This window comes from Dendrobates tinctorius, unplaced genomic scaffold, assembly GCF_039654945.1.
Source record: "Dendrobates tinctorius isolate UK_male_01 unplaced genomic scaffold, ASM3965494v1 ptg000057l, whole genome shotgun sequence".
NCBI lineage: Eukaryota > Metazoa > Chordata > Amphibia > Anura > Dendrobatidae > Dendrobates > Dendrobates tinctorius.
The window spans coordinates 2,236,926-2,346,421 of NW_027361725.1; the positions used below are offsets into that span (position 1 = coordinate 2,236,926).

The following is a 109,496-nucleotide window of genomic DNA, read 5'->3' on the forward strand; positions in this document are numbered from 1 at the left end:
ACTGCCCCCATTAGAAGCTCCATAGATTATTCCCCCATGTGCTGCCGCTGCTGCAGCATGTAAATATAAAAAAGATGACATACTCACCTCTCCGTCGCTGGGTGTCAGATACTCACCTGTCCTGCGTCCATGGCTGCTCACCGCTATCTGCCACGTCATCAGTCAGTGACGTTCAGACTGCAGGGGGCGCGGCGCGCACTAACCACGTCACCGCGCCCTCTGCTGTCTGAAGTCACTGACCGATGACAGACAGCAGCAAGCAGCCATGGACGCAGGACAGGTGAGTATCGCTATACTTACCCGTCCTGACGCTGTCTTGAGCCCCCAGCTTCTCCGCGCTCTCTCTTCCTGCCTTCAGCGGTCATGTGATACCGCTCATTAAAACTCATGAATATGCGCATATTCATGAGTTTTAATGAGCGGCACCACGTGACCGCTGAAGGCAGGAAGAGAGAGCACGGGGAGAAGCTGGGGGCTCAAGAGACAGCGTCAGGACGGGTAAGTATGACCTGACACCCCCGCCCCCCCTCCCCCTCTGACCCCCCCGGTGTATATGACTCAAATATAAGCCGAGAGGGGGACTTTCAGCCCAAAAAAATGGGCTGAAAATCTCGGCTTATATTCGAGTATATACAGTAGATAAAAATTATGAAATAATAAAATAAAAATTCTTCCATTCTTTGCAGTTAGGATGGAAATTAAAATTGTTTTTTTCTTTTTCAAAAATTTCAAAAGTAAAAAAACCCCAAAACAATGAGAACATGATGGCTAATGTTGAGCGCAAATGTTCACTACACGAGTTTGCATCAGGTGCTCGGGTATAAACTAAGTATCGCGGATACCCGCATGTTATTTTTGGTGTCTTTTCAGCTTTGAAACATGAGAGGCAGGGACTGGAGCATGTCTCTCAAGCACCCGTGATATTCAGTGCATATCGTTGCATCCGATGCAACCTGGAGTAGCGAGCTCTTGCGCGCAACACTACGACATAGTCAATATAAGGTCCTAATGTTATTAAACTCTGTATCGTACATGTACATTCAATATGGATATAATCCTTGAGGAGTGTAGTTTACAAAATGGGGTCACTTGTGGGGATTTTCCACTGTTTAGGCGCATCAGGGTGTCTCCAAACGCTACATGGCGTCCACTCTCGATTGCATCAAAATTTGTGTTCAAAAAGTGAAATGGTGCTCCTTCCCTTCCCAGCTCTGCTGTGTGCCCAAACACTAGATTTTCCCCACAAATGAGGTTATCGGTGTACTCAGGAGAAATTGTACAACACATTTTTTGGTTCATTTCTCATGTTTTCCTTGTGAAAATAAAATAACCGGGTCTAAAATAATTTTTTTGTGAAAAAAGTTAAATGATTATTTTTTCCTTCCACATTGCTTCAGTTCTCGTGAAGCAACGAAGGGTTAATAAACTTCTTGAATGTGGTTTTGAGCACCTTGAGGGGTGCAGTTTTTAGAATGGTGTCACTTTTGGCCCCTCAAAATCACTTTAAATGTGATGTGGTAAAAAATGGTTTTGTAAATTTTGTTGGAAAAGTGAGAAATTGCTGGTCAACTTTTAACCCTTCTAACTTCCTAACAAAAAAATATGTTTCAGACGCCTTGAGGACTTCGCTGGCTCCTCTCCTGTGATATTAGGGGGGGACTTTAACATCCCCATGAACCCTGCGGTGGACGTTTCCTCAGGTAGGACATCATACCCCTTATCTTCTGTTAATCAAATTAAGGAACAGATGTGAAGCATGAGATTGGTGGATATTTGGAGGGTCCTCCACCCTGACACTAGAGACTATAGTTTCTTCTCACAAACTCACAACATTTACAGTAGAATAAATTATTTTTTTATATCACACAACTTGCTAGATCTGCCGGTGGAGGCGGATGTGGGGTCGATACTATGGTCAGATCATGCCCCAATATTTTTTTCCATCATATTACACTCAAATGCAAAATCGGGGTTCTCATGGCGCCTGAATGAGAATTTACTTCAAGACGCCTTGTGCAAATCAGAGGTGGAACGATCAATATCCAATTTTATAATTGATCATGGTGAAGATCCCACATCCCCTCCTATCAAGTGGGAAGCTTTAAAAAGGGTTGTGAGGGGGGTATTTATCTCACATGGTACTCGACAGAAAAAAAGAGAGAATCACTGAGTTATCCAGTCTATCAGATCAAATTTACAAACTAGAAAATAAACATAAACGTGATCTAGACCCCGCTACATTTGCACATCTCTCTATCGCCAGACAAAAATTGTTGGCTTTACTGGACCAGAAATCACGATGCTTTAAGGAACGGCTCAGGAACCGTTTCTATCAACTTGGAAATAAAAGGGCAAGTTACTGGCCAGAGCTATACACCCGCGTGACTTAAACACTTATATACCCTTTATTAAAACAAGGGGGGGAAAGAAGGTACACAGTACCGGGGATATTCTTGTGGGCTTCAGTGACTATTATAAAACTTTATATAATATAGCTGGTCACTATAGGGATCTACCAGTACAGTCACTTCACAATAAAATTAACATGTACTTACAACAAAATAGTATTCCTCCCATATCGGAGGACAAACTGACAGACTTAGAAAAAGATTTCACACTGGAGGAGGTGTCTGAAACAATTAAAGAACTAAAACAGGGAAAGAGTCCTGGCCCAGATGGGTATACAGTTGGTTTTTATAAGTCATTCTACGACTCGTTGAGCCCAATGCTCCTCGCAGTGTGTAATTCTATTTCCTCAGGAGGATCCTTTCCTTCCCAGGCTTTGACCGCTCACATCACGGTCTTACCTAAGCCAGGCAAAGACCCTTCTTACTGTAACAATTACCGTCCAATATCCTTAACAAATCTAGATATTAAAATTTACGAAAAATTATCGCAAAAAAGATTGGGACCCCTTCTTCCGAACATGATAAATCAAGATCAGGTGGGCTTTGTACCAGGGCGGGAGGCGAGAGACAATACCATCCGGACTATATCATTGATAGATAGGACGGAGAAGGAGGGGGACCCCATGTGTATCCTGTCGATTGATGCTGAGAAAGCCTTCGACAGGGTACACTGGGATTTCATGTTTCAAGCTCTACAAGGAATTGGCTTGAAAGGAGTAATGCTCCAGAGGATCTCAGCTTTGTATACATGTCCTAGCACACGAGTTAAGGTGAATGGTGCTCTCTCAGACGCATTTCCCATTAGGAATAGTATGAGGCAGGGATGTCCACTCTCCCCCCTTCTATATATATTAACAATGGAGTACCTTGCCACCGCAATACGAAATAACCCCTCAATCAAAGGAGTTAAATTGAGGTCAGAAGAACACAAATTGGCACTTTTCGCGGATGATGTTCTCTTGTTTGTCACCTCCCCCACAATTATCTTACCAAACATTATTTCAGAGCTACTAGAATTTGGCCTATTAAGTAATTTTAAAATTAACTCACATAAATCTGAGATTCTGAATATATCATTACAACCCGTGGTGGAAAAGTTGTGCACCTCCTTCCCCTTTAAATGGCGTTCTGACTCCATCACCTATTTGGGAATCAAAATAACACCTAGAGTGTCCAGGCTATATGACACCAATTTCAAGCCTGCCTTACATAAAGCAGAATCGGACCTAGAAAAATGGCACAAACTCCCGTTATCATGGTTTGGTAGAGCCAATGTAATTAAAATGGACTTATTGCCATGCCTTCTTTATTATTTCCAAACGATTCCCATATATCTACCTGCCTCCTTTTTTTCCCGCCTTAAAAAAGTGATTTCCCGGTTTGTGTGGTCCCATACACGGGCTCGAATATCATACCACCTATTAAGTTGTCCTAAAAGAATGGGTGGAGTCGGCTTACCGGACTTTCTAACTTATGGCCGTGCATCATTGGGAACTTGTATTCTAGATTTATATCATAGCAGGGATAGTAAGAAATGGGTCAATTTGGAAAGTAATCTTAATGGCAGTGATCCTCAAATTAGACTGTGGTCCACGGGGGTGGGGGGAAGGGGGGAGCCACCTTGCCGTTTCTGACCAGGAACATGATCTTATTTACTAAACAGAGGCACAGGGCTCTTCAGACCTCAACATCTCCTGGGCCACTGACTCCTATTTATGATAACCCTAATTTTCCTGCTGGTTTTAATGGGAAATTTTATCTAGATAAGTGTAGGAGTTCACGTTCTATTGTTTATGATTTCGTGGATCGATCTGATATGAGGTCATTAGATGAGATATTTCAGGGCGCAGTACCACCTACAGGTGCCTGGTTCTTTTATGAACAACTAAGAAGTTTTATAACTGCTATATCCAAACAAAATGATATCAGGAGACCTTTAACTCCCTTCGAGGAGCTCTGTGTCACGGGGGACCCTCCGGCCCACACGGTTTCCTTGCTGTACAGTCTTTTTCAAAAAAATCAGACTCCGACACGTGACTTCCCATTATTTTTCTCAAAGTGGGAGCATGACTTGGGGAGTTCCCTATCTCAAGAGGAGAGGGGCAGGGTGCTTCTATTTACATTTAGAACGTCGTTACACTCTGTATCACAGGAGAGGAGCTACAAGATTTTAGCAAGGTGGTACCGGTGTCCCTCTATGGTGCATTCTATGTTTCCGGTGATTCCGGACACATGTTAGAGATGCTTACAGGATAAAGGAACATTTGTTCACATATGGTGGGACTGCCCACCTATAAAGAAGTTGTGGTTGTCGTTTTTTGATCTCCACAACAGGTTATCAATATGTCAAATTCAACCTACAGTGGAACTTGCACTTTCTTCTTTATGTGATATGTCGATTTCCAGGTTTAAGAAGAATCTCCTCAGGCACTTTCTCACGGCTACTCGGAATCTGATCCCCCGGTTTTGGAAGCAAGAGAAATACCCTTCTCGCTCTGAATTTGTTGCAGAACTCAATGATATTTATAGAATGGAGTATTTGCTGATTCAAACCACAGGGAACCCTGACAGACTATATAACACTTGGGCCTCCTGGATAGCATTCAGGGAAACCCGGGAATTAGATATCTGGCTATCGGGACCTTGATTCATATATAGGATAGCATCAGAAATATTCTGTACACTTTAGATCTTGTTCACTTGGTTTGACCTGTTTGTCTTTGGCTTAAAATAGTCTTGACCAACTTATTATCTCCTCCGTATGGGACGGAGGACACAAAAGTGCTCGAGGGGGGATCTGGATTACTTGACCCTCTACTTATAACTTTCTCCTTACCTCTACTTCCCCCCCCTTTTTTTCTCTCCCCCTCTCTTTCCTTTTTCTTTTCTTCCCTCTGACTTTTTTAATTTTTTATTTTCCTGTTATCTTAATGTTGTTCATCAAACCTCTATTTTAATTTTCATGAGAATACACAACACAGAGGTTGTTTTGTGTATGACAATTTTCTGGACTGAATGGTATTAATAGTTGTTATCCCAATTAGAAGATAATATTGGTGTTAAGTACGCAACAATGGAATTAATAGGCAATTTGTTTTTTATTCAAGAACCAGACATGATATTGTTGAAAGCAATGTTTTATTTTAATATTGTTAATTCAATAGACATGATTTACACAAAAAAAATATGTTTCCAAAATTGTGCTGATGTAAAGTAGACATGTGGGAAATGTTATTTATGAACGATTGTGTGATATAATTCTCTGATTTAAGGGCACAAAAATTAAAAGTTTGAAAATTGCAAACTTTTCAAAACTTATGCCAAATCTCTATTTTTTTTTATAAATAAACACAAGTTATATCGAAGAAATTTTACCACTAACATGATGTATAATATTTAGCGAAAAAACTTTCTCAGAATCAGTGGGATATGTTGAAGCGTTTCAGAGTTATTACCTCATAAAGAAAGGCAAACTGGGAAAAGGAAGCACGCCTGCATTCTATGGGACCAAACATATAGTTTTCAATGAATGCGCAAACTTACAGAAAAAATTAGAATATCAAAAAGTTTTGAGAAGCACCTGTATATAGGATCTGTTCACTGAGACCTTTTGGGCTCAATGACTGAATCCTGAAGATCCATTCTAACTCCTTGTGAAGGATTCTTTTGTCCAGATTTAACCCTTAATTCAAAGAGTTTAACCATGCAGAATGAAATGTCACATAGGTGATCACCCACCCGTCTCCTCAACTCTCTGGTGGTCTTTCTGATAGTTGAGGAGGCAGGTGAGGGGGCTTTATATACTATATTATATACAGCTCTGGCAAAAATTAAGAGACCACTGCAAAATTTTCAGTTTGTCTGATTTTTCTCTTTATAGGTATATTTTTGAGTAAAATGCAAATTGCTCTTTTATTCTATAAACTACTGACAACATGTCTCCGAATTTCCAAGCAATCAGAAATTTGACAAAAATGTAAACAAATTTGCAATTTTCAAACTATGAATGATTATCTTTTTAATCCAGATAGTCATACCATAGCAAAACATTAATAAATAACATTTACTTTATGTCGGCTTTACATCGGCACCACTTGTAAAATGTTATTTTATTTTGTTAGCATTTAAGGAGGTTTAAATAAGCAGCAGTAATTTTTCATTTTTCCAAGGAAATTTACAAAATTAATTAGTTTAAGATACTATCCAGGCTTGAAGTGACTTTGAGGGTTGTATATATTGTAAACCACCCCAATCTGATCCCATTTTAAAAACAGCACCCCCTGACATATTGAAAACTTCTGTCGGGTAGTTTATTAACCTTTAAGGTGCTTTTCAGGAATTAATGCAATGTGGCATACCAGGAATGAAAAAGTGTATTTTTACCACCTAAATGTCACTAACTTCTGAACAGGTTACTACAGGCAGCAGACTCTAAGGCCGTGATTTGGTCATAAATTGCCATGGCAAACATCAGGACCACATAATCATGATCTCAGGGCGCCGATGGGGATAAAAAGGAAGCCCTCACGCTCTGTTAACCATTTATACACTGCTCAAAAAATAAAGGGAACACTTAAACAACAGAATATAACTCCAAGTAAATCAAACTTCTGTGAAATCAAACTGTCCACAGGAAGCAACACTGATTGACAATCAATTTCACATGCTGTTGTGCAAATGGAATAAACAGATGGAAATTATTGGCAATTATCAAGACACCCTCAATAAAGGAGTGGTTCTGCAGGTGGGGACTACTAGGGTGACCGCAAAAAATCGATGTCGGAATTTTGTCCGTCTGGACCCCACAAAACGATTCCCCTTTCCAGATATTGAGATAGCCAAAATTTGAGCTCGATCAAACGACGTTAACCCGTGCCGCTCGTCGCTCAAAGTTTGAAAAAAATCCAAATTGAGGTATTTTAAGATTTAGGTATTTTGCATAGTCTGTTAGACTATAAAGAATGTGACAACAACATTGCAGAAATAGCCCTGACCAAATTTTCGAACCATTTGTGGTATTTGAATGCAGAGTTGGTGGGATTATCGTTTTTTGATCCCACCATTACAGACAATGAAAAGTTGTTAATGGCTAATAAATTGCTCAGTAGCACAGATGAACCATCAGAGCACGCTAGGGTTGTAAATCCAAAAGTTAGGAAAGAAAAATTAAAAGAGGTAGGAAGTAACCGACTTTAACGACCTTCTGACAAAAGATGAAGAACAAAAGCAATATGTCCTGCAAGTTGTAAGCAAATGCCGAGCATTATATTCTGACGTTTCAAAAACTACTTTAACAAAAGCTCTAGAATAGATTAGATAACTATGTAAAATTATCAACTCATGTAGGTTAGCGTGCTCTGATGGTTCATCTGTGCTACTGAGCACAGATTCTGACATTTTTTCCCCCCCATATGAGAACCGGTCACCCTAGGGACCACAGACCACATCTCAGTACCAATGCTTTCTGGCTGATGTTTTGGTCACTTTTGAATGTTGGTTATGCTTTCACATTCGTGGTAGCATGAGACGGACTCTACAACCCACACAAGTGGCTGTGGCAAGAAGGTTTGCTGTGTCTGTCAGCATGGTGTCAAGAGGCTGGAGGCACTACCAGGAGACAGGCCAGTACACCAGGAGACGTGGAGGGGGCCGTAGGAGGGCAACAACCCAGCAGCAGGACTGCTACCTCAGCCTTTTTGCAAGGAGGAACAGGAGGAGCACTGCCAGAGCCCTGCAAAATGACCTTCAGCAGGCCACAAATGTGCATGTGTCTGCACAAACGGTTAGAAACCGACTCCATGAGGATAGTCTGAGTGCCTGACGTCCACAGATGGGGGTTGTGTTCAGAGCCCAACACCATGCAGGAAGCCTGGCATTTGCCACAGAACACCAGGATTGGCAAATTTGCCACTGGCACCCTGTGCTCTTCACAGATGAAAGCAGGTTCACACTGAGCACATGTGACAGACGTGACAGAGTCTGGAGACGCCGTGGAGAGCGATCTGCTACCTGCAACATCCTTCAGCATGACCGGTTTGGCAGTGGGTCAGTAATGGTGTGGGGTGGCATTTCTTCAGAGGGCCTCACAGCCCTCTATGTGTTCGACAGAGGTAGCCTGACTCCCATTAGGTACTGAGATGAGATCCTCAGACCCCTTGTGAGACCATATGCTGGTGAGGTTAGCCCTGGGTTCCTCCTAATGCAGGACAATGCCAGACCTCATATGGCTGGAATGTGTCAGCAGTTCCTGCAAGATGAAGGCATTGAAGCTATGGACTGGCCCGCCCGTTCCCCAGACCTGAATCCGATTGAACACATCTGGGACATCACACCATCCGTTACGTTGCACCACAGACTGTCCAGGAGTTGGCGGATGCTTTAGTCCAGCTCTGGAAGGAGATACCTCAGGAGATTATCTGCCGCCTCATCAGGAGCATACCCAGGCGTTGTAGGGAGGTCATACAGGCACGTGGAGGCCACACACACTACTGAGCATCATTCCCTTGTCTTCAAGCATTTCTACTGAAATTGGATCAGACTGTAATTTGATTTTCCATTTTGAGTATCCTTCCAAATCCACACCTCCATGAGATATTAACCCCTTCCTGACATCCAACGTACTATCCCGTCCATGGGACTCGGGCCCCTATGCCCATGGACGGGATAGTATGTCTACCGCGATCAGCGGCGCCCACGTGGTGAGCGCTGCTGATCGCGGCCGGGTGTCAGCTGATTATCACAGCTGACACCCGGCACAATGTGTCAGGGGCGGTCACGGACCGCCCCGACACGTTAACCCTTTGCACACCGCGATCAAACATGATCGCGGTATACTGGGCGTTAAAGGGAAGCATCGGCAGGGAGGGGGCTCCCTCCGTGCTTCCCTGAGCCCCCCACGGCAGCGCAATGTGCAGCGCTGCTGCGGGGGGCTCCTTTCCTGCAGGCCCCCGAATCCAAGATGGCGACGGGGCCTGCAGGAAGCTGGCTTCCTCAGTGCCTGCAAAGCGCAGGCATGAGGAAGCCTTCTGCACTGCCTGTGACAGATCGCTATTTAATAAAGTTAAGAAAAAAATAAAAAAAAGTGTGAAAATTATAAAAAAAAAAAAAAAAAAAAAAAAATTATTCCCCCAAATAAATCCATTTTTTGGAAATAAAAAAAACCCAAAACAATAAAAGTACACATATTAGGTATTACCGCGTCTGTAACGACCCGCCCTATAAAACTGTCCCATTAGTTAACCCCTTTAGCGAACCCCTTAAAAAATAAAAATAAAAAACGAAGCAAAAAATAATGATTTATCATACCGCCAAACAAAAAGTGTAATAACGCGCGATCAAAAAGACGCATATAAATATCCATGGTACCGCTGAAAACGTCATCTTGTCCCGCAAAAAATGAGCCACCACACAGCATCATCAGCGAAAAAATAAAAAAAAGTTATAGCTCGCAGAATAAAGCGATGCAAAAATAATTATTTTTTATATAAAATAATTTTCATTGCATAAAACCGACAAAACGTAAAAAAACGACCTAAATGAGGTATCGCTGTAACCGTACTGACCCGAAGAATAAAACCGCTTTATCAATTTTACCGCACGCGGAACGGTGTAAACGCACCCCCCCAAAAGAAATTCATGAAACGCTGGTTTTTGTTCATTCTGCGTCCCAAAAATCGGAATAAAAAGCGATCAAAAAATGTCACGTGCCCGAAAATGGTACCAATAAAAACGACAACTCGTCCCGCAAAAAATAAGACCTCACATGACTCGGTGGGTCAAAATACGGAAAAATTATAGATCTCAATATGTGGTGATGCAAAAACTATTTTTACAATAAAAAGCGTCTCTTAGCGTGCGACAGCTGCCAAATATAAAAACCGCCATAAATAGTAAATCAAACCCCCCGTTATCACCCCCTTAGTTAGGGAAAAATAATAAAATTTAAAAAATGTATTTATTTCCATTCTTCCATTAGGGTTAGGGTTAGGGCTAGGGTTAGGGCTGAGATTAGGGTTAGGGGTGTGTTGGGGTTAGGGCTCGGGTTGGAGTTAGAATTGGGGGTTTCCACTGTTTGGGCACATCAGGGGCTCTCCAAATGCAACATGGCGTCTGATCTCAATTCCAGCCAATTCTGAGTTGAAAAAGTCAAATGGTGCTCCTTCCCTTCCAAGCTCTGCCATGCGCCCAAACAGTGTTTTACCCCCACATGTAGGGTATCAGCCTACTCAGGACAAATTGCAAAACAATTTTTGGGGTCCAATTTCTCCTGTTACCCTTAGGAAAATAAAAAATTGGGGGCAAAAATATCATTTTTGTGGAAAAAAAATGATTTATTTTCACGTCCGAGCATTATAAACTTCTGTGAAGCAGTTGGGGGTTCAAAGTGCTCACCAAGATCTAGACAAGTTCCGTGGGGGGTCTAGTGTCCAAAATGGGGTCACTTGTGGGGAGTTTCAATAGTTTAGGTACATCAGGGGCTCTCCAAACGCACATGACACCCGCAGACCATTCCATCAAAGTCTGCATTCCAAAACGTCACTACTTCCCTTCCGAGCCCCGACGTGTGCCCATACAGTAGTTTTCTCCCACATATGGGGTATCAGCATACTCAGGACAAATTGTACAACAACTTTTGGGGTCCAATTTCTCCTGATACCCTTGGGAAAATAAAAAAATGGTGACTAAAAGATCATGTTTGTGGAAAAAATACGAATTTTTTATTTTCACGCCCGGGCGTTATAAACTTCTGTGAAGCACTGGGGGGGTTCAAAGTGCTCACCGCACATCTAGATAAGTTCCTTAGGGGGTCTAGTTTCCAAAATGGTGTCATTTGTGGGGGGTTTCCACTGTTTTGGTACATCAGGGGTTTTCCAATCGCGACATGATGTCCGATCTCAATTCCAGCCAAAAAGTCAAATGGCGCTGCTTCCCTTCCGAGCTCTGCCATGCGCCAATAGTGGTTTACCCCCACATGTGGGGTATCAGCGTACTCAGGACAAATTGCACAATAACTTTTAGGGTCCTGTTACCCTTGGAAAAATAAAAATTGGGGTGAAAAGATCATTTTTGTGGAAAAAATATGATTTTTTTAATTGTACCGCTGTACGTTATAAACTTCTGTAAAGCCCTTGTGGGTTCAAAGTTCTCACCACATATCTAGATAAGTTCCTTGGGGGGGTCTAGTTTCCAAAATGGGGTCACTTGTAGGGGGTTTCCACTGTTTAGGTACATCAGGGACTCTCCAAACGTGACATGGTGTCCGATCTGAATTCCAGCCAATTTTGCATTGAAAAAGTCAAACGGCGCTCCTTCCATTCTGAGCTCTGCCATGCGCCAAAACAGTCGTTCCCCCCCACATATCAGGTATCAGCGTACTCAGGACAAATTGCACAATATCTTTTGCAGTCCAATTTCTCCTGTTACCCTTGGTAAAAATTGAACCTGAAGTATTATTTTTGTGAAAAAAAGTTAATGTTCATTTTTTTTCAAATATTCAAAAAAATTCCTGTGACACACCTAAAGGGTTAATAAACTTCTTTAATGTGGTTTTGAGCACCTTAAGGGGTGCAGTTTTTAGAATGGTGTCACTTTTGGGTATTTTCTATCATATAGACCCCTCAAAGTGGCTTCAAATGTGATGTGGTCCTAAAAATAAAATGGTGTTGTAAAAATGAGAAATCGCTGGTCAACTTTTAACCCTTATAACTTCCTAACAAAAAAAAATTTTGGTTCCAAAATTGTGCTGATGTAAAGTAAACATGTGGGAAATGTTAGTTATCAAGTTTTTGTGTGCCGTATCTCTGTGATTTAAGGGCATAAAAATTCAAAGTTGGAAAATTGCAAAATTTTCGCCAAATTTCCGTTTTTCTCACAAATAAACGCAACTTATTTGAATGAAATTTTACCACTAACATGAAGTACAATATGTCACGAGAAAACAGTGTCAGAATCACCAGGATCCATGGAAGCGTTCCAGAGTTATGACCTCATAAAGGTACAGTGGTCAGAATTGTAAAAATTGGCCCAGTCATGAACGTGCAAACCACCCTTGGGGGTGAAGGGGTTAATTTTGATTTACATTGATCATTTATGTTTTATTATTCTCAATGCATGCCACTATGTAATGAATAAAGATTTGCAACTGGAATATTTCATTGTGATAGCTAGGATGTGGTATTTTAGTGTTCCCTTTATTTTTTTGAGCAGTGTATGATGTAGTCACTGTTGATAGCAGCATCTAAGGGGTTAAAAAAATATGGGCGATGCCAACACTGATTGTGGCTCATGCAGCAAGCTTTCAGCTATAGTGTACAGCCGACAGCTGATGGATTGTCACCTGTATGGGGATGTTATTCGCTCATATCTCAGGTCAGTAAAAAGACGTATTGACAGCATGCTTTCCAACAGTTTTTCACACTGCTTTTTGGTGACCTTATGCCACTCCTGGTACTCCTGGCTTGTGACTATCCATCTTCCTCTTGATTACATTTCAGAGGTTTTCAATGGGGGTTCAGATCTAGAGATTGGGCTGGCCATGACAGGGATTTGATGTGATGGTCCTTCATCCACACATTGATTGACCTAGCTGTGTGGCATGGTGCATTGTCCTGCTGGAAAAACCAGTCCTCAAAGTTGGGGAACATTGCCTGAGCAGAAGGAATCAACTGTTTTTCCAGGATAACCTTGTATGCGGCTTGATTCATACGTCCTTCGCAAAGATTAACCTGCCCAATTTCAGCCTTGCTGAAGCATCCTCAGATCATCACTGATCCTCCACCAAATTTCACAGTGGGTGCAAGATACTGTGGCTTGTACGCCTCTCCAGGTCTCAGTCTAACCATTAGACGACCAGGTGTTGGGCAAAGCTGAAAATTAGACTCATCAGAGAAGATTACCTTACTCCAGTCCTCTATGGTCCGATCCTTATGGTCTTCTCATTGATGAAAGGCTTTTTTTTCTAGCTTTACATGACTTGAGCCCTGCCTCTAGGAGCTTGTTATGAACTGTTCTTTCCGTGCACTTCACCCCAGCTGCCATTTGCCATTCCTTTTGTAGGTCACATGATGTCATCCTACGGTTGCTGAGTGACATTCGAATAAGATGGTCATCCCGGTCAGTGGAGAGTCGTTTTCGCTCTGTAGCTTTGTTGTCCCCAATGTCTGCTGCTTGACCTTGTTGTAATCGACAGCCGTCTTAGAAATTTTAAGGATGGAGGCAACATGACCCTCACTGTATCCCTTTGCTAGTAAAGCCAGAATTCAGCCCTTCTTTTCCTCACTAAAGACTTTTCTTTTCAACTCCTTTGACATGGTTAAAAGTTAGTTATTTTTTAATTCCTATTACTTTTGGGATATTACTAGCACGTATTTTGCCATCCAGCTTGTCTTATTGCAAGAGGATTGTGAACACCACAGCAGGGTTTTTTTTTTATACTTTCCTTTGTTAAATAAGATTTTGTTCAGGTGATCACCTAATCAGAAGCACATTAAGTAGAATGAGGTGTACTCTGGTTGGAATTCAACTGACTCTGGAATGGAATGGCTGTCAGATATGGAGAAGCTGATTTTTTATAAAACTGTGCAGTGGTCTCTTAATTTTTGCCAGAGCTAGAATATAATTTTTTTTTCCCCAAGATTATATAGTTACATACAGATCCTAGTAAAACTTGCTCATAAATCCTTTTAAAGTCCTAATGCAGACAAGAATATTAAGCCAATAAATGTTCACATAATGTGGCTTTGAAGATAAAAATGTCCACTATGGATCTTATCCTCCTTATATCTCATTGACTGTATATAGATTACAGAATGAACTACAACTGAATCCTTCATTGAGTCCCAAGGGGCTGTGGGTATTTAACTTATAAATCCATTTAGCTTCTTCCCTTGGTAGGATTTTGCCTAGATTCCCCTTTCTTGGACCCAAAAGCATTTTTCTAATACCCCAAAATTCCAGATGTCGTTTTGACATGGCATGAACTGCTCTCATACGGCGAGAGAGTGGAGTATCATCCTCCGAATTAATGGAGCTTAAATGCTTAGAGATCCTCCAGCTGAATTCCAGAAATATATACACCTTCTTTAGATTCGCAATCGATATGATCCTTAGTTTTTTTTTCCTGGGGTAAATAATTACAAAAAGAACAACTCCCATAAGGGTTGGAGCCACCTTAACGTCCCTTCAGCCAATTTCCATTTTTTTTTTTCTATTTGGAATAAAATAACTGTGTATTCTCGTAAGTTTTTTCCCTTTCCGAAAAGTAACCTTTGGACGTTCACCAACAATCTCCCTCATATCCAGGATTGTCTCTGAGGGTAGACCAGTCTCTTTGTGAAATCTTGTATAACGTACTATCGTGATCATCATTTGTACCGATACATCCTATTGTTTAGCGAGGTGGTTCTATTCGAATTAACCAGCGGGTTACGATTTGTTTTTTCGCAACACTTTTCTCATAAAGAACATTGAGACAAAATCCAAGAAAATACCAATAATTGCCATTCCACAAACTTATCATCGTTAAGGAGACCATTATTGTGACTCCCTTGGGTGGCCAATCGACTTCGAAATGGTGTTTCGGTCCTCCAGAACAGTTCTTTCTTCTGTAAATGGGGACTGGAAGCAAACACCTAACTCTGATCCCCAGTCACCCAAGGCTTACCTGATCTGCTCCTCCTGTATGTTCTCCACCAGAGGGGCAGATTAAAGGTTCAGGATGGTCCTAGCTCTGGAATCTCAGCTGATCCCCTTGGGCACCCGCATATGGAGAATTGGCCACTTATGTTCAGTGGCAAGAGGCAGGCACATGATTGCCAAGAACCACAAATTTGCCAAAATTATCAGATACAATTCTAGTAAACTAGAAGCTGCTGAAAAAAAAAAACAAAAGAAAAAAGGAAGAATATCCAGAGAAGGAAAACTTAAACCTTCTAGATTTAGAGTCCTACCCAGTCTGACTTGACAGTATTTATGGTCATAGGACTTATATGTCCCTCTTTTGGCAAAATTGGAGACAGTCCACACCATGGACTCTTAATAGAGCTACGAAGCAGTTTTCCTGAGAAATAAGGGGTCTCAGAAGTGTGCATCATATACACTACCATGTAATAGATGAGGGTGTTTGTTCAGGACATGGGGACGCACGACTGGCCCGAGTATTGGGGTCCAATAATAAGAACATGTAAATTCAGTCTAAGTAGGACCGAAGACTCCAGTGAAACAGGAGGACAAATGATCTACAGGCAATCAGTTCTCTTGATGCCTGGGGGCCAGGCTGGTCTCTATGGAGGACTCAATGGGTGACCAGATGACAGAGGAATCATCCCCATCAGAGAGTCAATGGCAGATGCCAGCTGAATCCTGTCCCCAGATCTGACATACCAGAATGAACGCGGCGTAGTTTTGGGGTCATTACGTGGAAAATTAGAACATTTGCTCCACATGAGCGTTCACCCATATTTCTATGCACGATGACACTTATGGATGTCGTTATCATCTCAGAAGGATTCGGTGACATTTATTCATTTTTTTAATCAAAGCATCAAACATCGCCGCCAGCTCTTTGCAAGTCTCATGCGACTTCCCAGGGAGGCAGTAAGTCATACACTCGCACATGATTTGCAAAGATACAGAAGTGATGTTGCTCTACAAAATCGGATCACTCACATGAAGATTACCTGAGAACACCACCTACCCCCTTCCCAAAGAGATACCCACGCATAAAAGCTAATTTTGCATTTATTCAACAATCTCTAAGCAGCAAAAAGGGTGACTGCAGGAAAATATGCCAGACAGTGATGATTACAGGGCCCAGGACAGCTTCACCTTACGACAGGAGGGGGCTGGCTGACGGCTCAGCTCCATAGCTAGGAGGGGGCTCTCTTAGGTACGGATCTGAGCAGTCAATAGCTCAACCACTAGCGCTCTGTTCACACTGGAACTTCTCATGTGTTTGGAGCTAAAAATGGGCCCCTAGATAAAGGGACTTTTCCTTTTCCACCTACCCAACAATGAGCGACTCCTGTGCCTGTGGCACACACTCACCATAACACAAATGTTTTATTAACACTGTAAACAGATTACAAATGTACAGACTAAATGTAACACATGACTTTATACCTCCGCCATCCGGAGGACTTGGGGAATTTACCTACGACATGAAACGGAATTATTATTCACTTTCAACCAAGTGCAAAGCTGAGGGGAAAAATAAGGAGCAAAGTGCATGGAGATCATCTTCTGGAACTGAGTGGAGGTGGGGAGAGGGGGAGCTGAAGCTGAGGAGCCGTGATGGCCGAGCTGCATCTGACACAGTACAACCAGTGTCCTGTGCACCCGGGAAGGATCCACATGTGGTCGGGATTACACCCATTCCTGAGCTGTTTGTTAGTTAGTTATGAGTCACAGTATTCACCGGCTCCTGGTGCGCAGTCTATGTCCACAGCCCTGCCAGCGCTCGGCTCTATCCTTCTTCTAATCTCCATTTCTGGGACTCTTCCTCACGGACGTCGGGTCTGATCTGATTCCTCATTCCGCCTAGCACATTGGATGTGGCTTCTGTGGCCACGATTAGTGGCTTCACGACAGCAGGGGGTATCTGACGGAGGACTCCCCCCACTGCGCCGGTGACACCTCTGTTCTCGTGCTCACGAGCCGCCGTCTCATAGATGGTTTGAGCGGTGTCTGTGATTCCCTGGAAAAGAGGCATTAGGGGAAGACTTTAATCCCACGTGGAAGCAAGAACATAATTAACAGAGTGTTCTGGCACCATTCACTTCCGCATTTGGAGGCAGGAGGTGCATATGACGTGCAGGACGCTTGCCTGATCGCCAAGTACAATGCACGAGTACTAGCATGAATAATGTCAGCAGCACCAATTACCTAATGCAGAGATGAGCGGCGCAGGACAACCCCTTTAACGGTAAGGTGGGAAAAGAAGAGAAAATCCCCAATATATTAGGCATATGCCTTAAAGGAGTTGTCTGTAAATAAACAAACAAACAAACAAAAAAAAAACAAACAATCCTCAGCTATCACTGTAAAGGGTTATTCCCGATTTAGGCATTTATGGAATTTGAGAACCATACATGTGTGCTAGGTTCTGACCCCAGAGGTGGAAGAATGGGGGTCCCCGGCCATCTACCTGGTGAGGCAGCTGGCACAAATGAATGGAGAGGTAGTGTGCACAACTCTCATAGAAGTGAATGGAGTCAAAGGGTCATTCCCACCATCGATAAGTTATCGCCTATCCATAGGTTAGGTGATAACTTGCCGACCACAGGTGGTCTAACTGTTGGGAACCCGATCGATACCGGGGTGTGGCCCTCAGAGTTCTGTCTGGAGTAACAGACGGAGATTATTGCACCTCCGCACCATTCTCTATGGGGCCGCCGGGAATGGTCAGGTACAGCGCTCGTCTTTTCCCTGTGATCCTACAGACAATGAATGTCCGGCCAGCCCTCCAGACAGTGGATTACTTATATTCTTTGTGTATTAATTTTTACGTTTTACAGATCTCTGCTTTTAGTCACTGAATGGAAACCTTCATAAAGGGCACATGATTGGCACAACGGCACGGCTCGATATAAGAGAGAATTCCACGAGCCAGGCACTTGTGTGATCTCCGAACCATGCATTGATGAGAAGCATGGCTCTTACAAAAGTACATAAACCTCTCGCAGAAGCTCAGTCTACGCTCTCACCTCTTTAACCACGGTGTACGCTTTGGCGACTCCTTCTCTTAGATCCACAGGTTGGTGCATGAGGCGATGATGAGAAAAGCGCTTAGCTCTTCTTAACTCCACAGGACTGGGTCCCGGTGACACCATGTCATAGGCGGTCTCTGCTGCAGCCTGAGCAAGGGAAGGAAAGGTCAGAATATGCACCTGTAGGACCAGTACTACCCACTGACTGTATTGGTATGTGTAGAGCATCCCAGGAGGGGGGGGATACCTGTATGGTCTGCACCACTCTGTTGGTCAGTTCCAAGGCAGCCATGGCGGTGGACGTCCCGAATGACGCAGCCCCTCTCTGGAAGCCTCGAACAATGCGGCCATCTTTATAGTACTGCTCTATGGGCAACCACACCAAATCCTTAAGACCCTGAACTGAAAAGGAAAGAGCGTGAGCAGGACCGACAGAGACCACCGTAAGTTATTACTTACAGGATTAGCTATTTATGTGCAGAGGTCCTAGATGGATCCTAATATAAAGAAAACGAGGTGCAATGTCATCATCGTTACCTCCAAACGTTCAGGCTGTAAGGGATTTAAAGGCTGCTGGACACATAGGATAAATGTCTCCGAACCCGCTGGTATTTGTAGGACCAACTGATTCGTATAGGAGGTTTCTCACCCCGAAAAAGCAGAAATCAGGGGGAAGAATGGCAGAAAACGTAGGACGTAAGATATGCAGCCCCCACATCCTTGCTGCCAATTACACATAGTTTCGGCTTCAAAGGAGAAGCTGTGGGTCAAAGTTTGCATTCCTGGTGGTCTAGAGCGAAGGTGTCCGTCAGTTACTAATAGTCTAAGAGAGAGATTGCGCAAGTGTCAGTGTATCTCTCTTAGGCCGGCGTCACATTACCGTAGAATATGGACAAGTGTTATGCAAGAAAAAATCGAATAGCACTCGACCAGCATTATTCTATGGGGCAGCTCACATCACCGTATTTTTTCTCAGGCGTATTCGACGTGCGTGTATAATCGCAGCATGCTGCGATTGTACGCGTATATCGTCTGAGACTCGCCAATATAAGCCTATGGATGCAAGAAAAACTCTGATGTCACACGGACCATGCGACAAATACGTACACATTTTCCTCATTTAGGCCCATTGAGCCAATTAGTTCAATGGGGAAGTCAGTGAGAAATGTAAAGCCATACGCATGTCATACGGATACATAGTTGCAAGAAAATCGCATCATCGCATTGCAAAAGCATTACACACGGATGACCATCCAGAGAACACTTATGCGACTTGCAGCAGGGAGTCTCGGACTGAATTTCCATTCGTTTAGTGTGACTCTAGCCTCTATGTCTGTATCTGTAATAGTCTACAGCAAGTGTGTGTGTCAGTCAATGTTTGTATCCCTGGTGGTCTAGAGCAAGGTTGAGTGGGTGGATGTGTTTCTACATCTGTACCCTTGGTGGTCTAGAGCAAGGTTGGGTGGATCGGTGTGTTTCAACATTTCTATCTCTGGTGGAGTAAAACAAAGAAGGTTTCAACCTCCTACCTCTCTGCCCTGGACCAGCCACATGCTCCTATAGACCAGCAGGCATGCCAATAGTGACAACAAATCTTTTCTTTAGACCACCTGGTTTTGGGCTGGGGGGGTACAGCCCCTCTTCTAACCTCACACACCATAATGATAGCAAGCATGTGTGAATTACCCAGCTGCACCAGAGAATGCATCGGGCCCACTCCTCCCAGGATGCCCGGCAGCTGGTTCTTCTTGATATCCGTCAACCATTCATTAATTGCATAAGAGAACAGCTTGTCTACACCTAATAACCTGGAGAAGAGAGAAGCAGGGAGTCTCACTCAAGAGGAAGAACATGGGGTCAATGACATCATCCTAAATACATCTACAGAAGACATCAGGACCGGCTCCGGGAACCAGGATCAAGGACGGGCAGGAGAGCGGCGTGTTGGTCTCTACTAGGACGATGAATGTCGGACGTATGAAATCAGCCTTACAGAGAAGTCGACTTGTCTCATGTCAATTTCAGTAACTACATATATTCCCTGTGACATACACAACTAGGTGGTAGAAGCCTCCTTGTCAGTGGAGCAGACACAGGGGAATCAATATCTGACCTCTGCTCCCTCCATTTCTGCTCTTGACCAGCAGTAAAATAATGTATTTCTTATGGACAAGGATCAAAGAGGGGGGTCCACTATTAGGAAAAATATCTCTCTATCACCAGAAACAGATCACGGGCTGAAAAAGAGCACAGGGGGTGGCCCGGATTCTAATCTAGGGCAGAGACCCCCCCTTACTGACAAGGGAATGCCAAGGGTGTGTGCACACGTTGCGGATTCTGCTGCGGAATTTTCCGCGCGGATTTGTCCAAGTCCGCAGGTAAATCCACAGGTCAAAAGACCTGCGGTTTATCTGTGGATTTTCTGTGGATTATCCTACGGTTTGACACCTCAGATGGTGCAAGGGATAAACTGCTGTGGAATCCGCACAAAGAATTGACATGCTGCGGTTTTGAAACCGCAGCAAATCCGCGCGGAAAAATCCACAACGGGTGCACTGCGGTTTTCATTTTACATAGACTTATATGGGCCAAATCCGCTGCGGATCCACAGCAGAATCTGCAACGTGTGCACACACCCTATCACTCACTGGTCAACTAATTCTCACATTTCCAGGAGGTACAAACAGAGGAGCAATACAATGTAGTGCTGTGTATAACCTAGGGAGACTGTCAGCATTTTCTGTGCCCATAGTCCTGTTACTGGTGGTGATGTTGACCACTTACCCGTGCCGGTAGCAGAGTCTCTTCAGTTTTAACTCAGAGTTGTTCAGCTGGGCTAGTCCAATTAGTATTCCAGTTAATGTCCCCTAAAAAACACAGACATAATGGTACTGATTACCATAATATCAGCATTGCCGTAACAGCCAGGCTCTGTCCATACATCCGTCATAGCTTCTGACGGATTAGGTCCGGAACAAATGATAAATGTAGAGACCCCCAATTATATGGGTCGTCTTGTCTTGTTAGATGGGCAAAATTGAAAAGTGCTTGTAAAACAATCAACTTTGAAATTTATCAATAAGGTAACTGGACTGTGAAAGGATATCACCAAAACTGGTATTTCCAATACCGGATGATGAATCGCAGGGTAACTAAAATCTATATGTGGGATGGAAGAAGAGGAAAAATAGCCATATTAGAAAGCTTCATCCCACAATGGGGTGAAAAAAAACCCAAAACATAGGAGAAGCTGAACAGAGGATAAAATATACCTACTGGCACCTAGAATATGGGAATGCCTAAGGTTGAAGAGCGCAACATAAAAGAAACAAAGCATAACAGAGCAGGGGAAGAGACTCCACACATATAGCTGTGTCAAGCACCGCTTCGTCAGGGGAAGTGAGACTATGTGGAGTAGAATAAACTGTATGGAGCACTATGTGGGGCCCATTACATTGTATGGAGGACTATGTGGGGCCCATTACACTGTATGGAGGACTATGTGGGACCCATTAAACTGTATGTAGGGCCTATTAAACTGTATGTAGGAAATACAAAACAGAAAAAAACAGCCTTACCAACACCAAGAAGTTCACAAGTTCACAAGCAAGATGCAGCAGCCCCCCCACTATAAAAAGGTGTAAAAGAAGGATTTTTGGTACTCACCGTAAAATCTCTTTCTTGGAGCCTTCATTGGGGACGCAGGTTACCATGGGTGTATGCTGCTGCTGCTAGGAGGCTGACACTATGCAAAATAAACGTAGCTTCTCCCTCGGCAGTATACACCCACCGACAGGCACCAAGTACCTCAGTTGGTGAAAAAAGCAGTAGGAGAAGTAACATGAACTCACAAAATATGTACCAACCCAACAAGAGGTTCGTAGGCCCAACATGGTACAACTTAAACAGTGAGGGTGCTGTGTTCCCCAATGAAGGCTCCAAGAAAGATTTTACGGTGAGTACCAAAAATCCCTCTTTCTTTATCGCTTCATTGGGGGACACAGGTTACCATGGGACGTCCCAATGCAATCGCAAGGGTGAGAAAATGAACTTAGCCAACGTGAGGAAATGACTTAGGTCAGTCGGTGGATACAGACACCTGCGGTACTTTTCTACTTAAACTCGCATCGGACGAGGCCTGGGCATGAACCCTGTAGAACTTCACAAGGACGACCAGGTCGCGGCCCTGTAAATCTGTAAAGTCGAAGCTTGGTGACAGACAGCCCAAGAAGCGCCTACAGCTCGGGTGGAGTGGGCTCTCACTCCCGGAGGGGGCCATTTGTCCTGAGCATATTATGCTTCCAGTATCGCAGAACAAATCCAACGAGCGATAGTGGAATTGGAAGCTGGGAGCTCCTTCCAGCGACCTACAGAGATGAGAAGCAGGAAGTCGAATTGCCGCAAAGAGACTTGTTCTAGAAAGATAGACTCAAATGGCTCTGACCACATCCAGCTTGTGGAGAGACTTCCCCAGTGGGTGAAGAGGAGAAGGACAAAAAGGAGAAAAGGAAGATGTCCTCGTTGATGTGGAAATGAGAGGAAAGACAGGACAAGGCAGCAAGATCAGAAACTCTCCTAATGGATGTAAAGGCAACTAGGAGGGTCACTTTCCATGAAAGGAGGGAAAGAGGAAAGTTCTGAATGGGCTTGAAAGGCGAACGCTAGGGACGAGGTTATGATGCCACGGATCCATCGGAGGAAAGTGGGGAGGGGCCAAACGGGCAACTCCCTGGAGAAAGGCTTTAACTGGTGACATAGATGCCAGATCCCTCTGGGAAAGAATCGACAAAGGTGAGACCTGGCCCTGTAGGGTACTAAAGGGCAGGCCTGAGTGTAGACCAGATTGAAGAAAGCCAAGGATGGATGGAAGGGAGAGAGATATTGGGAAAACTTTGTTGCGTCGCACCATCAGAAAAATGCTTTCCAGAACCTATGGTAAATGCAGGAGGAGACTGGTTTACTAGCTCTGATCATGGTCTAAATGACGTGGTGGGTAAAAACCCGATTCACTCATAACAGCGGCCTCAACTGCCGTTCTGAAAAAGGGAATCTGTCACCCCTATTTTGAGATATCATATAATGATATCATTCAATTATGTGTCACATAAGGATTTTCTTAGTACTTTTGCTTCCCCCTGACTCTCATGCATAAATACCTTTTTTATATCGATTCAGATGTATGTAAACTGCCCCTGTCCGGTCCGCTGGGCGGGGCTTATTCACCTGCTCCCCCCTCCCTGTCTTGCTCTACGCATTTCTTCTTGTGAAGAGCAAGACAGGGAGGGGGAGAGCAGTTGAATAAGCCCCGCCCAGCGGACCGGACCGTGGCAGTTTACATACCTTTTTTATATCGGTTCATATGTATTTATGCATGAAAGGTGCGGTGTCAGGGGGAAGCAAAAGTACTAAGAGAATCCTTATGTGACACACAATTGAATGATACCATTATATGATATCTCAAAAAAGGGGTGACAGATTCCCTTTAAACTCAGAGACTGAACTCTGGTGGCAGAGAGGGCTTAGCGAGAGAAGATCTACGGTCTGGGAGTCTCCAGGAGACGTCCGAGAGCATGCTTACCAGCTCCGCATACCAAGGTCTTCTTGGTCAGTCTGGGGCTATCAGAATGACTTGAATGCCTTCTGATTTATTTTTTTTTGGAGATCAAGGCAGGTGGAAATAGACAAGGGAGTCGAAACTGGGACTACGGAATCACCAGTGCGTTGCGACCAACGGCTAGAGGGTTCCTGGACCTGGCTACAAATCAAAGAACTTTGTGGTTCATTTGAGACGCCGTGAGGTCGACAACCGGAGAACCCAGACGATGACAGATCGGGCTGAAGATCGTGGGGTGGAAAGACCACTCGCCTGATACTAGGCACTGGCGGCTTAGGAAGTTGGCCGCCCAATTTCCCACTCCCCGGGACTGAACGGCTGAGATGGCCAGGACATAATGTTCTGACGAACGTAGGATCCTTGCCATTTCTGTCATTACCAGTTTGCTGCGAGTTCCGCCTAGTGGGTTATGTACGCCACAGCTGTGGCATTGTCCGAATAAATGCGGACTGGTTTGCCTGTAAAACTACGGAAACTTCCATCTTTGATTTCCAGAAGGGCTTCTTGAGGGATTCAGTGCCCTTGCACCTTTTTTTTTTTTCCTTCGATGGAAAAAACGCACCCCACCCGAAAAGACTGGCGTCTGTGCTGATGACCTGCCACTGAGGAGGGAGAAAGAATCTCCGGTGCAGGACTGATGAAGGCAACGTCCCCCACGGCCTCACCCTGAGAGGCTGGAGTATGGGTCGGTCCAGAGAGACTGAAGACATACCCAGGTAGAGAGTAGGGACAGGAGAAAAGGACGGGTGTTGAAATGGGCAAAGGGGACGGCTACTGTGGCGGCTATCATCTACGGTAGGATCCTCATGCAGGACCGAAGGGGAAAGAGGATTGGGCGTTTCAGGGATCGAATTCCTTTCGAGAGAGCGGAAAACTTGTCCCTGGTAAGGAACACCCGGGTCAGATTCATGTGGAACTCCATGCCCAGGGAAAACTGTCACTGAGTAGGGTACCGAGTGGACATTTCCCTGATGATTATCCAGCCGAGGCGGGTCAGAGTGCTCAAGAGTAATCTGCAGATTCTGAACGCATTCTCGGCGGGATGGCCTTTGATTAACAGATCATCCAGGTAAGGAGATATTAGAATCCCCTTGGGGCAAAGGACAGCTATGATAGCTGCCATGACCTCTGTGAGGACGCTGAGGCCGAAGGAAAGAGTCGTGAATTGGTAGTGATCCTCTTGGATCGCAAATCGAAGGAACCTTTGGTACGGTACACAAATAGGGATGTGGAGATATGCCTCCCGAATTGGATAGGGAGGAAGAGACAGCCTGGAGGAAAACTGGTGTCTGAGATGGCTGTTTTGGTAGGCGAGACAGAAAGAAATGTCTCACTGGGAGTGAAGAAATTTTATCTTGTAATCAAAAATGATTATTTCCCTTACCCAGGCGCCGTTAACAACCGACAGCCACTCATCCCTGAAGGAAAGAAGTCTGCCTCCCACCCTGGAAAGACCTCCAGGTGGGGGTGACCCGACACCTGGAAGAGAATCTGCTGGAGCGGGAACCTGACGGCTTGGGGATCCTGCTCTTTAGTCTTCAGTGGGGCGAGGGTTTGAATGATGGTCTCCTCCTCTCTGGAGGTAGAAGGACGGTCCTGATGTGAGGAACTTTCCGAAGAATGGAAAGGTCGAGAGAACCTAAACGGCCGGTGAGCCTTCCTGTTAGAAAAGGACTTCTTAGAGATGGTGTCTGCATTCCATGTTTTCAACCAAAGGATGCGGCGTATGGCCACGATGTTACTGTTTGCTCTTGTGGAACTCCCGGCTGCATCATTGAGGCAGCTAGAAGGTGTTTGGCGGCATGATCAATTTCATCCGCTAAGGCCTGTTTCACACATCAGTTTTTCCACATCAGTCAAAATCCACCAAAATTTGAAAATGGCGGATCCGCTTTTCTTGTGGCGGATCCGCCTTTTTTTCCATTGCAATACATTAGTGGCGGATTTTGGCGGATGGTCGTCCGTTACGTCCGCTATTCGGTGGATCCGCCAGATTTCTGTTGGATTCTGTCTGAAGTGAACGGACTTTGATACGTTTTTTGGCGGCGTCAAAATGGCGGGAGACGGCGGATCCGCCATCATCCGCCATTTGATAGAATTGCCGCCTATGGGCGGCGGATCCGGCAGGATCCGCCATTTAGCGGAATCCGCTTTTTCGCACTGAGCATGCTCAGAAAAAAAAAGAAAAAGATACTTTTCCAGACAGTCCAAAAACTATATAAAGGTGGGCTAATGACTCATTGGGCCCAGACATCCGGCACCAGCAAGAGAGACAAGATATCAAGACAGAAGATAAAAGAGACAAAGCCTGCCAGCACCTGCCCAGCAGCAAGACCCCTGCAAGCACAAGCCAGGAGCAAGAGGAGCACCTGCCCAGCACCAAGCCACTACCGAGAGGCCTGCCAGTGCCAGCCAGCACCAACACCCTTCCAGCAAAGCCTGCAACTGTGAGTATAAAACCAATTTGTGTGGGGCATGCGCGCGTGTGTGTGTGTGTGTGTGTGTGTGTGTGTGTGTGTGTGTGTGTGTGTGTGTGTGTGTGTGTGTGGCATGCCTGTGTGTGTGGCCTCCCAGTGTTGCATGTCTGTGTGTGTGTATTTTTATTATGCTTTTTTTTTTTTTTTCACACTTTAAATTGTTTTTCTGTTGTTGCATGTGTACTGCATTTTATTTTCATGCTACTGTAATTTTATTTGAATATTTGCAAGTGTGCTGTGATTGTGTTATGTGTGTATTGTATGTGGTGTGAATGTAGTATGTGTTCAGCATTTTTTTTTTTAATTTTTCATGTACTGTGGTATTTAAAATAAAGAGCATAGTAGCTCCTACTTGTCAAAAAAAAAAAATGAAAACAAAAAAAATTATAATAAAAACTGTCTCCAAAAACTGTCCGTAGTATCATTGTAAAACCAGGTAACGTTAAGTGTGGGTATACGTACAACAAGGTCACATTAAGTGTCGGTATTGGGTATACATGCAATACCTAAACAAGGTCACTTTAAAGTGTGGGTATACTCTCACTGAGAGATTCTCAGTTAACTCTGCAGCAGGGAATTACACACATGCAATACCAAAACAAGGTCACTTTAAAGTGTGGGTATACATACAATACCAAGGTTTTTTTTTTTTTTTTAAAGGGTAACATGAGGTTTAGGGTTGGGAAGGTTGTGCATTTCACATATCAACATTCAGTTTTTTGGGGTGGTTTTGCAGTCAAAAATATATCTTAACTTTTTTTTTATCTTATTAAAAGTGTGTTTATACTTGCAGATCAGTTCAGGAAGTACCGCAGACCCTTCAGTTCGCAGCAGAACAAGATAAGGGTGAAATTTTCCCAGTACGTATAAAGACCTGAAAGCTTATTTTATCCTTTGTATAGTAGCTTAACAAGTGTCTTTATACTTGCAGATCCAGCCAGCCAGGCCACAGCAGATCCAGGCAGCAAGGCCGCAGCAGAACCGCCAGCAAGTCCGCAGCAGACCCGCCTAGGAAAACACTTCAGTTTTCCCAGTAAGTATGAAGACCTGAAAGCTTATTTTATCCTTTGTATAGAACCCTTATAAAGTATCTTTGCCCAGGCTGAGATGGCTTTCGCCACCCAAGTTGAGGCAAAGTTGAGACAGAGAGAAGACGCCAGTGGCCACAAAAAATACATTTGGACAGTGATTCGATCCGAGTGTCTGTCGCATCCTTCAGTGACGCACCGTCTGGTAGCGATAGAACTGTCTTGGAAGACAGGTGAGAAAACGGCGGATCCACCTTACGGGACTCAGCCCACTTTGTGAGGTGCACGTCTATATGATTTCGTCCTGAAGAATGCTTTGTCTGTTTTTTTTTCATTTTATTTGCATATTATGGTGGAAAATAAGTATTTGGTCAGAAACAAGCAATCAAGATTTCTGGCTCTCACAGACCTGTAACTTCTTCTTTAAGAGTCTCCTCTTTCCTCCACTCATTACCTGTAGTAATGGCACCTGTTTAAACTTGTTATCAGTATAAAAAGACACCTGTGCACACCCTCAAACAGTCTGACTCCAAACTCCACTATGGTGAAGACCAAAGAGCTGTCAAAGGACACCAGAAACAAAATTGTAGCCCTGCACCAGGCTGGGAAGACTGAATCTGCAATAGCCAACCAGCTTGGAGTGAAGAAATCAACTGTGGGAGCAATAATTAGAAAATGGAAGACATACAAGACCACTGATAATCTCCCTCGATCTGGTGCTCCACGCAAAATCCCACCCCGTGGGGTCAGAATGATCACAAGAACGGTGAGCAAAAATCCCAGAACCACGCGGGGGGACCTAGTGAATGAACTGCAGAGAGCTGGGACCAATGTAACAAGGCCTACCATAAGTAACACACTACGCCACCATGGACTCAGATCCTGCAGTGCCAAACGTGTCCCACTGCTTAAGCCTGTACATGTCCGGGCCCGTCTGAAGCTTGCTAGAGAGCATTTGGATGATCCAGAGGAGTTTTGGGAGAATGTCCTATGGTCTGATGAAACCAAACTGGAACTGTTTGGTAGAAACACAACTTGTCGTGTTTGGAGGAAAAAGAATACTGAGTTGCATCCATCAAACACCATACCTACTGTAAAGCATGGTGGTGGAAACATCATGCTTTGGGGCTGTTTCTCTGCAAAGGGGCCAGGACGACTGATCCGGGTACATGAAAGAATGAATGGGGCCATGTATCGTGAGATTTTGAGTGCAAACCTCCTTCCATCAGCAAGGGCATTGCAGATGAAACGTGGCTGGGTCTTTCAACATGACAATGATCCAAAGCACACCGCCAGGGCAACGAAGGAGTGGCTTCGTAAGAAGCATTTCAAGGTCCTGGAGTGGCCTAGCCAGTCTCCAGATCTCAACCCTATAGAAAACCTTTGGAGGGAGTTGAAAGTCCGTGTTGCCAAGCGAAAAGCCAAAAACATCACTGCTCTAGAGGAGATCTGCATGGAGGAATGGGCCAACATACCAACAACAGTGTGTGGCAACCTTGTGAAGACTTACAGAAAACGTTTGACCTCTGTCATTGCCAACAAAGGATATATCACAAAGTATTGAGATGAAATTTTGTTTCTGACCAAATACTTATTTTCCACCATAATATGCAAATAAAATGAAAAAAAAACAGACAATGTGATTTTCTGGATTTTTTTTTCCTCAGTTTGTCTCCCATAGTTGAGGTCTACCTATGATGTAAATTACAGACGCCTCTCATCTTTTTAAGTGGTGGAACTTGCACTATTGCTGACTGACTAAATACTTTTTTGCCCCACTGTATGTAGAGAGTAACACTCTCTAGTGAGATAAAGATATTGCAGGGGAGCGAGTAACACTCTCTAGTGAGGTAAAGATACTGCAGGGGACCACTATAAAGTGGCCCAGGGAGAAGGACAGAACCTACCCGTTACAAGCGATCCGCAGCAAGCAGGAGCGCAACTGTGTCCCCCGAATAGTAAGCCCGTGGGCTGCCAGGGTAGTGCACGAGATGCTGGGCAGCGTTATGACGCTGGAGCAGTGAAGGACCTTAGTGGTGGGCATGGCTAGTGCCCGACTTGCGTGATAGGCCTGGGCTGAGGGAGAGGGGTGTGCATCATGTGAGATTCCAGGCCTGACTATGGGGGAAAAATAAGCGCCAAAAAAGTGTGCGCTGAACAGGGAAAACCCCTGTGACAATGAAAGTGAAGCCACCTATGTCGGCGATACCCCGGAGAGGAGGGGGGGGGGGTGTTTCGGTGATAGCGGTGGGGACACTGCAGGATCTGGGCGCTGAGTGAACTCTGAAGCTGCTATTAAAGGGAATCTGTCACCCTTTTTTTCGGCTTGCAGCTGCTGGCATAGACATCGTGGGCTTATCTACAGCATTCTGTAATGTAATGTAATTTTTTTTGTAAATTTCCTTGAAAAAAATGAAAAATTCTTTCTACATTTTTAAACCTCCTAAAAGCCTAAAAACATAAATTAGCGTTTTAAAAATGGTGCTGATGTAAAGCAGGCATGAGAGAAATGTTATTTATTCATGTGTTTCTGTGGTACGACTATCTGGATTAAAGGGATACTCTTTCAAAGTTGACATTGGTCAGAATTTTAACAATTGGTCACGAAGGGGTTAATAAAAAACAACAAAACCTGAAAGGCAAAAGGTTAGTTGCGGATCTGGTGTTAGATCCAGGTTCGCCTCCTACAGACACTAAGCACAAACTGAGGTACTTGGTGCCTGTTGGTGGGTGTATACTGCCGGGGGAGGAGCTATTTTTCCTGTTTTGCATAGTGTCAGCCTCCTAGCAGCAGCATACACCCATGGTTACCGGTGTCCCCCACTGAAGCAGCCGCTCACAAACCTACTGATTCAAAGAGAGGGTGGCTGCCAAGTAAAATATGCACACAAATGAGGCTTGCATAGGACGCAAGTCACACATACGTATGATGCACAGTGTTTGACTTACAGCCTATTAATGACACCCATAATATTAGATCAGGTGGGCTGTCCAGAACTAAATGACTGCACCCCACAAGGAAAGACGCTCAGGTTCACCCAGCTCTTTGTTTAGACTCTATAGTGCTCTAATGTACAAGTTGTTTTTCTAAACTAAAACCTCAGTATTCAGATTAAACTGCCGTGTTGGCACTAAATAAATAAGTGGGTTTTGGATTGCAGTTTGGGCACTCGGTCTCTAAAGAGGTTCTCCATTAGTAGTATATAACATATAATACATGTATAGTACTTTACCTACTTTAGCTATAACGTCTCACTTTGATGGCTTTTTGGTATATTACTTTGTGATGCTGGGTCTAGCTGTACAATCATGGGACCCTTCTGATTAAAAATCAGACCAATCAATGGGGCAAATTATTTGATTCAATAGAACCATATGAAGTAATAGGGTTGGGGTACGTTGTAGAGTATTAAATGTTTGCCCACTTTTTGCCAATAAAGATTAATTATATTTTTAAGAACTCTCAGGTGTGCTCATCGTTATGTAGTCTTTTCTTCTTTATATATTGCATTCCTGGCTATCTACAGGATATAGCACCCGTATAGAAACCTGAACAGCATATGTTATTGTAGTGCGCGCTATTCATATTTCTACTCGCTTCCTGCGGTCCTGAAGATACACGTTAAGTTAAACCATTTCTTCTAACTTTAGGCTTATTAAGGTGGGAGCATCGTATCTAATAACGTGCACGGCTTAAACAGAGACACGTACCTGGTCCATGGAGACATGCTTCCCATGATAATCTAGTCTTATAGGAACCTCAGAGGTGAATCTAAACTCCCTGGTTAACAAAAACACAAGTTAGATGTGCAGAGAGACAAAAACTGGACGTCTGATCGACACTCAGACGTCACACACACCGGAAAAACACGGGCTGGTCATCGAACGAGGATATGTCACTGATGGACTCATCGACAATCTCTGTACAAGTCCCATCACCATTTCGGACCGGCAGATTCTGTCCAATAAACGAAATTACAGGGATTCTTTCTTGGAGGTTCAGATGCTTTGGCAAAGTGCAGGTGACGTCAGAGCCTGGGGGTCTTTTAACTACAAGAAAAAAGTGCACAAAGTCAAAAGAGCAAAACACCTACAATACCAACCCCTATGTACAAGAAAATAACTACTATAATATTGCCCCTTATGTGCAGGAACATAACTACTATAATACTGCTCCCATATACAAGAATATAACTACTATAATACTGCCCCTATGTACAAGAAAATAACTACTATAATATTGCCCCTTATGTGCAGGAACATAACTACTATAATACTGCTCCCATATACAAGAATATAACTACTATAATACTGCCCCTATGTACAAGAATATAACTACTATAATACTGCCCCTATGTACAAGACTATAACTACTATAATACTGTCCCTATATACAAGAATATAGCTACTATAATACTGCTCCCTATGTACAAGAATATAACCACTATAATACTGCCCACTAGGTACAGGAATATAATTACTATAATACTGCTCCCTATGTACAAGAATATAACTACTATGATACTGCCCCTATGTACAAGAATATAACTACTATAATACTGCCCCCTAGGTACAAGAATATAACTACTATAATACTGCCCGTATGTACAAGACTATAACCACTATAATACAGACATAAGTATTGGCACCCTCAGCCTAATACTTGGTTGCACAACCTTTAGCCAAAATAACTGCGACTAACCGCTTCCGGTAACCATCAATGAGTTTCTTACAATGCTCTGCTGGAATTTTAGACCATTCTTCTTTGGCAAACTGCTCCAGGTCGCTGATATTTGAAGGGTGCCTTCTCCAAACTGCCATTTTTTAGATCTCTCCACAGGTGTTCTATGGGATTCAAGTCTGGACTCATTGCTGGCCACCTAAGAAGTCTCCAGTGCTTTCTCTCAAACCATTTTCTAGTGCTTTCTGAAGTGTGTTTTGGGTCATTGTCCTGCTGGAAGACCCATGACCTCTGAGGGAGACCCGTCTTTCTCACACTGGGCCCTACATTATGCTGCAAAATTTGTTGGTAGTCTTATGACTTCATAATGCCATGCACACGGTCAAGCAGTCCAGTGCCAGAGGCAGCAAAGCAACCCCAAAACATCAGGGAACCTCCGCCATGTTTAACTGTAGGGACCGTGTTCTTTTCTTTGAATGACTCTTTTTTCTCCTGTAAACTCTATGTTGATGCCTTTGCCCAAAAAGCTCTACTTTTGTCTCATCTGACCAGAGAACATTCTTCCAAAACGTTTTAGGCTTTTTCAGGTAAGTTTTGGCAAACTCCAGCCTGGCTTTTTTATGTCCCGGGGTAAGAAGTGGGGTCTTCCTGGGTCTCCTACCATACAGTCCCTTTTCATTCAGACGCCGACAGATAGTACGGGTTGACACTGTTGTACCCTCAGACTGCAGGGCAGCTTGAACTTGTTTGGATGTTAGTCGAGGTTCTTTATCCAACATCCGCACAATCTTGCGTTGAAATCTCTTGTCAATTTTTCTTTTCCGTCCACATCTAGGGAGGTTAGCCACAGTGCCATGGGCTTTAAACTTCTTGATGACACTGCGCACGGTAGACACAGGAACATTCAGGTCTTTGGAGATGGACTTGTAGCCTTGAGATTGCTCATGCTTCCTCACAATTTGGTTTCTCAAGTCCTCAGACAGTTCTTTGGTCTTCTTTCTTTTCTCCATGCTCAATGTGGTACACACAAGGACACAGGACAGAGGTTGAGTCAACTTTAATCCATGTCACCTGGCTGCAAGTGTGATTTACTTATTGCCAACACCTGTTAGGTGCCACAGGTAAGTTACAGGTGCTGTTAATTACACAAATTAGAGAAGCATCACATGATTTTTCGAACAGTGCCAATACTTTTGTCCACCCTCTTTTTTATGTTTGGTGTGGAATTATATCCAATTTGGCTTTAGGACAATTCTTTTCGTGTTTTTTCATTTAAGACAAATTAAATGAAGATAATAATACCAAAGAATTTGTGTTTGCAATCATTTTCAGGAAGAAACTGAGTATTATCTGACAGGGGTTTCAATACTTTTGGCCACAACTGTAACTACTATAATACTGCCCGTATGTACAAGAATATAACTACTATAATACTGCACCTACGTACAAGAATATAACTACTATAATACTGCCCCTATGTACAAGAATATAACTACTATAATACTGCCCCTATGTACAAGAATATAACTACTATAATACTGCTCCTATGCACAAGAATATAACTACTATAATACTGCCCGTATGTACGAGAATATAACTACTATAATACTGCTCCTACGTACAAGAATATAACTACTATAATACTGCCCCTATGTACAAGAATATAACTACTATAATACTGCCCCTATGTACAAGAATATAACTACTATAATACTGCTCCCTATAGGCAGGAATATAACTACTATAATACTGCCCCTACGCACAAGAATATAACTACTATAATACTGCTCCTATGCACAAGAATATAACTACTATAATACTGCCCCCTATTTAAAAGAATATCACTGCTATAATACTGCTCCCATATACAAGAATAAAACGACTAATACTGCCCCCTATGTACAAGAGTAAAACAGAACTTACCTTCTGGATCTGGAGTCACCAATATTTCCACTTCAGCAGAAAGACTTGTGAAGAAATCTTTCAAGAAAAACAAGGCATCCTAAAAAAACCCAAAACAAATAAAAAAAAAAAAAAAAATAAGTAAGTAAGTAATGCGAAAAGGAGGGTAAAGAACCACCAGCCGCTCTATACATAGTATAGGCACTTTCCTGGTAAAGTCGTTCTCTGACAATCTTGTCATAATCTTATTCGAGAATAATTATAGAAGAAATTTCCTAAATAACGACTCTCATCCTCCCAGGAACTTCATTGATTACACACTATTAATACACAGAAAATGGCCAGAACCCTTCTATCCAGGGCACAAGGAACTGGAGGTTACTTAGGGGTGAATATATGATAATTTTGAGAAAACTAAATGGAAATATTTGAGCATTTATTTCTAATAAGCCAAAAATGTAATTATAAAAGCAGAAGTTGCTTATAATACATAATCCACATAAAAACAAAGAGCCTGAGGAGTCACTGAGTACACATTTTTAATTACTTATCCTGTATTATACTCCAGAGCTTCACTCACTATTCTGTTCGTGGAGTCATTGTGTACATACATTACTGATCTGGAGTTACATTCTGTATTATACTCCAGAGCTGCACTCACTATTCTGCTGGTGCAGTCACTGTGTACATACATTACATTACTGATCCGGAGTTACATCCTGTATTATACCCCAGAGCTGCACTCACTATTCTGCTGGTGCAGTCACTGTGTACATACATTACTGATCCTGAGTTACATCCTGTATTATACCCCAGAGCTGCACTCACTATTCTGTTCGTGGAGTCATTGTGTACATACATTACATTACTGATCCTGCGTTACATCCTGTATTATCCTCCAGAGCTGCACTCACTATTCTGCTAGTGCAGTCACTGTGCACATACATTACATTACTGATCCTGAGTTACATCCTGTATTATACCCCAGAGCTGCACTCACTATTCTGCTGGTGCAGTCACTGTGTACATACATTACATTACTGATCCTGAGTTACATCCTGTGTTATACCCCAGAGCTGAAACTCTAGTGCCACCTATTGGAGGTAGCAATCCTAAAAGTCAATGTTGACCCTTTAACGAGCTTTGTTACATGACTTAGGATAAAAGCCAAGCCAGAATCTCAATTTGCAGACACTGTTTCCGGGTACTGCCCCTCGTCAGTGCAAAGTGTGAGATCTTGTTTGGTTGTGAGAGGCGCGTCTGACCGATATCCAAGAAGTATCATTTCTCCTTCTGGAGAATAACATGTCGAGGTGAGGAGACTTAAAGCCACAATGCTCCTCTGGGAAATATGCTAATTATGCAAATTGTCTCTTCAGAGAGGAAGAGGACTAGAACTCTAGTGCCACCTATTAGAAGTAGCAATCCTAAAAGCAATCCTATTCTCCGCAAGGAAAAATGATACTTCTTGGATATTAGTCAGACGCTTCTCTCACAGCCAAACCTGATCTCACACGTTGCACTGACGAGGGGCAGTACCCCGAAACACAGTGTCTGCAAATTGAGATTCTGGCTTGGCTTTTATCCTAAGTCATGTAACAAGGCTCGTTAAAGGGTCAACATTGAGTTTTAGGATTGCTACTTCCAATAGGTGGCACTAGAGTTCTAGCCCTCTCCCTCTCTGAAGAGACAATTTGCATAATGTGTACATACATTGCTGATCCTGAGTTATATCCTGTATTATACCCCAGAGCTGCACTCACTATTCTGCTGGTGCAGTCACTGTGTACATGTGGCGCCCCTGAGGCTCAGTCGCCACAGAGGTACTGCACCTTCTCCTAAGGTGTAGTGCCCCACCAACTAGGTAAGTTGGGAACTTCTTTCCACGCTCCAACACCTGCACCCACACACAGGATAGTTCAGCAATGGACCAGATTGCGGCTCCATGCTTAGAGGGTATCAGAGCATCTTTCGTGGGTCCTTGCTTCATAACACGAGATGTGCGGGCAGGTGGGTGGAGTTGAGATTCATAAAAAAGGTTTGGAAGTTTTAGAATTACAGGTCAGTCTGGGGTGAGTCCCAGAGAAGGAGGACAGTCAGTCAGGAGAGTCTGAGGACGGGTCCGGGAAAGAAGGAGTGCTGCAGCTGACTCAGTGATCTGAGCCAGCTGGCACGCGAAAGAGAAGAGAAGGAGAAAGACGTAGAACTGCAACCTAAGCTTCCATAAGAGAGAGAAGGAACAGCGCGGAACGAAGGAGTAGGAGAACAGAGAGGAGTTGTGGGTTGGAAGAGGAACCCTGCCTATAGGTTCTCAGCGCAAGGCCGGGGCCCGGTCCCCGAGGTTGTATGGACACTTATGGTTCTGCAGCAGACACCGGTGGAGTAGTTGGCTGTAAATGCATTACTCCCATCTAAGACTTGGGACACAACAGCAACAAGGATAGAGAGCCGGGATCCAGGAGGTCCCTGATCAGGCTACAGCTGTCTGTCATACAAGTAGAGTTGTTAGGAACATCTGACAGGAAGAACTTCAGAGTACCACGGTGCTGGAGCTCTTCACACTAAAGGCGCAATAGAGGAGTCGTTCAGGAAAGGTACATGTTGGCGGAGTGTTGGAGAGGAGAAGCCTAACTTGCCCGGGAGGTCGATTGAGTCTCTGCCCCGGAGGACATGGCATGGAATCGGGTACCAGTGGTTACCAAGAACTGTGAGTAAAGCGTTGAAACTGCAAGCCCTGGTGTCCTCCATTCCTTCTTGCGTCCGCCAGCACTGCTACATTCCCTGCGCCGGACACGACACCATCAAGGTGTCCTCACATCTACACTGCCCTGGGACAACAGCCCTGCCTGTGGAGGGCTATACCACCATTGCTGCATCCCAACATCTCCCTTGCCGAACACCACAGGTGGCGTCACAAACTAATCCATTCCATTAACTACAACCACCATTGACATTGGGCGCCCAGGGCCACGGACCGGGTCACAGCTGCCGTGATACTTTCCCCCTGACACCGGCCCGGTACCGAGTACCCCACTGCCCTGGGACTGGAGGGCGACCCATACATACATTACTGATCCTGAGTTACATCCTATATTATACCCCAGAGCTGCACTCACTATTCTGCTGGTGCAGTCACTGTGTACATACATTACTGATCCTGAGTTACATCCCGTATTATACTCCAGAGCTGCACTCACTATTCTGCTGGTACAGTCACTGTGTACATACATTACTGATCCTGAGTTACATCCCGTATTATACTCCAGAGCTGCACTCACTATTCTGCTGGTACAGTCACTGTGTACATACATTACTGATCCTGAGTTACATCCTGCATTATACTCCAGAGCTGCACTCACTATTCTGCTGATGTCCAGTCAGTAGTGAGCAGATTGTCTCCCTGTAAGAAATGTATCACTGCACAATGATTTATTGATCATTTATTCTCACATTTCCAGGAGGAATAACAGAGGATCAGCACAATGCAAGTTTCCAGATTTGTTACTTTTGGGGTATTTCTGAGACCTCAGACCCCAGGAATTGTGATTGGCTCCTCATTACTTGTCGCTGTTGCCTGCTGCTGGAGATATAAGCACACTGCACTCGTCTCCACATTGGTGCTTTACCTGGTCAATGTTGAGACGCAGCGGCAGGAGCGTCACCCGCAGACAACATTCCTGTGGAGAGTGGGAAGACTCGGGTCGGACATGTAAGGCTTTGACTGTTAGCTGAGGAAAGAAGGCAGAAAATGGAACCAGGGTTTTCTTATCTTGTAAGGACAATGTAAAGAAGCAGATCTGCTGCTCCTAGACCGGAGCAATTCACTGCACAGCGAGACGGTGCAGAGGTCTGACATTAGGAGGCCATCCGGGCCGTGACTGACAGACGGATGTTGGGGAGCTGTCAATGTGGGCACCAATGGGCGGCTGTGGCACGTGACTGCTTGGAGCTGCCAGAGAGTGTCATGACATTTATTCATGTATATTCATCATTAATGCTGTGTAGGGGGAGTGCAGCTCGAGTAGCCCCCATCAGTAAGTGCCATCACCCTGGTGAATTCCCAGAAGTGGACTAATCAGATAAAGGATGGATATAAAGCCCCTCTTATGGTCACGGGCCCCTCACACGGCCGCTGGCTGTATGTCATTTGGAGAAAAACAAGGATATTGCCTCCACATATGGCGGAGAGTCTGCACCATGTCACAGATAGGGACATCGTATGTGACATGGATGTCACTACTTCCTCCGTAATGATTCCCCCAGGATCAGTACTGGTTGTCCATTATCAGTCATCAGCGGCTTTATCTGCAGGGAGGATGTGCTCTGTCTGTACATTATCACTCTGCAGGCTTTGTAATCCCATCATATGGACCTGTATGACTAAACTGTATAGACTCCCTGCATCAGGACAGGAGGAAAGTGCGGAAACTCGGGACAGAGTCCATTAAAGCAGATGTTGCCGCAAAGTTTGTGCCCCCAACATTGTGTGTAGTGCAGCCACTTAATCCTCTGTGGGGGTCCAGAGGAAGGACATATAGTGATGGTATATGCCAGTCTTACCATGTTGGAGTGCGCCTTCCTTGGCATCTCCTTACTGCTGTACAGGTGGAGGAACTTATTCATCTGAGACGAGGCTAGACGATCGCGAATCTCCAGGTCCTGGACAATGAACACCTGGCGCGACACCGGCTGTTCAGAGAGCGTGCACTCGGCCGTCTCATCAGCCTGTGGGTAAACTTCATGCTGGAACTTAACCTAGACACATAAAAAGAGGGATTTTTGGTACTCACTGTAAAATCTCTTTCTTGGGAGTATTCATTGGGGGACACAGGTAACTATGGGTGTATGCTGCTGTCGCTAGGAGGCGCTGATACTAGGCAAAAAAGGAAAAAAATAGCTCCTCCCCAACATTATACACCCACCTACAGGCACCAAGTACCTCAGTTGGTGTAAAAGCAGTAGGAGCAACAAGAACTCAACATATGTACCAACCCAACAACAAGGCACATAGGCCCAAAAAATGGTACAAACAATTAGGGAGGGTGCCGTGTCCCCCAATGAAGGCTCCAAGAAAGATTTTACAGCGAGTACCATAAATCCCTCTTCTTTATCGCTTCATTGGGGGACACATGTAACCATGGGAAGTCCAAAATGCAGTCCCAAGGGTGGGAACAGAAAGAACACCTAGAAAACGGACTTAGGTCGGCCAGTGCGCAACCGTCGCCTGCAGCACATTCCTACCCAAGCCTGCATTGGAGAAGACATGGGTATGAACCCAGTAAAACCTCGCAAAGGTGTGCAAGGACAACCAGGTTGCGGCCTTGCAAATTTGTAAGGCGGAAGCCACATGACGAACAGCCCAGGAGGTCCCCACGGCCCGGGTGGTGGAGTGAGCCCTTACTCCCGGAGGAGGCTGTTTTTCCTGAACTCGGTAAGCCTCCAGTATCGCCGAACGAATCCAACATTAGAAGTGGATTTAGAAGCTGGGAGCCCCTTTCGACGACCTTCAGAGATGACAAACAGGGAATCGGATTGACGAAAGAAAGCAGTCCTAGAAAGATAAACTCGAATGGCTCTGACCAAATCCAGCTTGTGGATGGACTTCTCCAGGGGATGAACCGGGGAAGGACATGAAGGAAGGACAATGTCCTCATTGATGTGAAAAGAAAAGACCATATTAGGAAGAAAGGAAGGAACGGGTCTGAGAACTACCTTGTCCTGATGTTGAATCAGGAACGGGGAATGACAAGATAATGCTGCCAACTCAGAAACACTCTTAATAGATGTAATGGCAATTAGGAAGGCCACCTTCCATGACAGAAAAGAAAACGAAATATCCTGAACGGGTTCGAAGGGCGCACGTTGGAGGGCGCAGAGAACGAGATTAAGATCCCATGGATCTATCTGAGGACGGTAAGGTGGTGCCAGATGGGCGACACCCTGAAGAAAGGTCTTCACTTGTGAAAGGGAAGCCAGATCCCTCTGGAAAAGGATAGACAGAGCGGAAACCCGACTTTTAAGGGTACTGAGGGATAGACCTGAGTCGAGACCCGCTTGAAGAAAGCCCAGGATAGAAGGAAGGGAAAAAGTTATTGGAAACAAGTTGTGCTCCTCGCACCACCGGAAGAAAGCCTTCCAATACTTGTGGTAAATGTGCGAGGATGCTGGTTTTCTCACCCTAATTATGGTCTGAATGATCTGGTGAGAAAAACCAGCCTCCTTCAGAACTGCAGCCTCAATGGCCATGCCGTTAAACTCTGAGAACTCTGGTGGAAGAAGGGGCCTTGCGAGAGAAGATCTGGACGGTCTGAAAGCCTCCAGGGAACGTCCGAAAACATGTTTACCAGCTCCGCATACCAAGGTCGTCTTGGCCATCTGGAGCTATCAGGATCACCGGAATCCCTTCTGACTTTATCTTTTTTACGATCCTCGCAATCAAGGGGAGAGGCAGAAAAAGATAAGGCAGCTGACACTGGGACCACAGGATTACTAGAGCGTCACAACCGATGGCTAGCGGATTCCGGGACCTGGCAACAAAAAGAGGAACCTTGTGATTCATCCGAGACGCCATGAGGTCGACGTCCGGAGTGCCCCATCTTTGACATATTTGGTTGAAGACTGCGAGATTGAGAGACCACTCGCCTGATGCGAGGCCCTGACGACTCAGGAAATCGGCTGCCCAATTTTCTACCCCCGGAATGTGAACGGCTGATATGGCAGGGACGTGACGTTTCGTCCATCGCAGAATTCTTGTCATCTCTGCCATTACTTGTTTGCTGCAAGTCCCGCCTTGGTGGCTTATGTAAAGGCCCTTTTACATTTAGCGATGCACCAGCGATCCGACCAGCGATCCGACCCGGTCAGGATCCCTGGTGCATCGCTAAATGATCGCTAGTGAGCTGCCAAACAGGCAGATCTCACAGCGATGCAGCAGCGACGCAGCGGACGATACTTACCTTTCACACACAGCGATACAGACGTCCTCCCACCCGCCTCCAACGTCGCTCGTCTCACACAGCAGGAAGCCCAGCAGGAAGCAGACGACGAGAAATGGAGCAGCCCGATCTCGCGCGATGAGCGACAGACAGCGGGGGAGCCAGTCGGAGGTAAGTATCACACATAGCGATATCGCTAGCAATATCGCTATAACGTCACAAAATCAGTGACGTTTTAGCGATATTGCTAGCGATATCGCTATGTGTAAAACCCCCTTAAGCCACGGCCGTGACGTTGTCCGATTGAATGCGGACCGGCCTGCCTGCTAGGAGAGACTGCCAGCGGAGAAGGGCAAGGAAGATTGCCCTGATCTCCAGAAGACCGAGCGTTCCAACGACCCTGCGATGTGTGCTGAAGGAAAACCACTATCCACCTGAGGAGACTGGCGTCATGGAGTCTGTTTCTAACCATTTATGTACATGCACATTTGTGGCCTGCTGGAGGTCATTTTGCAGGGCTCTGGCAGTGCTCCTCCTGTTCCTCCTTGCACATAGGTGGAGGTAGCGGTCCGGCTGCTGGGTTGTTGCCCTCCTATGGTCCCTTCCACGTCTCCTGGTAGCGACTCGAGCCTCTGAACACTACGCTGACAGACACAGCAAACCTTCTTGCCACAGCTCGCATTGATGTGCCATCCTGGATGAGCTGCACTACCTGAGCCACTTGTGTGGGTTGTAGAGTGTGTCTCATGCTACCACGAGTGTGAAAGCACAAGCAACATTCAAAAGTGACCAAAACATCAGCCAGAAAGCATTGCTACTGATGTGGTCTGTGGTCCCCACCTGCAGAACCACTCCGTAAATTGAGGGTGTCTTGATAATTGCCAATAATTTCCATCTGTTGTCTATTCCATTTGCACAACAGCATGTGACTACCTGAGCCAAAATCGAAAGTTCCCCTCCGATTGAGTGAACGTTGGAGGGAGGGTGAAGAGGGGAAAAGGTGCCGAAAAACGTGAGCGAGGCAGGAGGCATGGCCTAGACAGAGCGCGAGGCCCCCCTATAGGACTAAAAAGAGCGCAATATTCAAGCGCTCATGAGGGAAGGAAGAGAAGGCGCGGTATGTGTAGAAAATGGCCGCGGCAGTTAAAAAAAAAAAAAAAAAAAAAAAAAAAAAGATAGTAGGGATAATACCCGGTGGTTCTGCCTGCGCAGCGCTGCCAGAGAAGGGATGGAAGCTAGAAAGCGCCCTGTGCTGTCTGCGCTGCTGGGAAGGGAGGAATCATACATTACCTGCAGGTGGGTCCACAATTCCTCTTCACAGCTGGGGATCGCATCAGGAGCCCTTGGGTGAAGAGGGTCGCTGGCATCAGGGATCCTCCTTCCTGCACTGTCTCCAGACGGTGCAGAAGACGGCATCAACCCCTTACAAGAAGGCGGGAGGTCATCGCTGGTGACCACAGTCTTCCTCTCAGCCCTCTCCGAGGAGAGGGGTGAGGTGGGGAATAGGCAAAGACTGGCGGCCATGAGTCACCCTGAAACACCCATAAGGATGACAGGGGATAAAGTCCTGCCTGCAGGTCCGAAAGTGGGCGATGTGGGTGACACCACGCTGCTCTCTCGGTCACAAAAGTACAGGAAAACAGGGTGAGAAATTACACCCTGTTACCCTAAGAAAGATGAACCTGAAAAACAAAGGGAAAAAGATTAATAAAACACAACAAGTGACCTGCAAAAGAAAATGCGGATCTGGGGTTAGATCCAGGTCTGCCTCCTACAGACACTAAGCTTAAACTGGGGTACCTGTATACTGTTGGGGAGGAGCTATTTTTTTCCCTTTTTTTGCCTAGTGTCAGCGCCTCCTAGCTACAGCAGTATACACCCATGGTTACCTGTGTCCCCTAATGAAGCGATAAAGAAAAAGGATCATTGCTAAATAAGACAAGAAGTCCTGAGGATCCGCAATAGATCTGCACTACCCTGGTCCTGACCTCATACCAAGGCTAGTAGATGCCAGAAGTGGCAAGAACGTCGGCTGCAGGAGTGAGCACAGGTCTGGAAACCAGGTCGGGGCAGTGAGAATCATTTTTGCTTAACTCTAATCTTAGATTGGAGAAACCGGAGCAGCAGTAGAGTTTACCTTAAAGCAGAACTCTTCAGATGCTGCAGTAGTACAACTCCCGGCATGCAGGAGAACGCCGACATGAAGGGAAGAGAGAACATAGAAACCGCATATAGACGATGCCCCTGTATGCACACACTGCTGTACCTTGGTCAGCTGGATCTCCATCAATAAATCCTGATTTCTCCACCGGCCCCCGCGGACCATGCTGCTGCTCCTCTTGGTCGGAGTACTCGATGGCGAGCTGTGCGGACTCCTGAGCACAAAACAATCAATGCCTCCATTATGGCCATGTGCACAGGGACTAATATTGTCAGCGATGCAGAATCACTATTTCGCTGTAGAGAGTGCCGTAGTTTCTATATCCCCAACCAATAATTCTATTGTCTATATGGAATTTTTGAAAAAAACAAACAAAAAAAAACACATAACTGCACCTAAAATACTTACATGTAATGCTTTGCAGGGGAACTACAAATTGCAGCACTCCCAAAATCTTTACCCCCATACAGATGCCATACTAGGGAGACTTCTTTTACCACATATCGGACCACTGGGACTGGAAAGTGTAGTGGGGCTTTACTGGTGTCAGACTTTCTCCCAGGAGAGCAGAAATAGTTCTCCTTAATCACGATGTCATCATCGATGAGTTTCTTCACCGACGGCTCCTCGTCCTTATCCTGAAACACAGAATGACATCACATGGCCGCCAACGGCACGGCTCAGGCTCACAGAATTTGGAAGGAAAGAGAAGGGGGTCGTGGTGCGCATCATTCAGCTAAAAGGACTTTGTAATGAGCATTTTGATAGGATCCGCACTGCTGTGGTCAGCCAATCAGTGATGCCGAGAGTAACCCGGACACTGATGCCTGTGAGATGGCAGGAGCACAGAGTCCTTTCCAGCTGAATGACGGGTGCAGCATAGAGATCACTACATGGTGAAATATTTTGGGTGTTATAATTTAAATCCCTTATAAATTGATGGCAGGCATACATTGTAAGGAGTGCAGAGGACTTACTGAGACTGGCGTCTTTGGCGCGTACAGGATACAGAAGTCATCGCTTTCAAGCGGAGCATCGAGAATAGTGTCACGTATAAGATGCGGCGTGGCAGTCATGAACGTGGGACTGGAGTCTTCAGACAGAGTACCACTTTCGTCAGGAAACAAAAAAAGGTCGGAACAGGGCGCCTTTTGCAGACTGGATCGGCCATCAGACACACCTGAGAGAAACGTACGTCACATGGTCAGAGTCCCCCTGATAACAGCAAGCCCTCCTGTTTTCAAAGCATCGAAAATAAAGATTAAGCCAGTTAGGAAATGGCGTTGATTAAAGAAAGAAAATAAAAATAATCTACCGTTTTGTCTATGCAGCTCCTCCGCGGAGCAATGTGTCACGTGTTAACCCCCTAAGGGACGCATTTAGCACACACGGCAGGAGAGTGGACAGACCGGCTTCTGGGTACACAATAAAGCTCCAGTGCAGACATCGGATTTCAGCCAATACATTCCCCTTAGTCTCACACTAGACTCCATATTTTCTGCGTTACCGTTCAGCCACGATCCTGCTGGTGCAGCATCTTGGAAAATATCGGTGTCTTCCATGGCGTCGCTCATTAGATCTCGCAGGATCTGCTGCTCTTCCTCAGCCAGCATTGGCCCCGGGGTGCCGGGTCCGGTAGATGCGTCAGTCTGCAACATAACTACAAGTTATAGGAAACATCATCTCCGAGACATCCCCCCATAGCACATCGAAGCGCTGGTCTTGTAGGTGCGTGGGCTTTCATTTCTAACCTTTTTGGCTTTCTTCTGAGCTCCGGGTGAAGTGTGGGATCTGGCGGGCGGGTGCAGATCTCCATAGCTGGCGATGTACTGGATGAGGTTCATGAGCGCGGCGCAGGAGTCGGAGCATGTCCTGATATGGATCACGTCGCTGGAGCAGTACATCTCGAAGCGCGGTCTGTTCTGCCAGAACGGAGGATAAGGAGTTAACGCAGAGCATAAAGCTCATTACCGTGGATGGAAAAGATTCTCCCTCTGTAGGAAAGCAAAGCACCGACGTCCGGCGTAGCCTCCAGCCAAAAGGACAGGGTCGAAGTCACCCATCATCACAGCTGTCAACCCTTTAGGAGGAGGGAAAGGGCTCCCTTTATCACCCAACCAGTACCCAGGTTGTGGATGGGTTTACATGGCAGCTGGGGGTCTGACAAACGCCCCCCAGGTTACATATACAACGACCTACAGTGACAGCCAGCACATATGCAAAGAAGGTTACCTCTTCTCCAAACTTTACCGCCAGTATCGTCAGTTCTAGAAGCCCCATGTCCAGAACACGGACGTAATCTGGAAAACAAAATATTCTGTTAAAAATCTCTGCTTGCTGTCAGTGAAAAGTCTTTTTTCCCCCACTGTAAAAGGTCTCACAGTACTGCCAGACGCCACCTTCCAAAATGCTAAAGTGTCCCCAGATAAAAGTAAAAATATGCTCACCTCCCGGACCCGCACAGTTCCAGCAATGTCAGCGCTGCGTCTCGTGGCAATCGTGACGGAATTGTGTAGCCAGCAGTCAATCACAAGCTGACAATTGGCTGCAGCAGTTAATGACAGTGCCAACAGTACTGGAATGGTGCAGATCGGGGAAGGATTTTTTTTTGTCCCCTGGATACTTTGGAAGGGGATGGGGCTTATGTGTACTCCCATTATGGTAAAAGAAGAAAGTATCCGTTCACTGACAGCAAGAAAACATCATGGAAATAATACAAAATGGATGCGCACATACATTAGTGAGGGGCAGAAACTCTAAGACAGGATGGAGGACTTAGTAAGACGCTTCTACGTCTCGGGGCTTAACTGATCAAATGGTCGTTATAGACGTCGCCTCTCAGGCTGCCCGTGCAATTATCGCTCTCACCTCGGCTTAGGTTGACTGATACGGTGTTACACCTGTCAGATAAATGTAGGGCCGCCTCGTCCAGGATAATCCTAAAAATGAGAGGAAGGAGTCATCGTGCTGCAGAACGCGCTGAAAATCACGGTCACACAGTGGGGACCATCACAGCTGGGTCAGAGAGGGAGATCCATGGACAGGACCTTACCGGAGACTGGAGGAGGATTTATCTAGAGCGACGCTGCAGGAAATACTGAAGGTCTCCACTGTCAGCAGAGCCCTTATCGGTAAGTACAGAGGCCTGTATAATGATAAAATGCATTTATATATTTAGAACACAAAAATAATCATAATATAAGCCTGGCCACAGGGCAGCCAAAGGGACCTTCAGGAAAGCCCCACATCAATGCTATGGGGACCTTCGAATTGCGATGATGAAGTGACATTTCCTTTCTAACCTCTTCAATGCCACGGCCATGATTGACAGCTGCAAGGTTAAGCTGCCGTGACTAGGGCTCACACTGTTCGCAGGGGTTGCTCTCGGGTGCCAGCTGTATTATACAGCCGCCTCCTCAGCTCCCAGCTCTACGGCATCTCGGTTGTGTGCAATAATTAATGAGGTTCATTACCTGTAATCCAAAGCACAACTCCAGAGGTGAACGTGGAAGGTGGTGATGGAGGTAGGAGGGCTATAGCCCAAAACGGGCTCATCCGAAATATTCAGGAATTGTAATATCTACAAAGCACATACAAACACATATGATCAGTATGGGATGGTTCTGAGGATATTCAGTCCCCCTAAATGCAGCATAATAATCAGACAAGATAAAGATGACCTGCTCATGCCACGTGTGCTCCGACTGAAGAACCCGATGTTTCAGAGTCGCCCCCCGCAGTCCCACGGCTACAAGGAATTCCTGGAAATTCACAAAGAAGGATTCAGGAATACACTGTATATATAGTCTACAGCCCCACCATTCATTATTCATCTATAGATCGTGAAAATCTAACTCAGAATTTCACATATCTTCATGGCAGTCAGAGCGATGTTATTCTGATACAGAGCTCCAAATACCCAGCATCGATCCATATGTAATAATAATGAATCTACCTGCAGCCACCACTAGAGGGAGCTCACTGCATGCACATTGACCTTCATATCTCAGTATGTAGGCAGCGCCCTCTACTGGTGGCAGCAGGGAGACAATACCATCATTTAAAAGCTTGCTGGTATTTCAGTTAAGTCAAGCTAAATTTATTGCCAATGTAACAACAAAATCTACAGAATATTGTTTCTAACCTACCCCCCACACACACGCACACAAAAAGCACTAGCCACTAGGTGTCTTCCTACTGTGCAATCTCATGTAGTCTGTCTCCAAGAGAACAGACCCGAAAACAGAATGCAGAAGTAGGAAGCAGGCCTCCATCCCCATCCTTTGCCACCCCCGCAGAGACCATGGGACAGCCTTTGACAGACAGCATGGGCTGGCCTTTGACCAACCCCCGCCTCTGCAGAGACCATCGGCCGCCCTTTGCCACCCTGCTATTCTGTTGCACAAACCCTTTACTCATGTCAAATATTTGGACAGTAGGCTTTATCACTGATATACTATGTATAGAAACTCTTATTTGTAGGCGTCAGCTGGCCTGGTTTAGTCATTTCCCTTAGATGGGTTTGAACCATTATTTTGCATCTCTTAAATGTTTTTAATCGGGTTTGGCTTTTGTATACACTAAATAAATCTTGAATTCTTTATGGTGGTCCCTGTATCTGTGCATGTCTCTTTTCTGTTTTCATACCTAATTACATCTCCCCGTGGTCTCTGCAGCTTTCGGATCTGTGATTCTCACATTATTCCATTTCTTTGCTGCTTGCGCTTTCCTTTTGTACTTTTTCCAGCAGTGTGTTGGTGCCATCTACTGGCCACTTTGCTGTACTACTCTGGACGTCCTAACATTACCATTTACTGCTCTTCAGTAACTCTGCTTCTATTTCACCACTTATGTCCTACCGTTCTCTGATTTTGCCATTTTCTCTATGAATGTAAGTAAAGTTTGGAATACGTTCTGCCCATATGGGAGGTGGGGGCTCCATATATTTCCTCGCAATGGTTTCTTGGCTTGGTTACATTAACACCATGCTTCATAGAGGTTTTGTGCTGAGACTTTTGGATTGTATTGACTTAAAGTCAATTGGAGAATGGAAGGAGCAGAGATGGCAGAACGCTGCTAAAGACTAACTGCCCCACGTTCCTGCACATGTCAGATGGCAGTGTGCGCCAAAAGTGGCTTTAACTCAGCCATGCTTTTACTTTGGTTCCAGGAGGAATGGTGGGTGAGTACATCAGGATGGGTTGGTATTAAGCAGAGCAAAACAAGTCTCAGGACATGGGTAGGGGGTGTTTCGGGGGGGGGCTCCAGAGACCACCAATGTGCCCACCTGACCAGGAGGTCATTTTGCTCCACTCTAGTTGTTATCCCTTGATTCTACATAGCTTTTCATTCACTGACAGCAATTAGGGATCTTCCAAAGCTAAACTGAAAACACTTGGGCACTTGACAAGGACACATCAAACCGTAAACTTTCCAACGCAATCAAGAGACCTTGGTATTACTGTCGGATTTCTCAGACTGGATTTTCACCGCCACGGTCAGCATGCTCATGGTGTCCATTCCCACGCCATTACTAGATGCACGATGACCCCCATCTTCTCCAGAGGGATAAATGGTCGGCTCCAACCAGTGCGGCTGGGGCAAGCTGGGCAGTCTGAGGTCCGCAGAAACCACAACGCCATCTACAACACCTGTCCGAGAGAGGGGTAGAGGTATGGAGGGCCTGCGATACTGCTGTGTGGTATGGAAGGGCTGGGGTGGGGCAACGCTATATCCCATAACTACAATGGGGGTCTGGTTTACCTTGATGGCACAGGCTCAGGCTGCTGACATGAAGACATAAGTAGTGCTTGTCCTCCAGGCCTTCATATCTCGTCACCGTGAAGAGAGACCCGCTGGTGAATTCCAGCCACAGCTCTCCGTGCTTGTCCTTCAGGACTCGCCCATCCGATTGCTGCAAGCAGATGTAAATCCGGATGTATGATGGGTATATGGACACTCGACTATGGGATGGAGGATATGTATGATGGGTATATGGACACTCGACTATGGGATGGAGGATATGTATGATGGGTATATGGACACTCGACTATGGGATGGAGGATATGTATGATGGGTATATGGGCATGGGACTATGGGATGGTGGATATGTATGATGGGTATATGGACACTCGACTATGGGATGGAGGATATGTATGATGGGCATATGGGCACGGGACTATGGGATGGTGGATATGTATGATGGGTATATGGGCACGGGACTATGGGATGGAGGATATGTATGATGGGTATATGGGCACGGGACTATGGGATGGAGAATATGTATGATGGGTATATGGGCACGGGACTATGGGATGGCGAATATGTATGATGGGTATATGGGCACGGGACTATGGGATGGAGGATGTGTGATGGGTATATGGGCACGGGACTATGGGATGGAGGATATGTATGATGGGTATATGGGCATGGGACTATGGGATGGAGGATGTGTGATGGGTATATGGGCATGGGACTATGGGATGGAGGATGTGTGATGGGTATATGGGCACAGGACTATGGGATGGAGGATATGTATGACGGGTATATGGGCATGGGACTATGGGATGGAGGATATGTATGATGGGTATATGGGCACTGGACTATGGGATGGAGGCTATGTATGATGGGTATATGGGCATGGGACTATGGGATGGCGAATATGTATGATGGGTATATGGGCACGGGATTATGGGATGGAGGATATGTATGATGGGTATATGGGCATGGGACTATGGGATGGAGGACGTGTGATGGGATGGAGGACGTGTGATGGGTATATGGGCATGGGACTATGGGATGGAGGATGTGTGATGGGTATATAGGCACAGGACTATGGGATGGAGAATATGTGTGATGGGTATATGGGCATGGGACTATGGGATGGAAGATAATTATAATTTGCTATAACTAACCACAGTTAGTTACTATGCCCGGGCAGCGCCGGGCTCTTCAGCTAGTCACCATATAAAAGTAAACTAATCAGTGTGGAATCGTGGGGGTGCAACCTAGGACTCCCTCCAATCTGCAGGAGGCGTCTGCCGGAGGGTTGTGAAACCATACAAAGATTATTCTTCCTACTATAAAACCATATAAATGACTGCGGGTGACTTATCAAACCTTGACATCTGTGAATATGGACGCCAAGCCATGGTTCACGTTCACCAGGACGGACAAGAAGCTCTGAGACTGTTTGCTTGGACATTCAACTTTCCTCTTTCTCCGACTATGGTAGTTGGAGTCCAGGATGTAGTCATATTGTAGGGTCTCTTCTTCCGAGCCGCTGTCATCATCTGCGAAGAATCATTGTTAAGGCTCGTACAAATGCAACATTAAAGGGAATGTTCATCATTCAGGTGATCAGTATCAGAGTGGAGGGGGTCCGATAACCAACACCCTACAGATCAGCTGTTAATAGGCCCATAAAACAGAACAGCTGCATTCACTTGAATGGAAACCGAGCTGCGGTGCCTAAGAACGTCCACTACAAAGTGAACGTGACCCAAGCTGTAGAATGGCCACCACACTGTGTATGGTGACGTCCCGATTTGGCGCCACATACAGCGCATCCAGCTGTCATGGGACCCCCATCTGATATATATACATCCCGCACAATCCCTTTAACCCATGGGGTTTCAGAAAAACAGCCCCCGAAGCAGCCACAGAGGGGTCTATGATGAGCTAATGGCGAGCAGAGGACCCACGTATATCCACTCCGCTGTCCACGACTCCTATACCTGGAAAATGCTCACCGTAATGAAGGGTGGACTTAAATGCTCCGCTGGAGTCTTTGCTGAAAGTGTTGATGAGCTGGCTCGCCACCGACAGGCCGATACCATAGGACAAGTTCTCAAAGGTCTCGACCGGCGACGGGGCGGTGGGCTCCCAGAGAAGCAAATCGTTACTTATCCTGAAAAAAAGAGGCATGATCAGCAATGGCGAGGACGACGCAGAAACACAGCTGGAACTGTAAAATCTGCCACAAAGCCATAACCAGTCAGTACGTTCCCATTATAAGGGATGCCGGATTAAAGGAATTTCACTTATAATGAATAATCACATTTAACCCCTTAGGCACCGAGAAGCCAAATTTATAAAGCGGCTTTGGCCAATGACACAAACCTCCTGATCGGCCAGTCACCAGTAGTTAACTTATAAACCAGACAGAACTTTTCCTGTGATGGATTCCGGGAAGCCTCGGACTGACCTGTTGTAGAGCTTCTCATAGAAGACCTTGCTCGGCAGCATCAGGTAGACGCTGGGCAGCGTCAGCTCCAGCACATAGTGGGAATTACTGATGGCTTTCTCCTGGAATTCAGTCATTTCTATGGCATCTCCAGGCATCACCATCTGTAAAAGGATGGATCAGCATCAGCACCACTGGCAGAAGAGCCTCCAGCCTCCCTGAACAGAAAGCCTGATGGCGGGACCAACGCTTGTAGGATCCAGAAGGATGCAATCTCAGAAAGGTGGGATGCACTCGAGGAGATCCTAAGCGTCCCCCTTTATGTCTTCACATACCTCTTCATTTTCAAACATGACCCTCCGAGAGGAGAACGGGGATGGCTCTGGGCGTCTGAAGTCGCACACGTCTTTAAGCGAGTGGGAAGTTCCTTCATCATCCTCCTGAAACCTCCCATCACCCTCATCATCCTCCTCCACAGACACTCGCTCCAAGATGGAGTGCACGGCAATGGGATTAATTCTCAACACAATCCTGAGGACGGACACAAAAGGTTTACAGGAAAGGACACGAAAATGGAGGAGGATAAATCCGCTACAAGACAGAAAGTTCCACAAGTATCTAATAGACTGCAAATGTTCATTCCTCACCATTTTCAAGAGCACTGCTTGCTGACACAGAATAGAAACCATAACTAGGCTGCAAACCCGTACATAGCTAATATCTGTCACAGGATCAGTGCAGGAAAAACATACACAGCGACTGCACCAGCAGAATAGTGAGTGCAGCTCTGCAGTGCAGTACAGGATGTAAATCAGGATCAGTACAGGATTAGTAATGTAATGTATGCACACAGCGACCGCACCAGCAGAATAGTGAGTGCAGCTCTGGAGTATAATACAGGATGTAACACAGGATCAGTAATGTAATGTATGTACACAGTGACTGCACTAGCAGAATAGTGAGTGCAGCTCTGCAGTGCAGTACAGGATGTAAATCAGGATCAGTACAGGATTAGTAATGTAATGTATGTACACAGTGACTGCACCAGCAGAATAGTGAGTGCAGCTTCGGAGTATAATACAGGATGTAACTCAGGATCAGTAATGTAATGTATGTACACAGTGACTGCACCAGCAGAATAGTGAGTGCAGCTCTGGAGTATAATACAGGATGTAACTCAGAATCAGTATAGGATCAGTAATGTATGTACACAGTGACTGCACCAGCAGAATAGTGAGTGCAGCTCTGGAGTATAATACAGGATGTAACTCAGGATCAGTAATGTAATGTATGCACACAGCGACTGCACCAGCAGAATAGTGAGTGCAGCTCTGCAGTGCAGTACAGGATGTAAATCAGGATCAGTACAGGATTAGTAATGTAATGTATGCACACAGCGACCGCACCAGCAGAACAATGAGTGCAGCTCTGGAGTATAATACAGGATGTAACTCAGGATCAGTACAGGATCAGTAATGTAATGTATGTACACAGTGACTGCACCAGCAGAATAGTGAGTGCAGCTCTGCAGTGCAGTACAGGATGTAACTCAGGATCAGTACAGGATCAGCAATGTATGTACACAGTGACTGCACTAGCAGAATAGTGAGTGCAGCTCTGCAGTGCAGTACAGGATGTAAATCAGGATCAGTACAGGATTAGTAATGTAATGTATGTACACAGTGACTGCACCAGCAGAATAGTGAGTGCAGCTCTGGATTATAATTCAGGATGTAACTCAGAATCAGTATAGGATCAGTAATGTATGTACACTGTGACTGCACCAGCAGAATAGTGAGTGCAGCTCTGGAGTATAATACAGGATGTAACTCAGGATCAGTACAGGATCAGTAATGTAATGTATGTACACAGTGACTGCACTAGCAGAATAGTGAGTGCAGCTCTGCAGTGCAGTACAGGATTAGTAATGTAATGTATGTACACAGTGACTGCACCAGCAGAATAGTGATTACAGCTCTGGTGTATAATACAGGATGAGTAATGTAACATATGTATTTTTCTCGTTACAATACATAATGAGGACGGACCTCGGCCAGTCAAAGTTATCTGATGTGGTCAGGTCTCCATCGACTTCATTGCTCTTCTTCACGACCCTTATGAACAGGGTCTGTGGGCCGTCGTGCTCCTCCTGGAAGGCTCCTGGAGAAGATACAGAGCGAAGCATGGATAGACTCTCTTATCAGTACAGGTAGACCGGATGCTGCTCACTGGATTCTCTGCTGCTGCTCACCGGTTAACTCCTTGAATGTGAACTCCAGCTTTAATTGTTCCGGGGAGCAGCCGCCAAGGACCTCCGTCTTAAACTCCGCATCTGAAAAGTTTAAATGCAAGACTTCTTTTTGGAGGGATTTCTTGAACCAAGGCCCTCGCTCCTGGTCAGATCTGAGGTCTGGGATTGGGAAGCGCACGGCGAGATGGAGAGATGGTGCCGAGACCAGCACAGAGGTCCTCGTGTTTGCTGGAGATCGGGAGTCATCCAGAAGGACCTCCGGAAAATCTTTGTGCTGGAAGAAAAAAAAATAATAAAATGAATAAATAATTGAACAAGACGCCATATTCATAAAGTATGGACCAATGACCCTGCAGGATTAGTAAACCTCTTGCTGTTGTAGTTTTTGCATTTTTTTTTTTTACTCCCCTTTTTCCAACAGCCAAAACTTTTTTTTGTGTGTGTCCTTCTGGTCCACGACCTGTGGCCTTCTACCTTGTGGGGCGACATATATACACACTCACCAAACTAATGTGCTTGTTGTAAGACGTGAAGAGATGAGATGTCATCATTTCTACAGTTCCCAACTTCTGCGCCTGCAGCAGTGAATTCAGCCTATCTACAATGGTGATATCGAGCTCACAGGAGGCGGCCGACAGATGGACGAGCAGCTCCGACCTCTGCGGGAGGGAACTCAGCCGCCCAGAGCTGCCCTATAGAAAAGACAATGGCGTTACCGCGGCCCGGGCCTTGTACTCACACAACACAAGCCTAGCCATTCTGAAAGTGATAACCGCAGGGAGGGTCCAATTCCAAAAGAGCTCAGATACGCTGAGGAGAAGGATGAACACCCGGATTGTGCCTGATACTGTCATCTGTATTCTAACAACACCTATGAGTGATATTATTGAGAAGTGGAAGGAAATGCAGCAACTTTGCCACAAAGTGCAGACCCCGTAACATCACGGGGGGGGGGGCTGAGGAGCAGAGGGCAGAAAAGTCACCACTGCTCTGCTGACCCCAAAACTGTAGAGTCCAGGCTTGCTCTGGTATCGGCACAAAAACTGCGCCCCCGCCTGGAGCTTCGTGGCGGAGCAGCAGCTTTTCACCCTTTTCTGTTCCCCAAAGCACAAGGCCCATACAAGGAGGGGGGAGGACATGAGTGCCTGCACATAGCCCGAACTCAACCCCATCCAACACCTGAGATTGTGAGCTCAGAACCCCCCCCTCACACACACCCCATCAGTGTCTGACCCCACAAATCCCTCCAAAATCTTGTAGAAATCCCTCCCAAAAGAATGGGAGCCATTATATCTGCAGAGGGGTGACTCCATCTTAATGTCTATGGATGTAGGATGGGAGGTCAGAAGATCTCCTAAAGGTGGATATGGGGGGGCACATACTTTTCTCCATACAGTGTATAATTAATGATACGATAAAGAACTGTTCTGGTAATTATGGGTGAAGCCCCCCGCAGCTCAGGAGCAGAGATGTAGCATGTAGAGGTTTTCTTTTATCCATGTGTGTGGCTTGCTGCGGTTCTGGACAAACTAAATCAAGCATCACCCTCACCTGTGCCCCCCGATTCTCCGAATGCTTGTAGTGCAAGTGGACACATGGTGATGACCGGCGATCTGGATCCGAATCCGGGGTAAATTTCAGAAGCTGTAAAAGCAAAAAAAAAGAGCAAGTGATCAGAATGAAAACTACTGCAATCCTAATAGATTTTGTGTTTCCTATATCTCTGCTTGCTGTCAGTGAATAGTAAGGCCCAGGACTTACATTTTGAGGCAGAAGGGCAATTGTTATGTGCTTGTGTGGTGTATCTGAGCGCCCGGGGTCTATGAGCCCATGATCAGGGCAGGTCATCAGCCACCTAATATTTCCTACTCACCCAAAGCAAGTAGAGATCTGCATCATGGAATCATTTAACCCCTTAATGATGGGGCAATTTTCTTTTCTTCTGAGATCCACATCCTTTTTGTTTTATTTCTCTGGCTAAGTAGCCATATTCTCTACCACATATTAAAAAAAAAAAGACACAGAACACTTTTTGCCATGGATTATTGGGTTTAATTTTTAGGGCGTTCATTGTGCGGTAATTAACATTGGTATCATTTTGGGGGACGCCATTTCTTGCATTTCTTTGTAGGGAGGTACAGTGACTGAAAAACTGTCAAACTTGGCGCATCTTTTTGGCGTTCATTATGAGGGCCAGACATGCATCAAGACTTGATGGGACTTGTAGTTTTCCTGCAGTCGGACAGCTGTATGTTGATTTCTCAAAAAGTGCAGATGAAGGGAACCTAAGATAAGATTCATGCTGCTCCGACCACGAACCCCAAGTCCAGCCGGCTGTGTTTCTGCAGCCATGTTCGCATTTCACTGGAACACTGAGGCCGGGATCCATACATCTAGGGCCTAGGATGAAGCATCTACCTGACCCTTTCCTGTGCACACACATAAGGGAAGTGGGCCGGGAAGAAGCCAAATGGGACCTGCATCAGACTAGTCACCAGAGAAGAACGATCCCCGGACGGGTTTTGTTTTTCTTTTAAATTAGGTTGACGCTAAAATTTAGCAGCGTGGGACAGTTTTATTTTTTTACATTAACGTATTTTGGCTCATTTTTTGTAATTTGGTTTCATAAAAACGTTGCCCCAATTGCCTTCGATAGTCTCCATGTTGCACTGTTTAATGCTGGTTGTGGAATGAGTTCACGGGAGGATCCATCGGTGAGCTCGTTCTGACAGTTTAATGGGAGAGCTTGTAACTCTTATCTCACTTTTTCCAAACTCCTCTCAGTTGATTTATAACCTCTGGCCACATCAAAGTTGAATGTGGGAAGAAAAAAAAAAAAAAAAAAAAAAAGAAGGAGAAAAAAGCCTGGCAGAGCAACATTTTTAATGAAACCCAATTGCAAAAATGATTTTTATCCCCACATCCATGCAATAAAGTAAAAGATAAAAAACACTATCACCAGAAGTGGACAACCAGGAATGAATGCTTTTAGACGCTCCGTTATAGCGCACAGACAGCCATGATATAACACAGACAATTATCGCATCGCAGTACGCGGACCGGCCGCTTGCCTCACCCCAGGGTGACAGCTGCATGGTAATACATACTATTGTGCTCAGGTGAGGAGAGCTGCTGCACAGCGTTGCGATCATCGTCTGTGTTATACGGCCAGAGATGCATAATAGGAGTAGTATCCCCCCTGTAGGCGTGGATGCTACACAAGTGTAATATCGCACAGCTACAAGGAGTCTTTACCTCTGTGTACTGAGGAGGAGCAGACTGGGAATCACTGGGGAAGAGACACTCCAGGAGCTCTGTCTGACCCACGCACACGTCTGTGCCGTAACAGCGAGAGCCGGACCGCTGCCGCTGCTCGTGAGAGATCTTTATTTGTGTCCCAATGAACCTGGTGAAATAATTAATAAATTAAGAAAGTCGGATTTTAAAGGATACGATAAAACCCTTTACATGTTCTACGTAAGCCGGTCAGAATAAGAGATCGGCACTGAATCAGAGTGCTCGCTCTTCCCGTAACACGTCCATACCTGAGGTGGTCGTGCGTGCACGCTTCTGCAAAAACTCTGCGGAAAAGGTTAAAGTCGTTTTGGGCGAAGGTCTGCGGATCCAGCGTCTCAATGCGGGTAAAGAAGCTCAGAGACAGAGGGGTGAGCGGATTGGGGCTGGACGTGCTTGCTGTTGCAGGCAGAGGGTCGATGTGAAGGACAGAGAAGGACAACGAGCCCAAAGCAAATCTGAACACCAGCTCAGGCCGGGAGTCGTCAACCGAGACCGATCGATTGGGCAGTGCTGCAATACAAATACATTATAGGGAGAACCAAGAAAACACATCTAAGATACTGTATTCTGGGTTAGGACTAGAAGTCCCAGCAATCCCTGAAGAGGTCTCCTTACTATTTAACTCCTTACGCTGCGCACTCCTCCATTGCCTCTCTGCCTCCTACCTCCCAGCACATATATGGACTGAATCAGTGCTGATGCTGCTGTGATCACAGGACTGTATTACCTACCAAGTTCCTTTTATAGACACATGTTCAGCTTGTGAAGTGTTATTTCCCCATCCCTGCAAATAAAACCTAATTATTCTTTATCCATACACCCTGCAGATACCCATTTCTGGGGTCTGAAAGAGATCAGTAATTTATCCTCTATCTTATGGAGAGAGAATAACTATTTCAGCAATCTCTTTTTTTTCAGATTTGGAAGAGAATTGAATTGGTTGTGGATAGGCGGTGGTCCATGTCCAGAGACCCCGACTGATCACTCATTAGGCCTCCGAAAAGAGCCTACAAAGTTTGCTATATTCACCTGGACTACGGATTTATGGAAAATTAGTAAAAATAAAAGTAAAAGAAAAGAAGATGTCCTCAAGGTGTCAGCCTTTAAGAATACTTTAATATTTTCGGTAACTTACAGGTTCTTCTAAGGGAGCTTTTCTGCACGCTGGGTTTAAATGAAGCTCCTTGTACTACGGACTCTTCGGATCTACCGTGGTCCTGGTAGTCACTCCATGCTGCCTGCAAATATAACCAATATTCTAACAAGCCCGACTGGTAAATCAGAGGTTGGCGTTTGTCCTTTGTACAGATTTTATCAGTTTTGGCTTTGTTGTGGTATCCAATTTTGCAAAACTGAAAACTTGGCAATACAAGGAAGTGTCTGTATTGGAGCAAGATGGAACTGTACTTACCGCAGTGCCCCCTAGTGGTGACCCAACAGGAGAATTGTTATAAGTGCTAGTCAACGACAGGTCTAAATCCACAGTGGGTGGATCTCCAAGGGGTGGGAGAGAGGAGAGACTATGTGACATGTCCATATCTGCCATCGAGAAGAAAACTTCTTCATCTAGATGGGGGAGGGAGAAAGATAAACATTTTACAAAACATTCTCACACAACAACATATGCTCCAGATGCACAGGGGAATGCCGCACTCCGCACCGTGGCTAGAAGGGGTCTTTGCGGTGTCAGTTTCATAAAAGCTGTGATCGGCAGAAGCCCCCCCAGACAAGTCTTCCTTTCTCAGATAGCGTTTCAGCTCCATCTGAAGACGCATCTCATCTTCTTGTTGCAATGGGCGACTCTTCCGGTCTTTTCTGGACATTCCCAATCGGCCGGAGGTTTCTGAGAACAGTAAAGTGGGACGAATAAGTGTTCTACTAACTGGCCCGTATAGTGGGGAGGTAATCACTAATCGCTCTCTATTTGTGGCTCACGTCATCATGGAGAAAGTAAAGTGAAACTACAATATCCAGCTCCCATTCCTCTTGTTATAACTCACATTGTAGAACTGTGCTGATGCTGCTGTAATCACACGACTTTGTTAGCTAGAAGACATCCACAAGACCAGCTTCTAACTTTTTAGATATTTAAATTACTTTAGCTATCATTGTCGCTCTCTATACCAATCTAGTTATGGCTCACGTCAGCAGAGAGGAAGTAAAGTGCTGCTGTTATATACGGTCCTTTTTCATACTCTTCCAAATATAAAAATGTATGGTTTGGAAAGTTGATAAAATTAACAAACAACATTGAGAACTCTATGATGAGCTCATCGACTGCATTTATACCTTCTGTTACGGCACAGCCGCAAAGTGCAACTGGCTGCAAAACAGCATAACAGTACATACAATTTGACTAAAGAAACCCTTTTTAAAAACAAATCTCTCAGCTTTCTGGCTTATGTATAACAGGGACCTACAACCTCTGGGACTTCAGCTGTTATAAAAACAGGATTTTTGTTGCTTTCCGTAAAATCTGTTTCTCTGAGCCTTCATTGGGGGACACAGGAAACCATGGGTGTATGCTGCTGCCACTAGGAGGCTGATACTATGCAGAAAAAAGTTAGCTCCTCGTCCGCAGAGTACACCCTACCGACAGGAAGTAGGATGTTCAGTTAGTGAGAAAGCAGTAGGAGAAGCAATCTGTAAACGATACAAAACCACAGAAACACAAATCCTCACTGTAACAATATTATGCAGTAAACGGAGCTGTTCAACTTGGGAGGGTGCAGTTTCCCCCAATGAAGGCTCAGAGAAACAGATTTTACGGTAAGCAACAAAAAATCCTGTTTTCTCTATAGCTTCATTGGGGGACACAGGAAACCATGGGACGTCCCAAAGCAGTCCCCAAGGGGAGGGAACAGCAAATCGCTCCAATCAGAGCGAAGAAGTCACCCTCGTCACCTGCAAGGTCACCTGCGAGGTCTTTTCACCCCGACCGGCACGTGCCGAAGCTAGGCATGGGTACTGAAAAACCTCATGGACCTGTGGAGGACATATCAGCGCACTGCAGAGGTGCTAGACGAAGGCCCAAAGAGTACCGCCAGGAGGACACACACCGCCCGGGCAGAGTGTGTCGTACTGAAAAGAACTTAGTCCTTCCTGAGCCGGCAGCCCTACTAATGCCGACCAGATTCCGTGAGCAGACGCTGACCTGGAGGCCAGAGGACCTCTATACTTCAAGCCCGAGCTTGATAACTACCGTTGCTGTGGCCAGGTAGCCTGATGGAAGAGCGCCACGAAGGAAAAGTCAGAGGAGGACGAAAGAAAGGGAATTCAGAAAGATGGAGAGTGGACCCTTGATTCACAGGACGTGCACCACAGCTGCTACAGAGTCTGAGAGGCCCTAGGAGTGGTGGAGAGCCTGAAAGGCTACCAACTGAAAAGGAGAATGAACCTGTCCGTTGCAAAAGCAGATATCGCCAAAGCCCTGAAGAAATCAGGTCCTGGATAAGAGCTTCATGGAAAAATCATGCGATTCACAGGAGGCAAATGCTGAACGAAGAAAAATTTCTTCCTGAGAAAAACAAGGATGGACACAGTCCTAGATCCCGAAAAGGCACGCTGAGGAAAATGTGCAGAAGAACGACGAGGTTCAGCCTGAGGAAGGAGAGCGCTTGTCCTTCCGGTGACCTTCTCAATAATTTGGCGTATTGGAGCCACATGGAAGGAACGGAAAGTTGGTGAGGGACTTGTTTGGGGATAATTTCGCTCGTGAAACCGAAAGCCAAATGAACCCCTAGATGGGAACGATGAAGCGAAAACCCATGTCTCCATGCAAGAGAAAATTTTTGGACAGTGAGGACGGTCAAATATTCCGACCGGTCTCCAGAAAGAATGCTCTGATGAGCAAGCTAGGCCACATGTCTATAGAACTTTGCAACACGGGTGGAGACTAAGGCAGGACACGATATAGCGGTGGGTGGTTTCAAGGTTGACCTTGCCAACTACTGTGTGAATTCGCCGTTGGAATCTCTGAGGGATGCACTTCTGGGAGAGGAAGGACCATAGTAGTGGAAGACTTGGAACCGGAGGGTTCGTAGTCACAGAAGTAGTCTAATTTGCGAAGCGCTCGGGAGAAAAGAGATATACTAAGGCGCCCTCTTGTTTGGAAACGGCTGTAGTCTGCTCTGTGAAAAAATGACAAGACCCGAGAGCAGGCCACTGAGAACCTGCGAAAGAGCCGAACACTGAAAACGTACTGAATGGAACCTGGGGATAATCTGGATCTCATCGCCGCGATGTAGGCTCAGGATGGCTATGAAGAGACAACTGATTGCTCGACTAAGGAGGAAGAACGAAGACTACTGGATGACTTTTGAGATCAAAAGGAAGATAAACCCAGCATACGGGGATGAGGGTGGATATGGAAAAAAAAAAAATAGTCTAGCTGGACTTAGAAAAGTGATTAGTCGAGCAAGGAAAGTCCATGCAAAACATGGAGTATTGTCAACTGTAAGGAAAGTTGGCTCTAGGTAGATCAAATAGACACCAGAAGACAACTAGGCTGACGAAAGGCAGGGCAAGCCACATGACGATTTAAACGACCGAATCCATCCTGGACCTTCTGGAGCAGGGAGGGGATTACGGTGTGTAGACCCTCTAGCCTAAGTCTAAGACAACACGCACCCGAGGATAACAGTGAAAAGATACAATTCTAGCCGAAGGAAGAAACGCGTTATCACCAGACTCATCCTTGGATCCAAGACTGGAGCAGCTTTCTAGCCTGGTCGATGCTTGCGCAAAGTCAGATCCCACTCCTATCTGACGTGGGATACTATTTCCATTCACGGTCAGAAGTCACCTGTCTGAGCTGCTGGAGGCTTTACTCGGCGTCTGTAAGAAAGAATAGGTAAGTACCGACAGATAAGGAGCTTAGGTATTGTGGTAGCTCGAAGGCCCTTAGGACAGACTAGAACTTATAAACTACTATTTGCCAAACATTAAAGATAGGAAGAATACACCGGCAGGAAAAAACAGCCTCTGGACAGTACAGTAAACTGATCAGAAGGTGTGGCAAAAACTCCTGTGGAGCAACTCATACTTAGGGTACAGAGCATGCCGTAGTAAAACCGCGACCATCCGTACCTGACACGAGAGTGTCTGACCTACCTGAAGGTGGAGTATCCAGTTATGTTGCTACCGAGATCCGCTCTGTGGGACAGAGATCCGTTCCATTTGGACATGGTAGTGCTTACGTTTAACCGTTAACAAACCACAGATGTTATTGACAATGAAATATGCAGCTGAAAGGTGTCTTTGACTCACCTGAATGCGGCTTGTAACCGCAGCTGCAGCCCGCCATGAGCAATAAATGCCGGCACCTCACCTCGAGTGGTGATTAGATGGGAGCTTAGGCAAAAGCTGCAAAACACCGTGAGGAACATGAGAGAGGACACTCCTGACTCACCTGAAAATGGGACAGTAGAGCCGGATCGGTGTAGTTGATGGCCTCGGGTACGTTTGAGTTACCAGAAAGACGGTACGCATTGACTAAACATGTCTGGTAGAGGGCTATTCAAGTGCTAGATAAGGGACAGAATACTGCTGCAATAGAATGCGAGGAACCTGAAGGCGAGACGAGTGTCTGACTCACCTGAATACGGTACCGAACACCAGTACCACTGAAGCAGTCAACCCCAGACACGTCTACACAGTAATACGGCCGTTTGAACTACTGTACCTGGCAGGTGATGCGTCTGAAACCTGGATAGCGGATATAGCACAGCTGCAATCGGCTCTAAGTATCCTGTGCACAAATCAGCGTGGAGAGAACCCGGATAAGGGTATAGGAGACAGTCATTTCTGAGTTGCGGTGCGGTCTAGGCCTGGATACCTGACGACATTAGGCAGAATAACGGCTTGTGTGATGCGGTCTAGGTCTGGGAACCTGACGGCATTAGGCAGAATTACGGCTTCTGTGTTGCGGTCTAGGTCTGGGTACTTGACGACATTAGGCAGAATGATGGCTTCTGTATTGCGGTCTAGGTCTAGGTACCTGACGGCATTAGGTAGAATAACAGCTTCTGTGTTGTGGTCTAGGTCTGGGTACCTGACGGCATTAGGCAGAATAATGGCTTCTGTATTGCGGTCTAGGGCTGGGTACCTGACGGCATTAGGCAGAATAACAGCTTCTGTTTTGTGGTCTAGGTCTGGGTACCTGACGGCATTAGGCAGAATAATGGCTTCTGTATTGCGGTCTAGGGCTGGGTACCTGACGGCATTAGGCAGAATAACAGCTTCTGTGTTGTGGTCTAGGTCTGGGTACCTGACGGCATTAGGCAGAATAATGGCTTCTGTGTTGTGGTCTAGGTCTGGGAACCTGACGGCATTAGGCAGAATAACGGCTTCTGTGTTGCGGTCTAGGTCTGGGTACCTGACGGCATCAGGCAGAATAACGGCTTCTGTGTTGCGGTCTAGGTCTGGGTACCTGACGGCATTAGGCAGAATAATGGCTTCTGTGTTGCGGTCTGGGTACTTGACGACATTAGGCAGAATGATGGCTTCTGTATTGCGGTCTAGGTCTGGGTACCTGACGGCATTAGGCAGAATAATGGCTTCTGTGTTGTGGTCTAGGTCTGGGTACCTGACGGCATTAGGCAGAATAATGGCTTCTGTATTGCGGTCTAGGGCTGGGTACCTGACGGCATTAGGCAGAATAAAAGCTTCTGTGTTGTGGTCTAGGTCTGGGTACCTGACGGCATTAGGCAGAATAACGGCTTCTGTGTTGCGGTCTAGGTCTGGGTACTTGACGGCATTAGGCAGAATAATGGCTTCTGTATTGCAGTCTAGGTCTGGGTACTTGACGGCATTAGGCAGAATAACAGCTTCTGTGTTGTGGTCTAGGTCTGGGTACCTGACGGCATTAGGCAGATTAATGGCTTCAAGTGTAGTAAGTCGTGCCACAAAGTCTGTAATAAAGTAGTTTCTGACCAGTCAATTCTTCTGACGGTAGAACAGTAGGCCTGGGATCAGAAAGAGACTAAACACTACTCTCTGTTGTGCGCCATGGTTCCAACTTCTGGAAATGCGAGTTGTGGTCAGCTTCTTTATTCACTGCGCCACAGCAGACAATTGCCAGGTAACACGGACTTCTATTCCGCTGGAAGTCCGGCCCAAACACTGCAGACGTGAAGAGATAGAAGCAGCTCATTATTCTGCTTATAGCAGTATGAAGCCAGCGTCCGGAGGGGGCTGCAGAGAAAATAAAGGGCAAGTGCCTGTGAGCAGTAGATATGGGAGCAGTTGCTATGCCAGGGCTCCAACATCTTTATGTAAAGCAATGGTTGAGACTTGCTCTGATGAAAATCAGGGCAACTATTTGTAAAGGCCGAAAACACAAACAACTGTGTGACAAAATCAGATCTCCGAGGAGAAAAACGTGCGACTGAAACCTCCTACTAGGCCAACGCCATGCGGCAAATACAGAAGACAGCCGCGTGGCTCTACAAGGCTCTGTGTGCTCTGACACCAAACATACTGAGGAACTTGAGACTGCGCGGCAGAAGATTACAATTACGCTAGTAAATTACACGACTCTAGAGTACTATTACATCCGTGACTGTACAGCTCTAGAGTACAATTACTTCAGAGACCATACGGCTCCAGAAAAACCATTACGTTAGTGACTGTACGGCTCCAAGAGACTGTACGACTGGGTCAACTGGGGGCTCCTGGACTGTGGGAGAGGACCACAGAGGAGGAAGAAGAGGAGGATGGAGAACAAAGTGGCTTAGAATTAGACATGAGAACAATCCCACTAAGCGCTGCCAGAAGGTTAGGGGACAGGAGAGCAGAAGGGGGTGCCAGTCTGCAGTGCAGAGCTACTTACGGCAGGTGTCCTGTAGGAGACTTCCTGGCTGCAGAGAAGGACAGGCAGGTCCCATAGATTTAAGGAAGCCACTGATGTCATGCCTCAGGATTCGATCCGGCTGTCCTTCGGCTCCCCTGTACACCAGCCGGAAAATGGCGTCTGCTAGGAGACGCAGGGCAGAACGCGCGCGCTGAGAGGGGAGAGGGCGGCCAGAAACCGGGAAGCCCGCTCTCAGCTAAACACGGGGCCCGGGGGAGCAATATGGCGGCGGCTCCAGCCCAAAGTTGGAGGCTGAGGGTAGTGGGCGGAGCTTGACGCTACACAGGAAGAGGAGAGAGAGGGAGACACAGGCAGGAAAAAAGCCCGCCCGGAGCCGAGAGGAAGGGGGGTGGAGGCAGCGCTGTAACTAGGCCCAAGATGAAGCCGGGACCTAGATTATAGCCGGCAGCCGCCGGAGCGGGAGGGGGGTCCGCGGAGGTCATAAAATAGCACCAAACTGGTCCCCACAGTGGCGCCAGGGTGCTAAAAGTGGCGCAAACAAAGCGCCATGACGCCGCTTAGACAGGCTGCAAGGGGGCACAAAGAACAGGAAGCCTCTGTGTGCCAAAACACCCTCTCTTCCCCAAAGGTTCTGCAAAGCAGTGCTGAGGCCCCCCAAACCAGCCGGAAGGTGTGAACTGCGCTAGCCGCTTGAATAAAGGGTTTTTTTTTTCTCTCTCTCTCTTTTCCAGTTTTCTTCTCCTCTTAAGCACCTGGGGAGAAAAGAGGGAAAGTACCTCCCCATTCGCGAAAATCGGACGTCCGGAATCCATGTTGCGGGACGTCCGTGTCTCCTTGACAGACAGGCTCTGGTGGGCGAGTGGGTGGGAGAAGGAGGCAGGACCAGATATTCTTTCTCTTGCGGATCACCTAAACACGCTTCTGTGTTAGGGATTTTGGGGTCCTGCCGAACAGACATATGAGGATACGGGGTGGCAGTACACGCCGTACTCAAGTCTCTGCGTGGGAGTACAGCTGTGACTGTTTACACTGTATCCCTCCAGTACCTGAAAAGGAACGACGCACATTAGGTAGATAGGGGTCTCAAGAGAGACCCGTGTCCACCTCCTATCTGACACTAAGCTAAACTGAACATCCTACTTCCTGTCAGTAGGGTGTACACTGCGGAGGAGGAGCTAACTTTTTTTCTGCATAGTGTCAGCCTCCTAGTGGCAGCAGCATACACCCATGGTTTCCTGTGTCCCCCAGTGAAGCGATAGAGAAACTACAACTTCCAGCATGTCCTGACAGCATAGGGTTGTAGTTTTGAAATCGGAATTCAGTTGGTTGCGGACCCCTGATTTACTCAGTGATATTACATGTTAGCATGAAGGATTAGCGGCAGTTTGCAATGATAAAACACTAGGCCTTTATGCACAGATTCAGATTAAAGGGCCAGTCACACTAAGCGATATCGATAGCAATATCGCTATAACGCCACTGGTTTTTGTGACGTAGCAGCGATATTGCTAGCGATATCGCTATGTCTGATACTTACCTCTGACCGGCTCCCCCACTGATTATCGCTGATCGCGCAAGAACGTCCTGGACCGTTTCTCGTCGTCAGCTTCCTGTGGTGCCGACGAGCGACGCGTGGACGCGGGCAGGAGGACGTCAGGATGGCCTTGTCTGACAGGTAAGTAGCGACCGCTGCTATGTCACTGGTGAAATCTGCCTGTTTGGCAGCTCACTAGCGACCACTTAACGATGCTCCAGCGATCCTGACCGTGTCATATCGCTGGTCGGGATCGCTGGTGCATCGCTAAGTGTGACAGTACCTTAACACTCAAATTGATGCAGCCTTTTAGTTGGAAACCCATTAACATGAGATAACAGCCCCCTATGGCAAGCGCAGATCCCAGCACGTAAAGATGAACAGATGCTTTTCGGAAGGGTCGATGAAAGGATAGGGCTGGAATATCAATGAGGATGTGAGATTTACTCCTGCGTGCACAGTACCTGGGCGAGACGCTTTCCTTACCTGGCCCTGCGATCGATGACAACATATCCAGCAGAAGGTGAACTTGTCGGGGAGAAAGGAAGACGTGAAAAGAATCCACACGGCCGTCCACGTCCAGCTGAAGAAAAGCAGAGGTGGCGATCAGTGACTGTACAGCACAGAAAACCAAAGACCGGCCGACTATGGATCCTTAATGGTTGAAAGATTGGTGAGGGTTCCTGGACCTCCAGCGGTCAGGTGATACCAGTTCCCACAGCCACCGGAAGTGCATAGTGGACAGAGAGAAACTCTCGAGGCCCCATACATATCATTACGGTTTCCATTGCTGCCATGTAAAACCCACTGGTGTCTGCTATAAACCTGAGATCTGTGGACGCTTATAACCGTGGCATCTAAGGGGTTATTTGGCCAGAATAGAAGGCATCTGATCTCAGCTGTAACATTGGGTGCCAGGCCATCAATTCCCACTGCGCAAAACCAGTCAGACCCCAGATGGGGCTGCGCCACCACTTTTTGTCACTTTATTTGGTTAGGGAAAGTACATTTAGCTGAATGTGTAAGTTGGAAACTTCTTTTGGGGTCTAATTTTACATTACCATAGACCCCCATTAACCAGAGGGTAGGAAAAAAACACAATGAGTGCATTTATGCCTCTCTGGCTGGTGCATCTGCTGATCATACTTTTTTTTTTTTTTTTTTGCAATGTGCTTCTATGGTGCATGGATGTCAGAGCAGGTATCTCTGGTCGGCATGCTCGTACCGAGTGTACACGCCACACAGTGGCCAAAATGCAGTGTGAACTTCGCCTTCGATTGTGCAACAGGAAAACGTTACTGACCTTGGCTCCAGGAAGAACTTCATTCTGTTTCAGGATTAGTCCCAGTTCAATCTTGCCGACGAGCGAGGCGATCTGTACCGGATCAGAGGGGGCGACTTCTGTTACACTCCTTGTGAACTGGGGGTGGGGTTCAAATACAGGTTTGGGGTTCCAGCTCGGTGACAGCTTTGGCTCGGTTTCCTGGAGGATGGTCATAAATATGATGCGTTAGTGGCTGTGGGTGGCCCAATATTCGATACCGGGCGGCACGGTGGCTCAGTGGTTAGCACTGCAGCCTTGCAGCGCTGGGGTCCTGGGTTCGAATCCCACCAAGGACAACATCTGCAAGGAGTTTGTATGTTCTCCCCGTGTTTGCGTGGATTTCCTCCGGGCACTCCGGTTTCCTCCCACATTCCAAAGACATACTGATAGGGAATTTAGATTGTGAGCCCCATCGGGGACAGTGATGATGTGTGCAAACTGTAAAGCGCTGCGGAATATGTTAGCGCTATATAAAAATAAAAATTATTATTATTATTATTATTATTATTATTATACCAGGCAATTACAGAGCGCCAGACGATCGCTCCATCCCGATTCCCTTGTAATGGGGTAGGGGATCCCGACAGCAGCTCCGATACGAAGGACACGGACTCCATACTACAGAGATACTATACTTTGTTAGAGACCACTTAACACAATGGTTGATAACGAAGGACCCTCTATTGTAAAGCATCTGTAGAAGAGGGAGTCGTCCAGCATTTTTTTAATATAACCCAAAAAAAGGACATCCCTTTAAAACAAGCGCCAGATAAATCCATTTTTCTGCATTGTCAGATGTTGATACAGAAGAGAGGTTACCACGTGCAATGTTGAAGACACAGGCGAAGATCTGGCTGACGCGGCAAACTCGTCCCAGAAGAAGGAGATCCCGCTCAGCTCCAGGACTTTATGAGCGAAGGCGGAAGGTCTGTGGACATCAATACCGGACTGATCGTCCACTGTCTCGTCAGAATACACAGTCCTGCGGGTATAGGATCGGGGGTGAGCTACACCGCCTACCAACAGGGGGCGCATCACACGTCCAGTAACCTACCTGCTGATCCGCATTTCCAGGGCACATCCAGTTTTGGAGTTCTCGGGGATGTTCTCTATCCTGAACACGGTGTCGATGAATGTGACGCGGACTCGTCGCAGGACTGCAAAATGGCATCAGAAGACGGAAAAGGGATTATAGTAATACCTCTGCTTACATTAAAGATACAAGGGAGGGGTGGTGCCATGTTAGGAGGGGTTTCCATCCAGAGTACCACCCTTCCCTATAGAATCTATAGGTCTAACTAGCATAAAATGAAAGCATCAGTCTGTACGAACCATATGCCTTCAAGTTGTCCCTGTTACTGGATGAATTATTTCTATTCACTGACAGCAAGCAGGAATATTAAAAGAGGTGAGCACTAGCAATGCATTCCGTAGGGCCGAATAACAGCACGCGGAGCAATCTGGCAGTCAATACAATGCATTGCCCGTCGCTTCTTAACGTCAGTGACCATTTTTATAATCTCTGCTTGCTATCAGTGAAAGGGAATAATACTTCCAGAGGCTTAAAATACACCTGTGGGGACCTATATATCGGGGGTCATACAGGACAGCAGTTTCTATATATCCTACTGAGGCACAGAGGGGGGTCCCCATCTATGAGCCCCTCTGGTGGACCCAGCAGGCGTTACATGGTCAGCCACCTGAGGGGTAGACACGACCTGCAAACTGTGGGGATAGTCTGCTACAATGCGTCAGTGCAGGGAATCGAGAACCGTTCAGCCTTGATGCAGTTGTAACAGAACTTCAGCTGTGGGAAATGTTAGGTCTGCAGTGGTTTGCAGTCTATGCCTATAAACAAGAATGCTCCCATTCACTGCCAGCAAGCAGATGACTGAAACCGGTGAGGTCTGACACAAACACTTACCAGTTTCTATTGTTTCTGCAAACTTCTCCAATCCCTCGAAAGGCTGAGACGACTCCTGGTCGTCGGTGAGCTTCTGGCTCAGACACTCGCGGGCCAGCTGCATGCTGCTGGTCATAAAGCTGGACCAGTACATCGGCTCCGAGGCTGAACCTGCGCAGGAAAGAAGAAGTGAGGACAAGGAAAAGGGTCCGACCGTCCAATCAAGAGCCTAGGACCGGCGCCATCCAGACACTTTTACATACGCGGTCGAGGTCTTGGCCTGAAAACCATCTCCAGCCCCTTCACCTCCAGGGCACAGTTATCGTGTAGTAAGGACCCCCAGGGCACCGACAGGGAGATGGTCTGTATGAAGCCCTCAGTCACCTCCAGGGGGGCATCCGCCGACTCCATTATTTCATTAAGACTCTGACAATGGGAGACGCAACAATCAGTGCAGCTCTGGAGCATGACAATGGATCAGAAATGTAATGTATTTATACGGTGACTGCACAAGCAGAATAGTGAGTGCAGCTCTGGGGTATAATACAGGATGTAACTCAGGATCAGTACAGGATCAGTAATGTAATGTATGTACACAGTGACTGCACCAGCAGAATAGTGAGTGCAGCTCTGGGGTATAATACAGGATGTAACTCAGGATCAGTAATGTAATGTATGTACACAGTGACTGCACCAGCAGAATAGTGAGTGCAGCTCTGGAGTATAATACAGGATGTAACTCAGGATCAGTAATGTATGTACACAATGACTCCACAAACAGAATAGTGAGTGCAGCTCTGGAGTATAATACAGGAGGTAACTCAGGATCAGTAATGTAATGTATGTACAGTGTGTCTGCACCAGCAGAATAGTGAGTGCAGCTCTGGGGTATAATACAGGAGGTAACTCAGGATCAGTAATGTAATGTATGTACACAGGGACTGCACCAGCAGAATAGTGAGTGCAGCTCTGGAGTATAATACAGGATGTAACTCAGGATCAGTAATGTAATGTATGTACACAGTGACTGCACCAGCAGAATAGTGAGTGCAGCTCTGGAGTAGAATACAGGATGTAACTCAGGATCAGTAATGTAATGTATGTACACAGTGACTGCACCAGCAGAATAGAGAGTGCAGCTCTGGAGTATAAAAAAGGATGTAACTCAGGATCAATAATGTATGCACACAGTGACTGCAGCAGCAGAATAGTGAGTGCAGCTCTGGGGTATAATACTGGATGTAACTCACGATCAGTAATGTATGTACAGTGTGTCTGCACCAGCAGAATAGTGAGTGCAGCTCTGGAGTATAATAGAGAATGTAACTCAGGATCAGTAATGTAATGTACGTACACAGTGATTCCACCAGCAGAATAGTCAGTGCAGCTCTGGAGTATGATACAAGGATGTGTTATTTGCTGCAGCGATATCTCATTACGCCACTTGCACTTTGTCCCTATATCTCAGCGGTTGCTCCTATTTTCAGCTTCAATGCTGAGGTGCCATCCATTTCCCAATATGATGGTACTGCAGTTTTGTTTTCCTGCACTGTGGCTGTGAGTAGACCCCTGTACAGAGCCCTAATTTGTGGGGTCCACCTTCTGTCTCCCCAATGCTGCACATGAGGAGCAATCTCCTCTTACACTGCGATACGTAGCAGCAGAGGGTCGGCTGTCGTCAGCTGCACACTGACAACCTTCATCACAGTTGATCCCATTCCCTCTGACTTTGTGATGTGATTTTTGGCCATAGAGCAATAAGAAGATGCCATTCACCCTGTGTGACGTATCCAAGATATTACGAAGGGTGACATCTGCAACTCGAGACATCATGGCGAAGGGACCATGCAATTAATTTTCCATCACTGACAGATTAGGACAAGGTCAGGAAGAAACGTAGGCCTCAGAATGGAAACCGCAGATGTTCCTGTTCACCGACAACAATGAGAAATCGCACCCACCCATCGATCACAGGGACCTGTGCTGCCTCTATCAATAGAGGCGATAAATGGAGCAGTGGATCCACTGGATCCAAAGTCCATAAAGATAGTTACTGCCGTATCTGACCTGCACCCGATCGAGCCATCGTGGGGGTCCTGGTGATTACTTATTAAGGCTGTAATACCCCTTCAAGACAACCTGCCGCCTGGGCAGGAAGCCGCTGCAGAGACCCAAATCCTGCCCGCCCACCACATGCAGATATAGATCTGTACCCAAGTAATGGACTTTTCGGGACGTTGCCACCTCCTCTATTAAACTTCTTTTGTTCCGAGAATAGATCCTTGCATCATTCATTTTTAATGTCGGGTGGACCGCATCTACTTGTAGTGAGGACAATCATCCACGTACAGTTGTGGCCAAAAGTATTGACACCCCTGCAATTCTGTCAGATAATACTCAGTTTCTTCCTGAAAATGATTGCAAACACAAATTCTTTGGTATTATTATCTTCATTTAATTTGTCTTAAATGAAAAAACACAAAAGAGAATGAAGCAAAAAGCAAAACATTGATCATTTCACACAAAACTCCAAAAATGGGCCAGACAAAAGTATTGGCACCCTCAGCCTAATACTTGGTTGCACAACCTTTAGCCAAAATAACATATCCCAAGAAAAGGACCTACCAAATAATGGCACTTCAAATATCAAATTCATCCAACTAGACAAGGAAGTTCAGCCATAAAAATTACAACTTTACTGAAACAGCAGTGTACAAACAATAAAACACATACTTAAAAGGAGATGCCAATCCATTCACCAAACAAGGTAAGTATGCAAATATACATTCTGTACATGAAAAGTGTACCTACTAGGGATATCTAAATTGCAAATGCCTAAATAGTGGCTGCTCGATCACCATTCCCTGCAGGATACAATATATGTCGCGTTTCGCCACAGCTTCGTCCAGGGGGGTAGATTGGACGAAGCTGTGACGAAACGCGCGTCGGGGACAACACCACACAAGGTTGTCTGTTTCCTCAATGTAACTTGCACTCTATTTATGCCTTCTGCTCACATGCTTGAGAAATTGCATGGTGACTGTTTTGTATAATATGTTCAACCATTGCACTATGGTCAGTCTCTGCCTGCACTAGTAGGAATAAGAGAGATATTGATCTCAATTGCAGGAAAGTCTTAGTTACTCACCGGTTAACGGTATTTTTCGGAGTCCATGACAGCACCACCTGAGAGAGGGGATCCGCCCTTTAGGAACAGGAAACCTACAGATACAAAAAGGGCGGCACCTCTCCCACGCATCAGTTGGATTACAGAGCACAAGAGGACTTTCAAGGTTAATGCATGGTTTATGTACAGTATTCTTTACAATTATAAACTTTTATCACCAGTGAGCATATACAAGAGAAAGACGTGCACACCCAAATTAAACTAAAGGGAGGGAATATACGGGTGCTGTCATGGACTCCGAAAAATACCGTTAACCGGTGAGTAACTAAGACTTTATTCGGTCGTCCATGACAGCACCACCTGAGAGATTTACAGAGAGTAATATCAGCTTTAGGGAGGGACTACAGCCTGCAGCACCCTTATACCAAAAGAGAGGTCTGTGGAAGCACCCAGGTCTAGCCTATAATGACTATAAAAGGTGCTCGGAGAGGACCAAGTAGCCGCCTTACATATCTGGTCAATGGAGACTTCTGATCTTTCGGCCCATGAGGTCGCCATGGCCCTGGTGGAATGCGCCCTCAGCTTCCCGGGTGGCGACCTGCCCTTTGAGGTGTATGCTATTGAAATCGCCTCTCTAATCCATCTGGCTAGTGTATTTTTCGATGCCCTACAACCTTTCCTGGGGCCTTGATGAGAGATAAATAGGGCATTATCTTTCTTCCAGGGATCGGTGACTGTCAGATATTCTATGAGGCCTCTCCTAACATCCAGGGTGTGTAGTTTCTTTTCCTTCTCGTTAGATGGATTAGGGAGGAAGGATGGGAGAACTATTTCCTGTGTCCTATGGAAACTAGAAACTACCTTAGGCAAGTACGCTGGATCAGGTCTAAGTATTACCCTATCCTCTTTGAACTGTAAATAAGGAGGACGCCTAGATAATGCCTGGATATCGCTTATTCTGCGGGCTGATGTTAGAGCTACCAGGAAGGCTACTTTGAGGGACAGGTTTTTTAGGGAAGCTGACGAGATAGGTTCGAATGGGGTTTCTGTCATAGCAGTGAGGACTAGGTTCAAGTCCCACGGCATGAATCTATCCTTCATTATTGGCCTGGATCTACCTGCCGCCTTAATGAACCTGCTTACCCAATAATTACCAGCGATGTTGCAGCTAAAAAGGGCCCCCCAAGGCTGACACTTGTACTTTAAGGGTACTGGTAGAAAGCCCCATGTCCAGACCTCTTTGTAGGAACTCTAATATCTGAATTATAGGTGCTGAATCCCCAGCGACTACTCCTGAGTTTTGAAGGAATTTTTTCCAAATTCTAACAAATTTTCGTGGTAATGATTTTTCTACTCTTAAGTAGGGTGTTAATTAGGTCTGAGGAGAAGCCCTTCTCTTCTAATAATGACCGTTCAAACTCCACGCCGTCAGATGTAGGCCAGCCACCTGAGGATGGAAGACTGGGCCCTGGGACAGGAGATCCGGGATGTCCGGCAGAACCCAAGGATCGGACACCGACATGGTCCTGAGGCATGAGAACCATGCTCTCCTGGGCCAAAATGGAGCGATAACTATAACCCTCGCTCTGTCTTTCCTGATTTTCCTCATCACCAGGGGTAGAAGAGATAGGGGAGGGAAGGCGTAGGCTAGTCTGAAGTCCCACTTTATCAGGAAGGCATCTACCGCCAGAGGATTCTCTCTGGGATTTAGGGAGCAGAATTGTTTCAATTTCCTGTTGTCTCTGGTGGCGAAGAGGTCTACCTCTGGATATCCCCACTTTTGTACAATCAGATTGAATATGGAGGTGTTTAGGGACCATTCCCCTTGCTTTAGCTGATTGCGGCTTAAAAAGTCTGCCGTGATGTTGTCTCTTCCTTTTATATGCAGCGCTGTTAAAGATAGAAAGTACTGCTCTGCTAGTTGGAACAACTGCTCTGCTAGTTGGAACAACCGCTCTGCTACAATCATCAGGGGTCTGGAACGGGTCCCGCCTTGGTGATTGATATATGCCACGGTGACCTGATTGTCGGAGAACACTCGCACGTGATGGCGCTGTAGATACACAAGGAGCTTTTTAGCCGCCTGCTCTACTGCTGTCAATTCTTTTAGGTTAGACGACATTCCTAACTGATGATGTTGCCATTGGTCCTGGACTAGTATTTCACCCATATGAGCTCCCCAACCGGAAGGACTAGCATCCGTGGTGACTATGCGGGTTACGTTATACTCCCTGGGCACCCCTTTAGACAAATTATCCTTGTCTAACCACCACTCTAGGGACTCCCTTGTGTTACGGGACAAGGTTAGCTGTCCCTCCAAGTAACCCCCAAGGACTTTTTGATGTAATAAGACCTCGCTCTGTAGTTTCCTTGCATGAAACTGGGCCCACTGGACTGCCGGGATACAGGCCGACAGAGAGCCTAGAAGGGACATGGCTTTCCTGAGGGACATGGTGGGGTTATTGGAGGCGTTCAGGACCTGATAATGGAGGCGAACAAGCTTCTCCGGAGGCAGACGGCATTCCTGTTTCTCAGAATCTAGGGTTAGGCCCAAGAATTGTTGGACTCTCATTGGTTGCAACCGATATTTTTTGACGTTCAGCAACCATCCTAACCGTTCTAGGGCAGACATTGCCTTTTGTAGCTGTTGTAAACAATGATTCGCCGTTTTGCCTACAATAAGAAAATCGTCCAGGTAGGGGATCACCAGAATGTCTGATTCACGTAGATGGGCCATGACCTCCGCTATCACTTTAGTAAATACTCGGGGAGCGACTGCCACTCCAAAGGGGAGGGCCGCATATTGGAAATGTCGAATTGACCCATCCAACTGAACCGCCACTCTGAGAAACCGCTGATGGCCTGCATGGATGGGTATATGGTAGTATGCGTCTTTTAAATCTAACACCACCATAAAGCAGTTTTGGAACAACAATTTTATTGTAGATTTAATTGTTTCCATTTTAAACGGACGTATGACCAGAAACTTGTTGAGGGCCTTAAGGTTTATTATCGTCCTAAAGGAGCTGTCTGGTTTGCGGACCAGGAACAGAGGGGAGTAGAATCCCTTCCCCCATTCTCCCTCTGGAACCTCTATTAGGACTTTCTTGGCGCACAGGTCATGAACCTCGGTCTCCAGGGCAGCTTGTTCTGAAGTAGAAGACCTGAGTGGGGTGATTTTAAATTGATCAAGGGGAACCCTAGAAAACTCTAGTCGTAGTCCCACGGCTATTATCCCCAATATCCAGCTGCTATTAGAGATCAGAGACCAGGATGGGTAGAAGGCAGCTAGTCTCCCTCCTACCGGGGCAACTAGTCATTGGGGCGGCTTTTTCGTATCCCGAGCTGGACCTTCCTGGCGCCCCCCTCCAAACATGAATCCTGTACCTTTCCTTTTTTTCTCATCCCATCTGCCCTGATATCTGGACGGCCTTCTCCGGAAAAAACCTTTCCTAGTAAAGGGACGTCTGTAAGAGGGGTTCGGGAGACTGGGAAATTTCTTTTTGTCATCTCCAGCTTTTTCTAATAATTCGTCCAAGACGGGGCCGAATAGGTACTCCCCCTCGCAAGGAATGGAACAGAGACGGGACCGGGCTTGAATATCTCCCGGCCAGCATTTTAACCAGAGCGCTCTTCGCGCTGCATTAGATAGACCCGCGGCTTTAGCCGCCATCCTTGCAGAGTCTGCGGAAGCATCGGCTAAAAATGCCGCGGCATTCTGAATGATCGGCAAACTTTTCCGAATAGATGTTCTTGAAGCTCCGTCTTTTAGCTCGGAATCCAGCTGATCTAGCCAGACCATCATGGATCTGGCTGTACAGGTGGCAGCTACCGCTGGTCTTAATGCGCCTGCTGACATCTCCCATGTCCCTTTAAGAAAAGAATCTGCTTTTTTATCTAGCGGATCTTTCAAGGAGGCCATATCGTCAAATGGTATGGCGGATTTTTTGGACGCTTTGGCTACTGCTGCGTCTAGTTTCGGGGCTTTATCCCATCTGTTTACTACCGGGTTATCAAAGGGGTATCTCCGCTTAAAGGCTGGTGGCATGGTGCCCCTTTTTTCCGGTCTCTTCCATTCTCTGTCAATTAGGCTCTGGACTTTATCGTTTAATGGAAAAGCTCTGCCTTTTTTGGGGTCTAGACCCCCGAACATTATGTCCTGTGCTGAGAGTTCCCGTTTTTTGTCCGAAACCCCCATGGTGGACCGTATTGCTTTCACTAATCTGTCCATCTGATCTAAGGGGAAGCAGAACCGGCTAGAGTCTTCATCCGAGGAAGACGAGGAGGAGGCCGAGGAGTCCGAGGAGTTGTCACCTTTCCTAGGGGTGACTGAGGCCTCCGAGCCTGAACCACTAGCCTCTCTTCTCCTAGAAGGTTCACCTTGAGGTAAGACTTTCATTTCTGCCCTGATCATCTCTCTCAGGCTTGAAGTGAAGTCAGGCGTCTCTTCCGCTACCTGCATAAACGGGGGAGAGTATAAGGGCCTGACAATCTACCCCTGGACTCCCTGACTTTATTAACCCCTACAGTCTGTCGTAAGCATGGCTGACATAATTTTTTAGGGTGGCCATCTGGTAGGGGGGAACTACAGAGGGCACATTCCCTGTGCTTCTGTTTTCCCGTAGCTTTCTTCCCCTGCAAAAAAACATAAGGGAACACTGCATCAGGGTACATTCACGGAGATCTCTTACCCATGCAGATGAAGCAGGTACCGGATCACGGAGGGAGGCAGGGGGATCCTTTAGCCTGGAGGAACTTTCGCGGCTTTGGTCGCTTGTTCGTCTCTGCTTCTTCTGCTGGCCACTCGTATGCGGTTTTGTCGTTGCCTGTTTTTGCGGGCGCTCCCGCGCCTCGTCCTGCTGGTCTATGGGGGCTTCCGTCGTATCCATCGCTGGGGCCTTCGGAAGCACCCCAGCAGCGTCCCCATCTGCCTTATATGGCCTCTTGGTGTCCGGGTCAGCAGGTATCTGGCCATAGCACCAGCCACCCGGGATCCTCTCGCGCACTCCCTCCCCCATGCTCCGGCCCCCCCCGCCTTACCCAGGCCGCCGCGCGACCCCCGGACAGGCGTGCACCCGCGGCGCGCATCGGAGGCCGGCCGGCACCCGACTTCCTGTATCGGCGTTTTCGGCTCCGCCCCTTCCGCCGCTCACCAGAGCCTTGCGGGAGCGCGCGCGAAGGAGCCGGCGCGGCGCCCCTGCTCGGAATGCCTCCTAGCCCCCGCGCACACCGCCATGACCGCCGCCAGGGGCCAGCATCGACCGGGAGGACCGGACCCGGGGGAGCGCAGCAGGAAACCCGGGGCATACATACCAGGTGCTGGCGTTCCGGAGACGGTATCCACCGGACCCCTGCTCCACCTGCTTCGTCCACTGCCGTGGTGACCTACCCGGCCCCACCGTGGCGCTTCCAGGGACCCCGCACTGACCGAGGTAGGAGACCCCCTCGCTACCTGGGTCGGTCAGCCGGCCTGGGCATTCATGACGACTCCATGACGGACGATCTGTAGAGAGTCCTGTCCTCTAGGAACAGGAAACCAACTGATGCGTGGGAGAGGTGCCACCCTTTTTGTATCTGTAGGTTTCCTGTTCCTAAAGGGCGGATCCCCTCTCTCAGGTGGTGCTGTCATGGACGACCGAATAAATAGTTGTTCTCTGATATCCGGGAACGTTTTTGTGATCTGTGATTACATAAATCTGCACCTTAAGTATACAGCCTACTCTGCGGCACAATTGTATTTAATACTGACCATTATTTTACAGACTATACTTAGTAATAGTCATATAGGGTCTGGGCAACAGTCTCACCCCTCTGAGCAGGCATATACTGAGTGCACTCTACATGCGGTTACCAACTCTAATTTTTCTTAATAGTATTATGCATTGAGGACATATATTGTATCCTGCAGGGAATGGTGATCGAGCAGCCACTATTTAGGCATTTGCAATTTAGATATCCCTAGTAGGTACACTTTTCATGTACAGAATGTATATTTGCATACTTACCTTGTTTGGTGAATGGATTGGCATCTCCTTTTAAGTATGTGTTTTATTGTTTGTACACTGCTGTTTCAGTAAAGTTGTAATTTTTATGGCTGAACTTCTTTAGCCAAAATAACTGCGACCAACCGCTTCCGGTAACCATCAATGAGTTTCTTACAATGCTCTGCTGGAATTTTAGACCATTCTTCTTTGGCAAACTGCTCCAGGTCCCTGATATTTGAAGGGTGCCTTCTGCAAACTGCCATTTTTCGATCTCTCCACAGGTGTTCTATGGGATTCAGGTCTGGACTCATTGCTGGCCACCTTAGAAGTCTCCAGTGCTTTCTCTCAAACCATTTTCTAGTGCTTTTTGAAGTGTGTCTTGGGTCATTGTCCTGCTGGAAGACCCATGACCTCTGAGGGAGACCCAGCTTTCTCACACTGGGCTCTACATTATGCTGCAAAATTTGTTGGTAGTCTTCTGACTTCATAATGCCATGCACACGGTCAAGCAGTCCAGTGCCAGAGGCAGCAAAGCAACCCCAAAACATCAGGGAAACTCCGCCATGTTTGACTGTAGGGACAGTGTTATTTTCTTTGAATGCCTCTTTTTTTCTCCTGTAAACTCTATGTTGATGCCTTTGCCCAAAAAGCTCTACTTTTGTCTCATCTGACCAGAGAACATTCTTCCAAATCGTTTTAGGCTTTTTCAGGTAAGTTTTGGCAAACTCCAGCCTGGCTTTTTTATGTCTCGGGGTAAGAAGTGGGGTCTTCCTGGGTCTCCTACCATACAGTCCCTTTTCATTCAGATGCTGACGGATAGTACGGGTTGACACTGTTGTACCCTTGGACTGCAGGGCAGCTTGAACTTGTTTGGATGTTAGTCGAGGTTCCTTATCCAACATCCGTACAATCTTGCGTTGAAATCTCTTGTCAATTTTTCTTTTCCGTCCACATATAGGGAGGTTAGCCACAGTGCCATGGGCTTTAAACTTCGTGATGACACTGCGCACGGTAGACACAGTAACATTCTGGTCTTTGGAGATGGACTTGTAGCCTTGAGATTGCTCATGCTTCCTCACAATTTGATAGTTCTTTGGTCTTCTTTCTTTTCTCCATGCTCAATGTGGTACACACAAGGACACAGGACAGAGGTTGAGTCAACTTTAATCCATGTCAACTGGCTGCAAGTGTGATTTAGTTATTGCCAACACCTGTTAGGTGCCACAGGTAAATTACAGGTGCTGTTAATTACACAAATTAGAGAAGCATCACATGATTTTTCGAACAGTGCCAATACTTTTGTCCACCCTCTTTTTTATGTTTGGTGTGGAATTATATCCAATTTGGCTTTAGGACAATTCTTTTTGTGTTTTTCATGTAAGACAAATTAAATGAAGATAATACCACCAAAGAATTTGTGTTTGCAATCATTTTCAGGAAGAAACTGAGTATTATCTGACAGAATGGCAGGGGTGTCAATACTTTTGGCCACAACTGTAGTATCGTACCAGTGAAATTAACCCTCTGAATTCCACCAGATTGCAGAAAACTGGTCTGGTGCATCATGAGCACTGTCTTCTAGGGGAGTTTCAAAGTAGTGAGGAGGGGCTGGGGCTTAACCAAGATTAGATAAAGCAGGGCTGACTACTTCCAAAAACAGCCCCGGCTTTATATGGTTCATTGACGTGAATGGTTTGGAGTTGCAATATCAGATACAACCAATTGACAATTGACCCCTCTATTCTGCATCAGTGCATGCTGGGAGCCGAAGTCTTACAAGAGATAAAACACTGCAGGTTGGTATCTCCTACTGTAAGGCTACTTTCACACATCCGTTTTTTAAATCCGGCATGATGCGGCGAAATTTGTGTAAACCGGATCCGGAATTGGATCCAGTTTTTTCACATAGAATGTAATGATCGCCGCATCATGCCGGATGGACATGCGGCGCCTCCGGGTTTTGCCGGATACGGCAAACATGCGCCGTCCGGCGTCTGCAAAAAACGTTGGCTGCAACGTTTTTTTGCAGCGCCGGACCGGCTTTTTCAACTGCGCATGCCCGGGCACTATGAGTTTTAACCCCACAAGTGCCCGGCGCGCATCTCTCTCTCTCTCTCTCTCCATACGCTCCATACCTTTCTTTGGCTGGCTCTCTCGTCCCCCTCTGTCTCTCTGGCTGCTCTCTCGTCCCCCGCTGTCTCTCTGGCTGCTCTCTCGTCCCCCGCTGTCTCTCTGGCTGCTCTCTCGCCTCCCGATCTCTCTCCGGCTGGCTCTCTCGACCCCCGGTGCTGCGGCTCCTTTAAATGTCCTCCAAGCCGCATCAGGGGCCGCATGTACATCCGGTGTCACCGCTGCAGGCCGGATCCGGCGGCCCGGCTATTCGCCGCAGGCCACCGGACCCCTGACACCGGATGTCTGAAAGAGGCCTAAATCTTTAAGATTCCTCCAAGAGTTAGGAACATTCTACAGATCCTTGCAGACGCCAATCATAGACCATGTAAATGCCCCGTCACACATAGCGATCTCGCTAGCGAGATCGCTGCTAAGTCACAAGTTTTGTGACACAACAGCGATCTCACCAGCGAGATCGCTGTGTGTGACAGCGATCAGTGACCGGCCCCCTGCCGGTATCGCTGATGGCTGTAGGAAAGCCCTGGACATTTTTTTGGTCGCTGGTCTCCCGCTGGCCAGCACGCATCACTGCATGTGACAGGCGGGAGACCAGCTGGTAACTAACGTACACATCGGGTATCTAAGGGACGTGCGTCCCTTAGATACCCGATGTGTACGTTAGTTACCAGCGCGCTGATGGAGGGAGCTGGAAAACTAAAGGTACATATCAGGTATCTAAGGGACGCACGTCCCTTAGTTACCAGCTCCCTGCATCAGCGCGCTGGTAACTAACGCATACAGCGACGCCGGGCGTTCTGCGTCGCTGTGCTGATCGCTGGTGAAGCTGCCTTTTTGACAGCTCACCAACGTTCACATAGCGACTTACCAGCGATCCTGACAGGTTGATATCGTTGTCGGGATCGCTGGTGAGTCGCTATGTGTGACTCCAGCTTAAGATGTTAGCAGCAGACTTTGGTCTTCGGAGGCCAATTACAGTGTGATTGGGGGGGGGGGGGTTGTGGAAGCCATTAAGTTGCTCGCCGAGTAGCTCCGACCTCAGAAGAAGGACTCCGCAACCACTGACCGAATGATCTTAGGAGTGACAAAGGGTTAAAGTACAGACACAGTAATGTTAGGTCTGACCTCAAAGGTAGCGGGATGCGCACCCCTCAGCTATTACAAAGCTGAAAAGGGATCTCTGACCCCGCAAGATCTCTACAGGGGCCTGTGGTGACTGGTACAAGACATTAACACCAGATTTTTAAAACGGGAACATGACCTTGATTCCACAGGCAGCATGTGTCCGGCACCGGCTGGATGATCATCACCATGGAAGGAGGATGCTGGGTTTCACTTTAACAGTTGCTGGGGACCGCTGCACTCCGGGGACGCCCCACCAAGAGCCACCGGCGCACTCCGGGGGGGGAAGCCCAACCAAGGGCCGCCGCCGCACTCCGGGGGAAGCCCTGCCGAGAGCACCAGAAATGCTCTGACTCATAATTCAGTCCTTTGTCACAGTCACTCAGATTCCTCATCTTTCCCATTTTTCCCTGCTTCTGCATCTCAACTTCAAGAATGGACCGGTCACTTGCTGCCTCTCATCCTGCCCTTCTCAGGCATCTCATAACACTTGCATACAGCGATTTTGGTGCCATCGATGCCTGATCAGTTTTATATGGAGTTTATGGTGCGGATCACACATAGCTAGGAGGGATAGCTAACACTACTGTAGAGAAGAGAGTGAGGATTCAAAAAGATATAGATAAACTGGAGCAGTGGGCAGCAACTAACAGAATGGTTTTTAACAGGGAGAAAAGCAAGATTCTACATCTGGGCAAGAAAAATAAAAATGTAATCTACAGAATGGGAGAAACAGAACTAAGCAACAGCACAAGAGAAAAAGACTTGGGTATACTAATAGATCACAGACTGCACAGGAGTCAACAATGAGATGCAGCAGCAAAAAAGGCAAACAGTTTTAGGATGTATTAACAAAAGCATAGAGTCTAGATCATGTGAAGCAAATATCCCCCTCTACTCCTCCTTGGTCAGACCTCATCTGGAATACTGTATCCAGTTCTGAGCACCACATTTTAAAAAATAACATCTGGAGTAAGTTCAGAGAAGAGCTACTAGGATAGTGAGCGGACTGCAAAGTATGTCCTACGAGGAACATTTAAAGGACCTGGGAATGTTTAGCCTGCGAAAAAAAAAAAAGAAGACTGAAAGGAGACTTAACTGTCTACAAATATCTGAGGGAATGTCACAGTGTAGAGGGATCATCATTATTCGCATTTGCACATTGAAACACTGAAGCAATGGAATGAAACTGAAAGGGAGAAATTATAGATTAGATATTCGAAAAAAAAATTTTGGCAGTGAGTGTTATCAATGACTGCAACAGGCTGCCACTTCCATGGAAGTCTTCAAACAGAGGCTGGACAGACATCTGTCTGAGATGGGTTAGTGAATCCTGCATTGAGCAGGGGGCTGGACACGATGACCCTGGAGGTCCCTTCCAACGCTAACATTCTAGGATTCTATGATTAACAAGTAGAATTCTGGCTTCAAAAAGTGGCATTTATAGCACCGCAAGCTACAAATTGAAATACAAAATAATTATATGGGATATTTCATTGCTTGTTAAAGAGTCAAAAGACCAAAAGCTATTGCATCTTTCATCACACACAAGTTGCATTGGGGTAATGCATAATTTTCATGGATAAATTCTCAAAAACTAGAAGCAATTCTGCAAAAGTACTGGGATTTTTAAATTCAGTAAAATAACCAAAATGCATTCAAAAAACCTTGGCACCGTTTTTTCTTTTTTGTAGACCTGTATAATCAATGTCTCTTCCTGTTATGGCAGAGTGCTGTACATCTGCAGGGAGCGTCCTCTGCCATCGATCACGAGTAGGACAATGTACGGAGGTCTCTACGCTGACAACCTCCTGCCAATGTTTAATGTAACCGTTCACTAACAACAAAGATCTTGAAAATTGTGCAGAAAAAAAAAACAAAAAACGATTGCAATCCACTGGTACCTTTACCGCTCCCAAAAACGGATACCTGGTCATCTCTGCCATTTCTAGTCACACCTCACAGTTGAGGGTTTGCTACAATTGCATCCAGTATAGCTGCAGGGACGGGTAACTGATGACCAGCAGAGACCACCAACAGTCAGAGCTCCAATCTGATACATTGTAACAACACATCAGCAGTAGGTGGACTCTATTGCAGCAACCCCTCAGTCTGTTACTATTCACTGACAGCAAAGCAGAAAGGATATTAAGTAGTTGTAGAACTTGCACCTCCCCTCAGAGGGCGAGAGACGTACCCACTTGTCCAGGGGCACCTGTGACAGTGTGCCGGTGCCTTGGTACAGGTCCAAGGTGAGCTGCTCCAGGCTGAGCTTCTCCTGCAGGAAGTGGCCCAGGTATCTCTGGAGAAGGTACCTGCAGGCCCTCTTCTTGATGGACTCGGAGAAGGGCCACGGCATGGTGACCGCAGGGGCGCGGAGACCTGGCTGGGTTATAATGCTAGGCCGTCAGTCATCAGTGCAGGGGGAGTGATCAGTCACGTGGGGTCCGGCAATCAAGAAATGATGGTGGGGGGATCAAAAGCTCTCTTTCTTCTGCCTGATAATATCCATCTATTCCTGGTCACACAGTCACATCCAATCTGCAATAGATCAGATACAATCATTGATACAACGAAACACAATCAGGTATTACCAGAGATGTAATTACAAAATCAAGAATTATCACATACAATCTGCAGCACAATCATAAGTGCGCGCTGCGAGGGGACAATCCGGTCCAATTACATACAACCGCAACAACAGTAGTTAGTGGTCCAAAACTGAAGTGCAACCATTGCAATGTGCAACAAAGTCACAGTCAGAGGGGCACAACCCCATACAACCAGGGACAATCAGCAACAGATGCAACCAGGGACCCAAACCCAAACACTGGAAACCCCTGACCACAGACACTGCGCTGTGCAATCACATACAATCCCAAAGATGATACAATCACATGCGATCACTGACACTGCACCGCACAATCACATACAATCCCAATGGATCATACGATCACATGCGACCACTGACACGGCACTGCTCGATCACATACAATCCCAATGGATCATACAATCACCTACAATCCCAATGGATCATGCAATCACATGCGATCACTGACACGGCACCGCACGATCACATACAATCCCAATGGATCATACAATCACATGCGATCACTGACACGGCACCGCTCGATCACATGCAATCCCAATGGATCATACAATCACATGCGATCACTGACACGGCACCGCACGATCACATACAATCCCAATGGATCATACAATCACATGCGACCACTGACACGGCACCGCACGATCACATACAATCCCAATGGATCATACAATCACATGCGACCACTGACACTGCACCGCACGATCACATACAATTCCATTGGATCATACAATCACATGCCATCACTGACACGGCACCGCACGATCATATACAATCCCAATGGATCATACAACCACATGCGACCACTGACACGGCACCGCACGATCACATACAATCCCAATGGATCATGCAATCACATGCCATCACTGACATGGCACCGCACGATCACATACAATCCCAATGGATCATACAATCACATGCGACCACTGACACTGCACCGCACGATCACATACAATCCCAATGGATCATACAATCACATGCGACCACTGACACTGCACCGCACGATCACATACAATCCCAATGGATCATACAATCACGTGATCACTGACACGGCACCGCTCGATCACATACAATCCCAATGGATCATACAATCACATGCCATCACTGACACTGCACCGCTCGATCACATACAATCCCAATGGATCATACAATCACATGCCATCACTGACACTGCACCGCAAGATCACATACAATCCCAATAGATCATACAATCACATGCCATCACTGACACTGCACCGCAAGATCACATACAATCCCAATAGATCATACAATCACATGTGATCACTGACACGGCACCGCACGATCACATACAATCCCAATGGATCATACAATCACATGCGACCACTGACACTGCACGATCACATACAATTCCAATGGATCATACAATCACATGCCATCACTGACACGGCACCGCACGATCATATACAATCCCAATGGATCATGCAATCACATGCGATCACTGACACGGCACCGCTCGATCACATACAATCCCAATGGATCATACAATCACATGCGACCACTGACACGGCACCGCACGATCACATACAATCCCAATGGATCATACAACCACATGCGACCACTGACACGGCACCGCACGATCACATACAATCCCAATGGATCATGCAATCACATGCCATCACTGACATGGCACCGCACGATCACATACAATCCCAATGGATCATACAATCACATGCGACCACTGACACTGCACCGCACGATCACATACAATCCCAATGGATCATACAATCACGTGATCACTGACACGGCACCGCTCGATCACATACAATCCCAATGGATCATACAATCACATGCCATCACTGACACTGCACCGCAAGATCACATACAATCCCAATAGATCATACAATCACATGTGATCACTAACACGGCACCGCACGATCACATACAATCCCAATGGATCATACAATCACATGCGACCACTGACACTGCACCGCACGATCACATACAATTCCAATGGATCATACAATCACATGCCATCACTGACACGGCACCGCACGATCATATACAATCCCAATGGATCATGCAATCACATGCGATCACTGACACGGCACCGCTCGATCACATACAATCCCAATGGATCATACAATCACATGCGACCACTGACACGGCACCGCACGATCACATACAATCCGAATGGATCATACAACCACATGCGACCACTGACACGGCACCGCACGATCACATACAATCCCAATGGATCATACAACCACATGCGACCACTGACACGGCACCGCACGATCACATACAATCCCAATGGATCATGCAATCACATGCCATCACTGACATGGCACCGCACGATCACATACAATCCCAATGGATCATACAATCACATGCGACCACTGACACTGCACCGCACGATCACATACAATCCCAATGGATCATACAATCACGTGATCACTGACACTGCACCGCACGATCACATACAATCCCAATGGATCATACAATCACGTGATCACTGACACGGCACCGCTCGATCACATACAATCCCAATGGATCATACAATCACATGCCATCACTGACACTGCACCGCAAGATCACATACAATCCCAATAGATCATACAATCACATGTGATCACTGACACGGCACCGCACGATCACATACAATCCCAATGGATCATACAATCACATGCGACCACTGACACTGCACCGCACGATCACATACAATTCCAATGGATCATACAATCACATGCCATCACTGACACGGCACCGCACGATCACATACAATTCCAATGGATCATGCAATCACATGCCATCACTGACACGGCACCGCACAATCACATACAATCCCAATGGATCATGCAAGCACATGCCATCACTGACACGGCACCGCACGATCACATACAATCCCAATGGATCATACAATCACATGCGACCACTGACACGGCACCGCACAATCACATACAATCCCATTGGATCATGCAATCACATGCAATCACTGACACGGCACCGCACGATCACATACAATCCCAATGGATCATACAATCACATGCGACCACTGACACGGCACCGCACGATCACATACAATCCCAATGGATCATACAACCACATGCGACCACTGACACGGCACCGCACGATCACATACAATCCCAATGGATCATACAACCACATGCGACCACTGACACGGCACCGCACGATCACATACAATCCCAATGGATCATGCAAGCACATGCCATCACTGACACGGCACCGCACGATCACATACAATCCCAATGGATCATGCAAGCACATGCCATCACTGACACGGCACCGCACGATCACATACAATCCCAATGGATCATGCAAGCACATGCCATCACTGACACGGCACCGCACGATCACATACAATCCCAATGGATCATGCAATCACATGCCATCACTGACACGGCACCGCACGATCACATACAATCCCAATGGATCATGCAAGCACATGCCATCACTGACACGGCACCGCACGATCACATACAATCCCAATGGATCATGCAATCACATGCCATCACTGACATGGCACCGCACGATCACATACAATCCCAATGGATCATACAATCACATGCGACCACTGACACTGCACCGCACGATCACATACAATCCCAATGGATCATACAATCACATGCGACCACTGACACGGCACCGCACAATCACATACAATCCCATTGGATCATGCAATCACATGCGATCACTGACACGGCACCGCACGATCACATACAATTCCAATGGATCATGCAATCACATGCGATCACTGACACGGCACCGCACGATCACATACAATTCCAATGGATCATGCAATCACATGCCATCACTGACACGGCACCGCACGATCACATACAATTCCAATGGATCATGCAATCACATGCCATCACTGACACGGCACCGTATGATCACAATCAATCATGCAATCACTGACAATCAGCTGTGGCTCCACAGTCACACAACTAGCACACAATCGTGCATTTCCTGACATCGGTCTGCAGATGACAAAGCGATGCGACCACATACGCCGGGTGCCGCAGTCACCATGACACAGTGATACACGGAGTCGCACCGGCAGTGCCGCAGACACAAGTGTCCGTCCTGTCAGCCTCGCAGGGAGCCGGGGTCAGTATCCTGAGAGCAGTCCAGAGCACCTCCGAACAGCCGGGCACAGACAAACGTCCGGTGCTCCCCGGCTCTGCGCGCGCCTGGTGGACGCTACCAGACATAAACAATGACGTCACGTCATGTGACAGGAAGTGGCTGATCTGACATGAGTCGCCATTTTATTCCAGGGCATCTGATGTCTCTTTACTACACCAACAGTGGTGGAGCCATTGTGTCTACAATTATTCCCCTCTACTCTATAGAAAATTATCTACGAGAAAATGGCGACACATCCCAGTCTTAGGTGACAACAATTTAGCTAGGGTTTATCGGTACAGGAAGTGACGTCAGGTGACAGTCACTTTACCGGAAGTGTCGTGATTGTACAGAATCGTTCGCAGTTGACAGGATTGAGAAGGTGAGAGATGTTTTGTTTTCTCTTAACCTTTATTTATGCGTTGCTTTGTGGCTGTGATAGTCTGGGGTTTGGCCTTAATTGTTTCTATCCCTACGCTGGCCCTCTGCTCTTGTTACCCATAGCAACTAATCAGTGTAGCTTTCATTTTCACATCTCTACTGAGGAAATGCAAGCTGCCCTTCGGCTGCTGTCAGTGCAGTGCTGGTAGATAGAGGAGGGTGATCCCCTGGATGTTCGGGTTTGGCCATACAGTTAAAAAAAAAATTGATTCACTTGAATGGCAGGCCCAAACATCCAGTGTTTGCCACTCTGTCATGTGCATGACCCCACGTTAAACCCTGCCTCTGATCGGCGGCAAAATTATTACTACCGGTCATACAGCCGCGTTTGCCATGTTGTCAGATGACAGCACGAGCCCCCGCAGCTGTGACCGGAAGTATAAAGCTCACCTCCAGTCGCTGACGTTAGCTGATTGGATTACAGCTCCCATCAGCCTACACCTGCTGCCACGAATAACAGTGAGAGCAGGCGAAAGCTGATGGGAGTATTCATCAGCCGCCGCCTGCACTTTAAATGAATAATGTAAAAAAAAAAAAACACGGCATGGGTTCCCCTGTAGTTTTGATAACCAGCCAGGCAAAACTAACAGCTGGGGGCTGCAACCCTCAGCTGTCAGCTTCAGCAAGGCTGGTTATCAAGAATAGAGGGGTCTCCACACCGTATTTGTAATTATTTAAATAAATAATTTAAAAAAACCGGCTTGCAGTTCCTCCATTTTTGACAACCTGCTTTCCTAAAGCAGACAGCTGGGGGCTGGAGTTCTCAAGCTGGTAAGGGGCCATGGATATTGACCCTCCCCCCGGCCTAAAAATAGCAGCTTGAAGCTGCCCAGAAGAAGCGCATCTATTAGATAAAGGCAATTCTCTATTGAAATCCAATTTAATTACATTTCTGTCACTTAGCATCGCTGTTCCCACATGTTCTGTGGCAGTGGTAAGTAGGGTTCAGATTTGTGGGGTTAATGTCACCTTTGAGTGATTAAGGACCACAAAGGTCATAAACACGTTGCTTTTTATTTTTATAGTTTCCCTCTATGCCTCATTAAGTACTGCTGTGTGAACGGTTGTTGATTTTATCTTTATTGGAATATTTCTTTTTTATGGATGAAGCGAGTGCTGGTCTCTTCCTGGACTTGATGTCACCTTTGTATTTTCAGGTGACATCAAGCCCACGGCTTAGTAATGGAGAAGCATCTATAAGACATCTATCCATTACTAATACTATAGTTGTATGGTAAATAAAGACACAGCCAGAATAAAGTCTTTTATTTGAAATAAAACCAAAACATACTTTTCCTTTTTTACTTAAAAATAACAAACACAGTTATACTTGCCTAGCGCCTAATTGCACTGAATCGCTCGTCTCCTGTAGTAAAACAAAAATAAAAAACAACAATATCCCTCACCTGTCCATCGTTCTTTCCCACGCTGTAATCCATGTCTGGGGAATAAACAGGTTTCAATCTGGACGGTTCCAAGATGCAACCTTCGCGGCTGAGAACCACTGATGAATGAGCTGCTGCGAGCGCATCATTAGTGGCCAGAGGTGATGTCATCAAGGTTACTGCAGGTTACTGAGGCTGCGTTCCAAGCTGGGCCCCATGGTGAATTCACTCACTTTTTCTCACGGTGCTGAAGTCACTGCAGTTCAGGGGCCTGGCTGGGAACGCAGCCTCTGACCCGCGGTAACTTTGATGTCATTGATGCCCTGGTCGCAGCAGATAATTTCTCATTGGTTCTCAGCCTGGACGGTCACATCTTGGCCATGGATATTGCCCCCGGGCCTAAAAATTGCAACCTCCAGACGCCCAGAAAAGGCGCATCTATTAGATGGGCCAATTCTGGCGCTTTGCTCTGCTCTTTCCACTTGCCATAGTGTGGTGGCAAGTGGGGTTCATATTTGTGGGGTTGATGTCACCTTTGTATTGTCAGGTGACATCAAGCTTTCGGATTAGTAATGGAGAGACTTCTATAAGAAGCCCATACATTACTAATTCCATAGTTATATGGTAAATAAACACACAGCAAGTATAAAGTCCTTTACTAGAATTAAAACTCCCCATCCTCATTTATCCATTTATTTACAAAAATAAAAAAAGCCATATTCCTCACCTGTCCAAAGATATTCCATATGATGCGACTACTCAGCCATGAATCCATGAGACACTGAATTGAGCCTGAGAACTCAGAGAGTAGTAGGGAGGGGACAAAAGGAAAAGTTGTGACTAAAAATTAACTTTTATTACATAATCATTAAAATGTAATATGAATAGAGTATGAATAGTAAAATACACAGGCATCCAAATAGGACGTATATAAGAATCCTGCTGTGATCCACTAAATCCCAGGATGTGCAGTAATGATAAATGTAAATAGGGTTCCTGAACAAAGCCCCATATAAATTACTAATATTTAATCAGTGGTACATTTCGATCAAATTAACTTGCATGCCACAAATACACCTATACAGAGATGTGATCTAATGCATATGCAACTAGTGCGGTCCGCACAAAATGAGATTGTGTTCAGCTTATACACGAGACTGATGTGCACCTGACACTGTATTTGGCATGTTGCTATTGATATGCTGCAAAAGCTGGGATTACTCTGCGGCTAGCTTAGTAAGCACACGGAAACAGCAGATGAGTGGATGCACACCTGGTCTCCCCACAGCTGGAGCCGAGCAGACACCGAGTGGTTGTCAGTGTGGGCAGGCTGACTCGCTATCTGCGGTCATTAACGCCATGTAATTATGTTTGCACATATGAATCCTTGTGGTTGAGATCTTATATATGTCTCATTTAGATGTATGTGTATTTTCCTATTCATACTACGTTTTAATGCTTATGCAATAAAAGTCCATTTTTATTCACACTTTTTCCTTTTGTCCCCTCCTTACTAGTCTATTATCTTCTAGTGTTGTACACCTGTTTTAGTAATGTCCAATGACATATGATATTCTCATTATACTATGAGCTTGAGAACTCCGCTATAGTGCCGAGCGGCAACACCAGAAGAGCGGAGTACATAGTTGATGAGCTTGGTGACCTCACTGACATCAGCGCTACTGAGAAAGTTCTCACGCAGCCAGCGATGACGTCAGTGAAGTTACCGGAGTTCATTGACTATGACCTCTGCTGCTTGGCACTTAAGCTGAGTTCTCAGTCTCAGCATCTCATCGATTCATGGCTGAGTGGTCGCATCATGCCACTGCTCAGCCATGAAATCCAGATGTAGCAGAGTTGGAGCACATCATGGGACATATGGATATCACTATCGTTGGAAAGATGAGGAATATGATGTTTTATTATCTTTTTATTTTACATTAATAAATGGGTAAAAGAGGGTGTGGAGTGTTTATTTCAAATAAAGGAGTCTTTGTTTTTATATCAACTATAGGACTTTTCTCAGTGTCTGTTTATATTACATTTGAGTTGGGATTAGAAATGGGGTGTCTTATAGATGCCTCTCTATTACTAACTTGTTTGATTGATCTCATTACATTACAAAGCTGACGTCAACCCCACAAATATTACCCCACTTGTCACTGCAGCAGGCAAGTGGGAAGAGCCGGCCAAAGCACCATAATTGGTGCATCTAATAGATGCGCCTTTTTTGGGCGCCTACGGGCTGCTATTTTTAGTCTGGGGGTGGTGGCAGTATCCATGGCCCCTTTCCTGCCTAAGAATACCAGCCCCCAGGTGTCTGCTTTAGCTTAGCTGGTTGTCAAAAATGGGGGGGCGCACGCCGTTTTTTTTAAATAATTTATTTAAATAATTTAAAAAAACGGTGTGGGACCCTTCTATTTTTGATAACCAGCCAAGATAACGCTGAGCGTTGCAGCCTGCAGCTGTCAGTTTTGTCTGCGCTAGATAGCAAAAATAGAGGGGACCCCATACCATTTATTTTATTTATTTATTGTACAGGCGCCGGGTGATGAATACTCTCATCATTGTACGCCTGCTCTTTACCATTCGGGTTTACCCGTCCCTAGAGTAAAGCACCGTGACAGGAGCTATGAGGGGATCGCTGAGGGCAAGAATGGAGATTTCCATTTTACACTAGTGCGAGCCTTCCTGAGAACATTTCTAATTGGCTGAAAAATCCCTTTAAATAATTATCTTTGTCTGGAAAATCCCTTTAAATCTCTTAAAGCTGTGGTTGGTTTTCATTCCTTTTCTTTAATTTTTCCCTTCACCTTCTTCCAAGAGACATAACTGTTTTTTATGCTTCCATCCACATCTACACATTTGTAGTTTTGAATGGTGCCATCTATTTTACCATAAAAAGTACGTAAGAATGGGAAAATAAGCGTTGCATGGTATCATTGGAGATGACAACTTGTACAGAGCGGCTCTCCGTACTGGATCCTGAGCAGGGGACCCTGCCTACGATGTCTATAATAGAGCATATGGGCAGAGGGTGTCATCCTGAGACCCCCAAGCACTTCAGCTCCAAGCAAGAAAGTTGTAGAACTTTTTGTATTCTATTTTCTTTCTTGGCTTTTTTAACACATCCCCTTTAAATGGTTTGTCCAGGACCGAGATATGGACGGCCAGTGCTTATGTTATGGCATTAATGTCGGATAAGTGGAGATCGCCCAGAACAACACAGCGCCACACACTGTTCCTCGGACGTTTTTGGGTACTGCTATGCTATGAAAATCCCCTTAAGTCTTGTTTCTATTAATCTGGGCACCCTGCTGGTTTTATTTCACCGTTCTCATTTATCCCACTGCAGAGAATGGAAGTTGACTGTAATCCTCTGGAGCTGCCAATTAACGTCATCTACGACAGTGATTCAGACCTGCGAGACGAGGAAGGGACGGACGTGAAGGACATGAGGCTGGAGGCTGAAGCCGTCGTAAATGACATCTTGTTCGCTGTCGCAAACATGTTCGTGTCCAAGAACTTGCCCTGCGCTGTGGACGTGGCCTACATCAACGTGGAGATAAAGGAGGGGGCCAGGTATTGCCTGGAGCTGACCGATGCAGGCCTTAGGGTGAGTCTGGGGACAGGTAAGAGCTGCTGACATCTGATGCCGGATTGGACCCGTCCCTTTAGTATAATAGTGTGCAAATGGCCACCTCAGAAGCAGCTATAATCTTCATATGAGGACGTGAGCAGAATTATACCTTTAAATCTTTGGCTCGATATGCCCACTCAGGAGCTGAGCCCGTTCCATAAAGCGCAGGCATTGGCTGCATTATACAGCTGGCAACAGAGAGTAACAGCTGCGGTCAGAGCTAGGTCTGAGCAAAAAAGTTTATTTCATGATGGCAGCATTTAAGAGATTCGACGACTACACCCCCCTTCATTTTATCAGGATGCTGATGGGTTATTGTGGCAGCCGGGGGCATACTGAAAGCCCCTGTGTCTGCCATATTAGCCTGTAACTAGGTGCCACAGATAAGAATTACAGTGCTATAATTTCTAAGCCCTCAAACTATATGGGGGAACCATTAACAAATTTAAAAAATATAGAAGAAAAAAAGTATGAAAAATATATTAAAGTTCATATCATCGCCCCTTATCCCAAAACATAAGCAACGAAAGTAAGATCATCTTTATCCCATGCAGCAAACACTGAAACAATAAGAATAGAAATGTGAAATCGCAGTTTGTTTAAAGAAAAAAAAATTGAATAAAAAGAGATCAGAAAAAGTCGTATAACCCCAAAAATGGCCAAAATAGAGTCAACAGCTCGTACTGCAAAATAATCACAAGCCACAGAATATGGCAACCGAGACCAATACTTTTATTTATTTCTTTTAAAGTAATAAACCAAAAATGAAAAATATAAATTAAAATATAATTAATTTATATAAATATAAATTTGTTGCCCCCACCGCCATCCTTAACCTATATTAATGGTTGGCATAAAATCAAAACTGAAAAAAACGACAGCAGAATTTTGGTATGTTATGTAGGAAATCAACCGGTGTCTAATAAAACAACATTATATGGCGGTGCCATTGGAAAAATAAAAAAAAAGTAATGGTTATGGATGAAGCGAAGGAAAAAAACGAAAGTGAAAAATGGCTGCCGCAGAAAAGGATTAAATTCAGAAAGGTCTGATCTTGTTGGCAGGGTATGGCCGCTCATCATTGCAGCTTTTTATTTGCAGTTTCCATTCATTGCACCCTGGCTTCGTCCCCTCAGGTGGTCGGCTTTGCATATGACTACGTGGATGAAGGCTGCCGCAGTCAGTACCATGAGACCGTCTACTCCTTACTGGACTCTCTCAGTCCTGCGTATCGCGAAGCATTCGGGAACGCACTGCTCCGGAGGCTAGAGGCTCTGAAAAACGATGGACAGTCCTGATCAGTGCACAGATATGGATTTTATTCTTTTTTTTAATCCCCATCTCATAATCCACCCCCCAGACTATTTCCTACACACAATATTTTAGCAAAAATCAAATCTCTTACCCTATAGACAGTCTGCAATGCTGTTGGTCAGTTTCCCCGGTATAAAGGGAATTATGAGCAAATTCTTCCATGTCATTGCCTTCACCAATACATTGTAGCAAACCCTCAGCTGCTAGGACTAAGCAGACAGGAGACTGTCTCCCTTCACTGACTGCAAGCAGAGATCTTGAAAGCAGGAAATTAAACAATGTACATAGAAGATTGCAGGATATAAGATAATGCTAAAATGTGATCTTGATTTGGTCTTGCGCCTATCTACCCCTCCACACCTGGCTTTACTCAAGCCCATAAAGGGTTAAATCGGTACTGTTAAAAGCCCTAATAATAAGGGAAGAGGGAAAAAACAAAGATGGCGTAATCTTGCATGGCTGACAGTCTCCGTGTACCTGTAGTCGTAGGTAGATGCTGAATGGCTTTTGTGAAACTACAACTCCCAGAATCCTCTGCTTTCTGGCATCCATTGCTGCCTTGAGACTCAGCACAGAGCTGTCCAATCTGTGGGATTTTTAATATGGTGTAAGTGTTAATCCACAAGGTGCATCTAAAATCCGGAGCGGAAATAGATGCAGATAAGGAAGATGTCAGATTTTTACTCTGCAATTCATAGGGTAAAATCAGCTGAGCTTCACCCTAGTTCACCCACAGGATGCAGACTCATTTAAAGGGGAACTCTACTTTTAACCATCAGTCTGTGAAGTTCACTTGCCTTTCCAGAAAACAAGGGGGTCATAAGCCCAAATCCTTATGAAACTATTGTTTCCCTACCCCCAAGAATAGCGCCTCTCCTTGTCCACTGGTTGCATCTAGTATTGCAAGTAAAAAGGGCCGGGTTGTAATACCAGATGCAGCCACAGACGTGGGTGGCGCTGTTTCTGGGAAAACCAAAGCAGATGGTTTTTCTAATCTCACAGATTTAATTCCTCCCTTCAGTTTCCCCCTTTTACCGTCTGAGCTGAGGATTGCAGCATTTTCTTGCTAGTTATTTAATATTTTGTTCCTGCTATTTATAGTCGACAGTTATAGTCTCATCTGATTGTAATGATCATGTACTGTATGAATGTGTAAAGATATCGGGACCGGTCGGTTCTGACTATTGTTTCTTATTGTCTTGGCCTAAAATAAGAAAAAAAAATAAAATTTTATTTATGCAGAGACGTGTGGTCCGAGTTCTTGACTGGATGTAAAGGAATACAAGACATGTGGTGGCCGGAAACTTCTAGTTCCAGGCAAGGGACAAGTTGCCCCTCGTCGACGGTCGTGCGCATCCAAACACTTGTGTGGTATTACATGGATCGGCCGTCCACGATAGGCCCTACAGGAATTGTTTGGTCTGTGATATCCAGACTTTCTATAGGGAACGCAAAAGGGATTGTCAAGATAGGCAACCCCTATAATAAATGTACAAAGAGGGAGAGTAGGACAAACAACGTGGCCATATGAACATGCCACTTTTACCGGAATTTGCAGCAGGCAACCATAAAACAGAGCACTCAGATTGTCAGATTTTTCTTTTAGAAATGTTCCGAGCCCCCGATGCTGTTGGAGAATCAATTTTTACAGCCTCCCCTGAAGAACGCCAATTGGCTATTATCACTATTGGACGCACTCCTTAACGTACGTTCTGCACTGACTTCTACATAACGGATGGTCTATTCTAAAGGCAGCGTGTCATAAATGTGTGCAATCATAAGCCATGTGATCAACAGTGGGAACAACTGACCCCCCTGATGGATCAGAGAAACAACCAAGGCTGTGGCTACATGTCTAGGATGGAAGAGTCAGATGGCCTTATAATCCATACGGGGATCGCAATGCCAGGACTGACCGGCGACCTTCCTGACCTGAGCATGAAGCTGTCGCACTCAGGTCAGTGAAGCCGCTGTCCAGTCCAGGCACTGGATGGATTGTGATCCTCGTCTAGGTAATATGTCTGTCTGACTATTCCCTAACACACCAAAGATCACTTTATTCCACTGCATCATGAAATTGAATGTGGTCACATTACGAGCTGCAAGACACTGCGATAAGCGAGTTACAAAAAGTCGGAGCCAGCGGCAGCGGTACCTTGAGGTTTGCAGTGCGACTACATTCACGTCATGGCCAAAATTACCCCCAGCCTAAACCTGGTGATGATCTGCAGCAGCTGAGTGCGCAGGTGTTTTTTCGTAGGGCACCATTCACGTGGCCTCTTGATGTTCAGGCCATAATGCCCGACCTCAGGTCTCCTCTGAGACTGGAGTTCAGGGCAGAACCCTGGCTATTGGCCTGAACCCGAAACATATGGTCAGATCACTGGACCCTTACAGTATTTTCACATTGATTTCTTTTCTTTATAACAGAAAAATCAGCTAAGTTGAAACTTTAAAAAAAAATCATTTGTGACCCTTTTTGTCTTCTGGTATTTGTTACATTTTTTTTGGCTAAAAATTGGTTAATGCATTAATATTGTGAAAAATAAAAAATGCTTTTAAAGGGTTTGTCCACTACATAGCCCCTTTATCAATACGGCAGTCTCGCCACTCTGCTGAGCGCTCACTTTCTTTGGATGCACCTTGAACAAGAAGAAGCGAGTGTGCAGCCATACCTCCAAATCGTCCCGATTCTAGCGGGACAGTCCTGATTTTGATCCCCCCCCCCACGCAGAGCAAAACTCGTACAATCAACAGGCAGCCCTGGCTGACTAGCCTGACCAAAGAACTGAGACGAGTTTCCAGGCCCGCTGAGCAGAGATGGAAGAGAACCCATTCTACTGAGCACTTCAGCGCATACAAGCAGTCCCTCGCCAGCTTTAAGTCGACGCTCTCTGCTGCTAAACAAACTTACTTCGCATCTCTCATATCCTCCCTGTCTCACAACCCTAAACAACTCTTCAACACTTTCAATTCTCTACCCCGTCCCACAGCACCTCCTCCCCCTCCTCTCATTTCTGCTGAAGACTTTGCCTCCTTCTTTAACCCCTTCACGACCAATGACGCCACATAGGCGTCATGAAAACTGGTACCAATCTGACCAGTGACGCCTATGTGGCGTCATGACTTTAAAGCCCCCCTAAGGGTCGGGTGACCTAAATCACTGAAAGGTCACCCGACCCGCAGATACAGGTGATTACACGTGATTACGATCGCTCTGATTGGCTATTAAAAGTGAAACAGCCAATCAGAGCGATAGTAATATTTCATCAATGAAAATTGATGAAATAATACAATCCAGCCATGTCCGACGCTGCTGTAGCATCGGACATGGCTGGTGACAGCGATCCGACCCCCCCACCCGTTAACAGGGGCGATCTGCCCCCCGCCACTGAATGACAGCGGCGATGTGCCGCCGCTGTCATCATCTCCCCCCCCGCCGCCTTCCCTCCGCTCCCCACCCGGCTTACGATCGCCCCCCCTCCCACCAAGTGCCGTTATGGCTCCCGGTGTCCCGGACCATGGGTGCCGCCATATTGGAAAATGGCGGGCGCATGCACACTGCGCCCGCCGGCTGCAATTTCCATTCATTCATTTTGATCACTGTGATAAACTCTCACAGTGATCAAAATATAATGAAAAGTAAATAAACCCCCCGTTTATCACCCCCATAGGCAGGATCAACTAATTAAATAAAGAAATTATTTTTATTTTTCCATTAGGGTTAGGGTTGGAAAGAGAGTTAGGGTTGGAAAGAGGGTTAGGGTAAGAGTTGGAATTAGGGTTAGGGTTGGAATCAGGGTTAGGCTTGTGGTTAAGGTTATGGTTAGGGTTGGGATTAGGGTTAGGGGTTTGTTGGGGTTAGGGTTGGGATTAGGGTTAGGGATGTGTTGGGGCTAGGGCTGTGGTTATGGGTGTGTTGGGGTTAGGGTTGAAGTTAGAATTGTGGGGTTTCCACTGTTTAGGCACATCAGGGGGTCTCCAAACGCGACATGGTGCAACCATTGATTCCAGCCAATTTTGCGTTCAAAAAGTTAAACGGTGCTTCCTCCCTTCCAAGCCCCGACGTGTGCCCAGACAGTGGTTTACCCCAAATTATGGGGTATCAGCGTACTCAGGAAAAATTGCACAACAACTTTGGGGGTCTAATTTTTCCTGATACCCTTGGGAAAATAAAAAATTGGGGGCTAAAAAAATATTTTTGTGGAAAAAATTTTTTTATTTTCACGTCTCTGCGTTATAAACTTCTGTGAAGCACTTGGGGGTTCAAAGTGCTCACCAGGGATCTAGATAAGTTGATTGGGAGGTCTAGTTTCCAAAATGGGGTCACTTGTGGGGGGTTTCTATTGTTTAGGCACATCAGGGGTGTTATGGAAATATATATGTATATGTATTTCATATAGATCTCACTTGCCTGCTATAGGCTATATACTCCATATACTGCTATATACTCATGTACTCTTATATATTCTTATATGCACACAGATACATATTCACAGTTTGAACCTTGTAACTAGTTGGTGGAAATGACCTACTGCCCCCCCATGAGAGAGTCTGGGGAGCAGATGGTATCTTATGATAGCATTGTCTTGTGATATTTGTCCCAGACATAGAAAGAGGAAGTTTAGGCCAGATGTGCCAACCGATATCAGAACATTGCTGACATTGTAAGACAAAGAGCAGTATATCATCTGATGCTTAAGTCACCTTAGGTCGACGCCCATATATGTTTATGCATTAAAACTGACCAATTAGCTAAGAAGTAAAGCCTCTATGTTAATGAGTAGCCACTCCTTTTCTGTACAATTGATAAAACCAAGTATATTCAATAAACTTGCAGAGTTTTGCTGGGAGGTATTGCTGCCAACCAAGTCTGGCGTCTTTCCTTCTTTGAGCGCTCAATAAGACTCTGTCTAATTAGGACAGGTCACCGTATGCACAGGGTTAAATCTACCCAAATCAAAAATAAATCCACAACAAGTGGCGCCCAACGTGGGGCCGTGGACGAAAACGCACGGGGATCCTGCTGACCGGAGAGGACAGAGGTGCCGGCCAAGGTCTTGGCTCATGGGAATGGAGATTTGCACAACTCCATAAGTAAGGTAAGAAAATCTAGTTATCTTACCTGAATGTTCCCTGTGCCCAGTCCGGGTCAGCAACTCTAGCCGGTCAGTGTGGTCACCAAACCCAGGTAGTGTTGAAAAGTCCACGAGAAAATCCAAACCCTGGGATAAGCTAAGTGTCTACTGTGATCCTGTGTGTCTGAGATTCGGGTGAGAGAGTTGGTGGAAACTGTGACTTGATTTGTAGCTGCTGAGACACCGATAACAAGACTGAGTCTCTCTGACTAAGTCAGATCACGTCCCCGCACCATGCGGAGGTTTTGACTTAGACGGGATATCAAAGGTGGTTTCCTCTGAAAAAGCTGTCACGGTCCCCGCACACACACACGGAGGTGTCAGCTTCAAGGAGGTATCACAGGTGAATCCCACCCCACGGCTGTCACGGTCCCCGCACACATACACGGAGGTGTCAGCTTAAGGGAGGCATCACAGGTGAATCCCTCGGCTGCCACAGTCCCCGCACACACGCGGATGCGGCAGACTGGGGGGATATCACAGACTGATCACTGGAGAGATTATCACGGTTCTCGGGTGCACACGGAGGGGTGATAATCTAATGGGATATCACGGCTCCCGTCTCCCAGCAGACGGAGGGTGATACATCCCGGTGCTAACCAAAGCGCCATGGGTGATTGGCAGTTACCGGTTGTCAACAGCTGTCTGACGTGTCGCAGAAGGGCTTTCGATCTCTCTCCCCGGACGTCTATATGTGAATTAATTGCAGGTTTCCGCAAAGATCTGAAGCAGATTATATTTTGGACTCTGTTCTTCCCTATTTTATCTTTTGTTTTGCATTTTTGGTAGAGGCTTTTGTTACTGCAGTATGAGAATTTTCGGGAAAGCTGAGTCTTTTTGAGCATATCAATGTTTGTTTGTTTTTTTTTGTTTTTTTTCCCTCTTCATGTCACAGAAAGACACAGGCAGAAAAAAAAAGAGGAAGTTGGGTGCCTACATTCTACATTAACCGTTTTATTGTTGGTTTAAAGTTTTATATACTATATACTTTTTGATTTTATCAATTTTTTGGGGGGTTTCATCCTTTAAAAAATCTTTTTAAGGAAAAAAAAAAGAAAATTTTTCCTTTTTTTAATCTCTTAATTTTTCTTCCGAGTTTTTCTTCCATGTTTTTGTGACATATTTTATCGGTTTTTTTTAAGTTTTAGTTTTCACTTCTTTCTTCCAGTTTTTTGTTAAAAAAAAAATAATTTTGAATTTTTACCTGCTTTGGTAATTCCTGTGTTATCTTGCCAACTTTTGATTTTCCATATTCTTGTTTTCTTTTTGTTCCCTTTTAAGCAGGTTAAAAGGGATTGCAAGGTGTTTAAAGGTTTAATCACTCACTTTTTTTGAAGTTTCTGGAACAGACACAGTAGGTGTTATTCAGAAAGTTAAGCATGTCGGTTTCTACGGGTAGCTCCGTATGCTCTAGCATGGCATAATGTATTGAAAGGAAAAAAGGGAAGTAGCTAGTTGAGCTCAATTGCAGTCTGCATTTCTTAAAGTGACAGAGCATTTAACAGCGCAGTAGGTGCTAGCAGATAGTGTGAACAAGACAGGATTGTTTTTTTTGTTTTACGTGTAGGAAAAAGTGTTTTCATAGTAATCTGTGCCGTCTGAGGAGGACCACAGGTCGAAGAATGCCTTCCGTGACGGCATGGGGGGAGCAGTCCGCCCCCCCATCTTCTCTCCCCTCACTCTTCCCTCCTCCCTCTATCTCCACTATTTTCACAACCTCCTCCCCTCTCTCATCTATTTCTCCTCCCATACCTCTCCTCCCTTTCCATCTTCATCACCAACGCCCACCTCTCATCCCTCTCATCCACTGCACCCGACTCCTTTTTTCCCTTCTCCTTGTCTTCACCATCTCCCCCACCCTTTCTTTTTTCTTCTTTTTTCTTCTTCTTTCTCACGCACCTCTCAGTTCGTCACCCGCTGGCCCAGTGCCAGATGCAGACAATGAAGTGTCCCTAGTTCCACAGGGGACTCTCTCTAAAGAGACAGTTATGTCACCGGGAGAAGAAAGTGAACCACTCCCCACACATGACAACACAGGTGCCCTCCCGATACAATAGATAGCAGAAGGGAGGTGTGGGCCATCAGACACTGCACCTGCTAACTCTGAGACTGAAGATCCTATGTGCCACACGGAGCTCCAGTCTCAAGGGGGGGGGAAGTACACACACAGAAAGACAATCACACAGTGGCACAGTTCCTCCTCTGATGAACATGAAGAGGAGATTATGCTGCATAGTAGGCAGGGGCAGATAGAGCCAGAACTCTTACACTATGTGCCCTTCACCCCTAGTCAGGTGTTCAGTATTCTAAAATCATGAAGGAACACCTCAAGCTTCCATCAGAATTAGATGTGCATTCCTGGAAATCAGGATCAAAGCTAAATGAACAGCTTAGAGAGTGGGCCAACACCAGACAAGCACTGAGCCTGCATAACATGAGACAAGCCGAGACAGAGTCTCTAGACAGGTTTCATGGCAGAGTGAGGCAAGTATTCCAAATTTTAAGCTTCACTATTCATGATCTGATACACGGACAGATGTTGGCACAGGCCTTTGTGCATGGACTAAGAGAACCAATCAAGAAACTACTGATAATGGCCAGGCCTGAGTACAGGACAATAGCAGTAGATGTACTGCTTACAGTAGCCAGAAGAATTGAGTCCCTCCCAGGAGTACGGAGGACAGGCCCTCCCGTGATGGCCACCGACATGGAGGAGCAACCACCCTGCAGAGACAGAAGACCTGTCAGGTGTTTCAACTGTGGCAACTTTGGCCATTTCCAGAACCAGTGCACAGCACCCCGGCAACCCAGGTCATCACGCAGAGGAGTAGGAAAAGAAAGAAACACAGAAGACAATGAAGAACCCTGTCCATAGGACAGAGGCAAACCAGGTCCGTCAGACGTCACGCCCCTGACATGTGAAACCCCATCAGCGAACCCAATACCTCAAATCACTGGGGGCTGTCATATCTTTCCTTGTGGACACTGGTGCAGTCAGAAGTGAAAATCCCCGACCCCACCAGTCTATCAGAACACTCCGTGTCTTGTATGGGGATTAAAGGTCAAGACAGACGTTCCCCAGCTTGCAAGCCCCTAAGCATGAGGACACTGCCAGGACACGCCATCTTGTTCCAATTTACGGTGGAGACCTGCCCACCCCACCTGATGAGCGCAGACCTACTGCAGGAACTGAAGGTGACCAAAGTGTCCCATGAAGATGTGACCTTGACCACTTCCCCACCTCAGACCCAAGAAGAATCAATCATGCTGGTGGCCCTACAAGAGCCTCGCTCGAACAACCGGTGCAAGCCTACCCAAGGAGGTGCTGGACATAGCACCCAGAAGCCTATGGCCCAAGGGAGACTTCAAGTTGCGCCAGTGCGGGTGTCACTCAAGTCTACAACCCCGGACGCTCCGAAGGCCCAGCATCCGCAGCTCATCACCTAGAGCTAAACTGCCTCTGACTGCCCTGGAGGTCTAAGTGGAACTGCTGTTCAAGAAACGGCCTAAGAACTTTGGCATGGGCCAGGAAAACTCTCAACCCAGAGGGACCACACCCGCTTCGTGGAATGGCTGCACTGCTTCCGGCTCCAGCGCCAGAGGATCATCTTGGACAAGATTCTGAAGGTGCTCCCTGAAGTTAATCCAGGCCCTGGACCAGAAGACAGCCACTCAGCTCCTCAAATTGGTTAACAAGATGCTGACCAGAAGTCAAGCTGGGTGAAAGGAGCTGCTGCTGGCTGGTAAAGAAGATGCCCCAGCAAAAAGACCCCCTGTGAGAGCATGAAAGCTCAGCTGAACGTCACCTCTGACAAAAAATAAGGACCCCAGCAAACGGTTTGGTTTCCTGCCAGCCCTGTGCCAGAAGATGGGAGTCGCTCACGGCACTGTGAAGAGCAAGGCCAGATTGAGCCGCCTCACCCACGGGAATCATCATGCGGTCCCAGCTTCTCTCGATCAAGAGGAAGACTGTGAAAGAACCAGATCAGATTGAATGGTGTATAACCTAAGGACTGTGAGCGAAGCAACCGTGTTTGAAACCCCAGTTGTGCCAGATTTGCACACTCTGCTGACAAACGTGCCAGCCACAGCAACGGTGCTCACACAATGGATCTGCCCGAAGCTTCCCTCAATGTTCCCCCTCACCTGGACGACCAGTTCCTGAAAACGCACAAGGGGGGTGCGGAACAAATGGACAGTGAGACCCAAGAGGGCCCAGAACAGCTTTTCACAGCTCGCCAGAGCATTGCCCTCCGTCCCCACCAACTGGATTGCGGAGCATGCAGAAGTCATCGACACCGCTACCTGCACAGCGCTTTCCATGTCTCCTCTACTCTGCCTGGCAGAGCAGCAACATAAGTTCTGAAAAACAGAGTCCAGTGGTGTCAAAAGCAAGTTCCTGAAGACACCGTATCGCCCACTAGACGAAACACTTGACAGATGACCGGAGGGCCGCGGAGGAGAAGGTGGCTCCCTCAACAACTCCGTAGATGCAGTCCTTCCTTAGTCTAGTCTCGTACTGCAGAACTTGGATCCCTGGTGCTCCAGGCTTAATGCAGCCTCTGTACAATTGCATCAACGCATTGCAACCTTCATCTCGTACAGGAAACTGAAAGACTTCATAGTCTCTGCGCCAACTCTAGGCCTCCCTGACTACGAGAAGCCATCCCGTCCTGACCAAACGGAAAAAGAAGGAACAAGATGGAGAAGGTCATGCTACTGGCCAGGCTTAAAACAGAGTAACGGAGGGAAACCAGAGGCCTCTAGACTACCTCTCAGCTGGCCTTGAACCAGTTGCAAGTGGGTCCTCCTGCATGAAAGCAATACCCGCAGCACACGCCCTCCTGATAAGGCTGCTCTCCACCACTCTTCAGGGCTCTCAGTCGTTACCTGTCTCTACTCCCACTCCTAAGTGGGGATGCGGATACGGACCCTCAGATGAAAAATCTGCAAGATACCGTACATGGCTCCAGTCTTGCAAATGATGAAGGAAAGTTCCACACGGGATGTGCAGCGACCAGCAATCAAGACATTCTATGGTCCAGAAGGTTGTCAGCCCAAGAGCCCAAGAAGCGGAGCTGATAGAGCTGATGAAAGACCTGCCAGATTGCGAAGAACAAAAACTTCCAGGTACTTGCATGACATGGCACCTGACTTGGGACCCATCTGGGCTGCAAGAAACTTCATCACAGCAAGCGGATCGACCGTGAAGCACCATGGAGCCATCGGAGACCTGCTGGACGCTCTTCAACTACTAAAAGTGGTGGCAGTGCTGAAGGCCAAGGCACACGGAAAACTGAACACAGTAGAGACACGGGGCATCAACAGCAGACGTGGCAGCCAAAGAAGCAGCCAGAGGAAGACAATATGGAAAATGGGAGAGGTCGTAGAGCCGGATGGCTACTACATGACGACTGAAGACGAGAAAACCTGGCAAACAGAAGTCAATGGGAAAACCGTTGAAGATGCCATCTCTGAATTGGACAGAAGTGCTGCCTCCTCCTCCACCAGCCAACACGCTGAATCACTTCCAGGACGAAGACTCTGACGTGGATATGAATTCTGAGGCAGAAGAATGGTGCCTACCTTTCCAGAAAGGACGTATTTGATGGAGAACATTCCAGAAGATTGTCCTCCACCACCCTCTCGTGGGGAAGCTTCTTCTCCAGCACAGTCCTACAGTCAGCAGTCCACGGCAACACTTACCCCATCCCCCCGAGACGAGCTGCATGAGTCCGAAGGCATCCTAAGGCTACAACAGTTTGACCTTCCCCCTCATCCCCAGAGAATACCGGCTGGACCTGTACCAATGCAAAGAGTCCCAAGTCCTCCTCTGACACAGTCTAACCCGAGTCTTCATACAGAGGGAGGCGCGGACAGAGACGAAACCTCAGCTAAAATCCCACCATCAGCTCAGAGAATGTAAGTTATCACAACTAGAGTTGAGCGACTTTTGGTATTTTAGGGTCGCGTTTCGTTTCGTGAAACCCGACTTTTCCAAAAGTCGGGTCGAGCAAGATCGTCCGATTATAGGGAAAAGTCGGGGTCGTCCCGAAACACGAAACCCAATGTAAGTCAATGGGTAATAAAAGTCGGCAGTGAGAGGAGGACAGGAAACACACCTACAGTGCCCATTTGAATGCCAAAAGCATCAATTCTTCTTACTTAAGCTTGTCAACCTTAATTAACTTCATAATACAAGTTACGCACTGAAAAATGGGGGTTATTTGGCTAAAGTTGTGGGGGGGGGAGGGCTGGCTGCAGGTTTTCATGTGCCCTGGGCGAAAGAGCGCCCCTTTAACACATACCACAACTCATCATGCTCCGATACGGCAGATAAATAGCGGTATAGTACAATGAAAAATACCTCACTTTTTACATCTCATGACGAGGCCCATCTATTTCTCCATACAGAATCATTGGTCCCATATAATGTTTGAAACAGTATATGATGAGCTACACATAATGCTACAGTATATGTTGGTCCCCATGGATGAAGCTCCACTGTCTTATGGGCCCAAATAATGCTCCAAACATAATGGGCCCCATTTCTAATGCTCTAGTGTATAATGGGCCCTGTAAATGCTGCTCCAGTGTCTGATGTCCACCTTTGGAATGTTCCAGTGTATGGTGGGCCCTGTCTATCATTCTCCAGAGTATAGTGCTCCCCAAAAATTGCTGTCCCAACATTGAAAACAATCAAATAAGTCTCCTCGCTAGGGAATCCCTGTACTTGTCTGGACAGGTGCTGTAGCTTGCTTAACAGCTCGCCAGCCGTTCTCACGCCCAGTATGGATTGCACGTGATTGCACAAAGGTTAGAAAGGGTACAGTATCCCTGGATAACATGTATGGATAGCGTACACATTCAAAATATATGTCTCAGGAGGCAGGCTCAGACGGTGTCAGGCCCAGTATGGATTGCACGTGATTGCACAAAGGTTAGAAAGGGTACCGTATCCCTGGATAACATGTATGGATAGCGTACACATTCAAAATATGTCTCAGGAGGCAGGCTCAGACGGTGTCAGGCACAGTATGGATTGCACGTCATTGCACAAAGGTTAGAAAGGGTACCGTATCCCCGGATAACATGTATGGATAGCGTACACATTCAAAATATATGTCTCAGGAGGCAGGCTCAGACGGTGTTAGGCCCAGTATGGATTGCACGTGATTGCACAAAGGTTAGAAAGGGTACCGTATCCCTGGATAACATGTATGGATAGCGTACACATTCAAAATATATGTCTCAGGAGGCAGGCTCAGACGGTGTCAGGCACAGTATGGATTGCACAAAGGTTAGAAAGGGTACCGTATCCCCGGATAACATGTATGGATAGCGTACACATTCAAAATATATGTCTCAGGAGGCAGGCTCAGACGGTGTTAGGCCCAGTATGGATTGCACGTGATTGCACAAAGGTTAGAAAGGGTACCGTATCCCCGGATAACATGTATGGATAGCGTACACATTCAAAATATATGTCTCAGGAGGCAGGCTCAGACGGTGTTAGGCCCAGTATGGATTGCACGTGATTGCACAAAGGTTAGAAAGGGTACCGTATCCCTGGATAACATGTATGGATAGCGTACACATTCAAAATATATGTCTCAGGAGGCAGGCTCAGACGGTGTCAGGCCCAGTATGGATTGCACGTGATTGCACAAAGGTTAGAAAGGGTACCGTATCCCTGGATAACATGTATGGATAGCGTACACATTCAAAATATATGTCTCAGGAGGCAGGCTCAGACGGTGTCAGGCCCAGTATGGATTGCACGTGATTGCACAAAGGTTAGAAAGGGTACCGTATCCCTGGATAACATGTATGGATAGCGTACACATTCAAAATATATGTCTCAGGAGGCAGGCTCAGACGGTGTCAGGCACAGTATGGATTTGACGGCCCAGATTACACAGCGGAGGAGCAGGGAGAGGTAAAGATTGCAAATGCTGGGGCCCTGCCCAAGCAAGGGGGGCCCACTCGTGGGCGTCGGTACTGGCACTGGGCCCCTCATAGTACAGCGGTGTGTCTGACGGCGGGTGTGCACCACCACCGTCAGAGACACTTGATTGCACTATGAGGGACCCTGTGCCAGTGCCCGCGCCCAAGAGTCGGCCTACCCACCTGTCCAGGGCAACGGCACTCGCACGGTGTCGTGCGGTAGGTGGTGACCCCGGCCATGGGGGGGGAGGCAGCACAGTTAGGGAGTTTTAGAAAGTGGCATATGTTGATGTTGGACATTCAGCTGATGCAAAAGGCGAAATAGGTGAAGTACCAGGAAGAGGTGGACCAAAGCAAGCCATTTTTCTGTCACCCTATGTGTCATCAGGGGAAGGTGGGACAAAATCCTTGGAAACCCATGCGTGGTTCATTTTAATGAAGGTTAGATCATCCACATTTTGGGTTGACAGACGGGTCCTTTTTTCTGTCAGGATTGATCCAGCTGCACTGAAGACTCTTTCCGATAGCACACTTGCAGCTGGGCAAGCGAGCTCCTGTAAGGCATATTGGGCCAATTCAAGCCAGGTGTCCAGTTTAGCGGCCCAATAGTCAAAGGGGAATGACCTGTGTGGGAGAACATCGATATGGGAGGAAAAGTAGTTTGTAACCATAGTTGACAACTGCTGTCTCCTGTCACTTTCCATCGATGCAGTATTACCAGTTGTGTGAGCGGTATTTGAAAAATCAGTCCACAACATTGTCATGAAACCCCTGTCTCCAACGCCACTTCTGCTGTGTGCACCACGAACACCTCTGCCAAGCTGCCCCCGGCCCATACGGCTCGTGTGAGAACCATCACCGCTGCTGTGTGCTGTGTGCTGCTGCCTCAAGCAACCGATTTACCAGAGTTGCTTGTTTATTAGCCAATATTAGGTCAAGGTTCTCCTGTGGCATGATGTTTTGTAATTTGCCTTTATAGCGTGGATCCAGGATGCTGGCCAACCAGTAGTCGTCATCGTTCATCATTTTGGCAATGCGGGGGTCCCTTTTTAGGATCCGCAAGGCATAATCTGACGTGGGCCAATGTTCCCGGTGTCAATGATGCACTGCGAGTGCTGGGTGGAGGAGCACTTTCTGGCAAATCCACATCCCTCCAGTCACGCACAAACCCTGTACCAGACCTTGCCACGCCAACATTTTCACTTGCCCCACGAGATGCATCCTCCTCCCCTAAGTAATCATCCCCATCATCCTCCTCCTCCTCCTCTTCTTCCTCCACCTCGTCCAGGAGAGGTCCCTGAGCAGACAATGGCTGAATGTCATCAAGGATTCCCTC

At 46.4% G+C, this 109,496-nt stretch overlaps 2 protein-coding genes across 4 annotated transcripts; one reads left to right on the forward strand and one right to left on the reverse strand.

Moving 5' to 3' along the window:
• Positions 1–16,447: 16,447 nt before the first annotated feature.
• Positions 16,448–88,377, reverse strand: ATG2B (autophagy related 2B). 2 transcript variants are annotated; one of them, XM_073577676.1, is made up of 43 exons: positions 88,225–88,377; positions 83,778–84,121; positions 69,481–69,643; positions 69,239–69,388; positions 68,369–68,471; positions 68,134–68,296; positions 67,294–67,473; positions 66,477–66,573; positions 58,304–58,486; positions 58,055–58,209; positions 57,779–57,881; positions 56,892–57,153; positions 56,602–56,752; positions 54,898–54,990; positions 53,850–54,038; positions 53,347–53,620; positions 53,144–53,255; positions 51,431–51,626; positions 51,117–51,259; positions 50,662–50,819; positions 50,030–50,202; positions 48,674–48,824; positions 48,362–48,561; positions 46,591–46,671; positions 46,384–46,490; positions 45,963–46,055; positions 45,779–45,849; positions 45,143–45,210; positions 44,662–44,832; positions 44,418–44,559; positions 43,888–44,090; positions 43,319–43,548; positions 43,016–43,124; positions 38,375–38,569; positions 37,441–37,542; positions 33,836–33,914; positions 31,092–31,281; positions 30,943–31,012; positions 20,897–20,979; positions 19,799–19,920; positions 18,360–18,514; positions 18,110–18,259; positions 16,448–17,100 (listed from the first exon to the last, which is right to left on the reverse strand). In XM_073577676.1, exons 2-43 carry the CDS (start codon positions 83,937–83,939, stop codon positions 16,870–16,872), a joined length of 6,213 nt encoding a protein of 2,070 aa, XP_073433777.1. In that variant the 5' UTR covers positions 83,940–84,121; positions 88,225–88,377; the 3' UTR covers positions 16,448–16,869. The 2 variants fall into 2 exon arrangements, with proteins under 2 accessions (XP_073433777.1, XP_073433779.1); XM_073577678.1 differs by having other exon boundaries at positions 88,179–88,335.
• Positions 88,378–88,529: 152 nt separating this feature from the next.
• Positions 88,530–96,318, forward strand: GSKIP (GSK3B interacting protein). Of its 2 annotated transcripts, none has more exons than XM_073577680.1 (3): positions 88,530–88,677; positions 93,477–93,737; positions 94,898–96,318. In XM_073577680.1, exons 2-3 carry the CDS (start codon positions 93,480–93,482, stop codon positions 95,057–95,059), a joined length of 420 nt encoding a protein of 139 aa, XP_073433781.1. In that variant the 5' UTR covers positions 88,530–88,677; positions 93,477–93,479; the 3' UTR covers positions 95,060–96,318. The 2 variants fall into 2 exon arrangements, with proteins under 2 accessions (XP_073433781.1, XP_073433780.1); XM_073577679.1 differs by lacking the exon at positions 88,530–88,677 and adding an exon at positions 93,358–93,380.
• The last annotated feature ends 13,178 nt before the right edge of the window (positions 96,319–109,496 follow it).

Bases quoted from the DNA above. Each gene is read 5' to 3' on its own strand.
- ATG2B (XM_073577676.1), bottom strand. From the start codon at position 83,939: ATGCCGTGGCCCTTCTCCGAGTCCATCAAGAAGAGGGCCTGCAGGTAC. The intron at 19,921-20,896 runs GTAAGTGGTCAA...TCTCTTCTCCAG, and splicing joins AGACTCTGCTACCGGCACGG to GTTATTAGGTGTAGACAAGC. The intron at 18,260-18,359 runs GTATCCCCCCCC...TCCCTTGCTCAG, and splicing joins GAGTGGTGCAGACCATACAG to GCTGCAGCAGAGACCGCCTA.
- GSKIP (XM_073577680.1), top strand. From the start codon at position 93,480: ATGGAAGTTGACTGTAATCCTCTGGAGCTGCCAATTAACGTCATCTAC. The intron at 93,738-94,897 runs GTGAGTCTGGGG...TCGTCCCCTCAG, and splicing joins TGACCGATGCAGGCCTTAGG to GTGGTCGGCTTTGCATATGA.